The 144,179-nt window shown below is 40.9% G+C and overlaps 2 protein-coding genes and 1 long non-coding RNA gene across 6 annotated transcripts; all 3 read right to left on the bottom strand.

Moving 5' to 3' along the window:
• Positions 1-44,909: 44,909 nt before the first annotated feature.
• LOC145423686 (uncharacterized) lies at positions 44,910-57,882 on the bottom strand. Its single transcript, XR_013904742.1, has 2 exons — positions 57,652-57,882; positions 44,910-47,767 (listed from the first exon to the last, which is right to left on the bottom strand). It is a non-coding gene; the product is annotated as an uncharacterized LOC145423686 (long non-coding RNA).
• Positions 57,883-65,930: 8,048 nt separating this feature from the next.
• ptp4a2b (protein tyrosine phosphatase 4A2b) lies at positions 65,931-87,978 on the bottom strand. Of its 3 annotated transcripts, none has more exons than XM_026156044.2 (7): positions 87,830-87,978; positions 70,670-70,963; positions 70,137-70,245; positions 69,963-70,055; positions 69,737-69,867; positions 68,195-68,269; positions 65,931-67,210 (listed from the first exon to the last, which is right to left on the bottom strand). In XM_026156044.2, exons 2-7 carry the CDS (start codon positions 70,672-70,674, stop codon positions 67,108-67,110), a joined length of 516 nt encoding a protein of 171 aa, XP_026011829.1. In that variant the 5' UTR covers positions 70,675-70,963; positions 87,830-87,978; the 3' UTR covers positions 65,931-67,107. The 3 variants fall into 3 exon arrangements, with proteins under 3 accessions (XP_026011829.1, XP_080152536.1, XP_080152535.1); XM_080296410.1 differs by having other exon boundaries at positions 87,678-87,852; XM_080296409.1 differs by lacking the exon at positions 87,830-87,978 and adding an exon at positions 87,552-87,645.
• Positions 87,979-91,641: 3,663 nt separating this feature from the next.
• On the bottom strand, positions 91,642-143,682 carry col8a2 (collagen, type VIII, alpha 2). Of its 2 annotated transcripts, XM_026156040.2 has the most exons (4): positions 143,270-143,640; positions 142,854-143,070; positions 99,509-99,700; positions 91,642-94,152 (listed from the first exon to the last, which is right to left on the bottom strand). In XM_026156040.2, exons 3-4 carry the CDS (start codon positions 99,669-99,671, stop codon positions 92,249-92,251), a joined length of 2,067 nt encoding a protein of 688 aa, XP_026011825.1. In that variant the 5' UTR covers positions 99,672-99,700; positions 142,854-143,070; positions 143,270-143,640; the 3' UTR covers positions 91,642-92,248. The 2 variants fall into 2 exon arrangements, with proteins under 2 accessions (XP_026011825.1, XP_026011824.1); XM_026156039.2 differs by having other exon boundaries at positions 142,854-143,682.
• Between the last annotated feature and the right edge of the window lie 497 nt (positions 143,683-144,179).

The raw sequence follows: 144,179 nt of genomic DNA, 5'->3' as shown, positions 1-144,179 counted from the left end.
GATCGGCTGTAATGGGTTAAGCAGCAAGGCAGAACAAAGTCGGGGCTGTATCAAGACACGAGGACTAAACCCCAATTCAACCAGACCCAGAACTGATCCAGAATTAAAACAGGACTACAACAGTTCAAAATCAGGACTACTGAGGATTTAACCAAGACAGAACCAGAATCAGAACTAGATGATAGTAGCACTAAAAATCATCATAGACCTGCACTACACTTGTTTTTTTAATTCTACCAAAGTCCACTATTTAGATTGAGAAAAGTTTATATAATTATTTAGCCTTGTTGTGCAAACAAGCCTGCATAACTTAATAAATGTAGAATTTGAAAAATAGCAAACCTAAAAAGAAACACTAGGTACGAGATACATGAGGACCTATGATACGGTGATACTTTTGGTAAACAACCATTTGACTAACATGTGTGTCTCACCTGCTCTTGTTCATCTCTGTTCTGTCCTCATTCTCCTCTCTCTCCCTCTCTGTTCCTCTCTCTCTCTTTGTGCTGACAATCATCAAATATACAGATATTTACAAACTCTTCAGATAAAAACACAAACACTTTTTTAATTGTAACATCAAATCAGACTAAATGTTTATTTTTTTTTAGATTGATAAATATAAAAAACATATTTGTTAACTTTAAGAGTAAAGAGAGAAACTATCTGTATTTCTTAATTGTAAATGGCACCAAATTGTATTCAAACTGAGCCACACTTATGGAGCTCCACAGTTCTCTTCCTGGTGTTTTGGTTGACATCTCTTGATTTTCCCATGTCAAAGAAACAGGCTCTGTGTTTTGCCTTATATGCATCCACAGGTGTGCCACCAATTTACTCACATGGACTCTACTAACCTATCAGAAGCTTCTTCAGCTCAGAATGGAATCATCTGGAGTTTCTTATTAACAATAAACTTAGTGTACATGTACTCCTAAATTTGATGAAAGTGATAAAAAACAGAAAGCTCTGTCTCTCTTTATTCTGACATTTAACTAATTCAAAATATATTTCAATATTTATCTAAAACAAAAGTTTACTCTAAATTGATGTTGTACAGTAAAAATGTTTTATGTTTTCTCCCTAAAGTGTATGTAAATATCTGGTTACAAATGTGAATATCCTGCTGTGTACTGAAATCCCTCTTGGGCTACGTCCACACGTACACGGGTATTTTTGAAAACGGAGATTTTCCGTTTTCGTTTTAAAAAATAATCCCGTCCACACGTAAAGGCAGAAATGAAGGAAAACGCTGCTATGAACATGCCAAAGCAGCAGGTGACGCTATATTCCTAACCGTGTAGAAATGTTGGCCAATCAGAAGTCTAGAAGCCTCGGCGGGAAAAAGTAAACAAAGCTGCGGCATAGAAGCAGACCAGAGTCGTATGTGTGGAGGGACAGTAACTGTGTGTATATGTAAGCATTTAAACACTGCAGAGAGTACAATTAACAGTAACAGTATTGTAGGAATTCATTTCACCGAAACAATAACGTGGCGCACACTGTGACGTCAAAAAAGGCGCACACCTTTGACGCTGCATTTTCTGCGTTTTCTCCGTTTTTCTCATCCACACATAAAAGCAAAAACGGAGTTTTAGAAAATATCCACCCTGCCCGGAGTTTTTAAAAATCCCCGTTTTCAGTGACCAAAAACGCTGTTTAAGTGTGGACGAAAGGTGCAAACGCATAGAAAAATCAGCGTTTTCAAAAATACCCGGGTACGTGTGGACATAGCCTTGTTTTGCATAGAAATATACTGAACAACATACAAAGCATAATATATAAAATAACATTTACCTGAGTTTTTTCTTTGAAAGAAGCCTCTAATGTCCATTCTTATATTTCAGTACATAACTGAAACCGATTTAGTCGGGGAGGGTAAGAACTGAAAATATGAAATAAACACACGTAAGCTAAGACTCTCTAAAAAAATAGCATTTGTTCGGCTTTTCATTTCGCCATTTGTTGATTCACTTGAAGAGCAAGTAACGTAATATTGGTCAAGTGATCAGTTTGATATCAATCTTTCGTGATGCACTGTCATATTTACATTATTTGTACAGTACGAATGATTTGCTTTGGTACCTGCTTAAACTTAAGCTCTCCTTAGTATGGCTGGCTCCGTTTCTCCAACAGCGCACTCACAGGCAGCAGCTGCCCCGCCCCCTCGCTCAGTCGCTTAGTGCCTGAGCTCAGATCATACCAATATCAGGGGGGGATTCACGCACAGTCGTAAATTCCCACAGTGTGCACTATGTGCTTCGAATATTGTGTGTACTTTTTTTTTTATACAGTTGTCAGCCAGACATCTAACTATGAGAAAATTACACTCCAAAAGACCCCGGGCTTCTGACAAAACAACCCGGGCTTAAGCCCAGTAAGCCACCCCCACGCTCCGCCCCTGTCTCCAAGTATATGCATATGGAGAAGCAGGAGGAACGAAAGAGAAATTAAAATCACACCAAATATAAATGACTGCAGATGTATATAACAATCTGATCTGATCAACAATCTTATGAATATAGAAGTCCTGCTTACTGAAGAGTTAAAAAAAAACAACTGCTGGGTGGCCTTTCTCTTGGAATTTTTCTGTCAGTTCTGAAAAGAGCAAAATGTATAACTCCAATGTGAAATGCAAGCATTTTTGGCAGTTAGAGTCTAATGAGAAGTGACATCATTGAGCAGAATCACAGATGAAGGTTGGAGAGACTGACTGGACCCCCTGCCCCGGAGTCTTGGTGCTGGTAGTGATGTAGCACTATAAGCAGATGCCCTGATGAATCTGGACGATGTAGCAATTGAGAAAAGGAGGGGCGGATACACGATAGATGGCCTGAAAGACAGGGTAACATATCACAATGTATTTAAAGAACAAGGACTTGTGGCCTTTTGGGCTCAGAGAAACAGGCAGAGAGTTCACTGTGTTCACTGAGTAGTGCACTGAAATTCTGAAACAGGTGAATGTGAGCAGAAAAATTGAAGAAAGAAGAGTCCAAATCACCTAGAGGAATAGGATGTCAAAGAAAGCATAATCTTCTTTTAACTTGTGTTAAAAAAAGGTATGTATTTACTTTACAACAGATAAGATGAGATTCCAAATGTCCATTTCTTCCAGCATGGCACTGACATGAGGAGGATGGGGTGTGTTAGAGCAAACAGTGGAGCAAACTTTTGTGAAAATAATCGCCCTGAGCGAGTGGACAGCACCGTCGTGTGTTTACCATCGCCTACTTTACTTCTGGCAAATGCACTCTTTTTGTCTCGGGGGCATTATCAGTCATCTGTGATCTCAACCACACTCTCTATACCTCCATAAGGGATGTAGCTGGTGACTGTGCTGTCTAGCAAAGCCAGCTTCCAGCAGTGGGAGGGACCTTATAACTGAAGGAGAGAGCTAGCCAAAAGCACTGGCCCGGGACCAGAGCAGTGATCCTGGGCGGCCCGTGCCCAGATTAGCCACTCCTCTGAGTGGCACTGGAGCTCCCCTGTTCCCTGGGCTCTAGCTGGAAGAGAGGAGATTAGAGTGAGAGGGAGTAGCAGATTGAGACACTGGAGATTCCAAGGCCCGTTTTTAGACTGCCTGTGAAATTGGATAACAGATTACTCTCAAATGTCCTCCTAACACTTTATATTAAGTAGAACTAATAACATTAATCTAATAAATTGCCACATACTTCAGTGGTGCTTTGAAGGCAGTGTAGGAAACTGGCTATGCTGTACTTAATGTCCCCAGAATGGTTGTGGTTGATTGTAGCTTGTAACTTGCTTAGGCTGTTGATGATGTTTTATCGTGTACTTTTTAGGGGTTAATGGCTATTTTTTTGTTCCAATCTGATCTGTATTTTAGACACTAACAATAACAATAATAAGACGAACATATGTGTAATGTTTTATTTTTGTTCTTTTTCTTGTTTTTTTTCAGTGTCAAACACATGAATTTATAAGTTTAATTTAGCTCGTTGCTTTGACTTTCTGGCCCCAAAACCACTATCAGTGTCGGGAAGGTTACTTTTAAAATGTATTCCATTACAGAATACAGAATACATGCCCCAAAATGTATTCTGTAACGTATTACGTTACGTTACTCAATGACAGTAACGTAAAGCTGGGCGATAGAACGATAACGATATGTATCGCGATATAACTTTTACTCGATAGAGAAATTAAGCTATCGCGATAGACCTCGCCGCTCTTGTCCTCTTAAAATAAAAAAATAAAAAAGATCAGCCAATCCAAATTAAGTAGCGCAGAGCTGAACCAATCACAGCCGCAGCGTCACGTCGCGTGACTTGTTACGTACAGCACAAGTGCCAAGCCGCACGTGTGTTTGTTTGGGAAGCAGCCAGCGGGTAATGGAGGAAATGAGTGTGCCGACTAGAAAAATCAACGAGCGTGACCGAAGAGAAAACAGATGATGGTTCCAATGCCGGAGAGATTGTCGAACGGAAGAGCCAAAGAAGTTCCGTAGTGTGAAGGTATTTCGGCTATTTCAAGTCTGACAAAAAACAGAGTAGCGTGCACTGTAAATTGTGCCGAAAGCAAGTCTGGAAATACAATAAACTGGTGCATGCGTCACACTGTGCACCACGTTATTGTTTCAGTGAAATGAATTCCTACAATACTGTTAATTCTACTCTCTGCAGTGTTTAAATGCTTACATATACACACAGTTACTGTCCCTCCACACATACGACTCTGTTCTGCTTCTATGCCGCAGCTTTGTTTACTTTTTCCCACCGAGGCTTCTAGACTTCTGATTGGCCAACATTTCTGCACAGTTAGGAATCTAGCGCCACCTGCTGCTTTGGCATGTTCATAGCAGCGTTTTCCTTCATTTCTGCCTTTATGTGTGGACGGGATTATTTTTTAAAACGAAAACGGAAAATCTCCGTTTTCAAAAATACCCGTGTACGTGTGGACGTAGCCTCAGTCTCTGACTGGAAGCGCTAATTCGTCATTCGGCTTTTGTCAGACTAAAGTAACTGTTAAAACTGTTTGAAAAGCTCAGCTATACAACAAGGAGAGATTGAGAATTTCCTTTTAGTTCTCAGTTTATTTGATATTGACAAAAGTTAGTCAGTTTTGTCTGTTTTTCTGTAAAACAAACTAAGATTTATTTTTAGAATTAATATTTTGTTTCTAAGTGGAACTGACAATTTAGTCTGTTTCGTTTGTTCTATTTTGAAACTTAAACGCTTTAGCGGCTGCCTTTTGTGTAGTTTGCAATATTTGCCTTTATTTATCTGAAAAAGTCTCATGTTCCTTAAGTACATTACCCTGTTGAACTTATTATGGGAAATAAATATTTAAATAAAAACAAGCTGCTGATTATTTCACATTTTACTTATGAGCAACGGCACATTTAAATCTTACAAATATAGTTATTTGGCTTATATCATGATAGATATCGTTATCGCCTGAAATGAAAAAAACATATCGTGATATGAAAAAATCTCATATCGCCCAGCTCTACAGTAACGTGTTCTGAATACTTTGGATTACTTAATATATTATCATGCTTTTTACAACAACGTGAATGTACTATTGCTGTGTGATTTATTACTATTACTGAAGGTCCGCGACTTCGAACTGTAGTAAAGGGACCTCTGACTAATACGGCGGGGTCCCTGTCGGCTTGTAGTCGAAAAATAGCTTTACTTTGTTGTGTGGGTCAACTTTTCTTGCGAGAGACAGAGAGAGGCGTTGAAAGACTGCTCCAACGGAACTTATTATTTTCGGAGGAAAACATGAACACGGTGTACAGTCGAGTCTTAATAGCTTACTTACAACTGGGCTCGTCAGGCACTCTTCTTGGCTGAAGTGGTTATTATTATATTTACATGCTTCCAGCTCCCGTTTTTCCTCGATGGCAACTCGTACCTTTCCACTCCCCTTTTTCTCCTTCCTCGCGCTCACAGACCCGTGTATGGCAGTCCATTCTCCCTGCAACACGGACTACACTGCCCATGATGCTACATTCTTTAGAGCTATACTTGTAGCATTCTGCCTGTTAGCTTAGCACAACAACAACGAAAAGGCGCTCTCTCACCCAGGAAACACACAGTCGCAGAGAGAGAGAGAGAGAGCGTCGCCCTGTAACCATGGCAACCGTAACGCTGCCGCCTGGAACAACAGCACGTACCTGTCAAACAAAACCGAAACAGGAAAGTACCGCAGTGTAATCCATTTATTTCAACAAAGTAACTGTATTCTGAATACCACCTTTTTAAACGGTAACTGTAACGGAATACAGTTACTCATATTTTGTATTTTAAATACATAACGGCGGTACATGTATTCCGTTACTCCCCAACACTGACCACTATGAACCCCTTTTCAGGAGCAACAAGCAGTTGTTTTGCAACAAATCTTCAAAAAAGACTCAAAGTGTGACAGGTTGAATGACTATTGCATATAAAACTGTTCAGTTAATACTAATTCATATCAGTTGATATAAGGACGAAAATAATGTAAATATGGTAAGAAAATGGTTAAGAGTTTATTATTTTTCATGTTATATTAATGGCTTTCATGTTACTTAAGAGAACTGCAATCTATACATCAGTGATCGGCTAGTAAGCCTTTTCTGGGATCGATTAGTAGTGTCTCTATTCTCCACTAGGGGGCTTTCGCGCGTTCTCCTCACTGCAATAAACTACTGCATGAGAGACGCAAGTCATAATCACTCTCGTGATTCTTTTCCCCCTGTTTTCAGGTAAAAGTGTTTAAAAGTTGATATATTTCCAATGTGTACACTGTTAAGATATTTAAGAGGTAATCCTTCATTGTTTTGTAAGCGTTAAAAGCATTACATTGCAGTTTTGTGCACATATACGTGGCGGTTTTGAGCTGTGTTTTGTACTGTGTAATGGCCATTAAGATAACGGCAGGAGCTAAAAACACCGCGATTGTCAGCCATTTTGTCAGGAAACCTGCTCAAGTATATGTATAGTAAGCACTTTAGTATTTCGGTTTATTATTTAGTGTTTTTCTTCCACCATGTGACATTTAGCAGTACAGAATGTGAAACGTTTCTGCTCATTTTCACTGCAATAAACTACTGCATGAGAGACGCAAGTCATAATCACTCTCGTGATTCTTTTCCCCCTGTTTTCAGGGGTGTAACATTTGGAGGCACCGCTGGGATAGCTGCTTAGATGTCCGGTGTCCACAATCTGCACATCGTAGTCCAAGCCAGCTAAATCCCCCCCACTACAACCCAGGCAGACTGCAGTGAGGAAAGTGTTGCTGTCGAGGCGAACTGGTAGCTGTGTTTTAGCGCATGTTTCCTGAGGCCAGCCAGAGATCATCAGGGGCTGCAAAAGCGACTCAGCTCAGCGTCACCCGTACATGCAAAATTCTTCCAGCCTACTGCCACAATGTCTTCGGTGGAAGAGCTGCGAGAAGAGGTTGTGCATGAAATGCACACTCTGTCCAAAGACCAACTAGTGTCAATCTGCGAGTTCCTTGGCATTGCAGAGAAAATAGATGTTAGCAGAAAAACACGACTGTCACTGCTAACACACATCCAAATACACATTGAGAGAGAAGGTATAACAGTACTTGAGGATGAAGGAATGTCTGAACTGTTGTTGCTTAATGATAAGATTGCTGAAATAATGAAAGAGACAATTGTTGAGACTGAACCAAATGCAAATGAAGAGGGTGATTCAGGACACAGAGAGCAACCAAATACTTCAACCTCACTGGTAACAGAGACAGCTAATGCAGTTAACACAGCAATTATTTCTCACTCCCAAGGTAATCGCTTTGTCCCTAACTCATCTGTGTCAAGTACCCCCCAACGACCAAGCCCTTACTGGCAGAAAGATTTCAAAATATCAGGCCAGATTGGCGAACCAGGTCAAAAAGACAAACTGACATTTTCCAGTCTTGCTCACCAGATCGAAAATGGACTGAGCAGAGGTTACTCAGAGCTTGACATTGTAGATGCTGTCATCAGAGCTATCTTGCCAGGTCTACAACTACGCAGCTATTTGGAGGGAAAAGCTCAACTCACCCTTCCGACTCTACGCCGCATACTGCGCTCCCATTTCCAGGAGAAGAGCGCCACCGAACTGTATAAACAACTTGCCTCTGAGGTACAGACCCCAAAAGAGACTGCTCAAAGCTTCCTGATGAGAGTTTTAGATCTAAAGCAGAAAGTCTTATTTGCTTCCCAAGAATCTGAGTCAGGACTCAAATACGACCCAGCTTTAGTTCAGCGTATGTGTTTGCACACCATACTCACAGGCTTCCAGAGTGACAGTGTCAGGATAGATATGCAGCCACTCCTGTTAGACTCTAAGACACCTGATGAACTCCTGTTAGAGAGGTTAAATATGGCTTGTGCCAATGAGGCAGAAAGGAAAAACAAGAAGAGATGTTTAGCATCACAGACTGCTACAAGTGTGAGTGCAGTGCAGTCAGATGATGTGTCACCAGCTAAGAACCCTGTGAAAGAAGTTAAAGCTAAGATACCACCCGAGCTTTTAACTGAGTTAGCGGAGCTTAAGACAGGTGTAGCCTCCCTGAAAGGTCTCAGTGCAGAGATAGCTCAGATTAAAGAGACTCTACAGCAGCCGGTGGCTGGTCCTCAGTCATATGGCCCACCACCAGTTATGCAGTATGATAGGGACCAGCAGTATTATAGCTTCCAGGGCCCCCGTCAAAGGCCACCACCCCCTCAGTATCCTGTACAGCACTACACAGGTAGTCCAGCCCGCCGTGAGAGGAGGTGCCACATCTGCCAGCAGAATGGAGTCAACGAGCGCTGCACCCACTGCTACCTCTGTGGGAGTAGAGAACACTTTCGGGCTGGATGTAGAAGCAGAGGTATGAGACCATATAAAGAGAAACATTTAAACCAGCAATGGTTACCACCGAGGGACGAGTGTTAACCATGCCCATCATCCACAAGTCCCAACATTGCTCCAACTGTAAACAAGAAAAGTCAGGCATGAGACAGTGTTCAGCATGTAAAAACGCACTTTATTGTTCAAGAACATGCCAGAAACAACACTGGAGACAACATAAGAGACAATGCACTGGCTTAAAGACTAAGAAAGAAAATGAGACTGTCCAGGTACCACTGTCGCCAGCTCATGTAAATTCCCCTCACAAAGTCACATCTCTGGTGGGCAGGCAATGTCTGGTTGAGTGTTTTCTGGACGGCCACAGGCTTCAAGCTCTATGGGACTCAGGCTCACAGGTATCAATCATCGATGAGAAGTGGAAAAAGGACTATCTGCCACACACAGAGCTGAGAGATGTAGCAGATATTATGGACACATCTGAACTCACCCTGACCGCAGCAAATGGGACCAACATGCCATATCTTGGGTGGGTTGAGACAACCTTCCAACTTGTTTCCGGAACGGAACAAACTGAGAAATTGACCATCCCCATGTTGGTAATGAAAGGTTTTCAGCTCACATGCCCTATTATAGGCTACAATGTAATTGAATACATTGTGAATAAGACTGACCAAGCTAAACTGTACAGCACAGTGAGAAAAGCATTTCCCAGCCTCAAAAGACACAAGGTGAAAGCTTTTATACAGGCTGTTAGTGCAGATGCAGTTGACGAGTACAAAGTGATGACAAAGAAAGACTGTATTACTGTACCAAAAAAAAGCCACATGCATGTTGAGGGTCGTATAGCAGCAGGGCCATTTAAACAAGATATGGTCATGATATTTGAGCCAGACTTAAACCCCCAGTGGCCAGACAATCTTGAGTTTTTTGACACTTTGGTTAAAGTTAAGAAGGGTACTTTACCTGTCATAACACTAGGTGTCTCTAACCCAACTGACCATGAAATTGTCATTCCAGGCCGTACATTAGTTGGCTCGGTTCAGACTATTACAGCTGTTTTACCTGCCCAGGTGTTTGAAAAAGCCACATCTGTAGCTACTGTTAACCAGACAAATACACAAGCCCAGTGTAGCGCTAGCGAAGAGTGGGACCCACCTGTAGATCTTAGCCACCTGGGTGAAGAGCAGAGAGTATTAGCAAAACAGATGCTCAGAGAGGAATGCCAGTCTTTCTCTAAAACAGACAATGATATAGGCTGTATTGAAAAACTGAAAATGACCATATCACTCAAAGACAACGAACCAGTCAAACGAACATACCTGTCTGTGCCACGGCCGCTCTACCAAGAGATGAAAAGTTACCTGCATGATTTAATAGCACAAGGCTGGGTCAGGAAGTCAGACTCGTCATACTCCTCACCAGTTGTTTGTGTTAGAAAAAAAGATGGTACTTTAAGACTGTGCATAGACTACAGAGACCTGAATCGGAAAACCCATCCTGATCGCCAGCCCATCCCACGCGTCCAGGACATTATGGACAGTTTGGGTGGAAACTCCTGGTTTTCGCTTTTAGATCAGGGGAAAGCGTACCACCAGGGGTTCATGTCAGAAGAAAGTCGTCCACTCACTGCTTTTGTGACCCCCTGGGGATTATATGAGTGGATTCGCATCCCCTTTGGACTTATGAATGCCCCTGCAGCATTTCAGCGCTGTATGGAAGAGTGCCTGGATGGGCTTCGCGACAACATCTGCATCCCCTATCTGGATGACACATTCGTTTACAGCAAAACGTTCAAAGATCACGTGGAGGACGTGAGAAAAGTGCTCCAGAGATTGAGAGGCTTTGGTATAAAGCTTAAGCCAAGTAAGTGTGACATGTTTAAGTCTGAGGTGCGCTATTTGGGCAGAATAGTGTCTGCAGAAGGCAGTAAAGTGGATCCTGCAGACTTTGAAGCAGTCAAAGCACTCAAAGGTATAAAACCACAAAATGTTGGTCAGCTCAGAAAAATGTTAGGCCTTCTCTCCTACTACAGACAATACATAAAAGACTTCTCCAGAAAAGCAGGTTGTTTGTATGAACTGTTAAAAGCTGACAAAACCACAGAGAACTCAGACACCACAAAAGGGACAAGGGCAAGACCAAGGAGAGCCAGTCAAGTTGTGCCCTCCTCAAAACAAATCGTGTGGACTGACCAGCATCAACGTGCGCTTGAGGAACTAATAGACTGTTTGCTCCACCCACCAGTGCTGGGGTTCCCAGATTTCACACAGCCGTTCATCGTACACACAGACGCCTCACACAAAGGGCTAGGCGCAGTGTTGTACCAGAGACAAGATGGTAAGCTGCGAGTTATTGCTTATGGCTCCCGTACTCTAACAGCGGCTGAAAAAAACTACCACTTCCATGCAGGAAAACTAGAATTTTTAGCATTGAAGTGGGCTATCACTGACAAATTTAGAGACTATTTGTACTATGCCCCAACATTTACTGTCTATAGCGATAACAACCCGCTAACGTACATTCTGTCAACAGCCAAACTGAATGCCACCACATCAAGATGGGTCGCTGAGCTCGCTGATTTTCACTTCACCATTAAGTACAAACCAGGGAAGGAAAACAGTGATGCAGATGCTTTATCAAGAATGTCACTTGATGTCGAAACCTTGATGAGAGACTGCTCTGAGGAAGTGCCACCGGACACTATTGCAGCTGCTATCCAGGCCATTGAGGTACAGAAAGACACACCTGCTGCATGGACACTCTCAGCTGCAGCAATGTCAGTCACAGCAGAAGGTGAGCCAGCAGAAGCAAGATTCACACCCATACCAAAAGAACAGCTTAATGAAGCGCAAAAGTCTGATCCTGTTATAAGCCCTGTATTACAGTGTAAACAGACAGATTCAAAACCACTGCCCAAAGAGCTAAGAATATTTGACCCTAAGACAAAATGTTTGTTCAGAGAGTGGGGCAAGTTAAGACTAGATAACAATGGCATCTTGTACAGACTCACTTCTGCCCGGAAACAGCTAGTCTTGCCAGATCAGTTCAAAAAGACTGTACTTGAAGAGCTGCACAATAATATGGGCCATCAAGGTGTTGATCGCACAGTGTCTTTGATACGTGAACGCTTCTTTTGGCCACACATGCAGGCAGACATCGAGCATTATGTGACCAACGTTTGTTCCTGTGTAAAGCAGAAAAAGCCCAGCCATGAAACAAGAGCTCCTTTAACAAACATTGTAACTACGCAGCCCTTTGAGCTTGTGTGTATAGACTTTCTCCATCTTGAAAAATGCAAAGGCGGTTATGAATATATTCTAGTGATAACTGACCACTTCACACGTTTTGCCCAAGCCTATGCCACCACCTCAAAGTCAGGCAAAACTGCTGCAAACCTGATATTCAATGACTATGCCCTAAAGTTTGGCTTCCCCTGTCGCATTCACCATGACCAAGGAGGTGAATTTGAAAATCAGCTATTCAGTCAGCTCAAGAAACTTTGTGGCATGGCCGGTTCTAGGACAACACCCTATCACCCAATGGGGAACGGTCAAGTTGAACGTATGAACAGGACATTGTTGCAAATGCTTAGAACGCTAACTGAAACACAAAAGTCAAACTGGAAGGAATCTATCAACAAGTTAATGTATGCATATAATTGCACACGTTGCGAAGTCACTGGCTACTCCCCATTTTACCTACTGTTTGGACGGTCACCCAGGCTACCAGTAGATATGCTCTTTGGACTGTACTCAGAAACAGATTTTAGTGACCACAGAGACTATGTTGAAAAATGGAGAAAGGGCATGGAACAAGCATACTCTATAGCAAATGAGAATGCAAAGAAAGCTGCTGAAAAGGGCAAAAGACACTACGACACAAAAGTAAGGAGTTCTGTGTTACAACCTGGCGAGAGAGTTCTGGTCAGAAACCTGACACCTAGAGGAGGCCCAGGGAAACTGAGAGACTATTGGGAGGACACTGTTCACACAGTAGTCAGACAAATGGGGCCTGACCTCCCTATCTATGAGGTAAGACCGGAGAGAGGCAGAGGGCGCTCTAGAGTGCTTCACAGAAACTTGCTTATGTCATGTGACCACTTACCTTTTGAAAAAGTGCCTGAAAAAGATAATCGTACAAGACATGAACAGAAAAAGACTGATAAACCTGTCGCTGTTGTGCCAGACTCTGATGATGAGGGCAGTGTTGATGAATACCGCTGTCATTACGCACCACCTCAACCTGTGTCCCAGCCATCAGAACAAGAACTTCTCACAGCAACGTCTCAGCCCGCAGCTTCAGTCCCTGCTCTTGCACCAACACCAGAGCCTCTTGCTGGAGACCATCTGGAGGCGCCTGACCCAGCTGCCGTGGAGACAACTTGTGAGGAGGCAGAGCCCACTGCAGGTGACATACCTGCCCCTCCTCCACCTGTTGTACTCGAGAGACTTGAGGAGGAGACACCTCAGCGGCCACAGCGAGAGAGACACCCGCCAAGACGGATGACGTATGACCAACTGGGCACCCCATCTTGCTACAGTGTTCAGCCAGCACCGCAACTGCTTCCTGTGTACCCGGGCCTGGTTCCATGGTTTCCAGCTGTGCAGTCATACTGCACCCAGCCCATTGGTTTGTATGGACTCCAGCAAATGTAAGTTGACACTTTTCCACTGATGACTTGAGAACTGTACTTAAAGACTGTCATCAAGAAAAAGACATGAACTTTTCCCCATCTGTGGATTAGAACCATAGACAATAGACTTTGTGAAGACTCACATATGGACTGGTTATAGACTTTGTCTTCAGTCACCAGTGATGGACTGTGGTGAAACAGGTGTTAAACCCACAGAATTAAGGACATTGGTTCACTCTACTGTTGATGTCCTGACTACAAGAGAATATAGACTGAAAAGCATCTTGTTGGTATAATGTCGGGACGACATTTTTTGAGTGGGGGAGAGTGTGACAGGTTGAATGACTATTGCATATAAAACTGTTCAGTTAATACTAATTCATATCAGTTGATATAAGGACGAAAATAATGTAAATATGGTAAGAAAATGGTTAAGAGTTTATTATTTTTCATGTTATATTAATGGCTTTCATGTTACTTAAGAGAACTGCAATCTATACATCAGTGATCGGCTAGTAAGCCTTTTCTGGGATCGATTAGTAGTGTCTCTATTCTCCACTAGGGGGCTTTCGCGCGTTCTCCTCACTGCAATAAACTACTGCATGAGAGACGCAAGTAGGGATGGGTATCGAAAACCGGTTCTTGTTGAGAACCGGTTCCCACTGTTTCAATTCCTTGGAATCGTTTGCCACTTTTAAAAACGATTCCCTTATCGATTCCAGTCGCCCCGAATGACGTCATCACGTTGAGTAGCGTCTTTTACCCAGTAGGAAACACGGCGCCTGAGCGGCACAAACGCTCAAAAGTTTGGTTACACTTTATGAGAAAGGATGACAACAGGGCAACGTGCAATACTTGCAAAGTAGAGATTTCATCAAAGGGAGGAAACACTACGAATATGCAAAAGCATTTGCTCAAAAAACACGCGATTGCTTTCAACGAATGTCGTGTTTTTGATCCGCTCCGGACTAGCGAAGCTCAACCCAGCAGCAGCGGTAGCGTTTCCACGTCCTCTCCCGTTAATACTGCAGGTAACTAATCAATTAGCATTGCATATTATGTTAGCGCGATTTACCTTATTACAAAACCTGCTATTACTGTGCGTTGCATTTAGATAACCATGATGAGAGAGACAGAGTCTGGCTGGCTCAGATGCTGGCAGTTCTCGCTGCAGTCTACCGGTAGCGTCTCCTTTCAGGCCAGGATAGACGAATGTCACCCAGCAGTGTCTAAGTTTGTGGTCAAAGGCTTGCACCCATTTGCCACAGCAGATGCCCCCGATTTCACTTTGGTAAGTGAATATGTTTAATTGTAGGCAGGGACATTACTGGATATTCTTGTGTAATTGCTACAGAATAATTTATGTTAAACTTTGTTATTGCTACAGGAGAATATTTATTTTATTATTTTACATATACATTTTTTTTCCTGGGGACCCTGTGACACCCCATTGAAGAGCCGTAGGCTGTGAATCTCTTAAGATCTCACTGTTGGGTTTGTAAGGCCATGTTACTCCTAAATTTCTATCTTGTTCAAAGAGAAGATATAAAACAAAGTTCTAAGCTAATCGACTTTAGTGTTCTCCTTTTTAAAAAAAAAAGAATCGATAAGAGAATCGATAAAGAATCGAATCGTTAAACAGAATCGAAAATGGAATCGGAATCGTTAAAATCTTATCAATACCCATCCCTAGACGCAAGTCATAATCACTCTCGTGATTCTTTTCCCCCTGTTTTCAGGTAAAAGTGTTTAAAAGTTGATATATTTCCAATGTGTACACTGTTAAGATATTTAAGAGGTAATCCTTCATTGTTTTGTAAGCGTTAAAAGCATTACATTGCAGTTTTGTGCACATATACGTGGCGGTTTTGAGCTGTGTTTTGTACTGTGTAATGGCCATTAAGATAACGGCAGGAGCTAAAAACACCGCGATTGTCAGCCATTTTGTCAGGAAACCTGCTCAAGTATATGTATAGTAAGCACTTTAGTATTTCGGTTTATTATTTAGTGTTTTTCTTCCACCATGTGACATTTAGCAGTACAGAATGTGAAACGTTTCTGCTCATTTTCACTGCAATAAACTACTGCATGAGAGACGCAAGTCATAATCACTCTCGTGATTCTTTTCCCCCTGTTTTCAGGGGTGTAACAAAAGGACCTCAGTGAACTCCATGTGCAGAGAAGCCATTTAGCTAAGATATTAGGAAACTAGCTGGGACACTTAAATGAGCAATAACAACTTATGACAAAACTCTAAACTGCTATGTGATAAAATGATACTACCGTATTTTCCGCACTATAAGGTGCACTTAAAATCCTTGAATTTTCTGCGCCTTATGTATGAATTCTGGTTATGCTTACTGACCTCAAACCAATTTTATGTGGTACACAGCGCTCATAAAAAGTTTTAGTACTACTTTGGTAAGCTATGAAGCCGCACCGTTTGATGAACTGCCGGAGCATTACGGCTACCGTAGTCACAAGCCACGCGGAGTAATCTGGGTCCAAACTCTGTCCACTTCGGGTCCCAAAGTCAAACGAACACTGCGGCATAACTGAGAGTTAAAAACTGTCTAAATTCTTTCATCTTTAATAAAATGATGAGTGTTGCTGCTTTATCAGGTCTTACAATGAAGTTTGACATCCAGGCATCCATGTAAACAGAATTTATTAAATTTACCGAAGTTAGAAGTTAGCAGGAAGTTAGCTCGCTGGCTTCCACCTAAACATGATATGCTATGTTCTGACTGAGCGATTTCCGAGAAAATTAAAACGTACAGTTGTGCTATCACTTCCAACATAAATGGCGACAGAAAACTAAACAGCAGTTACTTTTGTAGGGTTACTGAAGTTGGACTAGCTGGTATATAATGACGTGCTACGTGATCGCTAGTGACATAGCTATGTTAGCATAACATAAACACAGTGAAGCTGGAAAATGAATGCTAACTTTTTTCCACTAGATAAAAGTTCCCGATGGTTAGGGACAAATGCAATCGCATGACAGAATGCTGTAAATGGACCAAACTTCAGTCAGGAGAACAACTGAGGTAATCTATCCACAATACGAGGTTAGTCATTAATATACTGCAACAACATGGGAATAGAGCAGCTGCAAGAGAATTCAACATTAAGTTTGACTTATCTGACTGTTTTGTTTTGCTTAATGCGCCCTATAATCTGGTGTGCCTTATGTATGAAAATAGACACGTTCATCGACAGTGCGCCTTATAATCCGGTGCGCCTTATGGTCTGAAAAATACGGTAAGTGAATGCTAATGAAATTAGTCTTTCCTTCTTTTTTCTTTATGTTACAGACATGACCACACACAGGGTGGGACGACACACCAAGGAGAGACTAAGACAGACAGGACATCAAAGGAAACAAAATCAAACAAGAACTAAGAATATGAAACTTAAGTAACAAAACTGAATATTAGCATATTGATAGCCTGCAAGAAATGAACAAAAGGTTTATGCAAACTCAAAAACCTGAGTCGAAGAAACCTGGTACCTCAGGTTTAAAATATTGAGATTTTTTATTTCTTTTTAAAAATAAAAGATCATAAACTCAGCAGAAAAAGTATTTTTTACAAAAAAAACGTATTGCCCCCTGGTGGCCATTTATGGGACTTCTGTGTTTGCTTCACCAACTTTTATACAGTTTGTTTTTGCAGTTTTATTTTGAAGGAAAAAGTCTCTGTTCCTGGTCCCCAGCTCAGATACTGGTAACATAGTAGTTTTACTGGTTTCCAGTTATTTTTTTCTTTATTTCATTTTATTATTTTGTGTAAATAATGAGATACAAGTTGCATCAGGTCAAGAAATGTGAAAGCATGACACCCAGCAGCACTGGCAACCACTCGCACTGTCAATCTCATGTCAGCATCAAAACACATGGTTGCATCGCACATCTCACCTCCCACAGGATACACAGCATCTCATTCACACTCTCTTCCCTTCCACAAAGGGCTAATACGAGGTGTCAGAAAAAAGAAAGAAAAAAAAACGCCTCCTCGTTTCCTATGAAAAATAATCAAATACACACACACAAAAAAAAGATCACACTGGATTCTACTCAGGTGTACATGTGCACACATATTGTAGATCTGTTTACAAAAAAAGTCACCGACTCCAGGAGGTCCACAGGCCAAATCAATACAAATTCTTTAGTGAGGTGAATCAATAGAAAGAAGTAAATGTTAACCTGCTTCAGACTGCATGGCACCATTCACTACACCTCTGCTGCTTTACACCTTTGCCTTATTTAGTATCTACAGATCTCTGTATATGCAAATCAGTTCCCACCTCCTCCCTCAGAAGATGCCTTCTACTTTAGCTGCAAGCTTTATTGCCCCTCAAAAAATTCCTGCTACATGGAGGAAGACACAGCACCGGTCCACACTCCCAAAGTGTGTGTTTTATTAAGAGGAAGAGGAAAACCCAGTGCTTAATAAATCACTACAACTGGGATAAAGGAAGGAAGACGCAGCACTTCAGGAGAGACAAAAAATAAAAAAGGTGATGGGAAAAAACACAGTGCCTGCAGCACATTAAACAACACCTGGGTGCAGCATTTAGGCAAAATTGTCATCGTACTTAAAGTATCTTAATATGGTGTCAGCCCAAGTAATGTTATCTTCACTTCACCTATCTCTCTTGTGCTGTGTGTGTGTGTCTGTTTAACTGTGACACACACCAAGCAAATCAGTGGAACAGCAGAACACACACATACACGCACAGTGGAAAAAGGACAGAGGAGAACAAGAAAACAGAAGGAGAGATTACATGTTGTGCTGAAATAAAAAAAAAAGCACGCATAGGAAATATGACCTGACTTGGGATGGGATTTCTTCCTTAAGTTTGTTACACAGGAAGCACGGTTATTAGTGAGCTCCAATTCCATAGCAAAAAATGCTCAGACATCATTGTGACTGCTCCTACTACTCATGACATTCATTATACCACCAGAAGTATTCACTCACCCATCTAAATCATTGAATTCAGGTGTTCCAATCACTTCCATGGCCACAGGTGTATAAAGTCAAGCACCTAGGCATGGAGACCGCTTCTACAAACACTTATGAAAGTGATTGGGAGCGACAGTAATCAGCCACAATGTGGTGATTTTATGTGGTTAGTGTGCAGAGGTCACCAACTGTCTACATACAAACTCTACAGATCTCCAATCTTCATGTGGCCTTCAGATTAGCTCAAGAACAGAGAGCTTCATAGAATGTGTTTCCATGGCTAAGCCTTATATCACCGAGCACAATACAAAGTATCCAATGCAGTGGTGTAAAGCACGTCGCCACAGGACTTTAGGGCGGTGGAGACTCTCTTCTCTGGAGTGGGGAATCACAGGTCTCTGTCTGATAATTCGATGGATGAGTCTGGATTTGGAATTTGCTATGAAGACGACACTTGGGAATAAAATCTTAATCCTTTACCATGCCAAGACATTTTGGACAATTTCATGCTCCCAGCTTTGTGGGAACAGTTTGTTTGGGGCCACGTCCTTGTGCAGCAGTGCACAAACCAAGATCCATAAAGACATCAATGACCAAGTTTGGTATGGAAAAACTTGACTTGCCTGCACAGAGTCCAGACCCCTACCTGATAGAACACCTTTGGGATAAATTAGCGCAGAAACTGTAAGTCAGGCTTTTTTGTCAGTGTCTGACCTCACAAATGTGCTTCTGGAAGAGTGGTTAAAAATTATGAGTGAAGAATCGACCACATGCCACACCCAAGAAATGCCCCAAAAATTCCCATAAACACACTCCTAAACCTCACGGAAAACCTTGAAGCTGTTATAGCCTCAAAGGGTGGGTTGACATCATATTAAATCCTATGGATTAAGAATGGGATGCCAGGTTCATATGAGTGTACCTCCTAGCTCACTAATATATATAATATATATAAAAATTAATATGTTAACAAGGGTTAAACCTTGATTCTTGATGTTTTTCTTTGTAGCAGGATTAACATTCTTATTTCAAAACTTAGTATGTGCTCTCACAGCTTTGTAGCTTTAATGATGATGTTGGTAACATGGTAATATGAAGGGTAGCATGATGGTGACACTGTTGCCTTAAAGCAACAGGATCCTGGGTTTGGATCCGATGGCTGGCTGGTCCCTTTCTGTGTGGCAGTGGGCTCTCTCCAGCTTCTTCCCAGAGTCCAAAGACATACATAGATTTGGGCTAATTAGCTATTTTAAATTGACCATAGGTGTGAATATGACAGGCTGGCGACCTCTCCAGAATGTACCCCGCCTTCCACCCTATACGACAGCTGGGATAGGCAGCACGCAGCCCCAGGCACTCTGAGGATTGATGGATGGTAATATGCATATATGCAGTCACCTGTAATAATAATAAGACAAAAAAGCTCAACTGAACTTGCTAATGAACTATCAAGCAGGGTTCCTTTATTTCTGAACATCCCTCACAAGCTGTGACAAAAAAAAAATCTACTTTTAGCACAGTCATAAGAGGGCTGAGATAGTGATCGAAAAAGCCAGTCTGTGACACTCTCTTGCTTTTGAGCTGACTCAAGTGCTGCACTTCTAATAACTCAGCAAGACCCTTGACGTTCCCTTGGTATTTAAAAAGGATCTGAAAGGGGAACAGCTCAGTGTGCAGTTTTGATCCAGCAATTTGAGAGTAATTCCAGCTGTGATCCTACACAGTCGTATTAGTTATAATGTCTTCTTTTATCATTGTAATGTCATCCTGCTTCCCTCGGTGCCTTCATTGAGAGTGCTTGTGTTGATAACGAGTTAGGATGCATGCAAATACATACAATGCAAATAATGTCACCTTCTTGTTTGTCACAATTTAGCTCAGTAGCTTTTTTATGAAGACTTTCAGTAACAGTAAGAGGAATTAAAATCATGGAGATCGTCAAAACACGATCCTTTTATCACGGTTACTGGTGTTCAGTACCTAACAGTTATGCCTCTGGCTTACAGTGGGGCAAAAAAGTATTTAGTCAGCCACCGATTGTGCAAGTTCCCCCACCTAAAATGATGACAGAGGTCAGTAATTTGCACCAGAGGTACACTTCAACTGTGAGAGACAGAATGTGAAAAAAAAATCCATGAATCCACATGGTAGGATTTGTAAAGAATTTATTCGTAAATCAGGGTGGAAAAAAAAAGTTTGGAGTCTGACTGTTTGAGGCTGTGGACAGGTGTCTTTTATACAGATGATGAGTTCAAACAGGTGCCATTCATACAGGTAACGAGTGGGGGACAGAAAAGCTTCTTACAGAAGACGTTACAGGTCTGTGAGAGCCAGAGATTTTCCTTGTTTGAGGTGACCAAATACTTATTTTCCACCCTGATTTACGAATAAATTCTTTACAAATCCTACCATGTGGATTCATGGATTTTTTTTTCACATTCTGTCTCTCACAGTTGAAGTGTACCTCTGGTGCAAATTACTGACCTCTGTCATCATTTTAAGTGGGGGAACTTGCACAATCGGTGGCTGACTAAATACTTTTTTGCCCCACTGTATGTGTATGAACGGACAGGCTTTTTTCTTCTTCTTCCTCTTTTTTTCTTTTTTTGGAGGTTAGGAAAGTTGAGAAAAGTTGAGAAAGTTGTCCTTGCATGACAGCCAGAGTTGTTGTCAACAAACTGGATTATGGGATGTTTCGGCATTAAGGATTTATCCTTTGTGTACGGTTCGGGTAAATCGAGTTTGACATCGTTTGGGTGGAATTGCAATGCAGTATTTCAAGCCAAACAAATTCTGCAAAAGCATTTGAATTTAAGTCTTAGAAGAAAAGACAGTGTTTTGAATGATGAATAGAATGACAGCGATCTGAGGTCCTGTCTGAGAGTTTAGGAACGCTTTGAAGTTTAGCTTCAAAGGAGCTGAGAATCGCTGCAGTCATGGTCAGACCAAAAAGTAATAATATTAAATCTGATGTAGAGTGAAAGCACAAAATGATGACCTGCTGTTATACACTTTTAAATGTACTTTTTTATCGCTTTTTTTTCTTTATCCACACAATGTAGATCTAATTTAAGGTGGACATTACTGTCAATTGTATGGAATAGCAGTGGGTTGAGTTAAAATTTAGACGGAAGACTTGCGTAGATTAGAACACGCAGAGAATCTTATGATAACAAATTACTGCTCACAGCTGGAGCTAAATAAGATGCTGATATTAATAACAGAAATGATATTAGCTGGGGTAATGTGCTTGAAAGACTGACTATAGGCTATGCTTTAGGAAGCCATCTGAAGATCTGTGATCAAACACAGTTGTGTCGATCGGCTACAGCTACAGTCTCGCTTTCCTTCGCTGAGAGCGTCATAAGGTTTGCTGAAAACATGCAAGCATGAACATTAACGGTTTAATTGCCTCAGATGCTTCCGTTCTGTATCTTCTGTTCTGTTAGGCTGGCAATGAATCAGTGAACGGCACAGAAAAATTAATAGACGTTTCTCAAAGAAAAAAAATGTTTTGATCCATCTGATTATGTTTGGCTGTCACTCTGAAACGTCTTTGAATGTATGATTACAATTCTTTCAAGCCACATTTCCATTCGCGTGGCTCGCATCTATTTAAATCGAAGAGAAAATAGATGACCCTTGGTGAACAACACCCTAACTTTAACCTTCTCAAAATTCTTAAAAGAACTCAACATGACATGGAAATGTGAATGATAAGTGGTGTGCTATTTACCTGAATATGCTATTCCGTAATATCAAGTCGGTTGTCACAACTGAAAATACATGACACTCACTTGCAGACTATGAATTGTTGGAAATACCTGCCCTGCTTAAAAATGAACTCACTCAGACATTACACAGACCACTACAAGGCTAAACATGCTTTTAATTACCAAGAGATCTGCACACTTGCTCATTCTCTTTCTTAAATACAATTAAACTCGAGCCAAAGATGTCTGTGCTCATTTCGTTTGACCTCTGGCTTTGCCGAAAACAGACTCCGTTCAGATCCTAGGAGAAAATTAGCAAAGAGAAAGCTTGTGCCATTGTTTGTGAGCTTCCTTTTAGAAGCCACGCTCCGCATATGTGATTCTTAGCTTAGCTTTTACTGATGCAACGGATTGTTCTGAGTAGATTTCAGCTGCAAGGTTTATGCGGATAGCAGCCTTTAAAAAGATCTGTGACGCACTCCACAAAACCTTCCCTTGACTTTTAAACAATTATTTGAAAGTGAGTATGTGGATCTGCTCGTGTGGGAGAGTGAAAAAAGAAAAAGAAAGAGAGGTTCTGAATATGCGTGGAAAAGCAAAAGCGGCTCCAGCCATGCAATCACAGAAAATGACAGATGACATTTCAAACTCACTTTGTTCCATATAGCAGTCCTTGCTGTAAATTACCAAACCAATCACCCATGACTACTTCTTTCTTTCTCCTCCCTTCTTGTTTTTTTCAGGAAACACATGCAGATGGAGGGACAAACCTTCTCGGCATGACCCATCCGTAAAATTGGTTACATATTTCAAGGGCAAATGACAAATGTGACCTTGGAATGCACTCAATGCATGCAAGGTGAAATTAAATCAATGGGTTGCAGACTAATGGAGCCAGCAGGAAGATTCCTGGAGAAGTAGCATTAATACAGCTGGCCTTTAGTTTGACACCTTTTATCTCCACTGGTGCTAGTCCTGGTTTATTTTGGGTAACACAGACATTTTAACCAGTCTTCCTGTAGATTATATAATTAATGAATTGAATTATCTCAGTCCATGAGATGAAGAATAATAGGACTTTAATGCAAATTCTGTCCAACGTTTGACCTCTACGTCAGGTGTGAGATGCCCAGAACCCCAATTTTTTTTTTAAAAAAGCACTGGGCACGACAAAGGCTTCTTTTATCCTATCTCTGCAGAAAGATGTCGAGATGACCCTCGAGTCGGGGGCATTACACCAAATTAATTCTAGACCAGTGTAACATCACCTTCTGCACAGCGAAAGTGCGCAAATTCACTCGATTTCAACCAAATGAGGAGGAAAGAGACAGCTCATCAAATGATGATAAATTGCCCCAAATTCATATTCATTTGAAAAATGTGGTCTCACATGTTCATCTCATATGTCGCTTCTATCGGGTGGAACATTGACGTCAGGCCCTGGCTCCTCGTGTTGTGAAGGAGGGCAAACCATGACCGGACTGGTCCATCATGCAGTCCTCCTTGACTCATTGTCAGCCAAGTATTTATTCTGTAATGGCCCTAATCTGACAAAGTGACCATCTGTACAATGCAGAATTATACTATAGTCCGTTATTAGGCTAAGAGCAGGAAAAGTAATTACTTCTTACTGCTCTGACTATTTAAAAGCAAAAGTAGAGACTGCGTCTAGAGGAGGAATTGTGTATAAAGACTAAGATCAGATCTCACAGTCTGTTTTTTGGGCTTTTTAATACAAGATACTTTTAGTTATTAGAGCTGAGGCCCTTGGACAGAAGCAAACGCTGTCTTTATTACACAAACTTGTGCAAAAACTCAACCTGATTATCACAGAGGACATGCCTGCGGTATTGAAGTGTCTAGTTATGAAATAATCACAATTATTCAAACATGAATACTTTGTGAGTTCTGCCATAGGCCTTAAAAATAAAGGGATTTAAGCAAGCTTTATTATCACTGCATTTTGCACACACAAAAAATCTAATATTTTTCTTCAAGCCAACCTAATTCATGCAGAGTGGCTACATACCATAAGATAGGAAAGCTCTCACTGAAACTGATGAGCTCTGCGTGTGACTGTGTTGATGCAGATGTCAAAGCGAGAGTCATCCTTTGCCCCATCCTTGATCTCTCCTCCCGACTAGCAGATTGAGTCATCCCTTACGGCACGTGGGCCACTATAAAATGGCAGGACATGGATTCGGAGTCAATAATTAATGAATGTGTCCATTTGCTGGAAGAGTGATAAGATGTTGTAATCCTTTTCATCTGCCCTGTTTTCTCTTTCTGTCTTTCTCGCTCCTGCTGCTTTTCTTTAAATCACAGCTATCTGTTTTGTTAGAAGCTGGAGGCTAAGAGGGAGGTGTGACTTGCTGTGCCTTAAAGCAACCAGCATCTGACAGTAAGACTCAATATTTAACATGCTGTCAGTCATCTGAAAGACAGATCACATCAAACCGAAATGGGAAGGGTATCAGAAAAAGAACTAAGAATTGAAAGCCGGGAGAAGCTGGCAAAAAAAGGGTGGAAAACTGTACAATCATACACTTGGAGCGTCCAAAAATTGATGTCAGTGCACTGATGTCTATAGTGCCTACTGAGTGTTCATATGACCATACAGTAGCGTAGCTGATGTATGCAAGAGACGGGGAGCTGCGATGAAGCCAGCCATAAAATTGATCTGAACACAGAGGCCTTAAGAGCCCTCACACACACCTCAGCTGCTCCTGCGCACACACACAAATGCAGTCAGAGGAACAAGAGGATGCCTTAGAAAATGAAAGGAGGACCTGAGGATATTAGTAAAGCAATGAGAGCTGACCTTCCACGCTCAGGAAAGCAATATCCAACCGACAGGATGTAAATCCACAGCCTGAGTAATAACTGCTGTTTAGCTTACATACAGAATCCTTTTTATTCATGCATCTGTTGTATGAGTAATTTGGCTGACGTTTACTGCAGCCTGCATGCAGACACATTTCTTTTTTTTGGGGGGGGGGGGGGGTTAATGAAGACTAAATGTATATTTTTACTGATCATCAGTGTAAATGGGAGCGATGGTTGAACTCCAAAGACATAATTTCTAAGATGATAGTATAAAGTCAAAACCCATTATTTCACAAACGTTTGCAAAGACAGACTGCATGGTTGTGTGTTTGACTTTATGCACCTGTAGCATTGTCACTGAATGTGGCCTAGTACATCTGTATATGCACTTTATTAAGTACACTTTACTAGTACTGAGCTGGACTCCCTTTTGTCTTCAGAACTGGCCTAATTTTTCTCAGCCAGGTCCTGGGAACATTTTTCAGAGATGGTCCATATTGACATGATAGCATTACACAGATGCTACAGATTTGTCAGCCACTCATCCATGATGTGAATCTCCTGTTCCGCTAAAACCTCTGAGTTCTGATAGTCATCTAGTTTTGTAACATGCGTTATCTGGCACCAACCACCACGCTGCATTCAAAATCTCTTTGAATCATCTTTCTCCATCATTCCGATGCTCACTTTGAGAACTTTGGTCTTGGTTTCAATATTTTGTTTTTATTTTGCTCTTTAATCCTGGCAGGGGTCATACACTTAAAGAGATATGACCCCTGCCAGGATTAAAGATCTATATTTTAGATGCTACTCCCCTCTGTGTTTCTTTCAGTGTGCTCTTTTAACATCTGTACTGAGCTCTCTTTGCCAGCATAGAAAACATTTACACATCTCAATAGATTACAGTTTTATATAGAGCACATATAGGCACCTTTTGTTCAATGTATCTTTGCCCTTGGAGACATTCTGCAAGATAGATACATATATAGATTTCTCTCTCAAAATCAGCATTCTTCCCCTTTTGTAGTCCACCAGACAGGACACTAGTCCAAGCCCCCAATCCAGAATAACATAGCAAATTTGCAAAAATATATTATTAATTTCTTGTCAGAAATGGCAGCAACCATCTCTGACAAGCGCTTCTCACATTCGATTTTTTCTTTTTCATTTTCATTTTTCATTTCCTGCAGTGCACCTGAGATACAAATACTCACTCACTGCTCCCCCTCTGTGTTCCCAACCCTCTTTCCAACCATCTAAGTGGCCACATTGACAGGTCAGCTACGCGCACACACACACAATCAGTATATATGCACAGTCGCTCATGCAGACATAGACTCAATATCGTACCCTGTCATGCCGTACTCTGAATATATTGGAAAACAGCAAAAAAAAAAATCACAAGAAGCGAAGCAGAAAATACGCTCTAAGATTGAAGCAGCAGCGCAAACTGGGATGATAATTTGGGAATTTAGATGTTTTGGTTTATGTTGCAAAAACACTGTATTTCTCTCCCTGCTCTCGCCATCTCATAGCGTTTTATTTGTGAGCCTCTCTTTTCTTTCTCTCTCTTTTCCGTAAATCAAACGCCTTTGTTTTATTTTATCCATAAAACTGGAAACAGCCCTCAGTTCTTTGTCATATTACAAGCATGCTTATTTTAGTGAACCTACACAACTTACAGCGACATTGTAAAATTCTTACTCATTTTTCAACTGTTGCATCAACGATTTTAACTGTGGCACAGGCTGGGCAGTTTTTATTATCTTCTTGCTGCTGTGTACCCACTTAGTAGTAAAAGTCACATGCATTTGGTAGTGTTTAGAAAGGTGGAGATCTGAATCTCTTAGCAACAGAACAAAGAGGAAAAACACAGGACCGACATGATCAGTGAACGACAAGCATCTTTCTGTTAATCCTGCTAAACAAAAGATAAAACAGCTCAACTTTGGATGGTTTTATTGTTGTGTTTTGGTTTGGTTTTTTTGTCAAATACTGACATATTTTGACATTTATTGAATGCAGCTACATGATTATCCTTAATGGCTGACAGCTAACCGTGTCTGACGTAGCATATAAATCTAAAATTATGAGACTGTGAAACTGTGCCAATAACACATTGACAAAAGAGCCGAAAGCTTAAGTTCATAAAAAGGCGGGTTATGGTTTGTGTTAATGGTCTGGGTTACTTAATAATAAATAAAATACTTTATGCATAATTTAATTGTTTTCAAAAGTACCTGGGAACTCGGTGACGTGAATGCGTAAATGTGAACTATACTTTTAAAAGAATGGAAAACAAGAGTTGTAAGGGATTATGAAAGCGTAAGAAAATAAACATTAAGAAGAACATTATATTAAAGTTTCATCAGATATTGCCGCTTTGGCTGCAGTGCACACGACAAGGCAATTTTAACTTCTAACAAACCCCTCACATTAAAATATGTGTGACAGCCAGATGAGCGTTTGGAGGACTTATCTTTCAAAATCAATGCATGAAACCACAGTGAGCAGAAATACATTATTCGATGTAATATGAAAGTATTTATACTGACAGGGTTTATATTGTTCTTTATCTGCATTTCCAGTCATGACATGGAGTTGTGGCCAAAATCAAATCAGAACAAATGTGTCAATTGCTGGCTTGTGTTGCACTATGGAAAGTCGTGTAGACACACACACACACACAATGTGAAACACATCTATTTCAGCATAATTACCGGCTAATTAGTTGTTGCAATTCGTTTACGATTCTATCCCAGCATTTCACCAGCCATCGCATGTCCTTCCTTTTCAGTTGTCACTGGCCAAACTTCTGAACATGACTGAAGTCAAAATTTGATTCATCCAGCTTGCTGCTCATTAGCATAGCGGCCCAGTGACGGCTGATTAATCTGGTGCATCGCTGGCTTTGCACACAGCTGCAAAAATCTTTAAATAAATAGTTCTCTGAAAGTTGTTTTGACTGTTGATATTAATTGCAACAAGCCACGGGTTGCCTTCAATCAAATTAGTCCCGACAATCAAGCTGTTAAAGTGTGTGTGCCTGTGTTTCCCCCTACAGAAGAATCTTTTTAATGCATTTATATTAATTCATTATTTGTATCTCATTCAATTATTCTCTCACTGGCCCCAGTGGCAGTGTTGGGGCAAATTAAAGGCAGTTTGCAAATAAGAAAAAACGGACACACAGTGACAGATCCTCATTAAAATGATAACGCAATGCGTAAGCAGCAAGTCACCAACATGCACACGTGCTCTGTTTATCAGGGGCCATCTTTGGTTGATAATCTGATTATTTACAACAAGTAATGCGGCAGTGAATACATCGTGGTTACTGGGGAGTAAGAGGAAGAGATGGGAGCGATGTCTCGTGCGTGGCGTTTGAAAAAGGATATTAAAAAAAGGATAGAACGGTGGGTGGGTGGGGGTGCAGCACTGATTGGATAATTCTGCAGTTTCTTTTTGGAGGTACACCATAACAATAACTGTTCAAACACACTGAACAGCGTCCAACCTTCCTAAGGGACAGGACAATGATTGTTTATGCACAATTAGGCAAATTGCTAACTAAAAATATGTTTGTTTAGGAACAAATAAAAAAGGAAAGAAGACTAATGAAGTAGTTAGGGCGCACTTTCCAGCGGCAAGTTCCCATTAACGATCCTAAGAGTATTAAATGGACCTGAAGACTAATGTTTTAAAGATAACGGGTCATCCCACAACCCTGATTTCCACATCTTTCTTTGCAGCATTTAGTTAATGATGAGGTGAGCATTATTTAAAGCAAAGTTCAAATGAGCTTCCCTCTTTCGCCTGGAGGCTGTTTCACTGGGAGAAGCTACTTATACTTAATGGGTAGAGGACTACAGGGCAGGAATGAAATCATTTCCATTGGCTGGGCATCACTGCAAAAAGGTCCTCACCTCCATGTGGAAGGTCAACACATTCGCCCTGATAAAAATTTCCCTAAATCATACACCAACTATTGTAATTAAGACACTCAAAGCCTCTAAATGGCAAATGCATCTCATTCACAATTGTAAGCCTGTGGCATTGTGGGTAGAGTTAGCGAACGTGTATAACAGCACATGTTAATTAGTTTAGTGATCAATATTGTTTAAATGAAGACTTTGACAGTCAGAGGAATGAATTTCATGTTTCACTTCACCCAGAAATCTCAGAGGAAGGTTCCCAACATCTTGTTGAATCTGTGCCATGTAGAATGAAGGCAGTTCTGAAAGCAATCAGTAGGTGGCCTCATCTAAGTCAACATCTGCCTACTTGATAGATTAAGAAGGGTGGCAGTAGCAAAATCCACTCGATTCTCCAATGTGACACGGTCGAGAACTGTATCTAATCAGAGTTTACTAGCTGTCTTTGAGACTTTCATTACATCACATCACGATTATTTCTTTAATTGTTTTCAAGCTATTGTTCAGGTTTAGATGGCTAGTAAAAATGGTTTGGACTAAAATGTACCTGCTTACAATGCATAGCACAGGGTACATTTGCTATCTTACAACAGCATTTAACTGTAGTTGATGTCTTCATAGTCCTTGCTCTTTATGTCTAATTAAACTGTAGGATAATGGCCTACTGCTTCTGCTGCTAGGAGGTAGAGGAGATGGAGTTAAGGGTGATTATGACCATTCAGTGAGCTGATTCAGGATTGATGTGTACAAAAAGAAATAAAGAATTCAAGTTGCTGGTTATTAATTTCACGCATTTCGGAGGTAATTTCCTGAACTTGGGCTTAGCAAAGATGCTTTCCTTGTGACCATGCACACCTGTAATTTAATAGAAATGAAAAAAAAAGTTTGGTGTTAGTTTAAAAAAAAAAAACAAAGGTCAGAAAGAAATAAAACCCTAGACAAAGTTTCCAACAAAGTTTTAACACAAGCCTTAAGAGCAGTGAACAAATTAATCATGTAGGGTCACTTAGTTTGCATAGCTGAATTCCTCTCTGGGAAATCTCTGATGTCAGGTGCTGGTAGCGCTCCAGGGAACTGGACAGGAACTTGTAATTGTGCCTAATTATGCACCTGACAGGACAGTTCATTTGCATACACAGACTATATTTAAATCTGTCTTATGAAAACGAAATGGATTTAGAGCAGATAAGAAAAGTATTCTTTCAGAAGGTGAGCTCAGGTTTCAATGTTTTCTCTCATCAGACTGCGAGTCATGTTTGATGATACTTCAAACAAATGCCAGTGGAAAATAAAACACAGCTCAAGCCCAGAGACGATGCCTGGAAATAGTCCCTGTGATCATAGAAATCAAGCAAAGGACATGCTCAAGGCTCAAGAACATAAAGCAATCATTCAGCATTTTCAAAAGAATTATGACGTCCGCTGCGTTACCTTGGGTCCCGATCATAAGATGTATTCTTCCCTCCTGCTCAAACTTCGGCTGCAGCTGTGCAGGGACAGAAAGGACTCGAAGGATGCATGGTGTTGTGTTTATTGAGGTTGTGGTGAACTTATTCATGTTAGGCCACCATGAGAAAGAAAGGGCGGAGATAAGAGGATAAGAGAAAGAAATAAAGTAGCAAAGAATTAGCCTTTTCTTCCCTGAAGTACTGCTGTTTCTTCCGGTCTTTAAGCTAAGATACATTTACATTTACTGCATGCAAAAGAAAGGTATGAATCTTCTCATTGGTTTCAGGGTAACAGAAAAATAGCTTCGTACTATTCCTGTATGATATACCACAAAAAAAGCCCAACTGAAAGTGTCTGAAATGGTAAAAATAACAGCCTGAAAGACACAGTGGAGTACTGGAGTACAGGAGGAACACCCACTTGCCCCCAATTATTTTATACAAGTCCATGTTGAAAACAATAACAGAGAAAAGGTGCAGCCACTTTAAAAGGCTATTCTTTTGTGATCACGCTCTCACCCCGTCTGTCTCTAAAGGCTTGTGGGCTATTCCTGGTGCTGGCCTCTGTATTATCCAGAGCACGAGCCTGTGGTAAGGTGGGGTAATGTTATAAAAATGTCATGCAATATTGATGGGTGCAGGCGGTGGGATTTGTTATGTCTAAAGTGGCTGTAGATGCTAAGAAGTCAAAGAGGCACAAGTCTGTGAGCCCCTCGCGCCTGGTTTGTGTGAGTGTGCGTTCGAACGAGAGAGAATGAGAGCGGCCGATATCAAAAGCAGGATGCAGATGTCTACAGCGTGTGCGACACAGACACACGCAGCACTCGAACTCAATAGAACAGGAGCGTCAAGACAAAGTCACGAATCCAACAGACTAATCCACGAGAAGCGCGGCCGTGACAAGGCCCTCGGTTTGGGTGAGCACATTCTTATAGGCACACAATACTGTGGCATTTTGACAAACAGCCTGCCAGAGCTGCTCTGTCCATAGAGGAGGGACATGAGCCAGCAAAAAGTACTCAGAGGCAGCGCCACTCTCTGGGGATGAAATCTGCACAATGTCCTGGAAGGCTGCACAGCTTCAAGGACAAGCACAATGAGCACAATGAGCACTTGAGCCGCTCCTGTCAAGCCGGACTGTGGCCCAAAATTAGAGTTTTCTGACGGGTGGAGGGCGTGATAAGCTGATGAGGCAGTTATCAGAAAATAGACTCGAATTAGGGCTATTTGGCAGAACTGTGATTTTACATGGAGGGCTAATCACGAATGCGGGAAGACTGCAGTGTTTTTTGCAGACTCTTGTCCAACTCCTATGATGTGAACGTTCCATTATCGTGACTGCGCGGCAGCATCAGTAGCTACAGATGTAACAAATATTTTATACTGTCCCTTAATTGAAACAACAAAAGGGCTACAACACAGTGCGCTTCTGGATGAATTTGCTAGTTACATAAGTGGATTTAAATATTTTAGCCAGTTTATTTTCTGCTCAATGCGCTCATATTGTTATTTGCACAGAATTTGTCTTGCATGAGTTATGTTATGGTTGAAGTTACTGGGGCAAATAGGGAAAACAATCTTGTAGATCTGCTTTCAAAAGACTGCAAAGCTTCTTTGAAATATTTCAGTAGTCTCTTTAAGCTCAGAAAAAAAATCTCATCTAATAAAAAATTCCTCTCATCAAACTGCTGGTTAATGCAAATAGCTAAACAAGTTCGGACAAAAACCGGAAAAAGTTGCTTTTTCACTGTCAAAAATAAAAGAATTTAATAAAAATAAAATAAATTGGTAAACATATTTCTTCCCCAGCCCAATCTCCCTCTTTTCCAGCCCTTGTTGATGCAGATCATTCCTGCTGAGTGTAGATATTTGGGCTTGTTTGTTATGGCTGAAGTGTATCACTCACGGAGGCTCTGCTGCGCTGCATCGCATGAATTAATGATGAATGGAAGAAGGGAGAGATGGAGGGAGGAGGAGGAGGAGGGAGAGAGAAAGAAAGCAGGGAGCTGCAGAGCAAAGGCAGAGAGAGATGGACAGGAAAGAGAAACGGAGTCCGAGATTAGTCCGAGACATTAGAGGAGGCTCATTTTGAGAGGCAAAATGAGAAAAAGGATTGGAAAGAGAATGAGACTGTGCAGGGAGGAGGGGGGAGGGAGTGGGCAGATAGCGAGGAAAAGAGAGGGAGCGGCCTCTCTGTAGATTAGGCACATGGTCTTATCTTCCCTTGTTGTTTCGTGGCAGGATAATCATGGAACTCATTTGATTACAAGTGTCTCATTGAAAAACATGGCTTTTCATGAGTGTGCAGCCAAATGCTTCAATCACAACTGCATGGCATTTGGTAACTGAGGTTTGTAATGAGAACTACCTTCCTCTCCCACTTGACGTATAGCACCGCAGTCTCGCACTTCCTGGCGATTTCGTCCTTTTTGGAGTACGTTCGAGAAAACGGATCGAGCTTTTGGAGTTTTTTTTAGCCAGCTCTGGCAAGTCTGTGTGAGGCTGCCAGTTGGTGTGTCTCTTGTGTGTCGCCACCATTTACGGTTTAGTCTGAAATAGCTCAACTGCTGCTAGAGGGAAAATTCAATTGGAGTAAAACATCCAAGAGGTTGGACACTGATGACTGGGAATGCTGACTTTTCATCTGGCGCCACCGTTGGGACCAGATATATTGTAGTCTGCACAAGACTGATATTTGTGGTACGGAGTGAAATGTTTTAGTGAGTGTTAGGAAACTGCTATTAAATTTGAAACAGAAAGCATACTGTGAATTTCAATAACTGACAATCTTGTGGCTGTTTAACTGGTGGCATCACCAAGTCACAGTGTCTATTTGTTTTGTAGTACTCAAACAGTGATCAGTCACTGAGCTCTGCGATTGTGTTTAGTGCTGATTAGCAAATATTATATCCACTAAAGTCAGCCTGTCCACGTGGATATCCATGTAGCAAACGTTAGATAATTATATATATGATAATATTTTCATGTTGTGGATTTTGCCAGTTGAGGTGGTGGTAGATTAAATTTACTTTACCCAATTACTAGTTCTAACTCTATCCATAGATAATTAGAATATGAAATTAACATTTTTTATTAAATTGTTTTACCACCTTGAAATAATGGTTAGAAAGTATTAGTGTTTTTTCCCCCTTTTTTTGGAAAGTGGAGTGTTTATCAAACCTTATATATGAGTTTTTATTTGTATTATTAAATTTGATACATCTGGATTAGGGTTCAGGCGAGTGTTTCTCATGGTTTAGACCTCAGAGACATAAGGCAGTGTTAGTTAGCAGGTTGAAAGTGATCCTAATATAATCTCAAGTTTTGTCATCTTATCATATTCTTTAGAAAGAAAATTTCTTTTCTTTCTCTTTCTCTGAAAATTTGTGTTGTAAAACTTTAAAAACAGACTGGTTTAAATATTTGTGAAGGATAAATCACACATTTATTAATATCAGAAAAGTGATTTCTACATTTTAAACTGATCGACAGTTCAACGTTTGATATAAACAATTATTATGTGAGAATTCTATGTTTTGCAAGTTAAATGATTAACTAGCAGCTAGATACTGCCAAACACTCTGTAAGGACTTTCAAGGAATTTAAGAAAAGCAGCTTTCACATTGTGAGTTCAAAACAGTACTTGAAAATTTAGAATACTGTTTTAGTAGCTTGTTAAAGAAAGGTCACAAAGCCATATGGTTTATCCTTCATGCATATACTACACCAGTGTTTCCCAATCACTGTGCTGCGGCACATAGGTGTGCCGTGGAAGTTTATCTGGTTCTACCTGATTAGTACTCGAAGAGATCAGCGTGAGTAACGGGCAGAAAAATTACATTCTCTTTCACTAGAGGGCAGTACAACTACCTGCTCTAATGAAATGGGTTGCCAATTGCCAGTAAAACAGAAGAAGACAGAAGAAATTACATAGTCATAACCTGAGAGGACGCAGTGTGTAATTGCAATCGATAAATATTTGAAAAGAATAAATACTCAATCTGACCTGAGTCCTGGAGAAAATTCCGACCCAGAGGAAGGCCCTGGGATGAGTAGTGGTCAGAAGAAAGCAAAAAAGGTATACTGGGGACAAACTGAACCAATTCCGCTATACGTGATGGGGAGGAAAAAATTATCAATATGCTTTTAGTGATTTTTCTAATGTGAAATATGTGCAGTGGATCCAAAAGGTGGGAAACACTGTACTACATTGTCTCTGAGATGGTCACTATACTAGAAAAAACTGTTCAATAAAATATGCAGCAATTGAAAGACACTCTTAATACCCGACTAAACTCATTTCCATAAAAACTCACAACTTCTCTGTATTGTCCTCTTTATTGTTCCTCCGGCTACTCTGGGAAAATGAGAAAAAAATGAAGGCTAAATCATCGGCCTCCAGAGAGTGCCTGATCTTTGTTTTACTTTTGAAGTACGACTATCTCTCAGCAATTTTAAGCAATTTCCTCTTTTGATACAAGTACAATTCATTTCTTACATTAAAACATCCTCAGGTTCCTCGCATATTACTCAGCTCTTTGACTTTATGCGTTCGCTGGGAATATAACACGTTGTTGTCACCGTCGTGTGATGTCGACATGCCAAGTGCTGTTACTGAGAAAGACAACGCTGGGGAAAGAAAAAAAAAGAAAGGAAAACATTCAGAAGAAGAAATGAGATGTGATTTGTAGTTAAATCCATGTGTTAGATTCTGGGGTTTGCAGCTGGCTTCAGAACATGCATGCTATACACCCCTAATAAAATATCTTTGTAAAGTCTCAAAAATCTCAAGTGAGGTGACATTTAAAGAATGTCATTTGGTGTACATGGTTTAAACTCCAGTTATAACACAACTAATAAGAAAGCACATGTGGTAAAGGTCACTTGTGTTGGTAATACAGCAGAGATTTGAGTTTGAGGATCACACATGCTACTAATTCAAGTGAAAGGAATTCACACCCTAGGGTTTCGATTTTTCTTTTTCTTTTATACTGTTGCTGATAAAAGATACCAGGAAGAAATAAAAAAAAGGAGAGAGTTATTTTTTTTAACTTATTCATACATATCCACTTTTTCAGTAATGTTAGCAACAAAATTTCCTCAATAAAAGTAAAACAAAAGATTTTAGAGATTCATCCTACTTACCAAAGTTACACTTTGTATACCTCCTTCATAATTAAACCTTAAAGTCAACAAAGATATTTACTTAGCATATTTGTTTTTTGGAAAATGTGAGATGACACTCTGGGTTCTTTCGTGACCTAATGGATGTGGAGTAATTTTGGTTGGATGGCCACTCCTGGGAAGGGTCACCACTTTTCCAAGTTTTCTTTATTTGTGGATAATGACTGTCACCGTGATTTATTATAGTCCCAAAGCTTTAGAAATGGCCTTGTAACTCTTTCCACATGTCAATGACTTTCTTGGCTGTTTTTTTATTGTGGCGTGCGGTTACATTTTGAGATCTTTTAAATTTTAAATTCCATTAAATATAAAGTGTTGCATTAGACTTAGGTAACAAATTGACATGAATATTTCACATTTAATTCGATTACTTAAAGTTAACATTTTGGTCATAAATTTACTTTTAATGTACTTTAAGGTAAATAAGCAAGCTTGTTTTAAATTTATGTCAATCAAAAGAATTTCTTTGTATGGCTGATAAAGTCAGACGGAGAAATATGCAGATATGGCCTTATTGTATTGTATATGTGTTCGGGGTTATTGTCATGCTGAAGAATGAAGCCTTTGCCCATGAGATGGTTATGGTGAATCAAAATCTGTTGGTACTTTCCTGTATTCATAATTCCATCAATTTTGACAGCATTGCTAACACCACTGGCTAATGTTGGCAATCTGGCACCAGTGATTTAAAAACAGTCTCCAACCATGACACAGCCCTTACCGTGCTTTACAGGCTGCTGTAAACACTCTTTGTTGAATCTCTCTCCTATCATACTGACACATTTTGGATTCATCTTTCCATTATGAGTCTGCTTCTAGTGTAATTTAGAATACCCCAGCCTTTTCTCCATGTTTACCTTCCTTAAAAATGGTTCCTTGACAGCCCACACTAACATATCAGGACATGCTGAGACTGAAAATGTTTTAATTTTTGCTTGTAGCACTACTGAAATCCCCCTTCTTTTTTTTTTCAAAGGTGACGTCCAAATTTGTGTTAGATTACTGTGAAGACTCATCATTCCTTCCCACTAATCATTGCAGCACAGATCTATTACCTCAAAGCCTGCTGGGGAAAACATTCTGCTGAAGACGCACTGCTCATCTGCCAGCATATTTTACTCTCCCCCTCTAGAGATGTCTCATAAGGTGAAAATGAAATATGAGAGTAATCAATATCAAAGTGTTTTTTTCTGTCTCGTGAAGAGTAATTACCATAGCCACATCTAGATAAGAGTGTGATTTTTATTACTGGGGAAGCATGCTGTAGTTGTTAATGGCTCTATTCACTGTTACACTTACCTATAAAAATGCTTTTTATACCTCAGCAGTGAGGCTAATGAATCAGTACTCATTTGATCTTAACTCAGGAGAATGTACAAAAATGCACATGCTACCTGGATTTGTTGCATTATATGCAATTTTACTTAAAATATTGAATTTTCTTTGAACACAACAGAACTTGAACTTTAGTTGGTGCTTATTTCTTCATCAAGTGAAGCAGAAACCATTTAAATTGCATTCTGCAGAACATCAAGGTTTCCTCAGATGTGTAAATATAAACACTTAAATGCTTATTAGCCAGCTGACAGCCATTTAACAATTTTAATTATTAAATGATCCTTTTAGAACTTATACTTAATACTGGATAGTTATTGAAAAGCTGATTTAAAATTAATCATACAAGTTTGTTTTTTTAATATAATTATTTTATATCTGTAATTTTTCTTAGACCCAGCATTTTACGTGATCATAAACTGAATTTGTTTAGGGTTTTTGGCTAGCTCTTTATGTATTGACTAAATGATTAATAGATTAATCAAGAGAAATTGTGGCCAATTTATGCATATTGAAAGGCTGTGAGCTGAAGCTCTAAATCATCAAGGAATAGTTTTACGTCTTGGGAAATTATCTGGTTTCAATTGAGTTTTGGACTGTTGCTCATATAAAACAAGCAATTTAGGGTCACACCATGCACAGTTCCTTGCACTGCGCTCTGGCATCATTGGCCTTCCTCCCCACTCCGCCACTGGGCTACACTGAACACTGTGCTTAACGATCTGTGAGCTTCATTTTATCTCAGCAACTCAACTTTTCTCTCTCCCTCTGTCTCTCACTCACCGTTGCACAGCCCCAAGTTTTGCAAAGCAGTCATGCAGAGCACAATGAGAATCTTGGGTTTGTGCATTTTGTAGTTTAATTGGGTTTGTTTCTGGAAGCAGTGACACACTGTCCTCTAATATGCCCAATAGGTTTATGAATTACTTAAGTTTCATGCTTGGAGCAATTTTGTTTACCGTGACTGAACCTGATTTTTTCAAGTTGATCAGGGACTGGACAGTTAACCCTTTTGTAACAACCCTTATTGGGATATAGCACCGCCAGGGGGTGTTGTCCTACTATTGTAGTAGTTGAGGAGACTCCTCGTGCGTGTGAGTGCAGCGGAGGCCATTACATGCTGCTTATGTGTCTGCTACTCCAAAGAAATGGACATGGTGGACCAGCATGTCTATTAGACGTTTTGCTGTGATATCAGGTTGAAAACTCTGTTGGACGTCGGCTGTGAAGATGATGCTTCTGTAATGTTGAGATCCAGGCTCTTGGGAGGTCAGTCTATAACTCATAGTGTTCCACTTTCTGTTTTTATATGCCAGTATGCTTTCACTGACAAGATCTTTAACACCACTGGTTGAAATGCAAGCCCACACCATGACAGAGCCTCCATTGTGTTTTACAGATGACTGTAGACACTCACTGTTATCCGGTCTTTAAGTGATGATGTGATGAATCCTGCTTCTGGGTGTGACAAAGAGGAGGAGCAATTGCAATGCTCTCCATTTGTCCCATATGTGTTTACCTTTTTTTTTGCACATTGTACACATTATTCTGTTTCTATGTATTTGCTATGATTTGCTATTTGTCAAGTAACTGTCATGGTCCTGGGTCGAGCGACCCAGTATTTGAGTTTCATGTATCTTTTGTATTCATTTGCACCTAGCTTAGTTCACGTAGTTAATTTCTAGATTGCAGTTTAGTTTTGTTCCTTAGTTGTTTATGTCATCTCCCCCTGTACTAAGTCTCCCTGGTTCATGAGTCATATCTGCGTGGTTATGTTTAGTTCTTGTCATGTCTAATCTCCATGTTTCCTGTTTTACTTTGAAAGTCTGTATTCATTGTCAGTGTATTCAGTTTCACTTCTCCTGTCCTGTCGTTAGGTTCATGTGTGTCAGCTGTGTTCCCATGTGTGGCCACTTCCCCTGATCATCCCTCATGTGTATTTACTCTCCGTGTTTCATACAGTCTGTGTCGCGTCGTCTGTGTTCCCACCCTCCATGTTGTCACAGCCAGTCTTAGTATTCATAGTTATGGTTTCCTGTGTCTTCATAGTTTTTCCTAGTTTTACTTTCCCAGTTTAGTCATAGTTTAGTTTGTCACTGCGTTCTGCCTTGTCTGCACTCCTTGTCACCAGCCACAGTAAAAGCTCGCTTTCAGATAAGTTTGCTCCAGCCTACTCTCGTGTGTTCGCACCTGGGTCCACCACACACTCCACCGCACGGTCTGCCTCCTCAGATCGTGACAGTAACATTGCTTCACTCACTATCTCGGGTTTGTTTGTGTAAGCGTTCTGGTGCCGGCAAATCAAACATTCTGCAAATTAAGACAAATACTAAGTTATGCTTCTTTATATTTTATTATGTTACAGATTAAGTCATTTGTTCATACTTACTTTGTTTGTCTTTTCAGTCGTCATAAGGGTCAGGTGTGGGGAAACGCCCGCCTGGCATTTCCTCATTTTAAAGTCCTGATGATGTCACATATGACATCAGCAGGTCAAACCAAGTGGAGGGGTTTCTTTTTCCAGAGAGATGCTTCCTTTTGTTTGTGTTAAGGTTTAAAGGGATTTGTTGAATGTTTTCCCTTTCGTTAATACTGCCATTTAGTTGTGTAAATGTGCGTGCTAGAAGTGTGTAGAGGTTTTGTGTTTTAGATAATCTGTGTAGAGTTTTAGATCCCTCAGTTGAGTGAGTGGTACTGGCTGGGCAATTGGAGGGAAATTGATGGCCCTATTTAAAGCCAGTCTCTACCAGATGCAGGAGAGAGGAGAGGTGAGCTGTGTCACCAGATCCATGCTATGTTAATAGAGTTTATTTGGGGGGAAGTTTTGTTAAGTTACATTAAATTAAGTTCACTGTAAATAAATTGCTCACCTTGGAAACCTGAAATGTCTGCCATTTAGTTGGTGGTAGGGAAGCATAGTCTGCTTCCCTACCACCTTCCTTGACGTTCGAGTCTGACTACTTCACACTGGGTACAAACTACTATGCGTTTATCAAGGCTGTTGTGGTTTTAACATATTTTAATGCTCTATTTAACCTGTACAAGCCCCTAAAAAAGGCAGTGATCAATGCCAGCCTCCCTCGGTTTTTATTGCTGCTATTCATTTTAAAGCTCAGTTTTTAAAGCCTTACAATGTAACTACAGCCCAGCCCATGCAGCAGTATATTAATGACTAACCTCGCATTGTGTATAGATTATCTCAGTCGTTCTCCTGACTGAAGTGTGGTCCGTTTACAGCATCCTGCCATGCGATTGCATTTGTCCCTAACCATCAGCAACCCTCACGTTTTATCGAGTGGAAAGCAGTTAGCGTTCATCCTCCAGCTTCACCGTGCTAATGTGTTTATATTATGTGTTTATACCTGTGTAGCTGGCCACCATGTAGCACATCATAATGTACCAGCTAGCCAAGCTTCACTAACCCTACACTGCTGTTTTGTTTCCTGTCTTCACTTATGTCAGACGTAAAAACCCTCAGTCACAATATGGTATATTATGTGTGGGTGGAAACCAGCTAGCTAACTTTCTGCTAACTTCTAACTCCGTTAAATTTCATAAATCCTTTTTTCATAGATGCCTGGATGTTAAACTTAATTGTTACACCTGGTAGAGCAGCCACACTGATCGTTTTATTAAATTTAGACATTTTTTAACTCTCAGTGATGCCACAGTGTGCGTTTGACTTTGGGACCTGAAGCAGCATTTGGACCTGGAAATGGCTGACTTGAAGACCGGACACCTCTCTCCTGACCTCCTCTGTACAGACTGATGATGATTTGAACCAAAAATGCTGAAATTTGGGTTCATCAGTCCATCACACACAGTTTTTTTTCTGTAATTTCCAGACCTCAGCCTTTTCTCCTTGTTTCCCTTGAAGTACTACTAGAATGAAAATGAAGAGAAAAGCAGCCAATGTCCACAGAACAGCTTTGAAAGGCATTCAGAAAGCCTGGGGAACTATTCCTCGAGACCCTTTTAAAAATGATAAGAAAGTCCAACTCCTCGGAAGAAAACTATAAAGAGTAATTTAAGACAGAACAGTATTACCCTTTTTCTATGCAATAATACAATTCAAAAATCAAATAATAAAAATAAAAATAAAATCTAGGGGTTTTTTTGGGGTTTTTTTTTACTTGAAATGCCAAGTTCAAATATCTTCAGCAGTGCTTCAGTCTCACTCTCAGTCAGTGCATTTCTGTCAGTGCTATGCCCAGAGCTTCATCGCAATAACATTGTTTTTGAGAATCTCTGAGAGTCCGTCTTTCATCTGGCCGTCTAGCCGTCTGGTGTCTACAGAAGCAATCCTTTTAAAAGCCTCTATAAGAACTACAGTACACACAGCCAATGTAGCAGAGATGATTAAACGCTGTCTGCCTGCCTGGGTTTGTGTGTTAATGTGTGTGTCCATGTTCCCCTTGTATCCCTCATCCTGAACATTAAACCCTTCCTCCTCACTCCTGCTTCTTACCCATTCTTTGTCCCTTCATTTTCTCCACTGCGTGTAATAATATGAGCAATGTCAGATCCACCGAGAAATGCTTACCATTTGCAAAGTGATGAAGAGAAAGACAATGAGTGGGAGCAGAATAACGGGAGCGATGGTGAAAATAAACCAGGCTTTGGGCAACGTTAGGGGCGCTCAGTGTCATCAAAAGTGACGGAACAACAGCGACATTGTGGATATTTAATCATGGCCGGAGATGCAATATGCAAGTATTCAAATCCACGCAGGCGTTCATGCACGTCCACATTTCCACTGTTAACTTTTCTTCTGCGCACTTCAAAAAGTGTTGATTTACCATAAATTATATTTCTGTGTATTCACCAGCAACCTCAAAAATATGACATACAGAGAGAGGGGGGGGGAAGTCAGGGTTGGAAGGAAAACTCCAGGCACATTTTGAAACATTTTGATTTGCATTTTTACACAGTGTCAGCAGTATTCCATCTCCCTCTAATCAAAATATGTCAAACTTAACTCGTCTTAATGCTCCGCTGTGGTGCGGAGAGCCTGTGTTTGTATTCTTCCTGCTGGAAAATAGCAACAAAAAAAAATCTTATGACATCTTCGCCTGCAAGCCATCAAGCCTTTGTCGCCCTAAAAATAACGCCTGGCTGCGGAGAATTCACCGTCGGTAATGCACATTCCCACCCCACACTTCGCCCTCCGTCTCGAGCACCAGGAAAAGAACCTGGAAACAAAATTCAATATAGTTGCTGGTGCTGGCGTCAAATCAGAGCAGGAGGTAATGCTGGCGATACATCATCATTACAGAATCTCTAGGGAAAAAAAATAGTTCAAATAATGAAACTTCTTTTTTGCACTTTGCACAGGAACCTTATTATAAATCACACCAAACTCATCATCGGATCGTTCATTTCTCTCCACACTCTAATTCTCAGCTCCTCCCCGTGAGAGTGAGGGGAAGAGTAATATATATGGAATCCTGTAGATGTCAAAGGTGTTGTTTTGACAGTGCGAGGGGGAACAAGAGCGAACGGGGCGGTGAGTGGGGGTACGGTGGATGCTGAGTGACGTGGAATGATAAATGCATGGCAGAGGTGGAAATGACTTCCACCTGATTTGATATGGAACACTCTGCCTGTCCCTCTTAATCTCACAGAGCCGGTAACATATTCATTGGTACTGTCAGACACACTGCGTTATAGGCTAAAGGTGGGGCGTGTTGCTACCTGCTCTTATCTGTATAAACCCACATGCAACTTTTGGCATCTCAATACAGCAAATGCAAACTGCAATATAGATCTTAGTGCAGGTGAATTTACCTTGTGTATAACCTGATATGTAAGTATTTTTTTAACTAAAAAGTTTTTTTTTTATGTTTTTTTTATTTAAGTAGACATTAAAGAGTATTAAAGCTGAGCCGCTCAGCTATCTATAAAGATAGCTGTTCTCGTCAGAGAATCTGTATTTTTATACTTGTGTCTGTATCGCTCCCTGTGTCTATGTTTCTCTGAGACACACACATGCGTGCTCAAATTCCCTGCCTCTGCATCGAGTAAGCTGCTGCCAGTGATATAGAGAGGCTGCAGAGGCCCCAGCTGACCCGGGCTCCGCTGCACTATGAATCTTTTATCACATCACCTCTGCAACAGTTGCTCTCTTCACTCGGCCCTCCCTGCCTTCTCTGCCTCTCTGCTTCCTCTTCATCATCAAACCGCAGAAACACCCATACAAACAGGTTGCACACTTTTTAGAGAGCATTTTAAATAAATCATTACCATAGTAATCATCGGCCGTTTGTGTCATTTCCAGTAGATCGCCGCCCTCCATCAGCCTCGCGAGCACCTTCGTGTTACCTTGTTTTTGCCCGATTTATGATAGAATCTTAATATGAAAATTCATTTTTGTAAAAGGCTTCTTTTTTTCCCCCCAGAAGACGGTAGCCAGTGGCGGTCCTAGCCTGTTTGACCTGCCATTATCCAATGACACATTTGCTTACCTGTATCTTTTGCTCGTTTCTCCTCCTCTTCTTTTCTCATTTTTATAAACTGAGCACCTGATGGCTTTGAACTTTTCTTGTCCATCTTCCATCCATCCATCCATCTTCATCCGCTTTATCCGAGGCCGGGTCGCGGGGGCAGCAGCCTAAGCAAAGAGGCCCCGACCTCCCTCTCCCCAGCCACCTCCTCCAGCTTATCCGGGGGAATACCAATGCGTTCCCAGGCCAACCGAGAGATATAATCTCTCCAGCGTCTCCTGGGTCTGCCCCGGGGCCTCCTCCCGGTGGGACATGCCTGGAACACCTCACCCAGGAGGCGCCCAGTGGGCATCCTTGTCAGATGCCCGAACCACCTCAGCTGGCTCCTTTCGATGTGGAGCAGCAGCTGCTCTACTCTGAGCCCCTCCCGGATGGCTGAACTTCTCACCCTATCTCTAAGGGAGAGGCCCTTACTCCCAGCAAATGGGCGATAGAAAACCGATCGGTGCGTATGCCATTGCCATATGCCATGCGCTGGCTGACATGCAGCATGAGTACGAGCATTTTTTTCTTTTTGCCGATGCTCGTGATGCCGCCCCCCACCACAATGCCGCCCCGGGCAACCGCCCGTGTCGCCCGTATCTAAAACCGCTACAGACGGTAGCTAGCAAGCTGCAGACGCAGGACTTCCTTTCATATTGTGAATGTAATTAGCTTGTGAAAGTGTCAATGCTGGTGGTGCAAAGTGTGTGGAAAAGGTGCACAAAATGTAAGCACAAATTAAAAGTATAGAAATGATAGAAATCATTTGGTTTACTGTTTTGGTCTTTAAAATGTGTAAAATCTGTTCTTAGTGTGTACCCAGTGTCTGCGTCTGTTCAGTCATTTCCTGTTTTATTTTGTCAGTCGCTTTCTTTGTGAGGTTCTGCTGGTTTTACTTCCTGTCTTTGTCTATTTCCCTCCAATAAGACTGCCTGCCTTGGCCTCACTAGTTACACCTACTGTTTGCTTCTTGTTGATATATAAACCTGTGCTCTCCTTGTTAGATGTCAGTCTAGTGGTTTACCAACTGCTAATCTGACCAGTTTGCCTCCCCCCCATTCTTTTTTCTAATGAGTCATCGCACAATTCATACCTTTCTTTAGGTTTTTTTCCGTATCATTCGGCTTTAATTTTGTTTGTCAGTCTTGGGTTTTTTTATTTGATCAACTTTTATTAGCATCAGCACATAGATTCCTTACTGTATACACTAAAATGACTACAGATACTACAATTCAGTACTTCAGTTGTGCTAAACATGTAGCCCCCTATTTTGCAAGCATTGAATCTAGCTTTGGTTTCTTTTGTTCTTAAGTCTAATTTTACAATATTAAGTAGATATAGGCAGATAAATCCAAACACTGATCGTATCTATCGTTGGTATCGGTCTATCAATACCAATCAATCAATGAATCAATGCCAGTATTGGTACTGGATCGATTCTAGTGCGATAGGATTGATCCTTTTTTCTAAGTTCAACATGTAGCCCATTTAATTGAGTTAATTTTTGGGAAAATGAAAACACATCACAAATATACACTAAAAAAATGTCTGAAGCTTTGTGGTATTGACTGGCATGTCTATTTTATTTATAGCCTATAGCACATTATAACAACACAAGTTAAGCCAAAGTTCTTTAGAGACAGGCACATTTATATTCCAGGTTTACAAAATAGCCCAGTTTCAAAATACATGAAAAGCTCAAAGGTGTATTTTGTTGTGTTAACTAATTACTGTGGAAAGAAAAAAATCACAGTAATTTAGTGTTCATTAAAATGTGTTCAGAATCTGCAAATTGATGGTGATTCATTTCAGAAGTCATGACATGCTGCTCTGCCCTACATAAGCTGCCTTTATACGTTTAAAATATTGCTATCTGTATTGATATCAACAAATAGGGGCCCTTTATTTACTTATTATTAGCTGATGCCAAAGTTTGCAGTATTACACAGCACTAGTATTTAGTTTGTATTTGTTACAGAACCTTAAATTCACAGGAGTAAAGACCCAGGGATGTTTTTGAGCTGCAGCTTTTTCAGTTCCTGTATTAATGCCTTTAATTCAAACTTTGATTTAACAGCAAGTGACAACCTCGAGAGCTGAAAAATGAAACAGGAATAGAAAAGCCAAAAACAAGTTCTCCTACAAGCCACTTGAGGCTTGTTCCAAGAGAAAGTCAAACCCTATAAACTCCACTGTTCCCACTCAGAGGTTTAAGTCATCGGTGACAGTCCCAACCCTAAACCTGATTCTAACTCCAGGTGATCCGAATATGTAATTTTGTGTGTTTTACACTTGTTCTCCCGAGTCCTGGTTGTCAGGGAACAAAGACAATAATCACTGTAAGTGATACACTTAAAAAAACTGTTCCCATTTTGCCTTTCTTCAAAATATCGGTGTTAGGGTTAGGGTTAAAACTCCAGAATACCCAACTTTAGAGCAAAACAACAGCCTCGTAAAAAAAAAAAAAAAAAAATTCTGGTCTTTTATTGCCAATTTATCCCTTAAAAAATGTACAAGGGGTAAATATTTTTGTCTCACCCTTTTAGACTGTATTAAGGCTCTAAGTTATGCATTAATAGGGGTGTGGTACTTTGAATGGCTGCCAGCAAAGGCAGGCTTAGCACCTTGCAGTTTGCTTAGTGTCACCTCAACTAACTCACGTCATTAAATTGGACCTCTCGACCACATTCATGGTGTTTGTGGATTTTCGGGCATTTTTAATGCAATTATCTGTCATGCAAATGCTAGCTGTGTGTTTAACTTTAAATGCCCATCAACGTAGTGTGTATTCCAGTTCTTTCAGAGTCACTGTCATGCTGAAAAATGAAGTACAACATCTCAGAAACCAAGATATACTATTGCTTAAAACCACTTTTAAAAAATATCAAGAAAGTCTGGCTATTGGAAGCAAAAATATAAAGAAATGAGTGTGGTTCTGGACCTTTGCACAGAACTGTAATACTTTAATACTGGCCAATAAGTTACTGTAGCACTCTGGTCACTTCTGGTTCCAAAAAACTCAAAATGTAGACAGCCACAGGCCTCAAACCAACAGGTGGCGTCACAGTGTAAATCTTTTTAATACAACTTCTTTCCCTAACAGCAGTATCTCTGCAAAGTTGGAGCTGTTATGAGCATTGAACAAGTTCTGTTATGGGGGGGGGGACTTAATGATGACATTTTTCATGAGCACAGACTTTAATAAAACACATCTGCTTGAAACATCTATTAATGAATGGCTTGAAGGTATCATATATCAATGCAGAATATAAAATACACACATCCCTTAATGATTTCATTTTTATTCACTTAGTCTTGTAGCTGAAATAGGCATGTCGATCACATTTTGAATTACAGAGTAAAAAATTGCAGCTGTGAATTCACATACTGTGCACTGCATGCAATAACTGTTGGGCAAAACATCAAACCCCAACAATAGCTGCCTGTTATGAGCATTTTATGCTGCTTGGGCCAAGGTTTATCAAAAAAAGAAAAAAATAGGCACTGCTTTAAAGACGAAAAGGATGGCATTTCTCCTCTGTTTTCCTCCAGTGTTAGATGGTAGGAGGAGGAAGAGGAGGGACTGAGAACTAACACTAGGGAAAATGACAAGCAGGATAAAGAGTCACCCTGAGCCCACGCACAACTATGTAAACACTCAAACACCACCAACACATCTTACAAGACGCATTCAAATTCAAATGCCTATCTTCTTAACCTCCACTCATTCTTGACTCTGCTGTCACTCCATCCCGTGGCAGTCCGGAGAGAAGGTGTGGTGTTCAATTATCCCTCTCTTTACAGGACAAGTGTGGCGACCTTGGCCACCCCGGCTTAACTTTAAATGAATAACAGAGACGACTTTTATGTGAAATGTGAAACAGTACGGCACATGACAGGCAATTACTCTTGGCGATGTAAGTCTGTCAAGAGGTCACTCCTGCCGCCATTGTTGTTGCGCGCGGCTCCACCCGTTTGCTTGACTTTTGATAGACATTTCTTTAGAGTTCAGGCCGAGCGTTGCTGGCAGTTTGTGGGTGTGTCTGGACAGAAACTCGATATGTGGCCAGTCCAAGTATGAATGAACTTGGAGATAAAGATGGAGGGAGGAGAGAACGTGAGGGAGGTCGAGGGAGTGAGACAACAGCTTTAGAAGTGGCAAAGAGGGAGAGATAGACCTAAAAAAACACATGACCCCCAAAGACTTGAATAGCCTTTGTTGTGGGGTTTTAGTGAAATAAAGCTGTAATTTATGCATGCCAGTCTTTTAATTTCTATTTACATGCATAACATATTATTCACAGTTAGCCACATCCAAGTCCTCGGAGACATCTCGGACTGCGTGATGAAATCTTGAGTGACAGCGAAACACCAACGGCTGATTACAAAAGCGCTGTGTCATTTTGGGAGAAACAGAAGACCCTGCAGTTTAAAAATATAAACACAAGCAGGCGTATTATGAAATCACGTACTGTCCTTTTTTTTTAAGTCAGCGTAACTGCATCCCATTTCCCTATTGGGCATCAGATTGCTGCTCATTGCTTCCATAAAGAGCAGAGAGAATTTGCAAAAACGGGAGGAGCTCTTTTCCCATGGGCCCCAATTAAAACTTCCTTTGGCAAAGTGGCAGCTTTTTATCCCTCGCTTTCCCAATGTTTTTTTTTTCTTTCTTTCTTTTTTTGTCGCATTTCCGAACAAACTGCGGGAAAGAAGCTGTAAAATCAGGCTTTTAGAAACTGAGAGCCAAAGTGAGAGGGGAGATAGGCTATAAGACGGAAAGAGCAAGAAAGCTATTAGACACGCATTAGTCAGAAGTTATTGAATAATTTCAAATGTTAAAACTCCATATCTGGTATTCAGAGGCATTATTATACAGTTTGCTTGAACCTTAGGGAATGAGTGGACTGCTTATGTAGAACAAGAACGGCAACTAGTGACTGGAGTGCAGTTTATAATGCCAAGAAGGGTTTTTCAAGTCAAACTACAATACAATTATGTGTTCCAGAGGCTGTGTGAAGCAAAAGGAAGTTTGCACATTGACAGTTTGTCATATTTCAAATGCCGTGAAGGATTTGGATCCAGTTGCTGTGAGCTGTTCCTGACAGATAGCACATGCCCAGATGTTCGTATTCATAGCGAGATGATCCAGCTCAGGCAGAAAATTTTAGCTGATTGATTCTGTGCCGGTAAACGCAGCGATGGTCTATATTTGGGCACGCATACCGATGCCTGTACGTCTCACACAATTAAACTTCAAATACAGTGAAATCTTAAATTTAAAAAAAGTCCCTCCGTGTTTCTGTTGCTTTGATAAAACGCAGTAAGCTTTGCAATGATTAGTCATGCTCGTGGGGTCCGGATGGCTAGATGGTTTTTTTTGTTTTGTTTTTTTTACTTCGCTATCTCAGTAAGCCAACAGCTCAGCTTGCTGTTCCTCAGAACACAAAGTTTCCATCTGGACCTGAGCATCAGATTCAATTACTGAGCACAAAGCACACAACCACACAAAACCCACAGCTTTCATTGACTGATGGAAATTAACAATATGATTCAATATCTTTAAAAAAAAGAATAGAGAATTCAAAGATAGTGGAATTGGTTCATGAGGTATTTTTGATTAAAAATACCCACTGATTGTTTCCTGTCTATTATTTTTCCATCCCATTTCATTTTTTCACATCATTTGCAGCAGTTTGAAAGGCCTCGAAAAACATCTCCCTTCTGACTAATCGGGTTTTATGTACATGGCTAGAGACTGGCCACATACATAGTACGCCAAAGTGAAGGAGTAAAGAACTCGCAGTTGTCCGCTTGCCATGAAGGGGCATTTCAATTCCTCTCTGCACCTTCAGACTGAAGATATGAAAGATCATACCCATGTTTCATCATCTGAGAAGGGGTCACCTTCAACAAAGAAGCGAAAACCCGAAGGAAAGAGGCAACGCCACCAGCATGTTAATAAAATGTTGTGCTCTTTCCGCTCACCTCAAACCTCCTAAACTGAAGTCAGCAGTCTAACACACAAACATGTGCATAAATACTTATTTACTCATGATATTGGTGCAGTTGGAACTAACAGCAAGCCAGTTATTCAACAACAGCTAGGTTTAAGCTAACATCGTATCAGCTAACGTTGGGCTCGGTATCATAAAAATGCACTTTCCCTCTGATAAACAGATTGATAACATTCTCGCATTAAACAAGAGTTCACAGTCCAACTGTGTTAGGCTCACTTCAAAGAAAATTTCACTAACGCCAGTGAACAGCGGCTAACCAGAAGCTAACAGCGGCAAAAACAGCCGTGCTTACCAACGGAAAAGTATCATTCAGTATCTTCAGTATCATTGTCATCAGACAGAGCTTCACTGACACATTGGCTCATTTTAGACTCCTTTCACAAAGCTTAAACAAACTCCTCCAAAGTAAATAGATGTGGATGATCCTCATCTGGCATATTGACAGCTGAGTTAAACAGTGGAGTGAGAGCCTACCCAGGAATCGAAAGACTCTGGGTAAACTTGGTGAGTACAGCTGAATATCAGGTTTTTGAGGTGATTTGGGGTGAAAAGATAAAACTAGCATAGAATATTAGACACATATCAGTTTGTTTTCCTGATTTAAGTCACCATCCTTGTTTTCAGTTTAATGGAATAAGTATTAGAGCACCCATATCTGTGAAAACATTAAATGCATTCGGTGTGATTCAGAGCGTTCCTTTTATCCCACTTCCAGTAACGTGCTTGACAAACTCATCAGTCAACACTGTAAAAAGGTCAAGTAGTAGATAGTGATAGAAGTAAATGGAACTCCACAAGTAATTATCCACAATTCATCTTCACATATGTGAAAATAATCACTCACAAAGCCCTTCCACAAATCTTGGCTTAAACACAAAGTCACGCCCAATAGTGGCAGCTTACTGGAGTGAAAATCAGATTCACGTCAGTGTAAAATGAAGGAATGCCTACATTTATGTGAACTTTCCTAAATTGCTACAGTTACCAAATGCTCCTCTGTAACTCCCTACAGCGTGTAAACACTCCATCAGTTCGAGACTGACATATTAATGGTACTGATCCACAGCTATTTCACTGCGGCACTGATAAGAGAGCCACCATTGCTCCACATAAATGAAATCAGGGACCATATCTCACACTGCTACATGACACATTATGAAATATAGAGGCAACCATGCAAACTGGCGTAGTTTTGTTGGCACCAAGATGTGTGTATATATATATATATATATATATATATATATATGTGTGTGTGTGTATGTGTGTGTGTGTGTGTGTGTGTATGTGTGAGTGTGAGTGTGTGTAGGGAATGTGACAACATGGATCAGATAGCAGTGAATGCATCCCAGACTGGATTTAGAGTCTGACTGATATAAGGGTGAAAAAGGGGAGATTGTCTCAGATATTTATTGACTGCTTGTGCAAGTAGTGTTTGGTGCTGCAAGCTGAAAAGGAAACTTCTGTGCTTTGTGTTTCCACGGTTCCAAACTTGGATTGGATTGGACTTCTTGCACACAATCTGATGGAACAACGATAACATGCATGAGATGCCCCGCAACACAATGGGTGCCGGTATCGAATTTCCTCGCAGAACATGTTGAGCCCATTTGAAGCTTGGATTGAACATTCCTGCTCAGAAGTCTGTTCCTTAAAGCCACTGATTTGCAACTTGTCAGCGGATAATTACAGTTGTCAGAGCCGCACTCGATCAAGTCAACATCCATGCGCCACCCGTTTGTGAGCGTTCGCCAAAGGATGTAAGGCCTCTGAATCCTGTCACTTGAGATTAACCCATGCCACTCTGGTGATGGAGTAATGAATAAACTGTGTGCCGTGGGGAGAACAACAGCTAAGGAGAATGGAGAATCGAGTCTTTTGCAGTGAGAATTCAGCATGCTATGAGGATAGGTAAGAAGAAAAATTTGCATGATTATGCTGTCGCCTTTCTCTGTGACTGAGTGTACTGCATGCAAGATATGCGCAAGCCCCCCTAGAGTAACAGCACAGTTTGTCACCAGGAGTTTACATCCTTAACAAGTCTTTGTCTGTAGTCTGACAGAGGCAAAGGCCTTGAATGGGCAAGCAGCCTGGAGAGAGACTTGATTAGATACAAGAGGCCAAAACCTTGGCAAACCTTTCCCGAGAATCTTCCTCCAAGTGTCACTGAAGGAGAGAGCCTTACGTGCGTGCCTCAAAAGGTAGAATTGTAACCTACGAGTAAACGCTGCACAACAGCGAGAATTTATTTAGCAAAGACTTTGCATGATATTTTTCCATACATATATATTATGCAAACACACAGCCCTTCCTGCAATTCCTGATTTGCCCTCCCTCTTGACTTTATTTCAACATCCTGCTGTTTATGAGCTAGGAAAATTGCCTCCAAGTCCCAGCATGGCCAGTTCATATTACCATCAAGTTCGTGCTCCACAAACACTTTCACAGAAGCACATACAGAATAGCGCACTGTTGCATTTGCATGAAGACAAGTTAATCAGTTCCTCAACCTCTCCCGACCCCCTCTGATTTCCTGCCCAGCTACTCCTATTACCTGAAGAAACAGGAAAATGGTTATACATCCTCCATACATCTACAGTGGTGGGTGTTTGCCATGCAGTAAATGGCTTGAATATTAAATGAGTTTATGGGATGCTTCTATACAGGCGCCGCTGCAGAAATAGGACTGAATTATAATACATAGATTTAGAGATGTGTGTGTGTGTGTGGAGTGGGAAAATAGGGGGAGAGAAAAACAAAGCGGCAAAGGTCTATGTAGAATCAGCTGTAAATTGTGCTGGCCTCCTATTCAGCCACTCTTCTCCCTGTCTCTGGTGCCCTCTGGCAACAGCACTTGTTGAATTTGGAAGTATTATTGTTTGTTCCCTCCCACCCTCTCCCTCACTCAGACCCTCTGATTGCAATCGGAGTTGCAGCCTTCCGGCATTAAGTATGCAAGCCTTGCCTCATGCAGTGCGTTCACTATCAGCAATCAGCAAATGCCACCGTCTCTTACAAATTTTTTCCTATAGACAGAGTAAGAAAAAAAAGTAAAAGTAAAATGAACATGCGCAAACAGAGGAAAAAGTTCACACTGATGAGGGGGGGTGATGAAGGAATAAATACGTTAGGAACATTTAAGCCATCAGCAGCAGCTTCCTAAACCTTAAACTGTCACCTCTGAAGCTACAGGTTGTCTGAGTTTGATATTGCCAAAGGTGGCTTGCACATTTTTGCAACAGTGATTAATAATTTAACATTTCAGAGGCTTTTTGGACATTTCCTCAACATGCATCGCTTGACTACAAAAGATGCACGTGTGGTACTTGATAGGTTCAGAAGGTTGATGTCTAAATCCCTTAAGGAGAAGGAAAGCAGCCTGAGAGACTTTGGCAGTTTGCAAAGATTAAAGGCTTTTTTTTCCAGACTGATGCACAGCGTCTGTGACCTAATGAAAACATCAACGCCTGTACTTTCATCTGGAACACAGGCAGACATCACTTATGATCATAACTACAGGCTGAAAGAGGCCATGAGCTCCTACATGCAAAGTGATAAACTCAATGTGCACCTCCAACTGTGGTAGCTACAGGTGAGCCTTTTTTTTAAAAAAAAACAAAAAAAAAACTTTGTTTCAAAGTTTCACAGTTGAGCAGATGAGAGCAGTTTGTTCTAACATGAATCGTTCAGTCAATCATTCAGTGTCTCTCTAAAGCAGAACACACAGTATGAAAGGTCTCCAAGCAAAGGAGTGCCGTTAACTTCATGACAGATTACAAGTGAACATTGTAGATTTTTAAAGTACTTTAAGAATAAAAGTATCTTGTTGTTGTCTTGTTCTCTTTGTTTGTGATGTAAAACAAAAAAAAATGAAGCGTTTGTGTTTATTTCCAATTTCTTTTTTTTTTTTTAACTGGCTGCACTAGAGTTGCTTTGGGTGAGTCACTCCTAAAAAAAGCCCACATTTTTCATATGCTGGGCTTTGGTGCAGCCCCCGATTTCATCCACTGGCTAAAATAAGCCCACTCCTAACACCCCAAAAGCCAGGTGTCATGTTTATAGCAGCCAAACTGGGAAACCTACCCTGCAAATCATGTTGTTACACTGGAGTAAGTCCATGTATAGTGGAATAAATAACTGCCTGAAATAACTGCCATAAGGGCATAGCCAAGATTACTGCTGGGCGGTGATGGGATGTGCAGACCGAGCAGCATCTCCAACGACTGGACAAAACAAAGCAAATGTAAAAATGCTTTCAAAAAGTAACATTTTTAAAGTGTCAAATGTAGCAGTTCCTCTAGTGGCCTCTTGAAACTGGTTCCAACTGACCTTCATGTTAAATTGTTCATGGTTAAATCTGGTACAAAATGTTTTCGTCCTCTGTAGATAGTTTCATAAAACCTATAAAACCTATATGTTGTCATCCATTAGGATATCTGCAAGGCTTTGATCAATATGCCATCAGAAGGAGCTGTAGCCCATAGTGGTCTAGTAGGCTTCGCCTTAGTTCATTTAAGTCACCGAAGTGGAGCTCATGGCTGCGTTTGTGGTGTCGGTGCCCTTTTCTACGCATTTTTAATCCAGATGTCTGACAAATAACGGACATTGCTGTGTGGTACAGCCCATTCAGTTTTGCTGAGTGAAATGTATTAGTCTATTAGTTATGACTAATAATATTCATCCATCTGTGAATTGAATCTGGATAGTTTATGGATGACACTCGCTACCATCAGCTTAGAACCCTTTGTCTTTTATGTGCAGTCTAACGTGGAGACTCTGCGCCCATAAATAGTAGTAGAAAATAGAATATAGTAATAGAAATAGTAACAGACTGTGAGCTTAAGAGACCTGATTTTCTTAACTTTGGAAAGCCCCAAGCTAGGTGTTTTTCTAAGTTTCCAATCCTTTGTGCCCAGATAGCTGATAGATGCTATCAGGACCATCTAATCCTCAGCAGAAAAAAAAATGAGTAGTTTTATTTTTTGACTATTAAGAAAGGAGGCAGCCTTTTGCATGTTGCTGATGCTTTGGAATAATAACACTGGATTGCTCGGGGCCTGATTAGCCCCAAGCAATCAGGCTTCCATCTGATGATTTAGGCCAACAACCTTTCATCCATTAATGGGGAGGCTTTCATATTGCATTTGAGTATCCTTCTGTACAGCAGTGTGGCATGCACATATCCAGAGGCCTAGCATAAATACCACTTTGATCTGCCCACAATAGAGGAGCGTCTAGGGGATAATAGTGAGATCACCTCTCCAACCCCCTCTCATCTACTTTCTGGAATATCACTAGCAAGCGTCAATGAGCAAAGCGTTGTACCCAGAGTCAATAGTGGAAAAGGGCAGCGCTGAAAAGAAAGCATTATTGAGTCAATGGTTTGACCATTACTGTGAGATTAGCATTGCTTGGATTGTGCGCTTCAATGCTGACTCTAAACAAGGGTGTAAGACAGCAGGAAAAGCATTTTCTGTACGCTCCTAAAGAATAGCTAATGCCTTTGTTTTGATTAGCAGTTTGACCCCTGAGATGGACTCGGCTCACTTGTTGTAAGTGAGAGACTAGAGGGGAGCGCTGGCATTCAGACCAGATTCCTTGGCAGCCGCTTCACTCAGCAAGGATCAGCTGTCTGCCAAAACAGATTACACCGGGGATACTGACGCCGTCTCCAGAGAGTGTTTTGACAGCTGACTCCGAAAGGGTGATGTCTCATGGAAACACCAGTGTATCACAGGGAAGAAGAGTTAGTTCATATAAGTTTTAACACTGGCTGAGGTATGAGGACTGCACATGGCTCTAAAGAGCATTCGCAAACAAGAACCATGACCTCCAACCATATGTGCAGCTGTATCTTGACAGATGGGGGATAGATCAGGACCAGTGTCATGGAGAAGAGGCAGGTATCTGTTCACTCAAAGGCTCGGGCAGTTCTTTTGGTGCCTACTACTACTAGGGTAAAAGATAGGCTACACCCTGGACAGGTCACTTCAGAGAGAAAGGATTCAAGCTTCTTGCATGTAAGGAAAAATCTTGCCAAAAGATACTTTGACATGCAGACTGGACCACCAACCTTTAAGGAGATATAGCCTATTGTATCGCCTCATAAAACATGACTATATCAAAAAGCAATTTATGGCCATATAACACCAAGTGTATACTGCTTTAAAGACTTTTTGCCAATGGACTGACCTACACAACCGTTGTGTATTTTACATTAACTAATCATATCGTTTTACCTCAGTATGATCTAAATTTCTTTAGTTTTAGAATATGAGTTGCAAGCTCTACAAATAAGGATGGATGGGTTGTGTTCACACAAGAACTCAATCCGCTATACATATGAAAGTTCTGATTGCTCAAGTAATCAAGCATTTGCTTGAAAGCCAATTGAGCAGCAGTGAATCTCATAATCACCGAGTTATTTAAGTCAACTTAAATACAGATGCCAAAGATTTGATGGTATTTGAGTAAATTTTGTATTTTCTACTGCTTGTACACAATGCATTTCAATGTATTACTTGTACAGTGTATGAAATCCTAAATTGCCTTAGGGACAGCAGCTTTCCCAGTTCATGACCCCAAACTCTGAAACAGCCTACTCAAAATATTAAGGAAACAAACTTTACAGACAATTTCAAGAAAATGACCCATTTAGCTTTTGCTGCCACTTTTTAATAATACTAATATAACTGCACAGTCATGCCTGCTGAGTTCAGCCACATTTGCTAATCTGGAAGATACAGACCATATGCATCATTGTCATATTGGCCTTATACTTTAGTTACAGACAATTTTTGTATATGTCTGTGTGGATGTATGTGCTTTTATGCCTGTGAGGCCATTTGAACCGCCGTATATGATACTGGGCTGTACAAATATAATATAATATAATTAAATTGTCAGGAAAACAAGAGATTTAGAAAAGGTCTCCATGCACTCTATGACAGAGTCACTGATATTCTTTATCTTCTTTTTTTTTTACCAATAAAGAGGTTATTTGAGACATGTGATTTACATTAAAAAGACACAGATATTTAGTCTGTATACTACATGTGTGAATGCGACCATGTATTGATTTATTTATTTCATTTAAAAAGTTCAGGTGTAATTTCTCCATGTCTTCATGTCTTCACGAGCTGTGAAGGAATGAAGGATGGCTGCTAATTAGAACGTGTAATGTGCAGCGTGCGTGTGATGCATGACACTTTTTGCACACTGGTTTTTTCAAAGATAATCAGATCCGTGCTGAAGTGGAGGGCACGCTTACAAGACGCAGGACGCCTCCTGCGAATCACAGAGCACGGCAGAAATAAAGTTAGATAGGTAGAGAGAGAGAGAGAACGATACGACAAGGAGGTGGACACACCTGTCTGCTGGAATAGCGTGACCTCAGCTACTAATGAATAGAGAGCTCAAACACAGCCAATTAGTTGTGGAGCTTGTTAAAACAGCCACTTTTACACTTGCTGTGTCAGGATAGATTGGCCTTTCATGGCTGCTTTGGGGATATTGATATGGCTGCTGACAAGTGCAATAAAAAGGGAAAATGCTTTGGGGCTAACCAGTCCCACTTCTTTTCTGTGGTACTTTTGTTTCATGCGACAAACGAACTAGGCTCCGCTGGTTAAACCGTAAGTAATCTAATGCTTCGGTGCTTCTTTTTTAGTTTTGTTTTTTTTTGCTGTTGTCCTGTTTTGTTTTGCTTGTTGTCTTTGACCAGCTTTTTTGAGAGAGGGTGAGAACAAAGAGGTGAAGGAGGGAGTGGCGATCATGCTTGAGAAAGAGAAATAAACCAGCGAATGAGAGATCAGCAGGATTACAGGGTGTCGCTGTGAGGCACTGCAGAGCTGCAAATCCACAGGAATAGATGGGAAGATGGGAAGCAGCAGGTTGAGCTGATGAAGGATAGGCTGATAAGGAAACAGGAAGAGAAGAGAAGAGAGGTAGAATTATGCAGACTAACATGCAGAAACAGAGTAAGGTGGAGAGGACTTGGCACAGTAAAGGGCGGATGGAGGCAGCGCCGTGGTGAGATGCCTCATGGGAGAATGACACATATCTTATCCCCCAGAGAGTGAAGGAGAGGGGCCAGACAACCCTGCTGATTGACTGGCAGCGTCTCCGCCTGTCTTTCACCATCTTCTCATATTCATCAACACTGGCTTGGCTCCCTGCAATGGAGCCAAGGGCAGAAAGCTAGCAATGCACAATGAGATTCACTCACACGAAGCTTTTGTATGCCAAACCACTGCACCACTTGAAAAAGAAGCCTTTTAAAACACAACATACCTGGCTCACAGTTCTGCTTCAATAGGCATCTGCGTTCTTCTTGGCAAGACATCTGAGCGCTGCATTAAGCACTTCTGATATAAAACAAACAGCATTAAAGTCACCGTCCCCTCAGTGAAGGGGTTAAAAAGCAACATAGTACATTTTTTATGTCATGGGGAAAAGAAGTAGAAAAAATGTTGCTGGTGCAGTCAGGGGGAAAAAAAGAAGGTTTTCCTTGTTTCAGTTGCTGCTCACTGAGGTAGCTGAGTCACAGAGGAGATAAACATGCTGCCCCCCACCCACCCCACATCTTGCTGTGTCCCAAATGTAAATATGTGGTTATTAATTACTGCATGGCCTCTGCTGCTGGATTCAAACATCCTGGATACAGTGGCAGAATGACTCACCAGATTGCCGCTGTCCAAGGTGCTGCCAGAGAGAATACATCACGCTTCTCAACACTGCAGCCCAAAACTGGCAGATGAGAGGTTGGTGTGATGGCATTGCACTCTCGTGGTCGTTTCACATATTACTGTGTCAATCATATAGGTCTACATCACCATCTGGTGGCAAAAGGACAGAATGCATTTACATTCTTTAACTTTTAGCCGTTCTGTACATTACAGATAAACAAAAGAAGAGGTGGTGTGTGTATGTGTGCCTTGTGATAATGCGTTTAAGAAGACTTTGTTGATAAACACCTGAAGGAATGGATATCAGAGAGGTAGATTTATGCATATGCAGTTTTAGGCAAAGTCAAATCTGCTGAGGACCAAAATTGTACCTTACTTTATTTATTTATATAGGACTCTTCACACAGTAAGAACCACAAAGTGCTTCACAATAATATAAAACAGCACAATCGAACACACAGCACAAATGAGTCTTAAGCTGCTGTTTAAAAGAATAAATGCAATCAAGATAACGTAATGATGGCGGCAAGGCATCCCACCGCTCTACAAGATCTATCTGCTCTGGTCTTAAAATGTGTTCGAGGGACTACCAACAGCCTTCGATTAGATGATCTCAGGCTGCGAGAGGGAGCATGTCTGCTTGTATTGTATACTGGGTAGTACTGGGTGAGACCCCCTTTTGCTTTCAGAAGTGCCTTAATTCTATTTTGGCGTGGATTCAGCAAGGAGATGGAAATAATCCTCAGAGATTGGTCCATTTTGTGAGGATAGCATCACACAGCACATTACAGAGGTGCTCTAATAGATTGAGATCTGGTGACTGTGGAGACTGTGGAGGAGGAGATTTGAATACACTAAATCCATTTTATGCTCAGGAAACAAGTTTGAGATGGTTGCACTTTGATCACAAAGGGGATGCACATGGTTAGCCGCAATACTCAGGCAGGCTGTGGTGTATAAATGCACAAAGTCAGCATGGACCTCCACGTGTATGAAGAAAATATCCCACACACCACTACTCAGCAGCAGCCTGAACCATAGAAACAAGGTGGGGTGGATCTATGCTTTCTTGTTTTTTTACACCAGATTCAGACCCTACCATCTGTAGCTTCAGTTCTTAGCTGCCAGGTGTGGCACTTGGTGTGGTCTTCTGCCATAGAGGTGCTCTTCTGCATACGACTTGAATTTGAAAGCACATTGTCATCTTTGTAACTCAAATTATGATGGGTTATTTATTTTACTGTTGCCTTACAATCAGCTGGAAGCCATCTAGCCATTCTCCTCTGACTTCTGTCATCAACAAGATGATTTATCCCAGAAAACTGCTGCTCACTGGATATTTTCTCTTTTTCAGCTCTTTCTCTGTAAACCCAAGAGACGGCTCTGTGGGAAAATCCCAGAAGATCAGCAGTTTCTGAAATATTCAGACCAGCACATCTGGCACCAACAACTACGTCGCATTTAAAAGTCACTTAAATCACCTTTCTTCTCCACTCTGATTCTCACTTTGAATTTCAGCAGGTCGTATTGTCTATGTCTACGTGCTCAAGTGCACTGAGCTGCTGCCGTGCGATTGGCTAATTAGATATTTGAGCAAGCAGCACTACCTAACAAAGTGATGGGTGAGTGTGTGTGGTCACAGCCACAAGCAGTGTATTATAATATGGTGACATCATGAGTCCCATAAACACAGTCCCTGTTTGTTTTGAATGCTATTGTTTCATATTTTGATCCACCAGACGTTTATATTGTTATTTGTTATTTGTAATTGTCGGCTTGGCCTAAAGTCCTCAAATATGTAAATATAGAGTTTCCGATAATTTAAAAAAAATGTAACATATGAACTTCCCTTTGGCTGCCAAAACCTCAAATACAGGTTCAAACCTGATTGTAAGCCTTGAAGGCAAAATCAGTACTCCATTATCATAGTCATTATCTGCGATGGCACATTAGTCATCTTTGTATTCCTGTTCTTTCATCCTTCAAAAAACACATTTCAAAGTGACAAACATCCATTTTGCAAACTGCCGAGTGAAAATGCATGACTTTTTTTTTTTTTTTTGAGTGTGCAGTCTTAAAAGATGCTAAATCCCACTTTGAAAATTAAATGGTTTCGCTCTGAAGCACCAGAGAATGATATGCAGCCGAGTAGCCTGTGGGGAGTTACTGCGCGGAAACACACGTTCTGCATTCGACAGAGACAATTGATCAAAACAGACTAATTAATGTATGTGTTTTACATATATTCATTTCCGTATCAAATATTAATGAAAATAAACGTATTTGTTTTACAAATGAGCACAAGGCTATCAAATATTTCAGACACACTTCATTAAAGATACAGAGCCGAGAGCGAACATGCATTTTTAAAGGGCCGCGATTCACAATGGCGTACTCTCCAGAGCTGCCTGCTCAGTAGTGTGGCCTAGATTGGGCAGAGTGCTCCGAGACATCAAGGTCTTCTCACGGAAGGACCTAAGCCTTTTGGCATTTTTCTCTTGCACTTTTTGAAGCTATCATAAAAGTAGTGACTGGGCTTTTGATGTCCAGTTTAAAGCAATTCAATTCAGCTTCCATCAATGAGTTCGCTATAGGCTACTTTCTTCTACACGCGAGCATAATGTGGACCGTGAAGCAACAGTTGCTTCTTTATTAGATTCACTTTGGTCAAATTAATTGCAACAGCCCTGCCTTTCGCCGAGGTTAGAATATTCTCCTTTTACTTTACGCCTTTACACACCTCTCAGATTAACCCGGCGCAATTCAGCAGCACAGCAATGAAATCCGCAATCCCCAAGATGACACTGACTTTACTCAGCACTCATTTAACAACTTCAACAAAAGTCCACTTACAAACTTCACGAAGGAACAGAAATGTTTGAAATATGGCAGCCAAGTATGAAACGGAGTGAATAAAGTAAACTCATACAGACAAGGCTGTTAGAGTTCCAACTCTTTCCGATTGCCGTTTCATACAACAAGAAACAGATAACAACAACAACAACAACAAAAAAGAAAATATGGAGGCAATGGCAGATGATGTAGAAAAAACAGATGAATGTGCTTTATGCTTAACATAGACCTTAAAGTGAGGGCCGTAACAACCCTCAGTCCAGATGTTGGCGCTCACACAAGCCCATTTGGCCAGCACATGATAAACAGAAGCAAACACAAGCAGAAATACAGATTTTTTTTAAATAAACCAAGACCAGACAACAGAAAGCTGCAAAGTTTTGTTTATTTAAATTTTCCCGAAAGACACGTCATTCATGCTGCAAGACATAAAACACCAAATGGACTCCTTACTCTGCTTTAAAAGCCCTTTAAACAGTGCTTTAAGAGCAATGCCCAAGGGCACTTTGGCATACACATTAGAGCAGCCAGGAATTGAACCTCCAACCCTACGTCGGTTGGAGGTTAAACCCCGAAAGAAGTAGGGTGCCCTACTTTGTTGGGGTCAACTGCCAATTCTAATGTGAGTGCGAATGATTGTCTTTCTGTGTTAGTCCTACAATAGATTGGCGATCTATGACAGCCCTGCAAAAGCTATAGCAGGAAGTAGTAGTACAGTATTGTAGTTCAAAGAGAGAATTCACCTCTTCTGGTTCTATTTTCAGGCTTTGGACAGGCCAGGCTGTCATGGAGGACTTTGGTCAATAGCAGTTTTTTTGTTTTTGTTTTTAACCCGATCAGGTATGAGGTAGTATAAAAAGCACAAGAAGAAAAATAATCCATACACGGACTAAAACAGGGTGATGGAATGGGTTAGGCTGTGAGACTGGGGTTTTAATCCCTCCCCTCAGTGTTTCAAGGATCTCATAGGCACATGTAACATGCCCGATCTCCTTTGGTGGAAAAGGGACGCAGTAGAACAAAGAGGGGGGCAGGGGCTTTCTATTTTCAAATTCTGGTCTACTGCTTTAGCGTAACCAGTTCACATTTCCCCTGAATCATACAACAAGCAGAGAAACGTACATACCTGCTGGCGTTTTTTGTTTTTTTTAAAAAGGGAAAAAATATTCCAAGTTGGAGAAATAATAAAATGAGGGGTTGGCATAGGTGTTTTCCAACATCCTGCAGGGTTCATCAAAGTCATGCTGTTACAAAGTAGTTGAAGGTAACAATCAACAAATTACATAAAACCAAGCAGCTAAATGAAATGCAATCGCTGCTGATTAATTACTATAACACCCGTTTTGTTTTAGCCTTTCTTTTTGCTCCTGAGCCATTTTCAAATGCGTGTAAAAATCAAGAGTGATTTTAATTTTAAGTCTCACATTTACCCAAACTAAATAGTTTAATCAATCAATCGTAATCAGATTTACATAAAAACTTAACTCATTTGTTTGCCTCACAGCAGCTCGATCTTTGCCTCAGATCCAGAGGCACTGTGGGGTTTGGTATCTCTACGTGGCCACCTGTCAGCTTGATGCTTTTTAAAGCTTTCAGCACTCCGTGTTATCCATAGCAACAAACACTGCGACGTCATTCGGTACTTCGTGTCAAAAGAGTGTGAAAGGGTGAGGTGTTTTTGAGCAGTGAAGTGAGGCTGGCGTTTTGTATCAATTACCCTCATACAGAGTGCACTTTGAGAAAATAACATCTGATCTAAACTTACCCAGATTTCGAAGAACAAGGCAAGTGGGTGTCGCTCGAAGTATCATCATCTTCTTCATTGGTGGATCTTTGGCTTTCTGATAATCAGAATGTTGATATCAGGCCTCTGGGTGGCCCATGCCAACTGTCCTCAGATTGTCTTTGCGGCTGTTTGAGCACAAAGCATTTGGAGCTTTATTGCACATTCTCACTGGTCCGCTCCAGTTTCTGATCAGCCTGTGAAACTAACCTTTAGGGTATTTTAAGACAAGTGGCCCCAAATTGTGATGATGGTGTGATGATGTCAGACTCAGACAAAACTACATGAGTGTTTCTGGTGTTGAGGAAGAAGCACAGGGCAACAGGATTGTGCCTTTGTACCCAGCAATGACGACATTCTGAGTCATTTATCAAGTGGTTGCAACCTTTTTCCTTGTAACAATCAGCCTCTTGCACGACATTTTCCTGTGCTCTTATCATAGATTTGGAAGTAAATGACGTCCATATTATTCAAAGCAAGCTATGCACGGAACAAGGAACTGGCAATACAGTCTAATTATCTTGCTGTAGGCAGTCGCAATAACTGACATACTCCATTGATGTCAGTGTCAGCAGAACATCAATGTCAGATCACTTCATTATTCCAATTTCCTCACAGAGTACTCTTAATAAGTGTTTAAATATAAACAGAATCATGTTTGCAGAGAGAACTATTATGTATGTGGTGAGGAAAAACACATTATACAGGAAATGATTATATAGCATTAGCAAGTAAACCAGCTTCAGTGACTTATCATGGTGACAGATGAGTTTCCTCTTGGTAACTATCTTGGGTAACGTGCGATGTAGAGGAGATGGCGTGTGAAAAAGTTGTTAATAACTTCTTTAATACAGTAACAAGGAACGCTTTCAGGATGATGGAGAGGGGGAAGCAGCTCTGACCATGTCTGGTCTAATAAAACAGGCAAGTTGAGCAGGTGCAGGCTCAGCAACTTTTTCGTATTAGCACAGATTAGAATGTCTGAATTCAGCTGCTTTGCCAACACTAGATATTCATTTTTCATTCATATTTTTAAACCTCCCTGAAGATAGCTGTTGACAGTTAACCATGTCACACATTGCTCAAGCCTTTTAAATTCAGCTGATTTTTGTTTTATATATTTTTTTTTTCCACACGCCATCTCCTCTATAGAGAGAGATGTGTGCTTATTATTATATATTTTTATTATTATTATTTTTAATCAAGATGTAGGTGTGTGTTTTTGAGCTTATGGATAACCACTACAAACATGTGACTTAGCGAATATGATGATGGACAGTAAGTATGATATTAAGGATTCAAAATGAGCTCAAGCTTCAGCATGTAATAGTTCTATGAATCCATTTAACACTGATGGGGAACATTTTTCTCCAGAATAATCGTTTTTACTTTTGTCTTTTGCTTAGTTTTCCAGTAATACAGTTTTATGTGTACTGAGGTGTTTTCATTGTGTTTAGTGCTCTTTCTTCTAAGGAATGGAAACTTCCAGCACTCGCCGTTTTTAGGTAATAGTAAAGGATTTTTGGCAACATGCCCATGTAGAGTGCAGACAGGCACAAGTCTGTTTTAAGTCGTGTTTTAATCTCCAATTTGTGTTGTTGCAAAAGTAAAAAGGAGGAAGAGACTCATTGCAACTACCAATGAACTGTCATCGCTCTCAGCGTGAGTGGAACGACTTCACTGCTCACGCCATGACACAGGTTCAGCAGCAGAGGGGGCACTTTCAATTGTTTGAGGTATTGGCAGGAGTCGTGATTACCACTTGAGATTGTGAGTCATCGCTCGGTACCTCGGTGTCCTGTGCTTTCCACGTGGTGCTGACTCACTCTCAGATGAGGAAAGGACATGGGGGAGTTCCTTTGACAGACATGTCTAATGAGAACATACTGTCTCGGAAGCACTGATTGCGTTGATCACTAAGTGCAAGGTGAGAGCCGGCGTTGTTGTTCAGTTTAAAAAACAAAACACAAAAACAAGGGGGGGGGGGGGGGGACAAAGATGACATTTTGCTTTAAACATCTGAATTTTCCAAATAAAATGTAATTTTTTAACCACATGACTAAACCAATACCCACATGTGAAAAAATATGGAGAATGTGTGGGTAGGCAAAGTGTGTATCAAAGCCATTCTAAAAGCAAGTCTCACCTCAGCACCTATGTTTGTAACACCTTTGGGCACTTGTCATTTTAAGTGAAAACATAAAAATACATGTACAGAATCACCAATCAGAGAAAAGACAAAGAAAAAAAGCTTTTAAAAAGCTTTCCGCAGCCCTGGGAGAACTTCCACCACCTCTACTGTTACAGAATTGTTCCATGGATTTCAATTCAGGATCCTTGGAATGTGATGTGTCTCATATATGCTTCTGGAAGTACTGACTCATCCTGGATGGCACTGTCTGACATTACATTTCAAACCCACTGACTGTTATGTGTTGATTTTAAATGCACACCATCTTCATACCAGAACTTTTAACAATGACTGGCACAGGAAGTAGGAAGTTTTGGTTTAGATATCCTGTGATATCCAAGTGTGTCATACTTTAGCATAATGAAGCAGGTATTTCAAAAAGCATGGGTAAGGAATCAAGTATGGGTAAAGAGGGATCGGGGGTTTGTCGGGACTGCAGCTGGACCCTTCCCCTGATATCAGCCAGATACACAGGAAGACCAGAAACACTGCAGCCTTGCAAACCCAACAAGACAACCGCACAATCCAACAGGATGTACAACCCCTCCCCCTGAACTTTATTCTAAGCCGTCAAACACAAGGCCTGGGGGCCAGAACTGGTCCTGCTAAGTCTCTAATTCAGCCACTGAATTGTTTTGAAAAACCTTTTCCCTCATACATTTTCCAGCTTTTCCTACTTCTAAAGAACAAAGTAATTTACTAATAAAGAAATTAAGATTTCTTTTTAAATGCATATTATATAAAGATATCTCAGGGATTGTGTAGGTGAAACGTCTTTACACTGACTTCCCATTTAAGCTCAAAGTACGTTGCATGTGGCCCAGGAAATGAAATTAGGCTTCACTGCTCCAAACAAAGGAAACCATGCATTCCCATGGTTTCCTTTTAGATGGATCTCTTACAAGCTCCTCTGGTTGAAGTGAACTTTTAGGACAGCGGCATTTAGGCAGGGACTTCTTATCTGCCACAAGCACCATACGAAACACCCATTTCACTACACATCACGCCCGTGCCCACTCAGACTGTGACAACCTCGGGGGGGTGGGAAGGAGACAAGTTTGCTTTTTATTTGAATTTATTTATCTTTAAAGAACCAATATGAATTGGGGATGTTTTCAAAATGGGTACAATGATTAAAAAAACTGACCACTTTCATTCTTCTCCAGCTTGACTTTCAGATTGAATCTTAGGCTCTGTGTAAGAGTTTAAATACGCATACCTGTAAAAAGTCCTATTGTAGCCCCAGAAGGGAGAGAGAATGAAATTACAAGTACCTGTTGTAGTTACATTTGTTTTTTGTTGTATTTTTTTTTGTTTTTTATTTTTTTAAAACGGCCTGGATGATAATCTGAAGTTCGTGTGTATGTGTGCGTAGGACACTCAGCAGGGTTTGGCGGACATATCTGAGGTGGACTGATTATTGCACTCCAACAAGATTTAAAGAAAAAGAAGAAAAAAAGAGAGAGAGAAGAAGAAAAAAGACATGGCTCTCAAACAGATAAAACTAAAACTATTGGATGACAAAGTGTCCTTGCCCCTGCCAAACTCTTAACTGCCACACATATCTTGTGAATAAATATTACAGACATATTCAAACTCAGTGACCCCTTAAACTGAAAGTGACATTAAAGCAAGTGAAGGGTAAGAAGAAAAAAAACATTACTGCATTTTTCAGGTGAACCTTTGAGTTTTGTGCAAAAAAGACACAGTCACAATGTGTGTTTTAAAAAAGAAAAAAAAAGAAAAAAAAGTATGTCGTTCTGGCCCAATTATAAAATATCAATAGTGGAAATCAAAATGAGAATATATAATTTCATCACCACATTTGTGTAAAAATAAACATTCACAAAAAATGGAAACTGTTATCCCATGATTAAAACTGGAACAAAAAAAAAAAAAAAAAAAAAAAAGTCAAATAAAAACCCCATAAGAGACAGGATGGACTCAAGTTGAAAAATTCTGGCCCGTGGTTGAACAGTATAAACCGGGTGGCGGGCCTATCTGTGTGCTTTAACCTTCCATTCATTGGTTCGGCTGGTGGATCCCCAGATCTGGACTCATTCATTTGATCACTCGCTTCCTTCTCAATTAACCATGACTCAGTGTTAACAAATCATCACAATAATTACTGATAGCACTCTCCGTGTTTTGTTTTGTTTTTTCTTTTTAAATCTCTCCCGTTATCGGAAGATTCCCCACTAGATGTGCACAAGAAAGACGCACTGACAGGCAGCCTACTGAACGCAGCAGATGCTATCCTTGCACCGCAGACGCATTTTGGGTCTGTATTTCTCGAGGTAAAGAAGCTGTTTGGAGTTGAAGGCTCCACGTCTCTTCCTGTGAAAACAAGAAAAGAAGGAGAGGCTCTTTAAATAACGTGACTACAAAGAATGCAGCACATTAAAACATGACGGTGATTACAGGAGTTATAAAAGATTGACAAGCATTTTCAAGCGAGTCAGAACTAGTACTTCTGGCGTAAGGGCTTAAAATGGGAATTTCTCAGTGACTCAAGTGTACTGTCATTGGTCTAGATGGGATCACATGATGTTTTGGTGCAGCACACTGCAACTGGCATATTTAAAGCAAACAACACACCTATGTAAACAGCATACATTAAAGAAGGACTGTCATTTACACAGCTAATGTCAAATAGCTCTTCAAAAAAAAAAAAAAAAAAAAAAGATAAAACAAAACATGCTAGCATTTCCTTTCAACTGCTTGGGCCATCCAAACACAAAAAAGTAATTAAGATTAAGCAGGATTACAGGAAAAACCACCAAGTGAATTGTTATAGTTACTGGATGCCATCTTTGGGCACAGAGCAGCACATGCTGGTAATGTGGGTGAAAGGCACATATTAATCAGGCATTTCAGTCCACCTCACTTGCCAGGTTATCTAAATTAAAACAGCATAAAAATAGGTCCATTTTAACTCTGATTATCATGAGTCCATAGCTCTGTTCACAGCATCCTTCAACTTTTTGTTGATAGCCCAAATGTTGCTATGCTGTCAACCAACTCACTAATACAGTGCATTAGCTTTCCAACCAGGGAAGGAAAAACAAAAAAGTTCTGAAAGCACCTTCCTCCCAAAAGGACCTTTGATATCACCTAGCAGAAAAAAAAAAGTTCCATGACTCTAAATCCCTCCAACTTAAATGCATTTAATCATTTCTTATGTTTTATGGAGGTCTGAGTTTTCAGTATCAGCACACCTTGTGTCTGATTTACACTGCAAGTCTCTTAAAAAGGCAATAATCTTTGATAAGACTTGGCCTCCTTTTATGGTTCTAGTACAAAAGCAAAGAGTATACTTACTGTCTTATGAACTGCACAGCATCCTCATACTTCATCCCACACTCAATGAGGGCTAAGGCCACCAAGACTGGAGCTCTGTGAGGTGAAGAAATCCAGTGGACCACCAGTTCAAGCAGACAGAGCATCCAAGGAAGAAAGAAGGAGAAGAGAAGATTAAATGCCAAGAGTCACATGGTTCCACAGTAATACGGCGGTGAAGGAATGAGAAAGGGGCGTTTAAACCTGAAAAAGAGGCCTGGGAACTCAACAGGGGTGCACAAGTTCACTGTTGCCCTGCTGGGGCACTGTGCTCACACCCTGAGCCTCAAACACAAAACTAACTGATGAGTTACAGTAAAAGGCTTCTCCTTTCTCACAACAGGAGATGGGGTGAGAAAAGACAAACATAAACACTTTCCAGACCACTCGGCAGGTTAGAGCTCAGTGCTGACAGCAGTTGTTTTAGTGGCTTTTTTCTCACATACAATTCAAGACAGACAGAATGTGAGAATGTTGTGTGGACTCTGTTAAAAGGCGGCACATAACTGCTGCCTCCTACACTGAAGGCTTAAGTGTTAGCCTGTTTAAAGCAGATCACACTGCAAGGCAGAAATCTCATATGACTGCAGTAAACAAAGTACAGGAAAGAAGGAGAGGAGACGCAGTCAGAAAATGCCAGTCTAACCAATATTGGGAATTAGAAAGTCTCTGGAATGCCACAGCAATGCAAAACGCTAGAAGCCATTGAGAGCAGATTGGCTAACTCTGCACTTGTGGTCAGGAAAGACATTTTCACACAAACACCCCCCATGTCATGTGCTTATGCCTTATTTGTTTTCACACTTTGTGTTGTTATTCAGCATAACTTGTTTGTAATTTACTGTCACACTGGTTTCTGACTAAGAAGTGTGCATATTTTCATCTCCGGAAGATCATAACTAGATAGAATGTATTCGAAAGCTAGCGCTTCCCCCCGCCCCCAGAACCAATGTCCGGCTGTTGTAGCTAATGATAGTGCTCAATAAAAAGACAATCAGCTGCTTAAATGATCTCTAACAGGAGGAGAAAAAGGAGACAATCATTTGAGTTACTAAATGAATCACTAATGAGTATTGAGGATTCAATTCTGGAGGTGGGGGTGAAAGGCAAGACCAGCCAATGCTGTGTGATCAATAGTGAAGAAACAACAAGTGAATGCTTTCTCTGACCACATCTCTCTGGAGCTACTGTTAATACCGCAGCAATAAAATGGTCCCTGGTCACACTAACCAGATTACTAACAGGGCGGGAAAAAACAAAAGGATGAGATACTGGGTCAAATGGGCTGCGTTTCACAAGGGACAGGCTGTGTTGCTGCCTTGGAAATGGCACGTCTAACTTTGAGAACAGATGTCTCAGTTATCTCTGCAGCCACTTTGATATGGACCCAAATAACCACCTTCTAACCCTCTAACTTAAAACATACCACTACATTTCTCATTTATTGCACGCAGGACTGTTATTTGGGCACGTAAGAAAAAAAGAGTTTTGGTGAAAAGGAGGCCAACTGTACACCATACATACCGTCCGAGGCCTGCCACACAGTGTACGGCAATGCAGCAGCCGGGTTGCTCTCGAAATTTGGTGTTGAGCAACTTGAGCCAGTTATCCACGATCTGGGTGGGAGGAGGGGCACCATCATCAAAAGGCCAGTCCTAAAGCAGAAAACATCAATCGTCATCAAATAACTTAGTTGAACAGCACAAACATCCAGTAAGAGACTGCCACGAAAATGTATGTCAACACTTACCAAGACCTGTATCCCCTCTTTCTCTACTGGAGCCTTATCATAGGTGGCATCACAAACTCTAACCAGAGTGTTCACCTCAAATTTTTTCAGTTCCTGGCAGAAAACGTGAAAGGGTGCATTTGAGACAGAGCCCTGGGAATCTGATAATCAGCAATAACACAAACGTAAGCATACCTCGGTGAACTTGTTAAGTGTGGCGTTGGTGGGGTTGTGGGTGATGAGGAACCTCATGCGCTCGTAGACAATCTCAACTGCAGCGGGGCGGTTCATGTTGGCGAGACGGCTTTAAAAAAAACAATTACAATACAAAACTCTTACAAAACAAAAGCGACTTTTGGCTCAGAAGTCAGCAAAAAAAAAAAAAAAAAAAAAAGAAAGAAAGAAAGAAAGAAAGAAAAGAAAACCCTCAAAAAAAAATTTGCTAGGAAACGTATGTTTTCATGTAGGGTAGAATAAATAAAAATGACAACACGTGGAGGGGGGGGTCGCTCAGGAGGACAACAGGTATTCACTATGGGATGATGTACACAGAATGATAACACAAAAGAAAAGGAAAAAACAAACAAACAAACTAGTCCACAGTACTTTGGGATTTAAAAAAATAAAATAAAAATACAAAAAATACAAAACCAAAAAAAGTTAATAACAAAAAATAATAACACAGAAGAAGATGAGGAGACTATCCAGGAGTCATCCAATCAGTTTACCCCATTCAGGAGAGCTGTTTGTGATTGGCTGTTCAAGAAGAAAGTAGAAAGCAAAGGTTTTTCGTATCGGTTGGGACAGGGCAGAGCAATCAGGCCAAGGGCTACGCAATATCCCAGAGGGCCTTTGGGAAAAGTCAGCAGTTCCTAGTGCGCTGGCAGTCAGGGGGGTTTCTGGGTAGCGTAGTCCCTCGGGGGGCGGCCGATTCACTTCTCCACAGAGGTGAGGTGCTGTGCCTGGCAGAACTCTCCGCTCACACACGCCATATAGGTACGGCTCAAGTCAACACAGAAACCCTGTGAAGAGAACACAGAAAGGGAGACTTAAATGTAACGAGATCGCACACAAACAGCACCCATTTATTTCAAACAGATAACCAGTGTCTGCACAAGCAGGAGGCCACCGATTCAGGTCGTTACAGAATATGATACTTGTTAAATTTGCACATCTGCAGCTGATTAATGGTAATAACCACAATACATTTTGCATATCATGATTATATTTGACTATTAGTCTGGAGATTAAATATACCACATGTTGACTTTTGAGCACTGGGTGGACAACAGTACAGATTAAAGGAGCCTTTAATAAAGCAGATATAAATCTGGAATTTCAGTTTATACAAGATTATTTTTCCTCCCCATCAAAAAGGCTTTCTATAATAACTAGGGATATATGACTACATTAAACAAGTGATTTTAATTAACAACAAACTAAAAAGGTCAAAGTTAAACATCTTCAAACATTGTTGAATGTTTTACGGAAACCACCAAAACTGCTGATCACATTCTTCAGTGCCTCCAACAGCATTTTAAAAGCTGCTGAAATGTGTGGCACTTTGCAGCCTTGCACAACACTGTTCACACGCACAATGTCAGATTAGTTCACCAAGTGTGGTTAAGTGAACTGTGCTAGCATCAGCATGCCTCTTTCCTTGCAGGTTAGCTGCCACACACTTCTGCTGAAGTTAGGCTATGCCAGATTAAACTACATACAACAATTTAGATCAAAATAACACGCCAGTGTACTAGTTTATGAGTCTGTTCTTCCACATTACTCATTTACAAATCCCAATAGCAGAGTCACAGGTGGCAGGTGACTACCCAGCAGCCCAGACTCATACATACAAACCATTAGTTAATCCAACTAGTATTTCTGAATCTAACCAACAACACCACCACCATTACTGAAGTGTCTAGCCAACAAGCTCACTTCCCTAGTAATTAAAGGCATACATTTCAGTCTTGATTAACTGAAACATGATCTGCGGTCTGCTTGTAGTTGTTGTCAGTGTTTTCACTTCTCAAATATCAGCTTCTGGAATTTGCAACATAAAGGTTGTTCCATGCTGTAGAGGTTTACACATTCACAGAAGCAAAAGATCCTATTTTTGATTCCAGGGGTGGACAAATCCCCTGGGGCTGCATCAGGAAGGTCACCTGGTGCTAAAAACTCAAACATGTGGAGCTACTTGCTGGGACGACCCCCTGTGAATAACAAAGCAGCTAAAGGTAGCTTTAAAAGAACTAAAGCACAACGACAGTGTATAGACACTCAAAAATCCCCATCATGACTGTTTCTACCTTCCAGCCAGTTAATCCTGCAGTGAAATGAACGCACCTTTGGATTACATCACTGTCAATTCACCACCCGTCACCAAAATGGAAAACTAATAATATTCACAGCATGGAGTGCAGACACTTCATAACAGTGTCTTTCAGAACAGGTAATGTCTGGCCTGTAACTGGCCACGGAGCAGCTGAACTGTGCCAAGTCCTTGACAGTCTAAATCCAGCCGCCACAAACTGGCTGGAACCTTCTCAGAGCAATATGGGAGAGAGGTGGGGAGGTAGCATTTAAAAACAAAACAAAAACGGCAAGAGCTGACTATCTCTACACCTACCACACACCAGAGTGTGTGTGTCTGCGCGTGCGTGCGTGCGCTAAAGAAAAAAAAGACAAAAAAAAAGGCTCGGACTTTAGCACCATGTCACAGGCAGCAGTCACAAGGTGCGGATTAACGAGTGGGCAAAGCTTCAAACAGCCCCAGCATTTCAATCCATGCTCCCCTTTTATAAAAACTTATTTTGAATGAAACAAGACTCTGTACTCTCAGCTGCTTTATATAATACATTCAAATATTAAATAAATTGAGTGACAGCTATGTACTATCAACCACACCGCCACTACACAAGAAGTGTGTCAACCCATGGAACAGCTGCAATGGCACTCAAAGCAGCCTTGACTTTGTTTGCGCCTGTGTGTTGGTGTGTGATGGCCAAGATCATCTGTGATGCCTTTAATTACCACCACTGAGCCCGACAGAAAAGAGTGTGGCATGGCTACAATCTGACAACTGAAGCCTGGACAAAAGTCGGGCAGGCTTCTAAGGGTTTTTTTTGTTTTGTTTTTTTCCCCCCCCATCAGCTCCTAATCCTCCAGAAATGAAAAGGACAGATAAGTGGAGAGACGGGGCAGCTAGCATGTGCTTTTCACCTGTGAAACCTGACTGAAAAGGAGGAGAGCAGACTAAGAGACTGGGAAAAAAAAAAGAAATTAAAAAAAAAAAACTCCATCAAAGAACAAAAGAACCAGACACGCACACAAATACACACCAAGGACACCACAATGACAGCTTATGCTAAAAGGATGAAAAGCAACTGGATTGTGGATAGCTGCTCAGATGGACCAAGTGACTTCATACAGTCTGTGTTCCAAATGCTGCCACAAGAAGGGTTACAGGTGTGCGTGTGTGAGTGTGAGTGTGAGTGTGAGTGTGTGTGTGTGTGTGTGTGTGTGTGGGGGGGGGGGGGGGGGGGGGGCAGATGGGAAACCCCATTTTAGAATTAACACAAGTGTATGTGAACTAAAGCACCTCAGGGCCAGGTGCAGAACATGAGGTGTGGCTAAGCAGCAAGTATTACGCTAAATGCAGTCTCAGTCGAGCTAAATTCAGGCACTTCATGTTTTTGTTGCAATCCCTTCTCACTGTACTCACTACCTAGAGCTGTAATGATTACATAATTCACTTGTTGATTGACAGAAATCTATTACGTTTCTGCTATTTTGTTTGTACGTTTCTATTTGATTTAGATTCTATTTGTGCCGTACGGTCAATAGTACACACAGGCAGCTTTGTTTGTGCAGATAAGACCAGTGCATGTGCTTTTTAAATGAATTATTAAGTGATCATTCATAAGTTCTTCCTCTGTGAATATTTTATTAACAAAGCACTTTGTGATCAATAAACAACAACAACAACAACAACAACACAATGAGCAGCGTAAGGTGAATTCCAACGTCATCGTTATAGGCGATGTCGGCACAGGAAGCAATTCCAGGCCCGAGACCACAGAAAGTCTCTGACATAAGGTACATAAAGCAAAAAAATAAATAAATGAAAAAAGAAAGAAAAAGAAAGAAAAAAATAAAATAAAAAAAAGTGAAAAAGGCAAGGGTCTCGTATTGAATCTTCTAAGCTTTGAGGTGAAAACAAATGACAGCAAATGCGCAAACTTTCAACTCAAACCCAATAGCCATACCTGGCTATTTGTCACCTATTCATAAATTGCCTTACATAACAGAAGATAAACAAGAAAGTCGGAAAGATGAAGAAAAGTTTTGGCCACCAGTTCTGACTAAGCCTTTCAGAGGAAGTAAGCAAACTGTGGTAACACTGGGCCTGCCCAGCTGCTGCCCAGTCTGCCATCACAACATTGTCGGGAATGCATGCAAATTACTGTTGAAATTTGCAAACTGGTTCTGCAGCTATGCACTGCTTAGATCAGGGAAGACTGAAGAAAAAAAAATGCACAGAGATACACACCAAATGTGTTTGTACAAGCCAAGTATGTTTAACCACACAGGAAACGAGCAGCCGTCGACAGAAAAACCTTCAAACTGTAGACCGAAAGCGTGTTAACGATCTCTCTAGTCACTTCGACATGAATGGCTGGTATAACTTAGTGGAAATGTTGTAAGAATGCTAGGACAAACTACTAATTAAAAAAAAAACAGGCTAAAAATGTTTAGCCTGTATTTTGCTAAATACAGGCTAAACATTTTCTGCAGCTGCTCTGCCACAAAACAGTGCAGCATACACAATTTCACAAAATAGATATATGTAATACAAATAGAAAAAGAAAGTTCTAGAAGGTGAAGACAGCCTGAAATCATCAGAGCTCATGATGCTAAGCTTTTCCTGTCTGGTTAACCCCAATTTTATTTACAAATACAAACTTAACCAATACCATTTTGTTTGTATAAATTGGCAGCAAATGAAGCAAATAAAATTTCATTGCCATTTTTAAACCAGACCAAAACACCTACTAAATGTGAGAACCACATTCAAAATCATCAACGAACATTACTTTTTAAAAATTGTATTTAACTAAGATTGCAAAAATTACTAAATTATCTAAATGTGAGATTATTTTATGAATACTAGAAACAGTATTATAAAGAACTTGGGCTTACAGCTGGCATTTTGCACATGCGTGTCCATGTATAAACATATATTCTAAATTGGGAGAAAGGTCACTGAGTAAAGGCAGAGGCCCACACAATGGCTCAGAGAAAGCTCCCTTGGTGCCCTGTTCAACATCACGTGTTCACTGTTCGAACAGGGCTGTTGGAGCAAGAAACAGGGGAAAAGGACTGAGGCTGGATGGGAAGAACTTCCCAAATTGATTGGTCCTCACCAGAACCCTCTTAAGAGTAACTAAGGCAAAGCAACGGTAGACAGCGAGTAAGACTGTGAGGACGAGAGAGCGAGGAGTTCAAGTATTAGCTGATAAGGACTGCAGTATCTCAGAACAGAAAAGGACACGCAAACCTAAACAGGTGATAAAAATGGCAAAAGAATGGGAACCAGGGTGTGGGTATCCTGCAGCTGCTAACTCATTTTCTTTTTTTCTGCTTGATTCATCAAACTGTCTGGTGAAATACGAAGTCAAGTCAGACATAAAACAAACTAAATGAATATGGCATTATCCTGTAGTGCAAGATAAGTGGTAACTAAGCTCAGAATATCAACAATAAAACGCTGCAGGTGGCAGCTGTGAAGTTATCACAGCTTAAGTGCATGAAGAGTAAAGTGCTACAGTGGGAGTGCTAATTAAAAGGCTTTCGCCATGTTAAGGATTTTACTGCAACAAGACTCCATAACTGCAAAGCTAAAGCTGTGAGAAGCTCTTGTTGGCACTTGATAGCTATCAGGTGGGCCGTCTCCATGACTCTCCCACCAGGACTACTATACACACACGCACACACACACGCACGCACGCACACGCACGCTGTTCACATAGTGTAGCTAGCCACAAGCTTAGGAGTGGGTGAGGCAGGCTGCTCTAAAATTAGAAAGACAAATACATCAACACACAGAAGTGAGACATGGAATACCAAATGACGAAACAGACTTTTTATACAAAATGTCTGAGTACATCCTCCCCCCATGGTGAAAAATATTAGTTTTACATGCATCCCAGTCTGGTGGTTTGAGGTTAGCTTAGGCTCTCCGTCTTTTACTGACGCTTTGTCTGGAGCCAGACTGGGCATGACCAGACTGTACTGCCTTGAAGCAGCTTGAGGCCTAATTTTTGCCATGAGAGCCAAGTCGAAAAGTACAGGAGCACACCTGTCATGTGAGGAGGAAAGGGTGAGAGGGCAAGCTGGAGGAAACCATGTTCACTGACATGACAGCAACATGCAATGATAATGAAAAAAAAAGCTCTGATACACTCACCTACATGCTTGCTGCACCCACCTCATTCTTAGAATGCCTTCACAAATAATACGACACTTTGTATTGACAGCAAAGTACTAAATTCTCCCTTTACCTCTCTGATATGACGGGCACTGATGTGAAACTCGAGAAGATTGAGAAGCGCTGACAGCTGCAAACAAACGTAGAGAAACCACGAACCAGGAGGAGCACAACCGGAGCCAAGTATCATAGAGACCTGCCTTCATTCCTGTGGCCTTCATGAGAGCCAAATAAAAGATAACTAATATACTTGGAAATGTCAAAGAGGACAGAGACAAAGAAATAGTACCACGAAGAAAGCCAGCAAGATGTCATTTGAAGAGACATCCTGTAAGGACATAACAAGAGATTAGCAAGATTAGAACAAGAGGGGAAAAGAGCAAAAAGAGTACAGAAGAGAAACAAAAAGGCAATGGGTAAAAACTAGCTGAGATAAATCAGAGGATCACCCAATGGTCCAGCTGGTTCCTAGTAGTGACATCAATACAACCGATAGGCTGGGTGGGTGTATGTCACCTCAAACTGGAGCAGCCCTAACAGTGTTCATACCAAAAACCCAAGATGAAGAAGAAAGCACTACACTCACTACAGCACTACTGTTACTGTAAGACAGTGCTAAGAAGGGGGGGGGGGGAAAAAAAAAAAAAAAAAAAAGAGATAAAGAATGAAAAAGCAAGAACTTAATGCTTTAGTGGGAGAGAAAAGAGTTGATACAAACAGCCGTACTAGCACACACACCCCAACCTTTAGAACTTAAAAAAAAAATAAAATAATAATAATAATAATAAAAAAAAAAAAATAAAAAAAAATACACTTAAGCCAATTACAAATTACCTGCAGACCTTTGGTTTACTTGTGGGTGGGTGTCAAACTCATATGTGGAGCAAGAGTAGGTTATGGTTATTCATAGCGAGCTTTGATGATTGTCCGTTTTCCAAGATGAAAATGTTTACTGTATGGACCACTTATTTAACACTGTAACAAAATATGCTCCCCCAATATTATATTATATCACAATCACCCTTCCATTTATTTTACATGTCACATGCTGGGTAAAAACCAATCATGAAAAACAAGGGTCTAGCCTTCAGGTGCAGCTGCATGACGACTGTTTTTTCCTGTTATTTTGTTGTTGTTTTTTTAAATAACCCTGCCAGCTGGACCGGGAGAGGAGAAAAAAAAAAAGAAAAAAAAAAAAGAAGTAGTAGTTAAAGGGTTCCCCCCCCCCATTTACACGAGACTAAAGCTTGTTCATCTTGTTACAATGAAACATTCTACCAGAAAACCTCAGGTCCTTTTCCTCTAGCAGAACAATGTCCTCCACCACGCTGCAAAAATTTCTCAGGTTCCCCCAACTCCTCAAATCCCAATTCAATTGAAGGACCACAGCAGGTGCCAGATAAAGCCCATTACACAAGAAGCCCCAGCATGCAGGACCCAAATGATATGCCGAAATTGTTCCATATGTATATACGTGTTTCAAAAAAAACAAAAACAAAAAAAAACGCTTCATTGGCATTTTATGATGGTGTCTATCAAACTAATTCAGTGGATTGAGAATTTGTGCTACAATGGGGGAGGAGGAACAAACGAACAAACAAACAAAAAAAAAAAAAAACCATTTTCTAATAATTCCAAGGACAACGCAATACCCATGTCAGTACAGGTTATGGTGACAGGTCACCAAAGTATTCAACAAACAGTACAAACATTAAAAAGAAATGGGCAGCACAACACGCCCTTGTCATCAGTCACGCTTGAAAAAGCAAAGACATACAGGCAAGCAAGCATGCAAGTAAACATGTGCACAAAACTACAAAAAAAACAAAAAACAACCCCCCCCCCCCACAAAACCCTACTCTAGTTCAGCTTCTACCCCCCTTTTTGCCTCACCAGTCCCTTCCCCCCCCTTCATAGTGTAACAAACAAACCAAAATCCCCAGACATGCTTGAACAAGACTGTAATAAGGGAGGGTGGCCCGTATGCAAAAACTCCACTGGGAACTCCAATAGTGATTCCAAACTGTTGTTGTGCCTCCCATGAGCTGCACACTCCTGGGGATTTTAGAAAGAAGAGGCTCAGGCTGGAGGTGGGAAGAACTGGTGTGCGCCCATTCAAAACGTTTCTGAGAACAGGAAAAACATTTCTTCACCTGCCATGCGGGTTTAGGTTGGAGTATCAAAGCTGGATTATACAGCAATGCGTAAGCCATTTTTCCTAGTACTACCAGCACAAGTGCAGAGCAAAATATTGATAGGACAATACGTGTCATTAGTTGAAAAACACTTAAGGATATGCTGGTGTTAAAGTTAACCAACTTGGTGAAATCAATGGGAAAGTGAATTAGAAATCTAATCAATTGAATTGACCAACTGAGAAGTAATAACACAAACAATACAATGATGTAAATAAAACACTGAGGTATTATACGTCATGAGAATTGATAGAATAACAGGACAAAACATTTGTTGTTTTCAGGCTGATTGAGACATCGCCGGCCCTTGAATCCTTATAATCAGGATGTGAATCACAGCCGGTCATGTCTGTGTTTACCTGTGTCAAGGTGGCACTGCACAGACATTGTGACAAAGACCTGTGGTGTGTTTAGTTTGAAAAAATAAAATAAAATAAAAAAAGCAAAGATGGGTATTTTAAAAACCAGACTAAACCTCAGGGAAAGGCACCTGCTCTCCCTCTCTCCATCAAAAAGTAAAAGTGCTAACAGCAAGTGGAAAGGAAAACATTCCTGTTGTTAAAACCTGTGTGTGGATTGCCACGGTTTCATCAGGCTACAAATAGGTTGGGTTAAAGAATGGCCCTCTATGAATCTGTCAGCCAGCCGATACGCATATATACTCAGGACTGCCCAGCAGCTGGACTCCTCAATCCACAGCAGACCCTCTTTAAAGGGTTTATAGACTCACTGAAACTCACTAAACTTGCTTACATGCTTTTAATTTTCAAACAGTATTGAAAATACATGAACTGCCAAAAGGTCTAGCACCTGTGTAGCAACTGTCCCAGAAAAAATAAATAAATAAATAAATTAAAAAAATAAAAATAAAATGCACCTCTCCGGTATAGATGATCATTATATAAAAACTAGTTCTGTGCCCATTCAGGATGCACCCATTCTAACTGGTTCGCCTTTGATATGGCTGCTTTCATCAATCATCATAAGGGGTGTAACAAGACTCCAAAACCATGGTTAGGTTCATACTTGAGTTTCTCCCCCCAACCCCTCTTTTTTAAAATCAGAGGCCACTTGATCGCCATAAATATTTGAAGCTCAGTTACTCTGATACATTTGCATTTCCTTATCTGAGCATGCTTCAAATATTACAGCTTTCGCCCCATTAGCACGTGCTAACTAGGCCTTTAAATTGTATAGCGGTTGATATGGCTCCACGTATATCTTGTATAACTCAAGTCTAGGATCGATTGCTTAATTATATTTTTAAATTACTCAATAAAACCCATTTAGACAAAAAATAAATATCAGAGATCTGTCTTAATATTTTAGTACTGTAGCTAATCATCATGCAATTGCTAAGGCACTGTTATAATATTAATAGATTCTATTCATCAAAAGCTGCTCATACTGGACCTCAAATTAAAAAAAGATGACTGTGACATGCATTCATTTAATCACTCTATAGCAATGCTTCTTAACTGTAGAATCAGTAGTTTTATTCAAGCATCCATATAAAATGGTTATGGCATGGATTCATTTCATCACTGGACTAATGCGTAGTTAATATAAACGCTGACAAATACTCTGGGGAGATGAAAATGACTCAGGATTGGGATAGTTTCCTCATTCACACACAGTCCTTACAGTAAAATAAAAACAGAAAAAAAAAAAATCATACACCATAATTGGGTGACATGATGCAACATTAGCATAATAGCAGTAGTGCAGCAGTACGTTTTTAAATGATTGTGACAAACATCTAGAAAATACATTTTAAAAGAGTGCATTTGCTTTGTTTGTAAATAATTATCATGCTAAGGTGGTAAACAGGATGGTGTTTTCCTGTTACAGTTGGAGTGGTTAAAAGCGCTTTGGTATGTCTCTTATTTAAGCCTTTAGGGAAAGGTGATATACTGGTTAGGCAAGGCATTTTCGAGTAAGTAATGTTTAAAGACAAATGCATTGTTAGGACTTAATAATTATAGAAAACAACAAGAACAACAACACTGATGTAGGTAAGTCATGGGACTTCACATCATAATCACCTGTCACTACACATTTTCCAAGAACTGCCCATCTAACCTCATTCAAACTGTGGCAGCACTTTTCTATTTATCCCAACAATAACCACTGAAAGTAGACCAGTCAGACACTGATGCTGTCCAACCATTTTCAGGCTTTAATCCATGCCCCCACCCCCTGCAACCCTGAACTGGTTAACTGAAAGATGACTGGTTGCAGGTTAACAGCTAGATCATTTCCATAAGCACAACTCACGATTCTGCTGGTCTGTCTGAACCATAAACAATCCGTGATCCTGGAATATTTTCCAATCGTAGAGCAGTCTTCTTCAGAAACACCTGGTTAGACGTACATACTGTAGAACAGAAGCTGCATTGTTTACTCACGGTACCAAGACAGCTAATTCCTCTTTGTAATTACATCACAAAAATCACTACTGATAAGCTATAACAGATTAAACTGGCAAGCGACAAATTTGCTTAACTGGTCAAATGGACTGGTTTCCAAAGCAACTCTGATCTAATCCTCATAAATACTGACTAAAACATTTTTAATGGCTGGGAGTAACTTAGGCACATTTATTAAGTGTCTCTTGACAAACCATGGACCTTGGTAAACCTTGGTACTCTAGTATAGAATAGCGCTAATACTGCTGACCTTTATAAAAAGGGGAAGCATTTTTACTTCTTAAAACTTGCAAATCACACAAAGAATACACTCGTGATTTTTCAGAACAGTGACAGCAAAAGTTAGAAGAAGAAAAAAAGAGGATGTCAAATGCAGCTGCCATGTCTACTTATTTTGCATCTTGATTAGATCTACTTACTGGCAGCCAAGTATGTTATGTTGTGAGCGGGTGTAACTTTTGACAGAGCTTATTATAACTGCTGTGCAATAGCCCTTAGAGCTTGTGGTGTACAAGTCTATATGAATTATTTTTACAAGAACATTTCCTCATTTATATTTCTGAAAGTATAAGAGTTTTAAGATATTTGAATAAAAATATAAGTGTAATTGTCAGTGTTGCTTTTAAATGCCAAGCTTATTTTGCTGACATTGTCATAAATGGGCAGTCTCTTTCCAATCCCTATTCAGAACAGCAGGTTAGCTCTCTGTAGCCCTAAAGCACAAGAGGTAATCTTCCTGCAGGGAACTTGCTGTACTGCCTTTTTTTTGTCTGTGTAAACTGGGTTTGAGAGAGGGAGGTATGGGAACATGTAACCCCCACCCTCTATGTCCATGAACAGACGAACACCCACAACACATGCACTTGCACATGGCAAAGCCCACTTATCACACTGTTTTGCTGCCTCTGAGTGAGCACAGATAAACAGTGTAACGATCAAAGGCTTCTGATAGAGCTTAGAGGGGGAGGGCAAAGACTGATCCATCTCTGGAATACACTGAAAGAGACCAGGGCTCAGCACCTTAGAAATGGGAATGAAAAGGTTGAAAACATTTAAACAAAGGTCTGTTCTACCCTCACATAATTGGCCTACGTCCACTTTTAATCAGTTTTCACAAAATAGGAAAAAAAAAAAAAAAAAAAAAAAAAAAAAAGACTGCCCAATTATATGTTAAACAAAAAACACTTTTTCCCTGCGATTTCAGTGAGAATCAAAAGTGCAAATACACAAAGGAAACTAATAAAAGAGACAAAAGGTGGTAATATAAAGTGTTTGTGCCAATTGTGTGCGTCAACAAAGGCTGGGCAAGTTACCAAATGATACAAGATTGAGATACAAATGGCAGGAGCACCAAATCTACTTCTGAGATTGTGGACCAGCTCACCAACTGAAAAATCCATGGTTTGAAAAATAGTAAATAACAACAATGAGGTACCGCAGAGATTTCTACTTACAAAATCTCCAATGCTTGGATGCTGCGGATCTAAAAAAATACAGCAAATTTTTATGGTGTGCATACAGAGATGAACTAGCAAAAAACGTTAGTGGGGAGTTCCAGTTACAGATCAGAAAACTTTAAACCGTTTGTACCCAAATTCGTTACACATTTTCCCGAAGTTTTAAATGACCACTGGAAGACTTTTAAAACTCATCCATTCATAACAACTCAGATGCTGATTACAAAGTTCAGCATTCATCAGGCTGACGTCACCATCTGCACTTTGACTCCTGCATTTTAAAGTTAAATTGTGGAGTCTTGGTTGCAGAAAACTTGAGGAGCAATAACCAATTCCAAATACAAAAATCACATTTGTTTACAAGAAAACTCTAAACCTTCAGTACCTTTACGGTTCTATTTACATAGTATATAATAATAATGTGTGTAATAGTTGCCATTACCAAATATGACTCCAAAGACAAGGCAGTAGTTTTCTGGCTTGATCTGGAATATGGGTCGCTGGACTATATTGAGCCATCTGAGCGCCTTTGATAAGTTATAATCTCATCTCACAATCCTAAATCTGCTCCAGGATGACATTTCTCAACACAGACAGAACACAAAGCAGCAACGAGACACACCTTGACCTGCATGCTAACATGTGAATTACGCACTGAAAGTCAGCATAAAGACGCATTTTAACAAGAAATCTAAAGTGCTGTAGCCAAAGAGTCAACTATTCATGGAATTATTTTTTAAGTATTTGTTCGGTTTTCAATTCTGGAATTCAATTGTTCACCTTTTTTTTTCCTCTCTCTTTTAAACACACAGAAACCTAATCTCATCACTACTTCCTTTAATTTAGAATCGTGATGCAGTAAACAGTCTCATTTACCTCACTGTTCCTAATTGAGCAACACTGTCACTCAATTTGGCAAATTTTTGCCGTGTATCAGAAGCAAAATGTTGACTCATTTTCTCTGAGGGATCACCGGAGGGTGCCAAAAAATTAAATAAATAAAATTTTTTAAAAAAAAAATCACAGCACAGCAATTACAACAATCAATACCAAATTATTTCTATAGTGACTTTTTTAATGATTAAAAACATCTACCCCTTCTTGCTGGACAAAGTTCTGAACATTTGCTGTGGTCACATCTTCTGCATACTGGCCACACAGCTAGTATGCAGAACATGTAGCTATTAATAAGTATAAGCTGCCACTGGCCTCCCTAATTGTTGGTCCACAAATAGTGAGGCTGTTTTGTGCTGACCATTTCTAAATCTACAAATCAATCAATCTATCTATCTATCTATCTATCTACACACACACACACACACACACACTTTTTACTTCCTTTTCTGGAAATTTGGAAGGCCATAAATATTCACAATAATGCATTTCTTATTAATTTTATTGCTTAATGTGACAGTAACCAAAGACCGATTAAAAACATTTGCTAGAATAACCAACAGTAAGTAGAACTCTAAGACTGCCAAGAACAGTGAAAGCTTCTAGTTCCAGTCAATTCATTATACAGAGTTCCAAAATAAGAGCTAATACAGACTTGGAAAAATACAGATAAAAAAAAAATCTTCATTTCATTTTGATTGTGATGATTTTTTTCCCCCTCTAGCATATATGGGTAAACAAATAACAGACTTTCACAATTGGTGCATCCTTAAGAACAGGCAAGTTAAAATACAAGGTGTTCCTTCAACATTCCAGCTAACAATTACTTCCACTCTAGCAAATAACTGACAGCTGCTCCTGTAGAAGTTAACTGCCTTGTTGTTTAAAGGCACAATGGTTCTTGTTTACAAATGTGCCAGGCTTATGGGTTCATTTAGCTATAATTGATATGTGCAAGAGTCAATTCATGACAGATTTACAATTTAAAAAAAAAAAATAGAAAATAACCCAACATTAAGAAAAGTAAACTTCCAGGACTGTCTAGAAGTCCATTTCTGTGCCGAGACCAACGCTCAGCAACAGACCGAGCCAGTAAAGAGAATGTCTGCTCGCATTTTTGCCGGGAGGTGCTGATCCCACCACAACATCAATTCTTCTGACATTTGGAAACCAACTGCCTTCTGACAGCAGCATCGGGGGATGCCTGTTGCCATATCAACAATTATCCCTGTGGTAGCAACAAGTGCTCCTGCGGGGAATATGGTGTCTCTTGATAAGAAATCAAAAAGGAGCAATGGTGCTTAGTAAATGCTCACAAAGTAAAGCTAAAGAAGACCTAAGAGTGCAGCAATAATGAGAATTAACGCTTGTTTATATGCTGTCATCAAGGAACTTTTTTTTCTCAACTAAAAACCAACAGCCCCTAACAGAACCATAAATCACCTTATGATCTCAATTTAGCTCATGGTAGCAAATCCATCTTTTTTGAGATTATAGCCACAATGAACACACTAGTTTGCGAGAGGCACTCACGGGGTGGGGGTGCCAGTAACACACACACCAAAAAACAACAAACAAAAAAAAAAAACAAAAAAAAACCAAAACAAAAAAACACCTAGGCAATGGGCAAACAGAGGGTTTGTTGTCTGCTTCAAAAATAGCACCGTTTTTAAAATCTGAGAAAGCAAGCACCTACACACAGCTGCTCAAACAACAATAACACATATTACTATTGCATGTTCTGGCACAGAACTCCGTGTTCCCCTGTTAACTGCAGCTCTGACAGCTGTAGCTAAACAAGGCAGGTGTAAACACAAAAAACAAAGGAGGATCCTATTCCTACCTGTTGCTATAGTTTCAGCAGGAACCCCTGCAACAGCAATCTAGGAGAGGTGTCAATCTGTGAAACACTGCCAGTGCCACTGAGCCTGCGCCTTTGCTTTACCCCAACACTGTGGCAACAACAGTAAACACTGTGCCGATCACTGCATGATTCATTAATCCACACACTTTGCAATAAACGAGCTACTCACAAAAAGGTGCCCACTAATGCGTAACTACATATGGGCTTCACTTAATCGCTTTGAAAAGAGGTAGCACAAACAGTGGCCAACTAATCTTAGCTTGCCACTTTATACCAATTTCAAAACAACTTCTACTGCAGCCAAAGATAGGAGTGAGCCCATTGTAAAACCAAAAACTTCATGTTCCATTCCCACCACAGATAGGGAGAGTAGCTAAATTTTAAAATGTGTTTAAGCAGTCAGTATGGAATGGCCTCCTCTGCTCTACCTTTCAACACTCAGTCACCCCCCTGTGGCTTGATGGGCTGGAAGCCAGCAGGCTACAACATAGGTGTTCTTCTCCCCCAGTAACACTCCTTTGTAGGCTGATATCAAGTTACTGCACACTGGGTTCACCTTTCACAGTTACAGTAACCAAGGCTGAGAACTTCCCATCTTGTCACAGGGCATTTTCTTTGCTCCTAGTAGGCATAAATTAGCAACCAACCAGCATATTAAGTCTTTAAACAACAAGTTTGATTTAGCTGAGAAAATAGCAAAACTCAAATAAGGATAATTCAAGTTTGGCTTACAAAAGTTACAGGTAATAGAAGTTTGCCTTGCAGAGTCGGATCACAAAAATGAGTGCCCACCCAAGCAGTATAGGGCTGACTTTAGCTGAGGGATGTGCTATATAAGCAGATTGAGTGAGAGTTGCTATTTCTAGATTGGCCAGAGCATCATGTGTCAATTAGCTACAAAATAAAGCGGGTCATCTGTTCAAACGACCTACTTCCACAAAGAATAAAATGCCAGTGGAGTCTGAAGACTGCAAAGCATTACAATACTGAAGTTGTGAAAGTCTAACCTTTTATGAAGCAAGAGTATAGACCTTATTGATTACATTACTCACTGCAACTTTCTATTATTTCTGTTGTAGTGTCCCAACATTCCCTTAGCTTTTTTTCCTGAATGCAATCACTCATCTCATCCTATCAACAGGCAAACCAGGTCACCTTGCAGTGACTCATAATCGGGAGTATATAATTAGCTTACCTGTTACACCAGTTACTGATTGACTCATTCGCCCTGTTGGTAGGATGGCTATTCACTTGTATTAGCCGCCCACTAGAATTTACTACCAGAGGGGAGCCTCAAATCAGTGGAAGGTCATAAATTGAAAACTGAGAGGCATGGGAATGTGCCGCGGCCTTTAGTGTCACAGCTGCTCTAGTCAACTTCCTCCCGAAATGCATTTCCTCATTTCACTTCAACCCACATGGCTAAATGGTTGGGCGCTTGCTGTTTTAGGAAACCAGACGAGGCTAAATTATAGACCCACCTAACTCCAGTGTTGGCCATTTTTTTCTCTCCTTTTTTCGTCGAAACCGAGCAAATTTTCCGACTCCAACCAGACAGCAAGCAATAAAGACAAGGAGCACGACAGTCCAGTCCAGTAGCCGCGACGACAAACAAACAGACATGACAAATCGTTTGTCGGTTTAAGAAAAAAAAATAAATCAACCCGTCAGCCTGGCAATTGGCCTTTAGCATATGGGTGAACTATACTGCAGGTCAAGATTTTCTCACAAAGGGCGGAAGGCAGCTGGCTAGCTTAGTCGCCATATAGTTACCACGCAGCTTTCCACAACTACAAATAACTCAAGCATCTTATACATATAACAGTAGCACTACTAGCCAGCACAATTGTTAACGTTAACACAAGTATTCATTGCCAATATGATACACGTTGTTCAGAAGAAATTCTACGGTAACCTGTACACCCTTGCACCGTGTAGCGCTAAGGTAGCGCTAGCACTTGTGGTATTCCGAACGACGGTCAGTTTAGAAAACACCACGTTATGAATACAACTAAACGTATCCTGTTCTAAAAGAAAAACACAAGCTATGACATAGTCGTGTTAGTAGTCCTAATGCTAGTCAGCGATTTTTTTCTTTAGGGAAAAAGCCATAGCCGCGATAGCAAGCTAGCGCAGCTATGTTAGCTAGCGGGCTAGCTAACGCACTTTGCTTTTAGCAGCAATCTTTTAGACCAGCAGCACTGCAACAATCAAGACAAAGGTAATTGACTCAAGTGTGGATATCACGGATGTCTGAGGCAGTGAGAATTAACATTCATACCTTTAACGGGATTTTCAACACCGATTGTAGCACACGATTAAACCGTCTTAAGCTTTGCTCTGCGAGCTACCATTAACGTGGCTACATACTGGACACTATTCTCGGACGACTCCTCATGCAACTTACTTTGGCTGCCCGGCAGTGTGGCGATCACCTAACATATGGAACTCAACTTTTCAGTGGGCTCTAGCGGATCTATAGCACTAGAATTACATTCAATCAACGCAGAAAGAAGTTCCCAGAGGTTTGCTGAGATCTTTTAGTCATTGAGTACTTACAAAGAGCAAGCTGAACATTGAAATCCCGTGACTACCCCGGAGAAAGTGGAGGGAGTGCAGAAAGCGCTGTCAGATCGCCTTTTTGTTCCTCTTTAGTGTGGCAGCCTGAGATCTCGTCGGAGGTCGGGAACTGTTGTCGGGGAGGAGCCTCCTCCTCAGTTTGTACAAGACCTTCAGGGACCGTCGGAAAAATGTCGACCAGGCAGTGCGAATTAATAGTCAACAAAATGAGGGCCATCTGAGAAATCTGCAAACCTCGGAAAACTTTAAACGACAGACGCGTGTATCCCAGATCATCCTAGCATTTTTTTCTTGTTTGTTTGAGTGTTTCCTCGTCACCAATTTAACTATCAGGAAGCGGAAACTGGAATAAAGTTTAAGTGACATGCATGGCAACGTCTGAAGGGATTAGCTTCAAGGTCGTTCCTCACTAACTTTTCATATCTTCTATCACTTCTCTCTATAACAGCACATGTATGTGCATCAGGTTGTATCTGCGGTCACTGCGCCAGAATTACCGGGATCTCTCGAATGCAGCATGGATGGTCTGACGTCAGTACGACGTAAGAAGAATCCGGTTGACTGATGACAGCTCACCATGGTGACGACAGTTCCAGCAAGTAATAGCACCATATTATCCCTGAACTCATGGGCTGTTTTTTAAAAATAGATTTTATTCTTATCTAAGCACATTTTGGATTGGCTACAAGAACCGTTTTGTTTCGAAAAGTACAGACTGTTGAATCGCCTCCAGTCACGCATCAGAGTTAGTTTAGTTGTTTTAATTAAAAGCCAGCTCATTCATATGTTTGTTTATCCACATTTAATGTAGTTATCTATCCATCCATTTATACTCTTCTGCTTACGTGATAACCCATATATTCAACATGCAAAATATTTATGCAAAGATATGTGTTGCTTCCATCTACATCCAGCGAGCTGACCTGAAAAGGAAAAGTCTACCTGTTCCTCTTTTCAGTCCTAAACTTACTATGCAATCACCCATCTCTCTGAGGCCTGAAACGCTGTTTATAATTGTATATCTCCCTCTAGTGTCAGTTCTTTTACGTGCAACAGATTGCTCCGCACACGAGCTACTGAATTTTTACTAAGTGTTACTGATTTTTTTTAAGATGTAGTAGTAGCCTCTGTATTCCAGTTAATATATATTTTCTTTGTTACATAACCATACAATAGAAAGTCAATGAAGTTTCACGCCAGCATCCAAGGCATTTTTTTCTTTGTTTTTATTGACGTGGTATCAATACAATCAAGTACTGTAGATTTTGTATAAGCAGACAAACATTTTCAATCAAAAAGGAGTGCATTTTATACCCAAATTCTATTGCATAGTGCACACAATAGCCTTGTAAGACAAAAAAAAACTATACGTTGATACATTGTACATTACACAAATAGAAAATAATACAAATAATCCTTCACAAACAACTCTAGAATGCTAACTACAAGTTGTAAATGCTCTTAACTCATCGATGCTGTTAAATACCATTTATATGTCCCAGGCTTCGGTGGTCAGTTTTGGCATCCCTATTAAATTATCATAAATGTATAAATACATCTTCATTAATTTCATGTGCAAATGGGAATGGCCGTTTGTATACTGAAACTAAAACAAACATATATCCCTTAAGAACCGAAGCAAGGCTTTTGTGATTTTTTTTTCTTTTTTTTCCTAATAAAGAAAAACAAAACATTTGCGGTACATGGATCTCAGTGACACTTGTTAAATGATTTGCACACAGAGCAAACTCAGCAAGCAAGTGACATTGTCTAAGAAAACATGAGGACAGAGCGTAACAGCCGCATGTAACTCTCATCACCGTTTCACCGTGTGTCGAAAAAGAGGAGGTGATTCAAAAAAAATAAAAGACAACATACAGTACATAACGAGACTGCTTTGTAGACTCACATAGCAACAATGATACATAGCAGTTGTCGATGTGTTCATGTTATGAGACAGAAAGGGCTAAGAGTAAGTGCATTACATAGAAATAGAAATACTGATTAAGCCTTATCCTCACACTAATTTTCCAAAGCGACGTGAAGAGTTACTGTTTATGCACTGTGACCCACCATAAAACAGTCAAACATTATACATTCATTCTAATGGGAAGGCTAAATGTTTGGCACCATGCTCGTGTACATTGACATTCTTCCATCATGATGTAAGGTAGTCATAATTCAGTGTTTACGAGCGTCAGGGCAGCACAAGTTAGATAGAAGCACCAACCTTTGTTTTGTTTTGCCTAGATTTTATTATCTTTTGTGATTCGTAACTACAACTGGTGAATAAACATTTTGTACATTTCATAGTATGTCTTTTTTTATGTCTTTTTAAAAAAAAATTTGCTGGTTCGTGACTTGGCACAAAGTAGTTATTGCACGCCTTTACACCTTTCATCTTTAGAGTGTTGTAAAGTAAATCTTCTACAAGATTCTCTTTAAAACAAAAAACACAACTCAAAATCTTCTGGTGGAACATTGATGGGACTGTAAGCCGTTCCTACAGTTTTGTAACTTAATTTTAGTTTATTATTATCCTCGCTAACGTTTTCGGGACCTGAACGCCAAGGGAACATTGTGACAAATCCGCACACACAAACGCACGCAGTGACACAGTGACGGGCTGAAGGGTATACCTACTAAGCATACAAGTGCACGCATGCACAGAGTGGATCTTTAATACTTCATCCAACAGAAATGAATAAACACACCTCTGACCTACCACCTCTCCCAGAAATCTGGCGTGGTTTTGTTAAAATGTTACACAACCTGCATTTCACAATCTTCAGGCCCCAGTCAGACCCTTTCACTTATTTATGGACTAAAGGCAAATTGATTCTCATTTCCAGCCGTGCACTTTGACATTATCCGGTTCTGAAACATCCTGGCCACAGATGTTACACTAAGCTCAGCAGTTAAGCAATTTTTGACACATTTGATTTAGAAATAACTAGAAAATCCTGTCATTCAGAGCTACAAATGATTAAAAATTGCTCTTATTTGCCTGACATCTATCACAAACAACACAGAAACTGGCAGTGAAGGACGTAATTGAATTGTTGTTGTTGTTTACTTATCCTTTTGCCTCCTTGTTTTCTCAGCAGACTCAGGTTTTCAAAATCTTTGTGGATTTTGCATCATGTTGTTAAAGGATTATATTTTTTTTCTAATGTGGCAGTGCAGACGGTTCCCTTGGAATCAGGGAAAGGGTTTTTAATGACATTAGAAATCAGTGATGTGATGGTTAGAATGTGTGAACAGTATGCCTGGGATAGTGATGAAACCAGATCAACAGAAGGAAAACAGAAGGAAACAGGCCATTGAATCAGCAGTATGTGTGTCCTTACTGTCCATTTGTCCATAGACACTATCTATTTTCTGGCCTGTGAACACTGACTGTGTACATTTTTAACAATGTCCTAAAGAATGATGGTGGGGGGTGATGCAGGGGTCTTGCTTGGTGGTGCTGATCTATTTAAAGGGCAATTTAATGATGTCTACCTCGTTAAATGTGAGGTCATGTTTATTTGTAGAATTAATTGTTCTGAACTGCATGTAAACTAAATTACAAGAAAGAGGAAGACCTATTATTTGAAATTTGTAGGTTACTAAATGCATAGTGAAGCAGAGAAACTCCCTGAACAGGTGCATATGTTCACTATCATTAAATATATCTCACCCTAAAACCAACTGTTGCTGAGTTCAATCACAACTTTTTTTTATGTAGCAACAATTTAAAATCCTAAAAATTTCAGTAAAACTTAATAGTAACACACCACACCAAATACTTCGTTTTGGTATTGTAATGTATGCCTATATTTATTGTGTTGTATTTTGGCTTTTCAATATAATTCTAGCAATTCATGATTTAAATAACACACCAGGGCAACATGACTGCAGCGATGACCTCCCCCTCCCCCCATCAGAGTTTGGTGATGTCGTCCTTGTGTCAGAGCATGTGGGCAGGTTGTGCAGTCACACGGGAAGGTTTCTAGCACATTAAAAAGTAAGGCACTAAATAGTCTGAATCCAATAAACAACAACAACAACAATGATGACATGGACCAAATAATAACAATAAAATTATGACAATATAATAATTAAAATAAGCTAAAAGCTTAAAAAAACACAAACATAAAACACAATTAAAACACACATTTGAAGGACACTGAAATAAAGAACACAGTATGAAATTCCTTCCCCTGCCTTTAAAAACTCACTTCATTCACAAAGTTTTTGTTTCGCTTGTGCTGTTGAGGGCGAGACAGATAAAGACTATGGCAATAATATTGAGTATTTTATGGGTTTTGTGTTTCTATAATGGCTGCAGGTATTTTAGGTTAAGGGCTGCACTGAGGTGCCAATCTAGCAACATCTTTTAAGGAAAAGATAGGGTTATGTGGGACAGAGCAAGAATCCTGAGAAGGAAGAATGGATGTACTCTGTAGAATATAGGCCATTTGCCTGATCTGAAGGCATCTGGACCCATACCTGGTCACCCTCCTTCAGCTCTAAGACTGCACTACCAGATGCCTGGTCCATGTAGCCTTTCTTGTATTCATCATATGTGTAAGTGGCTGGTACATTGTTCTTATACAATGCTACCCACAGGCTAGTTCCCTTTACATGCATGTGGTATGCAAAGTAGTATATACCAGATAAAGGAGCAGTGAATATGCCAGTAGAAGAGCTGTAGGCATTTTGCCCATTGTAGAGGGTCCTGTCAAATTTGATTGGCATGCCTGAAGGAGGGAATGGTGTGGTAAGGACAGCTGTGAAGGCTGGTGCCACAGAGGCAGACAATGGAACTTGACTATATGCAGGGCCTTTTCTGTCATCTGGAATTTCTCCCCCATCTAACTTTGAACTCTCTGGCCCTGCAACAACTGTATGGCCATTTCCTGGAGGCCCAGGGGGTCCTGGAGGGCCAGGAGGCCCAGGTATGCCATTAAGTCCAGGGGAGCCTTGTTTCCCTGGAGGACCCTGGGGACCTATAGGACCTTTCTCACCCAACTTGCCCAGCCCTGGAGGCCCTGGAAGTCCTTGTTCACCCTTTAGGCCAGGGGGACCCTGTGGACCCATGGGACCCATGGGCCCCTGAAGACCAGGAATGCCCGACTGGCCCCTGGGGCCTGGAATTCCCATAAACCCTGACTCCCCTTTAGGCCCCGGGGCACCTGTTATACCAGGATTCCCAGGGGGGCCAATATGCCCAGCCTCACCTTTAGGTCCAGGTTTTCCGATAGGACCATTGGGCCCAGGGATGCCCTTTTCCCCAGGCATACCAGGTTTTCCAGAGTGTCCATTGGGGCCTTGGTCACCTCGAAGGCCAGGCAGTCCAGGAGGACCCCGGGGCCCGAGCTCTCCCTTCTGTCCTGGTATTCCATGTTTTCCTGGCAATCCCATTGGACCTTGAAGTCCTGATGGTCCTGGTTGTCCATCAAGTCCTGGCTTCCCAACTGGTCCAGTTGGTCCTTGTTCTCCTTTATCCCCCGGGAGACCTGGAAATCCACCATGTCCCTTTTCTCCTTTTAGTCCATTTGGACCAGGTTTTCCATAGCCATTAGTTCCAGGCATTCCAGGAGTACCCCTGGCCCCAGATTCACCTTTTGGACCTTGTGGACCTGGTGCTCCAGGAAGTCCATCTAGCCCAGGCTTCCCCAACCCAACTGGCCCTGGCAAACCTTGTAGTCCCGGGGGCCCTGCCTCTCCTGGGAGTCCTTGATCACCTGGGAGTCCATTATCACCTTTAGGACCAGGTACTCCAGGCAAACCTTTTAGTCCTGGTGTGCCAATACCTGAAGGACCAGGTGGTCCAATACTCCCTTTTGGGCCAGGAGAACCCCTTAGACCTGGAAGCCCTGGATTCCCATTTCCATTCTCGCCCTTAGGCCCACGATCACCTGGTGGGCCAGCTATACCCTTTATTCCTGGCTCGCCATGGACCCCAGGGGGGCCTCTCATACCTGGAAGCCCAGGTTTCCCATTCAAGGACAGTCCAGCTGGGCCAGGAAGCCCAGGATGCCCGGGAGGACCACGGAGACCTGGTTCACCACGAGGGCCTACCTCACCATTAACCCCAGGCATCCCCTTTGGCCCAATCTTTCCTGGGAGTCCCGGAAGTCCAGGCTTACCAATTCCCGTAAAGCCTGAAGGTCCCTGAGGACCTGGTGGGCCTTGGGAACCAGGCTTTCCCAGTCCAGGTTTCCCTGGAACGCCTGGTGGTCCAGGGGGACCTCTTGGTCCTGGTTTCCCTTGGGGGCCGGGTTCCCCCTTCACTTCCATCATGGGTGGCATATCTAGAAAAAATATGTACAGGTTGTTAGGACTACTGTTACAGGTATTATTATTATCATCATCATCATCATCATCATCATCATCATCATCATCATCATCATTATTATTAAGTACTTTAAGTAAGTATTTTTTTAAATTGCTGATGTCCGAGAGAAAAGATGTCATCTCAATCCACACTACTATGGTGACTGGACTTTAATAACTATCTGTAATACAATTAGTTGAATTCTTTGAGAAGAATAGATAAGATTCTCTAGACTACTTTATACTACTTTGTACTTAGCTGTTATGGAAACTGACAGACTATCCATCTTTTCAATCAACAAGTGTCTGTGAGTTTATCATTAAAGAACTGTTTGAATCAAAAGATATTTTTTATTGAAGAAATTTTTCATTTGTAAAAATACTGGGTAATTTTTTAAATAAGAGTTTAACTAGTACTACAAAGAGAAGGCATAAAACCAGGCTGGTTGTGTTCTTCTGTTGTGAAATCAAAGAATTAATTATCTACATACAAGAAACACTGAAAATTCGAGAAATACACAAAATATATTACATGATTATTATCTAAGAAATTAATACTTTGCATACTTCAGTATGAGTTTAGAGACTGAAAAGTCATATCTTAATCAGTGGCATAATTCATTTCCATTTCATTTTCTTTTACTTTATCAGTGCTGTGAGTGGCTGAATATTACCCAGTCTGAAGGTACTCTATTAGACTAAATTCTGGAAAGGTCACCAGTCCATCACTTGTTATGTAATCACAAGTGACAAACACTTGTCACTGAGTTACCTTTGATGTTGTCCTAACTGACTCAGTTGGAGTTCCTGTTAAGGTTATTGGAGTTTACTTTTGATTTTGAACCATAGAGGAAAACAGCATTAAAAGTGTGCCACAGGTTGTAAACTCTGTCATTAATCTTTCCTATAACAGTGGAGTGCAACACAGCCAGGCTTAAACAGGAAAAAAAAACAAATAACACAGTTACTTAGCAACACAGTTCCTGTCTATTGCACTCCAAGTCTGATTAAATGGTGAATGTTAGCTAATAACAAGGAGATCTTTGTCAAATAGAACTGAGGTTGATTGCAAAATGTCTATTACTTGATGAGCTTGCCCTATCTGATCCATTTAGTCCTTTAGTCATATGAATTGTTATTCTTAAACCTTGGTTTAAGGTTGATGTGGTTTCCTGTTTGCTGCATCCTGTTCATCCCTAGAATGTCACCCTTGCCAGGCCTTTGAACACTTTCCAGAAATAGTTCATGGCATTCCTAATGGAACCATGGACCAATATTGCCCCCTACAGACAGCTGAAATTTTCAAGCAGTTTGCTATTGAGCACACCAGAAAGATCATTGCTAGTGTTTGCAAATGACTTAGCACAATTGCTGTTTTACTGCAAGGGATAGCATAATGTGTGAGGTCTGTGAAAATATGAGGCCAAAGAAAAAGGACTGACAGGCTGCATAGTGATCCACAGAGCTGTTTTCTTCCTGCACATAGCAGGATAATATTTTCTTTTTTGCTATTGTTATGCTACATATTTTGTTCTATATAGTGTTGTGTATATTAAGGTTTTTTTGTTTGTTTGTTTTTTTTTTTTACTGTAGTTTAGTGTATTGTGTGACCATAGGAGGAAATGGTTTGGTACAGTAAGAATTTGCTGTGACAGCTTGCATGAAAAGACTTTTAGGAAATTAGAAGATGAGGATTTCAGCATTTCAGAATCTGACAAAGTGTGTAAACATTTTGACCACTATAATTTACATAGTGGCTAAAACTTACTTACTGACAGCTCCCTAATTTTGACACATAATTTAATGTTTGGGATGAGATGCAGCTGTTTGTGGGTTGTTTTGCTACATGTATGAGCTGTTATGTGAAATGAAAAAAAAAAAAAGAAATTTCAAAAATGTTAAGACAAATATGCCAAAATAATTCAGAAGAACTGCACCGTACCAGACTATTATTTTCTGGGGTAACTGACTTCTGTTGTGTATCAAAGTGAATGCTATACTACGCTGATATAAACAGCACAAGAGGCTTTACATGCTGCTTTGTAATGCAAAAGAGCACTTACATTTGCATGTACTTTTAGAGAGCGATTTTATTTTTCCTGCAGTGGTCACACAACAAAGTAAAGAGAAAAAAAACACAGACAATTTATAGAGCAGTGCACAGAACAGAACTAGTCCACAGTGCCACAGCTTCTCAGTAACCTCACACAGGGGCTTATCCCTCCATATGTCTTATCTATGGGCATCCTCTTTCCTCTGTAAAATGTTTACCTGAGTACCTGGTCCTTCATGTTGACACATTTTCATAACTCTGATGTGCTCAAGTCACTTCTCACTAATCAACTGTGGGATCGCAGAGTTAAAAAAAAACAACTAAATTTATTACACAGCATCAGATGACTCACAGAAATAATTCTGGAGAATAAAGCTGTTCAACTGAGACACAACCTACTTCAAAAAGTGTTAAACAGCCAAAACCTGTTCACACTGTAGGGAGCTGTGCTGAGAATGCTAAATGCTCTCACTGTTTCTCTTTCATTTCATTCATTCAAGACTTTCTCTAATTATTTTTTGCTAACTTCAACTGTTGTTTGTTTGAGAAGTGAGCCAACAAAACTGAGAAAAGCTATAAAATCTAAAACAAAGTAGTAAAAGCATGCTATGCACTGTGCACACTGTAGTATTGTACATTTATGAATGTTTACATTTAAATAAATGCAGTCCCTCTGATAGGATGGGGAGCACAAGCAGTCAGAAGATTAGGTTGTTAGGAAAAACTTGAACATATAACATTTTACAGCACCGTTAATATAGCACACACAGAAGAAAAATTAGGTGCCTCAAACCAGAGATAATGATATGGCATTATTTTTTGAGATATTAAGCCAACCCAAAAAGTCAGGCTGTCTTAGCCGACTGTGGAAAAGAGGCAGTCAGCTGCTCCATTAGAGGACTGAATAATTTCATTAGTAATGCAGTGTGGACACATTACCACACAGTGGCAGCAAGCTCATATTCAATGTACCACAAATATCAGAAATCCAACTTCTGCCACATTCTTTTCAATTCTATTTATACAAAGCATGCCTTTAGCTGAGATACACTCCTTGTATAGGTCTTTGATTTTTTTTGTCTGCCATGACTGGGACAGTTGTCATCTTATTAGCCTGTCTGTCAGACCAAGTGCAAAAACGTGGTTCTGGTGACACCTACTGAAAGGTGAATTCCAGCAAAGACCAATGACATATTCCAATTTGATGCTCTATTATGCCCTATATCTTTTAATTATGGTGCCACTGGCCTTGCGAATGGTGTAGTTCGAGTTAGATTAGAACTGATTTAATCTTTTCTAGATTTTTTTTTTTTACATTCTCTCCTGGGGGATATGTAATAAATGGTGATATCCAGTTGGTAAGACGAGCGATTTTAGCACACAATGTGCAGTCAGAGCTTCATGTGATTTGGTGCTTTAGACATAAGGCTACATTTTATGGAGGTAGTTCATAACCCCAGTTTCAAAAACGGGTGGGATGCTGTGTAAAATGTAAAATGTGTGTTTTATAAAACACTGAATGCAATCATATGCAAATCTCAAAACCCCATATTTTATTTAAATTTAAAAAAAAACTTTTAGAAAACATCAAATGTATAAACCGAGAAAATGTACCATCTTAAGAAAATACTAAGGTCATATTTTGAATTTGATGTCAGGTAAACGTTTCATAAATGTTGGGACAGCGCAGTGTTTCTCATTGTATAGCATCCTCTCTTCTTTAAACAACCGTCTATAAATGAGTTAGAACTGAGGAGACCAACCGCTGGACTTTTGGGAAAGGAATGTTGTCCCATTCTTGCCTGATAGAGGATTCTAGCTGTTTAACAGTCCTGGGTTTTTGTTGTGTTTTTTGTTAAGGTGGTCTGGACAGACGGCAGGCCAGTTTAGAATCCGCACTCTTCTACTACAAAGCTGCGCTGTTGTAACAGATGCAGTATGCAGTTCAACATTGTCTTTCTCAAATATTCAAGGCCTTCCCTGAAAAAGACGTCATCAAGACGGGCGCATACTGTGTGTTTCTCTAAAATCTGTATTTTACTTTCAGCGTCGAGCATCGTGCAAGCTGCTAGTTCCATAGGTGTTAATGCACCCCCATACCAACAGAGATGCAGGCCATTAAACTGATCACTGATAACAAGCAGGCTAGTCCCTCTCCTCTTTAGTGCAGAGGATGCATGTTTTCTAAAAACACATTAATTTTTCTGATTTGTTTTAACAAAAAACAGTTTCCCACTTTGCCTCAGTCCCTTTTAAATGAGCTTTGGTCCAGAGAAGTCGGCAGCATTCCTGGACCATGTTGAGTTCTTTGCACGATGAGCATTAATCTGAGTTTTTCTGATACACCGGCTACATAGGGGATGACAATGTTGTTGTGTCAAAAACTGGTTCACCCGAAAGACAAAACTCCAAAACACAGACTTAACAATGTGGTGTATGCTGTACAGTGCAGCGAGGAATGTCCAGACCTCTACATTGGAGAGACCAAACAGCCACTTCACAAGCGCATGTCACAACACAGAAGAGCCACCTCCACAGGACAAGGCTCAGCTGTCCATCTGCATCTTAAGGATAAAGGACACTCTTTCGAGGATGCCAATGTTCACATTTTGGACAGAGAGGACAGATGGTTTGAAAGAGGAGTGAAAGAAGCCATTTATGTCCACTGTGAGCGACCATCTTTGAACAGAGGCGGGGGTTTACGACACCAACTGTCTGCCATCTATAATCCAGTTTTGAGTTCCCTTCCCAGACGCCTTAACGCCCACTCACATCCTGGGCCATCTGATCTCAGGAATTCGCATGATAAGTTGGGGCCAGGTTTCACAATGAGCTCACCCAAAACTCTGGCTGATTGGAACCCACGCCCAGTTTCACACCTTGTCTCAGGCGATTAGAGGATCATCAGGGGGTCCTTTTGTCCCTCTGTGGGGGGTCACTCCCACTAGGTTTATATCTGGGACTCTCCACCATTTGACCTTAGAACTGAAGAAGCTTCTCGGATGAGAGGTGAAACGTCTTCAAGCAACTTAAAGAAGTCCAGATGCTTTTCTTTACAACTTTATGAGTTTTACAAATCTGTACAATCTGTTTTTTTGATTTACATTTTATACAGTGTTGCAACTTTTTTGGAACGGAGGTTGTAAAATGGCAGTTATCAGCGTTTTCCAATGACCTAAATGACCAATCAGTAAAGTGTGAGGGGACCTATTAGACTGCTTTTAGAGGACCAAATGAGACATAAAAGGGCTACATATGACATACTCACAGGAACTACTCACCAACATAATGTCCTTTGCCCTCGCGAAACGGAGGTCCAATAGGCCCCTTCATCATGGGCTGAATGTACTTCATGTGGGGTATGGGGGCGTACCCTCCGGCAAAAGCAGGCACCACAAGCATCAGTAGCACAGAGACAGGAGCCAGCAGCATGGTCAACAGCATCCCAGGCTTTAGGTGTCACACGCAAAGAACTGAAGGGAACAGAGAGAGGACACAGAAAAATAAAACCCACTTTCACTCTTTGGTCCATCTTACTGAACATTTTACAATGCCAGACATTCAGAAAATCACTTAAGTGATGCGAGAATTTAGCTCCGCGAGTGTACATTTATTGGTAATGGCTGTTAAATGAATTTACTTCAGGTTTCTGAAGCATGAGCAAACACATTATTTAGGCACAAAAATAACATACAGTTATTACAGTATAGTATTTGTTCAGCATAGTCTAAGGCTGTGTTTGGTTTAGATGGCACTTGGCAACTGCGTAACTTTCATTTCTTCATTTTCACAACCACAATCAGACTGCTGACCAGCAGCGACTGTAGGTGTGCTGGCTTCAAGCAGCGTGTTAAAGACTCCTGTTTCCACTGCAACTCTCCCGTGAACTCTTTTAATCAGCTGTCTTTGAACAGATGACTGTCAGGAGTTATTTTGTGATGGTGTGACATGCAAAATGTCATTTCAGGCTCACGCTGCTTGTTTTTAAATGCCAACCATGTCGCGCTTAAAAACTCAGAAAGAACAAGACAATGCACCGCACAGCCATGAAAAACTATGTGCCTTGAATTGCTTTCTTTAAACTGGCTCATCATCCATTTAGGGAACAGAATAATAATAGGGCTTAGTGGCAGCACTGGAGGCTGGTTTGATTTCTGACAGTTACTTTGATAACTTTGGGTCATTATTTTAAGCACAAGTAGAATTCAGAACCACTGTAGCCATGCTATAGCAGGTCTCAGTCACTATGAATCATATAAGGCTCCCGGTCAGTGTGTTATAGCAGCATCCTGTGTAGTTACATGAAAAAATAAATAATGGCATCCACAAATCTCTTCTTTTATTATGAATGCCTGTCTTGTCGTGTTCATTTTGTGAGTTTGAAGCTTGTTAGTCTCTGCATTCAACAGCAAGAAGAGCGATCACTCTGAAAGCACACGCCAACACTAACTGACATTTGCTAATCTGAAAATTGCACATTGCTGTTAATTGGCAGCATCATTAGGAGTAATTGGGGGTATTCACAGTGGTTTTTAAATCACAGATGCTCAGAAAAAAAAGGTGTGTTTATTGCCACCATATGTGCTGACTCCAGGTCTCCTTTACAGCTTTTCTCCTGCTGTGTGTGTTTTTTTTTTTTTTTGTGACTGTTTAATAATTGCATAGCTAGATTGTTCAATTCCTGTTTTAGAGCAATTTATCAAAGTGTTTGGGAATTTTTGGGGTTCCTTTTACAAATTATGATTAGTCTGTGGTTTATGCTTGCTTATGCTGTAAGGAAGAATCAACGACCTCTCGATAAGTGTTCAAATCAAAATGTAATCTATGGGAAATCACGAAAGCGCAGAAAAAGATGTTAAGAGAAATAAACAGGAGAAAAAGAGAGCCGCGTTGGTAAGACGCCGTTTGGTCGCTGGCCGACTTTCTGGCTGGCTGGCAGGGGAGCTCGTCTGGTATGGGGGTCTGCGGTTTTTGGTGCAGATGCAATTTAACAGGCAGCTCTGGATGCCCACCATTCTGCAAGGCATCACAGAAACTGTGCACGAACAGGGACAAGTCACAGACAGGCACTTGGGAGACCTTTGCAATCTGTTTATCAAGTATTTAATTTGTAGAAAAGGTCTGCAGTGGATGTTAAAAATGCAATCCCGTCTGTCTGGTCACCGCTGGACTCATACGAGCTCTCTCTCACACAAGAACACCCACGTAACAGAACACACACTCTTGGTACGCATGAGAAAGCAGAAGACTTCTAGAAAGCAGTTATGCAGGGTGGCTTAAAAATACTTGAAAACCTGTTAAGTTTCACCCACTTTCACATGAAATCATTCCATTCAAAACACATCATAACAAACCCCAAGTCTGAACGTGGAGTGGAGGGGGCTCATGATGAATGAAAGCCTCTTTCAACCATTAAACAACGAGCAGGATCCAAAGTTACAGCGCGAAAGCTTCGTCTGGCAGGACGGGTGACGCATTATACAAAACAGATCTGACCGAAAAAAGACAGAATACAGCAACAGAGCCAAAAACACACAAGGACAGAGCACAAAAGGAACATTAACGAAGAAATAAAAGAGAGTGTCGCAATGAACGGTGAAAGGGCACCACTCATTCATTTTGTTACAGAAGTGATCATCACTTCTGCTTTATATCTATCTTTTGCAGCTTTGCACCTCCCTGTGGCCGTTTTAAGCCATGCTCTGATGGTTTTCTATGGAAGGGCACTTCATCTCTCATCATCATATCATTTCTGAGAAAAGCCAAGAGTACCTGTGGGGCGTACTCGCATTCTCCACATAACTGTATGAACGAGAGGATTATTAGCTGTGTTAATATTATCAGATGATTATGATGATAGCATATGGAGTCATAATTACAAGATCATTTTGTTTGCATCTCTTTCACCGCAGCTTTGCAAATGGAGCATAGATTTCCCTTAGGTAATCACCTTTCTTGAACATGCATTGGACATCACTTAAAACGAGCCAAAAACCTTAATCCACGCAGGCTCTGAGCCGCCAAAGCAGACTCGGCATCTTCCAAACCCAAATTCAGAAGCATCTCAAGTGGCTTGCTCAGACAGACGAGGAGACACAATTCCCTTACTGCTGCATCTACCTTCTAATATAATCAGCGCTGAGGAGGTGAGCTCCAAGGTACTCTGCTTCCATTTCCCCTAAGCTGTGCATATGCAGGACCAGACCGCCAGACATTTCCTAAACCATGCGGCACAGACAGATTACAGTAGGTACACTGAGTGTGAGGGTTCTGTGTCATGGGGGGAAGAGGAGGTGATTGTTTTTGTGGTGAACATTTGAGCCGCTCCCTGAGTGGAGAACTCATCACCTTAACATCATGTAGGGCATTATGCCGGCTTTCATAAAAAAGAGAGAAAGAAAGAAAGAAAAAACACCAAATGGTTCAAGAACAACCAAGGCCTATAGCGGTTAAATAGTTTGGTTAAAACCACAAGCCTCACAGGGAGAACGGCACTTAAAACCTGACCAAATATTTTAGCTGATTCATCCCATTCTGAAAAACCGTAGCCACAGCCATTACCATAACCGTTCCTAACTCCAACCATGAACCCACAAGTCTTACCCAGGTCCTATTCCCAGGATCTCTTCCATTATCAGCCCAGTTTTTTTGTGAATTTAACAAGCAAAGGTTGGAAAGAGGAGACATTCTGATACTATCAAGGGCGCTTCTTTACACTTTTGGCTCTGTGTGATGTCAGTTAAGAGTGGATATCCTTAAAATAGTCATCTCAGGCACACAGCTAGAGCCCAAATCATGTTCAAGTCCTCTGCTTGTGAGGGGAAGTCAATGAGATGAAAGATTGGCTCCCTTAGAGTGAGAAAGGAGCTGAAAATGGGCACAACAGCCATTGCAACCCTGGAATAGAGAGAAAAGGGAGAAGATTTTTCAAATTCAGTTTATACATTTGTGGTTTATTAATCAATCTGCAGTCTAGACAAGTGAGTGTTAATGCCTTTAGCGGATTTGTAGTTGAAATACATGCACCTGGAGATGTCAAGAAAAACAAATGCACAAAGTCTATTGAAAGACAGAAGAGAAGGTCTGCACAGCAGTTACGAAACACAGTTTGTAGTGAGTCTAAGGGCTTGTGTATGAAGGGGCGAGAAAAGTGAGCATGTTTTTCTTCGAGAATCACCTTCTTTAGTATGAGGTAATCCCTCCAACAGCCTCGGTGGCACGTTAAGGTGTCAGCTCCGAGCGTAATATTTGAGCTGCGGTCACAATTTTTGCTGGCTTTGAATAACTCAATATTGTGCAAATAAGCAGCAGGGAAACAGCACGGCTGTTCACATAACATGGCTGCGTGTGCATAAAGGTGGCCACTAAGCTAATGCATATATAATGAGACATTAACATCTGTTATTTTAGTTACCAGCAGCTGGAAAAATGTATGAAAAGTTTTGTTTGGTTGTTTCTCAGGAGAAAAAAGAAAAGGAAAAAAAAGTCCCCTTTGACCCGCCACAATAAAAGCCCCAATGTCCTCTTATTTGTGTTTCCACTGAATCATAAGTTAAGTATAAAGCAGCCATAGGAAACACAGTAAATAATTCTTTCTAATGTCGAGACATGAGGTAGACTATTTATACTGATCCACATGATATGTACATGACCACACATTTACAAATACCCAGGCACACCAAATCAAACAGCTCTCAGAAAGGCGCTCACTCACAGACATCATCCAATGATATACACCTTACAGGATGAAATACTCTTTATATCCCTTTACATTTACAAGAGCCGTGAGATGTCCAAAGGGGAACGAGTTTATGTTGACGCCACTGTTAAAGAGGGAGAACATGTGAGAATAAAAGGAAATGAAGGCCGAGTAAATTGTGGGGAGCTGTGGGGAGAGTGAAGAGGTCACAAAGAGGGTTTTCTTTTCTTGATGACTTCACTCAGAGGAACACGTCTAATATCCTAGGGCACTTAATCTGAGTGCAGAAGCAGACACGCTAATCATAAAACTGCAAGTCGATGTATTGTACTCATGAACAGGTCTCTGTGTGAGGGACAAAGGGTTAAAGCAGTGAAAGTGAGGCTAATTAGTTTCAGAATTATAAAGCTCCAGGACCTCACACATGTCCAATTGCATGGGAGTTTTACAAGGGACCATTATATGCTCTTCAGTTCCTAGCAGGAACAGCTTCAGGCCCATGAAAAGTAATCCATTCCAGCATATTAGCCAGACTAACCCCCATGCTGCTTTAGCAATTCATGCTCTATCACCTCATCTTATATGTAGTATTTGGAATCAGGATGAAGCAGAGAGAGAGAGGGATTTTGAAAGTCTGCAAAACACCCAGAGTTACCCCAGACCTGCCAAGAAGCGGATTACAGTATGCGGAGGAATTGGTGGGGGGCAGACACCGACAGCTACACCTTTCCATCTGCCCAATGCACCTCAACTCAATATGAGTACCTGATTAGGTTATCAAAAGGAAATAGTAAAAATAATAATCTTATAAAAAGCAATCTGCTTCCCTCTCTCCAGACCAGTAAATGCTCAATGAAATTGCACCTCAAAACTCTCCAAAACTGACATTACATTATAATCCTCTCATCATGTGAAAAAAAATTTGACGTTGATATAAAGTTAGAGATTTGCACATTTGGAATGCAACAACTGTAAAGGGTTTGGTGTTATAAGAGCACTGTGCAGGTGACCTCATCTCAAAAGTAAAACATTGAGGATGCTCAGTAATGTAGCTAATCTTTAAACTAAAATGATGATTCTGGCTCTCCCTGCCATGCAGCTCTGAATTGAATAAACTCGGCTTCCTCCGGCCGCTCGTCTGTGCTGCTCATTGCTAGTGTGAATATTGTTTGCTGCCAGAAGCAAGCACGGCGGAACTTTTCCTGCTGTTTATTTGAACGTAAAAGTAAAAAGCAGAGGGAGTCCACAATGAAAGAGCAGCAATTTTATCAATTAAGTGTTATTGTGATTTTTTTTTTTTACAATGTCTTTTAAATATAAACCAAACTTAAACAGCAGTTTCTCCCTTTTTAGTCGAGGACCATGGTGTGTGTTGGCTGAACACACAGACTAGCTGTGGCTTTGGAGAAATGAGTAATTTCAAAGTTAGTGCAAGAACTTCTCCAACAAAACAATTGGATCGGTTGAACGGTCTTACCACAAACACCCAAACTAATTGTTGCTATAAAAGTGATTCCACTTTAAAGGCTGAAAGAAGGCAATATGAGAAGGCTGGAGACTGATCATGTGTTATTTTCATGTATAACATTCAACTAAAAGGTTGATGTTTGAGTCTCATCTGAGACTGCAGTTTACCTTTACTTTTATTTGTCTTTATTTAAATTTTCACTTCCTGTTTATCACAGGAAGTACTTTGGTTAGTAGTAATTATGGTTTTAAGAGATGATTTTATTTTTATTTTTACACAACTTAGGTAACAAAAAACTTTTTTACAAGGTAAGAAACATTTAAATGGCCTCCCCCATACCTTCAATGAATTCTGTCAGCCCAGTATATAGCAGTAAAGGGGTGGTTTCCGGACCATTTCAATAGGTTCTGGGTTTTTCCAAGGGTAGCCCTGGCAAAGTGTATAAGGAGAGATCGTATTCACCAACTTCTGATGCACAGCCAGTTATTTTGTTCTGGAAACGGGCCTGAAATATGACAAAAACTCAGTTCAGAAAAGAAAAACAAGGGTTACCCCAAGTAGCCATCTAAGGGGGTAAGAGTTGTGCTACAAGGCTCAATTTTCCACCCCATCTAAGGCAGGTTTGTGGTTTTGCATCAGCGCCCACTTGCATTGCTCGTTCTATGCAAAGAAAGGGAAGTCCACCAATGCAGAGTTTACCAAGAGTCAAGAGTTGTGAATAATCATTTACAGCTGGTTAGGGAATACTCATTCTTCCCTAGCAACCGGTGGTTTCCATATAGTCACCAACAGACCTCTAGGACTGTGTCACTGAGGCTTTAATGACAGCATTTACAAACAAACTATTTTTTTTCTCCTGCAGGAGGAAAACTCATATTCCATCTGACCTGTTGAAAGTGAGAGTTCTGTCACAGGGTTGTATAAAGTAAAATGACTGATATACTTTTGCATGTACTGGCTTTAGTGAAGTGGATTATCTAGTCCTAGGTTGATTTTTTTCCCCTCCAACCTAACATGACCTAACTTGACAAAATAATAAATAAATAATCAAAACAAGGCAATTTCTTACAGCACAGCAGATAAAGATATGTTTAATCCATGTTTTAGGATCTCTTACACGATGTCAAGGTCAAGGTCAAGGTTCTTTATTTGTCACATGCATAGTTATACAAGTATAACACACAGTGAAATGTAGCCTGACATGCTCCTCGACATGTGCAAAAAAAATTGGGGGGGGGGGGGGGTGTAGAGGAAAAACATTATATATATATATATATATATATATATATATATATATATATATATATATATATATATATATATATATATATATATATATATATATATATGTAGAATATACATTGGGTGAATGTGCAGTAGTAGCAGCAAGCAGGTGAATTCTGTACATTAATATGAATAGACATCTGACTATTTTACAGGATACACAATATAAACATATTTAAAATTAAAGGAATTGAAATGTACATGTGTGGTTTTGGTTTTCTAGAAGCTGTAAAAATGCTGTAAAAAGCATCCTGCAAAATGGTTTATTCTTAGTCTCATTATAGGCCCATACAGTACATTTTAAAAGGTGAATAACTCGGATAGTATAATCACTCTGATGGGGAAGGGCTTAGTGAACACGTATTTGTTCAGACAGGATGGTGTAGTTCAGGATCAAGGATTGGACACAGTAATCTGTATGTCTTTAATGTAATGGGCTGGGTTTGGTCTGTGTTATGTCTCCTGCTTCTGTGCCAGTGTCTCCAAGTAGCTGTTACCTTGTTCCCTTCACTGGGTGGGTGGCTTTGCTTCTGCCATAATGGCGCCTTTGAAATGTTCAGCAGACAGAGGTCAGGGAAGGCACAGAAAACTGACAAAGCCGGGACCAATAAAAGAACTCAAAATAAGCCACCTTTCAAATGATTTATAATTGCAGATGATTCATAATTTCCCTTTAATGAGTTTCTCAGTGAGGTTTTTGCTATACAGCTTTGTTATTGCTATGTGAGAAAATATTCACGGTGGCAGTTCATCCAGAGTCAAAGCTGGCTGTGGCAAGGGCTCAAAGCCCATGTGGAGAAGAAGCACATGGGTCTATTTAAGACTCGGGGCTCTGAAGGTGAGAAATGTTCTGGGGCCCTGAAATAAGGGGCCTAAACCCGTAACAATCACAAACCATCAATTGTTCCATTCTTTTTTGCCAAGACTGGAAAAAGTCCCAAGCTGCACGTAGCTGGGGCTAATTTCCAGGAAGGAAAAGCCCAGAAAAATCCTCTGGTAGTCTGTCTCTATCAAAGGATTCCACAGTTTGACACTCCACGAAAACGGAGAGCAACAACAGATCACACTGTCAAAGATTACATTTGTGGTTGTATCGAGGGACGAGGAAAAAGAATAATATGTCTTTCGACTGTAAACAAGATAGAAGCAACAGACGGGGAGAAGAAAACAAGAAGCTGTGAAGGAGATGTGAAGTCATTAAGAAACGAGGGGCGGATTGAAAAACAGGGAGCTGCAGAAGAGAAATAAAAAAGAAGAGGTTTGGCTCTTGAGCTCCCTGTTGAGCGACTTCAGATGCACACTGCTTCTTCTTGCATCTGAAACAGATTCACACGTACGCGCATGTGTCAAGCGCACACAAATACACAAATCAGTTGGCAGCGAAACAAAGAGGGAGACCTATTTTTCTGTCCAAAATGGAGGAAAATGGAGCAAGGGCGAGAGAGAAGCGGAGGCAGAAGGGAGATTATAATTTAATAAGGGGCAGGAAATCTTGGTCAAATCCCCCTGAAGGAGTTGAAATGCCTCTAAGCTGGAGGCTACTGCTCTACAGACTGACTGAGCTCCATCTGAATGGGCTTCTCTGCAGGCAGGCGGACAGACAGCCGAAAAGCAGACAATAGACAGGGAGAAATAAATTCTGCTGTTTGGCGTCACACAGAAATAGAAGAATGAATCTGCAGTTTGTAAATACACATGCCCACATGAGCTTCATCATTTCTTATTTATTTAGGGCCTGAATATATGTAAAGTATATGTAAATGCATGTAAACAAGACTAAAGTAGTTGATTGTAACTACTGGAATTTTTCAGTGTTGGTTGGTACTCAAGTTTAACTTTTTCCTTTCTGCTAATCTAAGCCGATACTACATAGCGCCATAAACTAAATAAATAAATAAATGCAGCCCGGGACCCTAAATTAAATGAAACAAGAAAACGACTACATGCATTTGAGTAACTGCAGGCTCCCTGGACGTTCCTGGACTAAACTGAAGACTGAAGCCTAGATTACAATGACATAAACTCCTCTTGATAGTCAACAGAAAAACAGGAAATAACCTTTAAAGTAAACTGTTGCATTTTCCTAAAGGTCTAACACACTGTGTGGAGGTGTTAGGTGATGGGAATATGTGATATCTCGGTAAACTCTAAAAGTAATTCTTGTTCACTGTAGCATTGCTGCTGTTAGCATGATAGTGGTGTTAACACTTTTATTTAGAGGTGAGAATCTTGAAGTAACTTATTATAAGTGAAACTATCACGATACAACACAAAGTACATTGTAAATTCTTGTCTATAATATGACAGAATATACGTGTAACCCAAACTGGGTTTAGATCCCTGACTGACAGTTTCTCTTGTGACTTTTTATCTTTCTTTACCTGTTTTCACACTCAGGCTGTTTATACACCACTTTGCATTATTAAACTCTTCCTCCTGTCTCTCCTGTGAACTTAGTTCTGCCGGAAGTTTCTTCCTGCTAAAAGGGAGTTTTTGCTTCCTGGTGTCGCAAAGGTTTCGTGATTTGGCGATATCAATTTAAATGAATTGAATTGAATTTTGAGGGTGTCTGGAAGTTTGCCCAACAAATCTACATGTGACAACAATCTGACCTGTTGCTACAAGTCATTTAATCCCTGTATAACCATTGCAGGAGCCTGGTAAGCATAGCCAGCAATAAGTCGGACTCATTCCCAGTGGGTGTGGACACGCTGGAGAGATTGCATCTCATCTGAAACACCTTGGTTTTCCCCTCATCCTTCCCCTAAGTTGGAGGAGGTAGCTAGGGAGAGGGAGGTCTGGAGATCCTTGCCTAGACTGCTGCCCCCACGAACAAGCGGCAGATAAGCAGAAGAAAATGGATCGATGGATGAATTTGGATGTTCTCCCCACCCCTGAGTGAGTTTTCTCTTGGTACTCCAGTTTCCTCCCACAGTCCAGAGATCTAAACACATCTAAACACATTAGGTTAACTGGTAAATTGGCTGTAGGTGTGAATGTGAGTATGAATGGCTCTCTGGCTGTCTGTGTTAGAGACTTGTCCAGCATGTACTTTGCCAGCTGGAATAGGCTCCAGCTCAACTACGGCACTAAATAGATAAGTAGAAATGGATGGATAGATGCGAAAGATGAAAGTTTTGCTGCCTGGAACCAAATTGGTTCTTTTTTTCCTCCATTTTTTTCTCTAAACATTTAAGGGCAGAGAGGAATCTGTTAAATCCCCCTCTGTGCAGGATCACTTGTTCGTTCAGCCACCCACATGTTTTAAATCGATATTCATTAGACGGTTTGAATCCCAGTTGAGGACCATTAACAATTCACTGGCCCTCGTTTGATTGATCACTCACTTTAAACACCGCTGACTCCAGCTGGTTCTTTCAGGCTTCAGACATAACCAGCTAAAAAGAGCCCACAAAGCACACCAGACACACACATGCATATGAACCAGATCACCAGCATACAGCCCCCTCTGACTGTGGTCCTTGCTGAAGCCCACCCCACCCATCAGGATCAATGCAAGTCTTTATTAGCTGCTGGCTATAACTGTTGGCTATGTAAGAAGATCCTGCCAGTTCTGGCCTCACACCTCCCCGAATCTACTGGTAGATTGTATAAACAAAGCTTTGTGTGCGCAAGCATCTGTGTTTGTGTGGGTGGAGTATGTATGTCGTTGTAAAGATGACATTAAAGTTCAATTGAAAGAAATTTAAAAGGGTGGGATGCAAGAAGGACTTTAGAATCCTGCCATAATTCCCATTTCACTCTAGAATTTAGACTTTCCAGCCAGTGTCTAACTCGAGTGATCAGTGTCAGCGGAGCAAGCATGTGATAAGTGGGATTTTTAGTGTGGCTACATCTGTGCAGTCATAATCAGTCTGCTTCTTGAGTATGAAAGACATAAAATGAGTTATTTGGCGGCTGAAACTCACACACTGGGCCGTGTAAAAGTTGTAAGAAAACCAAGTGATATGTCCCGTTTGAGTAATTGTACAGTGGGCCCACACCAGCTCCTATGAAGGCTATAAGAGCCACAGGAGAAGCCCGGGTCAGACTAGACGGCTTTAGGAGCTCTGGGAAGTGTCAGACGATGACAAGTAGAGTGCAGAGCTGGGTTTGTGCCCAGTCCTATTTCACACCACTGCGTATTACTAGATGTCTGATTTAGTTTGTGATTTCACACTGAGATAAAGCCTCAAGGTGCCTACAAACTGTACATTGTGTACTCGACACATACATAAAGCTGTGTTTAGCTTGAACAATGGGGGTCCACATTAAACCGAGTCTGTGTTGGTCGTCCCACAAAAAGCGTCAAATACGTTCTGGCATTCTGGTGAATTTACAGTGAAAGCCACGTTTAACGCACGGGAAAACACATACTATGCAATACATACTTTACTATAGATCAGCTTTTATTATCATCTATTCCAGGGGTTTCAAACATAAGGCCTGGGGGTCAGAATTGGCCCAGCAAAGAGTCCGATCAGTCCCACTGGATGCCTTTGGGGGAAAAAAAGGAAGGCAATACATTTTGGACTTTAAATTGTGTTATAATATGTTTTGCAACTTTTCCCCCATGGCCGTTCATGTGACACCAAAGTAATCAAGTAATATATAAACAATTAAAGGACAGAAAAAATCCTGGTTTTTTACAATCTCCTACAGAAATTTCTGTTTTATTTAGATTTTTTATGATGGGTATAAAGTAAAAAAATAATAATAATTTCTGTCAGTTAACTGAAACTTTCTCTTTTTCTTTTTCTATACTTTTACACATTTATTTCTTAGACTTTAAGTCATACTAACACATTTTTTTTTCATTTACCATACTGGCATTTCTTTATCATGTATAAAAGAAATAAGAAGGAGAATGGGAAAAGAAAGGGGAGTTCCACTGATCCAGCCCACCTAAGACCAAAGTGGGCTATATGTATCCCACAATGTAAAGTAAATGTTACATCCTTGATCTTTTCTCTCCTGTTTTATGTAATTTATTTGGGAAAATAGCCTTTAATATCCGTGTGCCACCTTTTAAAAGTCAGTAATACATTTATTTAAATAGAGAAATAATACAGCATTTTGAGATGTGTGGCTCGGATTCAATCATACTTGAACACTAAAGACGTTTCCCTGAGAACATGTGCACTGCTCTCCAGTTCAGTCAATCCAAAATATCCCGACATGTAAACCTGGCAATGTTGTGGCAACAAACTTCCAAAAGAAAAGAAAAAGCCAACGCCTTTATTTACCTCAAATCATTTTGGATTATATATAGCTGACATATAGTAGATTTCACACTGAAGATAGCTCAGACGAGCAGCTTGCTAATTTCCTCGTGATCAAGTGCAGCTCTGCAGATGCGTTTGTTAAATATCAAGGACCTGAGAACAGACGGAGATACGCCAGTTTGGCAGCGGAACCGCATCTTGCTTCAATAAGGCCAAGACAAAAAACAAAAAAGATACAAGACAGCATTTCAGCTCACCCTGGCAAACATTTGGGGGAAAATGAACTTCCTCTGAAAATGGCAGCTTGCTCGCTTGCCTTTACTGCACCAGATTACTCCGATTGCATTCAACAAAAGTTGCAGTTAAACTCTCCTGGCGTGCTCTCTAACATCTGTCATGTCTTGTGCATTTTCCTGTCTGTTGAGCTGAACTGAGGTGAACAAGGGGCAGAATAAAACATGGAGATGCTGGACGATGGAGTGTGAGACCGAGGGGATGAGGTGAAATAAATCAACTCAAGCTTGAAGGAGGACAGGGGAAAACATGTCTCAAGTATACAGGGGTTAACTCAATATTTCCTACCTAAAAAGAGAAAAAGATGGTGGGCTCTCTCTTTATCACTCAGCCTCACTCTGGTACTCTGCTTCTCCTTGCTCTGTCAACAACCCTCCACTCTCTTGGCAAATAACTCAATGAGGGTGACTCCCTGTTTAGTTCTCTTTCCTGCAATTGATTACATCGGGGCTTCTTTTTATATTAAAACCAAGCCTTCCTCATTCTTTCTCTCTTATCTCATAGTCTTAATCATCAGGAGGTGATCAGATACATGGAGAGAGGAATGTTCCAGATGAGACAAGATATAATGAGCAGATCAAAGACGGCGTTGTCAGTCAGGGCCAGTTCAGGGGAATGGATAAAAAAATCTGCAAACTTTTATATATCTCTGTTAAAGCATTTTTATCATGTTTGCATGCTATGTGAGGCCTGTATGTGCAAACTTTGATTTAATTTAGGAATCTGTTACTGCTGCAAGCACAAAAAATGTATGGTTACATGGACTATAAAGTGCCTGGTCTGAGCCCAAGAATCAAGCTCGAGCACTGCCCATCAGGAAGAAAGGGGGGGAAAGCATTTGACAACAAACATTCAGATAATTGCATGGTGTTGAATGAGCTCCATTTCCTTGTTCACCTGCCTCATAGAATTCCTGCAGCGCTGCCAAGACTCAATAAAACAGCACATTCAACCACCGTGAGGCTAGACGCAATAATAACCGTCTCGTTTTGCATTGTGTAGCAAATGGTTGGAAATTAGGAGGAAATAAAGCAACACTCGGCACGTTTTCTCTGGTTTTGAATAGTAGGATCTGTGCTTGCTGCTTTTAATCAGATTGTATCAGTGCATCGAGCAATAATGGAGCTCCGTTTTGGAAGGTTATGATAAGGCAGGCGAAGGCTACATCAGTCCGCATGCATTAATGGTTCATTAAGGGCTGATTCTAAAGATCAGATATGTGTTTATCTCAGACCTGGCAGCAAGAAGAAGGGGACATTCTTTCGAGTCTGGAGTTAGTTTAGATTGATGGGCCCTCAGTTAGATAATCACCAGACCAAAAGAGGGCTGAAGCAGCTTCTTTGTCTGCACTTGGCAGCTGGAGGGGACGGGAGGATTGGTGGGAGGAATATGAGAATTAGAGAGGAATAAAACTTACACCACAGACATGAGAATGAGACACATCCTTGGATACTAGAGTAGCAGCGGGGGAGGACAGCCCGATGCAGCGAGGCGGCGGAGGCCAGGCTCCTAAAACAGACCCTGTCCAGACCGAATAAATCAAAACAGACAGAGATTGAGGCTGTGGGCTTTACAGGCAGCGCAAGGTGCACGTCTTGAGAAAATACCTTTGAAGTATTTGGATGATGCACATGTTGTTCTGTCAGCAGATCATTGCAGAAAATAGCTCTAAAAATGCTACCTGCATAATGTCATGCCAGCGCCGAACAGCAGTCACATAAAGTTATCGACTAAACTGAAAAATCAGAGACTTCCTTTGGGGAAGAAAGGTTCAAATAATGCATGAATAGGCAGGAATTTTGCTAAGCAGATGCTGATGTTCGAATCTGACTCTGGTACTGCATGTCTTCCGCTACAATTTTTCCTAGACTTCCTGTTCAGACTTCATCATTTTGCTACTATAAAGGCTAAAAAAAAAGGAATTTTCTAAACTATAAGCTATACAAAAGAGGCAATGGTGTGACAGCATTGTGTTTACAACTTTGATTGCTGACCTCAAGTGGATGAAAATAGTTAAAGAAGTTCCAGAAAGGTTCATTACCACACATTCATTCCAACACAAAGAGTCTTCTGTTCAGTATGACACATTCTACGCAATGTGGAACATTAATAAAGCAAGGAGAGTGAAAGGTATACCTTCATGAAGTCATGTTCAGTGCTTCCAGTGGACCAAACCTCTCGATGCAATGTTTTTACTCCAAACAAACCTAAATGACCGACCTGCCAAAATAAGGAACCGGCAGGACAAGAAGAGGATTTGAGGGAAGAAGTGGATGTTGAAAACCCTCTTAAACCCTGTTTGTTTACAAGTTGTCGGTTTGCAAACACACTCAAAGTGAAGTAGGGTCCAAGTGGCCAAGCGTTGTCCTGTGAGTCAGATTAGGGTGAACCTGCCCTGCCTGGGCAGATGCCTCCAATCTCATGTGCGCAAGTGTGTGAGTGAGATCATAGATGAGAAAATGTGTCATTTCCTCTGGGATACACCCGTGTTAATGATCTGTCAAATTTTACACACAGCAGAAGTTATGTTCTGTTAAACACCTGACACTTAAACAGCCACAGAAAGAGAGTGAGTCAGTTCTTCCGTGATTTATTTGGAGCTTTTCTCAAGACGGTCTTGTTATTCTTTCTCATGTGGAAATAAAAGATAGTAGTGCAGGTCTGCAGGGCTGACAGGTTTAACAGTGTGCCTTTTTAACTGTCAGAACACAAGATATCATCTACATGCTGATTAGAGGACTTTAACTGCTTTCTGCCACGCCAAGAAACCACTTCCAGCAACTGACACAGCGGCTTAAACGCGAGGACTGAACAGACAGTGGAGAAAGAAGAGAGGCAGACGGGGGAAAGCTGCTCTAGTTCTTTGGATGACAGAGAGCAGGCCGCTGCGGGAAACCTCAGCTCCTTCGTTCACTGTGGTCTGAGAACATAAAAAGCTTCACTTCCTTTGATCTGCAGACTTGAATACGTTTCTCTGCTTCATGAAAAAATAATACAGCTTTGGAAACCATATTACTCAATTATTCCCCCATTACTGCCCCTTCCCCCTCTCTTTCCACCTCCTTCCCTTTCCTCTTCCATTCCTCCCACATTAGCGATTCTGTCTTTGGTATCAAAGTGAAATAAAGATTAAAGTCTGGGTGAGGGGAAGAGTTATGTGGTATGGGGCAGCCCGGCACTTTGCCACAATTTTAGACGGGGGTTTGATCCACTGAGTTATTCGCCCTCTTTCTGCCCACTGGTGGCTCCGTGCTAGTGACTGAAGACGGGAGGAAAATAAAGAGGGGCTTTTGTTACCTCTAATCCGAGCCTGACACATTAAACATGAATTGACAGCTCAGCATTAGCGTTGTAGTCGAGATGTAGCCGTTTTCTGTTCATACCTTCTGCTCTAACTTCTCTGGAAGACTTTAAAAGTCTACGTCAGGGAGGAGTATGTCATGCTTTACCATTCTAAAAGGAGGCAAAGTTGAAGCTTCTCTTTGAACCTTCAGACCATTCTCCATCTTGACATTTATCAGCCGCCATCTGCCCAGCACCTGTCAGTCAAAAGCCACCAGACCATCACTGCCTCCTCACTTCCAACTGTGCATACCCTGTGACCCACCATGACCTGGGAAATTATGAAGCACTTCAGAAGGTCAAATCTCATCCCACTGCCAGCAACTTTTACAGATCACATTTGTTACCCTTGTCACTTAGCTAAACTTTGTAGACACCCCCCTTTAGGCAGAATGGTACTTCTCTTTGCACACACATGTAAGTGACTGATGTAATGTAAATGTGGATAAAATTCCCATGTTCATGTATGTTGTGCTTTCAATGTATTTTTGAAGGCATAACATCACTCCTTAAAATCGCCTTAAACATTAGTGTTTGACTGTTATATTTCTGTCTTATTTACTGATACACTGAATACATCTTCAGTTTTTATAGCAGTCCAAAAAGTATGACTCATTCCAGCTAAGACAGAAAAAATAATCAGTCTTTGTGGATCCACATACAAGTTTTCAGAAGAAATAAAAGCCCCAGGTAGGCTGAATGAATGCAGTGTGAAATGACGAGTTGCAAGCCACAAGACAAATAGATATGCCTCACACCTCTGGCTGGCATTTTACACTTTCTTAGGCACAGTGTTACTCTAATTAGCTTTGTGTGAATAATATTATCTATTAGTAGCATTTAGCCATAAAGCACAGAACCAACCCCCTTCCCACAACCCTGTTTTAAATCAATAAAATGTTGATCACAAAAAAAAAGCACAGTAAACAAATGATATCACCAAAGGTGAGCCATTTGTCACGAACAAAAACATCAACCTCAGGTGGATGATCAACAGAAAGTGTGAGGATCAAACATTTCAGGACACGCTGTCTGGGAAACATGAGTGTCTGCATACAGTTGCAAGAAAAAGGCTTGTTTACAGGACCTTGAGCAAACTGTAAACGCCCGTCAACAGTGTTGATTCTGGAGAGCAGTAGCTGTTGTCCTGCCATGCACACCCATTTTTGTTTTACTGCTGATGACGGATTCATGACCCTTAAAATTAGCCAACTTGAGAGAGGAATTTCACTGCTTAGAAGTTACCCTGGATTCCTTTGTGACCAGGAATCCAGGCTAGCCTCTTTGTTGGTTGACCACTCCTGGGGAGGGTAACACTGGTCTTGGATTTTCTTCTTTATATGTACAGTACAGTCTCACAGTGGATTAGTGCAGAACAAACACTTTAGAGATTGTTTTGTAACCTTTTCCAGTCTGATGAGCGTCAACAACCCTTTTCCTGAAGTCAGTCAGAATTTTTCTTATGGCATGATGACATTCCTTAGTGTGTTGCAAACAAAACACTGATAAACTGCAAGTGCTTTAAATAACAAAGGCTGCACACTCACATCTGTCATCTCATTGATGAAAAGCACTGGATTCTAATTTTACCTTTAAATTACATGTTAATACTTAAGGTTCAAATACTTTTATCTCTGACAGAAATAAAGTCTTGGCAAAAAGAAAGTTCACCCCTACTGGGCTCTGAGGCTTTCAAGGTATAACAAGAAATGATCTGTTCCTTGACAGGTCTTAAACTAAGGTAAATGCAACTTTGATGAACAACAAGAAAACATGCCATAGCTTTTTTTTAAAAAGCCGAGAAATGAGCCGTTTTTGATAGCTTGCTGCGAGACCTCACACCGAGCACATCTACTGCGGGTATGGTGCCTGTTATCGACCCGGAGTTAGCAACATCCCCCAAAAACCCGAAGAGGAGAGTCCTGGCCCCTAGCCCTGCCAGTGTAGCAGAAATGATGACGGATGATGATGGCAGCAGCAGCCGTTCTTCTCTGCGTGAGTAGCCTAATGTTGTTCGTGTATAATTTACGCTGAGTAGGCTAACCACGTTATTACATTAATGCATGTAAGGTGAACTAGCAAACACCATCGTAGTTACATGCAGCTGTCTTCTTGTTTGATGGCAGATACTCCCTTCACCCTGGCCAAAAAGGGTAAAATGACCAAAGAAAAAGTGGAAAACAGTTAAACATGAGAGGTTTTTGGACAAAGTTTGTGTTTTTTTCCATTGATTAAGCACTGCTTCCAGCCAAGAGTGATGCCATAAATCCCCTATAGCTACAGAAAAGGCTAACATTGCTATCTTTTTTTTACAAAAAAACAGCTGAACATGAGAGGTTTTTGGACCAATTTATTGTTCTCCATTCTTTAAGCACTGGTTTGAGCACCATTTAAGCACCGGCACCGTTTCAAAAGTACCGGTTTAGCACCGGTATCGGATAAAACCTAAACGATACCCATCCCTAGTCTGAACTTTGACTGGGCCATCGCAACACCTTGATTCTTTTATTTTTCTGCCACCCTACTGTGCTTGGGATTTTTGTCCTGTTTCACAAGCCACTTTCAGCCAAGCTTTAGCTGTCAGACAAACGCCCTCACATTTGACTAGAATACTTTGGTATACAGAGGATGTTATGATGGACTCAATGGCTTCAAAACAAGCCAAAATCATCACACCTCCACCACCGTGCTTCACAGTTGGCATAAGGTGTTTGTGCTGATATTCTGTCTTGTGGTGCTGTGAGTCATGCATTATGCATTATGGCCAAACATGTCCACAAAGAACATTGTTCTTGTTTTTTGTTCAGAAGTAGCTTTGGAAACCTAAGCTGTGCTGCCATGTTCTTTTAGAGAGAAGCATTTTCTCTTGGCAATCTTTCCAAACAAACCACACTTTTTCAGTCTTTCAGTGTTTTCCACTTGTGAATCATCTTTCTCATAGTAAAATGACTTCAAATTTGACTTTAAATAGATGACAAAGTACCTTTGTTTTGGTTGTTTGTTTTGGTTATCTTTATCTAGTTTCAGGACTAGTGTAAAAATCTGATGATGTTTATATGTATGCAAAAATATACAGGAAAATCTCAACGGCTCCATTTCTTTTATTGTGCAACTGTAGATGAGGGCATCTTTCAAGCATAAATGAAAACTTCGACCAAATGTCAGTGCAACCCATCCAACTGTTGCTGAAATATTTGACTTTAATGGCTTACGTGCAAACTTAGCACTGCAAAAGACCTTCACAGCCTTAACATTACAATTCACTCCATACTTGCAAAGGCAAAGGGGACATCATCATTTGTGTTAACTGTTACCATCACTGACTTCAAAGAAAGAAGTGGGGAGCAACTGAGAGAGTGTTTTCATCAGTGGAAAGCCTCAACCAATCCCCTAATGCTACCAGGCCCATTTCCATACCACATTCTGGCTGCTTATCCTCTCTGACCTTATAAAACCTTTAAGCATATCACAAGTTGTTGGGTAAAAGCAAAAAGTAGAAAAAGTTGCTTTTAGCGAGAAAGCCAAGCATTTTTTTAAGCAATTCAATTTGCCACAAAAAACAGGTTTCGTAAGCAATGAAGACATGTGTTTCTCAATCCACAAAGAGATTTATACTTTTCATTTAGTTTAAAATATGCAGATGGCCACGGCTCTCAATAGCAAGTGACGCAGTTTCCACAAACATACATCCTGTGAGAATGACCGTGTGCTTTTTCTTTTTCCTTCTGATAGATTTGCCAGCACACGGTTCAGAGTGTGTCTATGAGTAACAGGGACAGAAGTGAAGACGGGCTTCTAGAGACTCTGGAGAAGATATTATCTTGTTCCTCAAACTAGTGATGGGTCGTTCGCGAACGAAATGGCTCTTAGAGCCGGCTCTTTGACGTGAACGACGCGAGCCGGCTCCTTATCGCGAGCCGTCACGTGGGTTTTTTTTTTTTTTTCTCTCAGCCTCTCTCTCGCACTTTTTTTCCGCTTCACTCTGCACGCGAGCCTTGTGCTTTACGCTGGGCAGAGGGGGGAGGGGCGGTAGTTACACTCAGTAGCACAGGAACAGAGCCAGAGAGAGAGAAAGAGAGGCAGGGACAACAACATTAGAAAGGTATAGTAATCATCCACAACTATTTTCGGTTGCAGATGATAAAGGATTGAGAAAGTTTATTCATGCAGGTCCATATGACAGAGAATATGCATGTTCTTTTAGTTTTCATATTATAATTTATATTTAATTGTGTTGTGGTTTGCAGTGTTTTGTGTTCTTTTCACTTTAAATTTGTGAAAGGAAAAAGCTGAAAATTTAAATAGTTAAAACTTGAAATGTGAATAGTTGATTTTTGTATTATATGATTTATTTATTTATTACATTTTATGTGGAGTGAATAAATAAAAGTATATTTACGGTGGCCCCTAGAGACAAAGCACATACAAACTTCAAATCACGTACGAACTCTGAAGCATGTACAAACTCCAAAACACGTAAAAACACGTACAAACTCCAAAACACGTAAAAACTCCAAAAACACGTACAAACTCCGAAGCACGTAAAAACTCAGAAGCATATAAAAACTCAGAAGCACATAAAAACTCAAAACACGTACAAAAGACAACAGAAGTGCTCCAGGATGCTGGGCGCAGTGTTGAGCCTTTGTTATCTTGTGGCTACACAAGCCAGCAAGTACCAACGACCGGATTTGGTGTGTGGTAATAACAGGTAAATGAACTTTTTTTTAAATTATTTGAATATATATATGAGTGCCTGTGTATAAATATACAAACAATACACACATGCTTTCAATTGTGTAATTTAAGTGATCTAGTAGCTCTGCTTTGGAAGTTCAGTTCATGCTAGAAATGTGTTTTGGAGTTTGTACGTGTTTTGTCTCTAGGGGCCACCGCATATATTTATATATAAACATATATAAATAAAACCACTTGTTTTTACGTTAGTAATTCCTTTTGTGCATAATTTTATATTATTGTTAATAATAAATTAATTAAAGCAACAAAACAACCTGAAGAGCCAGTTCGGAGCCGAAAGAGCCGGCTCTTTTTAGTGAGCCGAACCGAAAGAGCCGGATCTCTAAAAAGAGCCGGAAATCCCATCACTACCTCAAACCTGACGTTTAATGGAAATCCTACGCCTTAGCCAAAGTACACGCCTGTCTTTAGGTATGAACCTCCAAACAGATCCCCCACCCCCCATCCCTCACTTATTCCACCAAATATTTTCACAGGACATCTGACTTCAGTAGCTCACTATTGGTTCCACAGGTGTGGAGATGCAAACTCCGTTAAACACTTCGGGACATTCTACCACTGAGCTTGCCATGGGCTTGGTACATATTATACTTTCTATCAATCATACTCATCCTGTCACATCACACAATTCTTAATTGTATTGCCATCGGAATAGCTGTTTATTTTGAGATTCTCCAGAATGTAATAATTCAGCAGACTTCCGAATTATCATAATATCATTTTAAGAGTTGAATCCATGGATTTCTGTGCTTGAACATGTGTCTGTGCGCATCTGAGAGAGAGTATGTTTATTACTCCAGTAGCTAGAAATATGCAACCAGTCCCCTTGACTGTGAGCTGTTGTTGTTTTAAGCCTCTTGGAGGTCTCTGTATCACTCCTACTCAAACTGGCACAGGATCCAAACTGCAACCAGATGGAGAACGTCTGCTATTGTTTTTCGGTTAAGCAATATTGTACTAGTAGGCAACAAAGAGGAAAAGGAGGCGGATATGCGCATCATCAACCAAATCTGAAAATCTTCCCCCTGTCTGCCCATTTACTGTACCCCCCCCTTTCATCCCACATCTCACTCTCCATCATGACGAGAGCTTTTTGGGAGCAAAGTAGTGAAAAAAAAAGAGATCAAACAGAGATATGATAGCCGATCCAGAGGTAGAGAAATGGCTGCTTGCGCCTCGCAATCGACCCCAAAGTGACTCAAAGTCTCGTATATGTAAATTGCCCACAAATCCCCTTTCTTCCTTTCAATCACTCATCTGTTGCTGAGAAAGCATAACCCCAGACCCCATCTGACGCGTCTCTTTAGCGCAACTGTGTATGGTTTGGAAACCAGCATGTTTACTTAGGTTTGGAGTGTTAGGAGTGAAAACCCCAACACTTTGTGTGTGTGCATGTGTGTGTTTTTATTTCTATCAATAACAACATGAGATAGGGACAAGAGACACTGACTATGTTCAAGTTTATGAAAACATCAGGTGGGCTGAAGGTGACAGGTGATGTATCTCCAGGGTGAGGTTTGTCTTGGTCGATAGAACAAGCTCTGTACAGTAGATCTTGGTAATTGTTTTTGAACAGTCTGTAAAAATCTTATGAGGAATGAGCTTTAGAAAATGTTTTATGTTGGTGTGCATGGATGCAGTTTTATGTGTATGTGTATATGTATAGCGATACACATGCCACACGCCATTATTTCCATTATAACGTCGATGTGACGTTGTAATGGAAGTAATGGGAGAGAAGACCAGAATTAGGAAGTGGGCAAGGCTGGAATGTGTCAGTTTAGCAAAATTACACACAAACATATTTCCTCAATTACATATAGTGGTTTGTACTACTGATGGGTTTTCCGGCTCTTTTTAGAGAACCGGCTCTTTCGGTTCGGCTCACTAAAAAGAGCCGGCTCTCTCGGCTACGAACCGGCTCTTTAATTAATTTATTATTAACAATAATAAAGTGGTTTTATTTATATATGTTTATATATAAATATATGCGATGGACCCTAGAGACAAAACACGTACAAACTCCAAAAAGCACATACAAACTCCAAAACACATTTCTAGCATAAGTGATCTAGGTAGCTCTGAACTTCCAAAACAGAGCTACCTAGATCACTTAAATTACACAATTGAAACCATGAAAGCATATGTGTATTGTTTGTGTATTTATACACAAGCATTCATATATCCATCCATCCATTCGCTTCCGCTTATCCTTTTCAGGGTCGCGGGGGGCGCTGGAGCCTATCCCAGCTGTCATAGGGCGAGAGGCAGGGTACACCCTGGACAGGTCGCCAGTCTGTCGCAGGGCCAACACACAGGGACAGACAACCATTCGTGCTCACATTCATTCGAACATTCACACCTAGTGGCAATTTGGATTATCCAATTAACCTATCCCCACAAGCTGCATGTCTTTGAACGGTGGGAGGAAGCCGGAGTACCCGGAGGGAACCCACGCAAACACGGGGAGAACATGCAAACTCCACACAGAAAGACCCCGACCTGGTGTTGGAATTGAACTCAGGACCTTCTTGCTGTGCGGCAACAGTGCTAACCACCATGCCACCGTATTCATATATAGTCAAATAAAATTTTTTTAAAAAGTTCATTTACCTGTTATTACCACACATCAAATCCGGTTGTTGGTACTTGCTGGCTTGTGTAGCCACTAGGTAACAAAAGTTTTTATGTGCTTCTGAGTTTTTACGTGTTTTGGAGTTTTTACGTGTTTTGGAGTTTGTACGTGCTTCAGAGTTCGTACGTGATTTGAAGTTTGTACGTGCTTTGTCTGTAGGGGCCACCGTAAATATACTTTTATTTATTCACTCCACATAAAATGTAATAAATAAATTATATAATACAAAAATCAACTATTCACATTTCAAGTTTTAACTATTTAAATTTTCAGCTTTTTCCTTTTACAAATTGAAAGTGAAACAACACAAAACACTGCAAACCACAACACAATTAAATATAAATTATAATATGAAAACCAGTGTTGGGGAGTAACGGAATACATGTACCGCCGTTACGTATTTAAAATACAAAATATGAGTAACTGTATTCCGTTACAGTTACCGTTTAAAAAGGTGGTATTCAGAATACAGTTACTTTGTTGAAATAAATGGATTACACTGCGGTACTTTACTGTTTCATTTTGTCGCGGGTCAGGACTGTTTGGGTTTTGTTTGACAGCTTCGTTCCGATGTTCCAGGCGGCAGCGTTACGGTTGCCATGGTTACAGGACGACGCTCTCTCTGCGACTGCGTGTTTCCTGGGTGAGAGAGCGCCTTTTCGTTGTTGTTGTTGTTGTGCTAAGCTAACAGGCAGAATGCTACAAGCGTAGCTCTAAAGAATGTAGCCTCATGGGCAGTGTAGTCCGTGCTGCAGGGAGAATGGACTGCCATACACGTTATGGGTCTGTGAGCGCGAGGAGGGAGAAAAAGGGGAGTGGAAAGGTACGAGTTGTCATCGAGCAAAAACGGGAGCTGGAAGCATGTAAATATAATAATAACCACTGCAGCCAAGAAGAGAGCCTGACGAGCCCAGTTGTAAGTAAGCTATTAAGACTTGACTGTACACCGTGTTCGTGTTTTCCTCCGAAAACAATAAGTTTAATAAGGAGCAGTCTTTCAACGCCTCTCTCTGTCTCTCGCAAGAAAAGTTGACCCACACAACAAAGTAAAGCTATTTTTCGGCTACGAGCCGACAGGGACCCCGCCGTATTAGTCAGAGGTCCCTTTACTACAGTTCGGAGTCGCGGACCTTTCATTAATAGTAATAAATCACACAGCAATAGTACATTCATGTTGTTGTAAAAAGCATGATAATATATTAAGTAATCCAAAGTATTCAGAATACGTTACTGTCATTGAGTAACGTAACGGAATACGTTACAGAATACATTTTGGGGCATGTATTCTGTATTCTGTAATGGAATACATTTTAAAAGTAACCTTCCCAACACTGATGAAAACAAAAAGAAGATGCATATTCTCTGTCATATGGACCTGCAGGTTAATTAGGTTAATTAAACTCTCTGAATCCTTTATCATCCACTACTGAAAATAGTTGTGGAAGATTACTATAACTTTCTAATATGACGTTGTTGTCCCTGGCTCTCTTTCTCTCTCTCCCTCTGGCTCTGTTCCTGTGCTACTGAGTGTAACTACCGCCCCTCCCCCCTCTTCCCAGCGTAAAGCACAAGGCTCGCGTGCAGTGTGACGCGGAAAAAAAGTGCGAGAGAGAGGGTGAGAGAAAGAAAAAAAAAAACAACCCACGGCTCGCGATAAGGAGCCGGCTAGCGTCGTTCACATCAAAGAACCGGCTCTAAGAGCCATTTCGTTCGCGACCGACCCATCACTAGATTGTACATAGCTAGATGGCTTTGGTTTTATGTGTATTAGATTTTAATTATTTTGTCTTGGAATTTTTCAGCAATAGAAACCAGAATTTGGTAAACAGTGGACCATGATGATTCCTATGATGTATGCCTGTACTCTATGATAGCAGTGTCACTCAGATTCTATTAGTGCAAACCAACTGCCAATCACAGGTGTTACCTAATATTGGTTGGCTAGTCTTGGCTGAAAATCAGTGTTTACTTAGTATACAGATAGTCTGAATGATGTATCAGTCTATCCGAGGGGCAGATTTATAGCTATTTGTCAATATATTGGTATAATGGTTGATAAATTAAAATGTAAAGAGTGTAAAGGAGAGATAGAAGTACCCTTCAACCTTGTTATGACCATGATAATGCATAGTTTGTCCACCAGAGGGCACTCTGAACATGACAACCAACTGTGGGTCAGGTGGTTGTCATAATCCAGACAATCCAGAAAAGCTGTTTGATTAGGTGGCTTAAGTGTCTGTTATTAATTAAGCAAATTGGTAGCAGTGGGCAGGCAAAGCACAACCATGTTAGCATAAGGCTAGGCATGCTAGGAGTTTTCCTGCATTGATAATTGGTTTTTTATATAGTATACTATACAGTGTTGAAGTGATTGCATTACAATTACAAAGTCACTCATCAGAATACTCAGTACTTTTTGTAATGTCCTGTAAATTTGAGGTGGATTTGTTTCTGATTTTTATCTTCTGCTGTCAAGAAGCTAAGGCGCTGTCGAGGTTGAGGAGTGTCTGTGCACATGTCTTGCTCAGCTACCAAAATGGCAGCAAGGAAAGCCTTTATGTTATTTTTTAATTTGTGGTAGAAAGGTACAAAAACATAGTCAAAGTGACATGCTAATGCTAATTTTAAGAAGCACGTGCTAACTAAACAACTAAACACCTGGTGGCCCACAGAGGAGCGTGACAATGGAGCTACAGGTGCAATAAGAATATCAGCTAGCTATTAATTTTGACAAAACGGTTACTCTGAAGGAAATTAATGACCTTGTTTTTTGTTGGAGGACATGCTAGCAATATTGCCATTAAAATGAGCCTGAGTCAGTATGTTTAGAGGTAACTACACAACAGGAAACATACATTCTGTACAATATAATCAACGTATCAATGGTAACTCAAAGTTACTTAAAACAATGAGCATTCATTGGTTGAAATAACTTCAACCAATGAATACATGCAATGAAAGCTATGTACCCTGGGGAATGCCAGGGTACATGGCATTCCCTATGTACCCTGGCCTCTTCCAGTCCAAAGACATGTTGTTGGGTTCAGTAGTGATTGGTGGAATATGAGCATGAATAGTTGTCTGTCCTTCTATGTTAGCCATGCAATTGATTGTACAAAGTGTACCTCTTGCCCCATTACAGCTAGGATAGGCTCCAGCACCTGCCAAAAGCCCTGAATTGGATAATCATAAGAAAATGAAGGATGCTTTCCAGGTGTGGCGGTAATCTTCTTAAGTATTGGGGTATTATAAAAAGTAACATAATTAACTGTGTAAGTTAAAATTATTACTTCAAAGCACTAAAAACTGTCTGTAGTTTAGTAGGGTTAGAGTCCAAATTGCACATCCTTTGTAATGAAGTTGTTTATCTGCTTTTTTAAACACTATTTATGAAATTTCATTTACTTTGATTCAGAAAACCCAGACAAGCATTATGGACAAGTAAAAAAAAATCTGCCTAGTTATCCAACGCAAAGGGTAACTGAGAAAATATGTTTCGTAATTTGGGTTAAACGAGCTTTTACAGATTTCACAGAGATATACATGCCTCAGAATGTGACTGGAGTAGAGTGAAAAAGTAGAGCAAAAAAAAAAAAAGCTCAAGACACCCAAGAGCTAAGGGCATGAAGTTGCAGAGCATTGCTTATCCAACATCTCCATTTCCCTGGACCATATTTGCACTCACGCGGCTTTCCTAACGCTGGCCAGACTTGTATGGTATGAGGGAGCTGTGTTTAGACGGCTTTTCACAGCTCCTCAGTTGAGAACAGTGCAAATAGACGTAGTGCCAAAATAACAGTCGTCGGAATGCAATGATGCATATGTGGTTGTTGGCCTTGGATGGAGATTTAAGGTCATGAAGCAGACAGATAAACTCCCCCTACTTTCCTGTTACATGCTGATCTGGTCTCACATTTGAGGCGGTTGTTGTCACACTGCAAAAACTCAAAATCTTACCAAGTATATTTGTCTTATTTCTAGTCAAAATTATCTCATTACACTTAAAATAAGACACAATCAGCTACAGGGCAACATTTCAGTAAGCTAAAGGAACTTGTTTCAAGACAGTGAATCTTGAAACTAGAGAAAAACTAGAGATTTTTCACTTGTTCCATTGGCAGATTTTTTCACTTAATACAAGATATTTTAGCTTAAAATAAGTGAAAAAATCTGCCAATGGAACAAGTGAAAAATCTCTAGTTTTTCTCTAGTTTCAAGATTCACTGTCTTGAAACGAGTTCCTTTAGCTTACTGAAATGTTGCCCTGTAGCTGATTGTGTCTTATTTTAAGTGTAATGAGATAATTTTGACTAGAAATAAGACAAATATACTTGGTAAGATTTTGAGTTTTTGCAGTGCAGAGAGTCCTCTTGGGTCTCAGTGAGAGAGATGGGGATGACTCAGTCATGAAAAAAAACAGTAGCACACGGGTGACACATGGGTCACACATTAGGGGATATAAGAAAGGTAGCAAACGGAAGCAAAACGCAACAGGGTCAAATGTTTCCCAGCAACCAAGTTGCCAACACGGGATCAGTACTTGAAATTGCCTACAAGAACACAAAGAAAACCAGGTGGGAAAAATCACACTGTTGTCTAAGGGAGGTATTAAAATGATTGCTGATACGCGTGGCAGTTATATCAAAACTTTGCACCTTATTGCTATCTCCAAATTATTTTCCAGACTGCCAAACTTTCCTCGTGCTTGCAGAGAAAAGCAGAGAGTAAGAATGTCGTGAAAAAAAAGGATTCAAAGTGCAGACTTGAAAACAAACATTGTCTGACTTACTTTTCCTGCATTTTCTTTCTACCACCTCTCACCCCCTACCCCTGCCCATGCCATAACTTAGTCTCTTTCTGTCTCCCATGGACAAGGTATTATAACGGCTGCGGTTTTTATTGGAATTACTTAAATGGCTCTTAAAAAGCCGTTTGAATGATGAGTGCCGGTGTCTGGACAGTCTTGGTGTGCGTATATGCGCACGTGTTTATGTGCGAGTACGTGCCGGCTCCAGGCCTTCGTTTCCATCCAAGATGCCAAATTTCTTTCACCCAACCACCCACCCTCCCATCTCAACCCCACTCCCCCCATCTTGATGTTCACCACATCTCCCACAGTGGTCACACTCATTTTTGTTTGTGCACGTTTTTTACTTTTACTTTTTTCTGACCCACATCCCCCACCCCACACCCTGTCTGCCTCTGCTTATTTATCCCCACTGTGAGGCGAAAAAAAAGAAACGCAATTGCCTTCTCACACTCATACGGTAATGGCTACAATTTGCTTATCGTACAAGCACAGATGTGTAAATAAATGGAGTCTAGACTGATAGTGGAGACAAAACCTTAACATGTGCATTTAAAACTGAGTTTCCCAAAGAATAATAAGAAAGCAAAGCAAAGATGTTTCTTTGTTCTAACACACTTTTCAAACAGTTAAGCTCTAGACAGTCTCAATTTCAATATCTGGGGATCAGACCATTTTCTCAGCTAACAAACAACACGATCCATTACTTTGTATCCTCTGTATCTATGCTCCCACCCACCAGAGATGCTTTGTGTTACTGTCTGAATTCTCGTCTTGAATCTGAAAAATGCAACGAAAGTGGTTGCAGACGCATTCCAGACGCCCTCTATGGAGTGAGTGATGCACCAGTGGGAAAACACAGAGAAGCTGCAGGGAGTACATAGGATGCAGCAGAGGTTACAGATCAGCCATATATCGTCTCTGACGTTTACCTGAACGTGTTGAGGAGCACCCGAAACTTGCTCACATGCACTTTGCAGAAAATGGACAAGGACAACGGTGCCACCGTGGTGTCTCTTGACAATAGACAAGCGAGATATGTAGGAAGTGTCAAAAAATGCAAAGCAAAGCAAAATGCCAATTTTGCTAAAAGACTCAACAAATACAGGATCAAAATGTGCAAGACTGAATAAAATATACAGGCAAGCACTGTGAATATGCTGTTGTGTCTGGCAGGCCTAAGAACTATTTGGACAATTTTGAACACTGGCAGCATTACAGCCCCCCCCCCCCCCCCCCCCTTCTGAATAACTGTATTGCGAGCTGTGTAATGTGTAGGGATAAAGACAGGAGAATTTTGTCACATGGAGTAGATTAGCAGATTAACAGACGCAGACTCAGTGGAGTCTTCTACCATTTGTTTGATATTTGTCACTGGTCAAGAAGTAAAGCAGCAGTAAGAAAACCACTGATGCCAACCTCTGCTTGGTGGAGCTCTAACTACCTTAGCTTTCACACCAGTTTGTGAATAAACAAGCAAAATTAGCCTGTAGTGGTATGTGTAGGAGTTTGAGTACAGTACAGATGTAGTATGAGTACAGAGTCTGTATTTGAGTGGCCTGAGTGATGAGGGTTACTCAGACCATGGCTCAGATTGGTGAGGTGAGTGGACAGGGGTGGGGTGTCGGGCAGCTGCTCAAACTGGTGGTGGGTGGGGTGCACACCTGTGATGGCACGGGTTTTCCTGAGACAGGAGGATCTGGCGATGGCCTTCAGGCAGACGACAGCCAATGAATTTTTTTGACAATAGAAGAATATTAACAGAGGTCAGATTCTGTACAGTAACAATGTTATTGTTAGATAGAAACCTGCAAATGCACTCATTAGTATAAGTTTAATTGAATTCAAATTTAAATGCTACACACCCATCTTCCACCTCAGCCTCCATGATGTTACCCTCCACCTCAGTACATCGAACCTACACCTCTTCCTTAGGAGTTACATACAAAGTCTATGCAATGCATCAAGTGATGGGAAGACGGGAATCTGCATTTGCACAACTAAAAATGTTTAAACTTATGCAGAAAGTTGCTTTACACTGGATTGCAAAGACACATCAGCTCTTCTCACCTGATGCTCCTGATGATAAGACACTGATAACATCCTTACTCATGCCACTGCATTCACACAAGTAATGTGAGATGAAATTTTGCTTTGTATTTGGTTTGAGTGCTGCTCCAAAGTGATAGACTCAATAACAAAACATGATGTAACACCCTAGTATTGGCGCAAATCATAGCTTATGCATTTTTTACATGTTCTTATCACAATGTACTCATACATTTTGAATTTCACAAGTCAAAAGCTTTAAATGCCAGCAAAAAAACCCATCTGAATCGTGGAAAAAACCTGTGAAATTAGTGTGACTAACAGCAGCAAGAGGATAGCAGCAAGAATGTGTTCTGCAACAGAAGCATTATTTGCCTTAGGAAAGAAGTCTGGAATAATTTGAATCTCATCATCACTTTGTGCACACTGGGAGATCGCCTTTCAACAACCAAAACTCTGGGGAAAACAGCAAGACATTTGCAATCAACAGAATTATACACAGAAACGAAACGAGACACAAGACAGAGAGAAATGTCAGAGAAGCTGTTTTTTGGATCACATGCACCCATATAAAGACCCCCCAAGGAAACCCCTACAATTCATTAGGGCACTATAAGAGTGTACTGTCCGGGCATCTGCATATTTCCAACAAGTGTTGACATGGTCTGGATTTATCATTGTCTCCACGTGAGAGGTAATGGCCTGGTCTGGCATAGCTAAGCTTCCTAAGCATACCTCAAGACAAGACATCAGACTGCAAACAAAAAAGACAAAGCTAAAACACAGATTCTGGCAGAAATATGTATATTTAGTGAAAATGTTTGCAGCCTGGGTATGGTTTCAGCATGAAGAACTAATGATAAAGGAACCAACCAATATAGTGGACTGTACATTCCCCTATTATTTCATATTCTTATATTATATTCAAAATTAACGAAATTGTTATCCTGTGGCAATGTCTAAAAGACTTTTTTAAAAGGTCTTGAGTTTTGTCACTCATGTAGAAGCCTGGAATTGAAAGATAAACGAGTAAGAGCAAATCTATTAGTCTAGAATGTCTCAGACGCACCTGCAGAGGTATGAAAATCAAGAATGAATTAGCAATCAGAGCAAGGAAATGTGTAACATACCATTAAGGCCTTGGTCACACTAGCCTAGAGACTTGTCTGTGACTACTTGACTACCACGCAAAGAATACGCAGGCTGCGTGTGGCTGCTGAAGATTGCTGGCAGTTGGTGTGAACTCCATTGCTAAAAATCCATTCATGCAGGAATAGAGACCAGTCAGTGGTCACTAGCAGTGAGTAGTGAAAACTGTGTATTCAGGGATTGGTTGGCAAGTGGTTGCTCGATGTTGTCAGCAGTCACTGCTAAGGAAAATGTGCATTCCCTAACTGGTTTGCGAGTCGTCTGTTGTCGCTACGTGTAACTGGTCGCAGAAAAGTATACGATGCTGCCCCAAGAACCTCCTTGCGATACCTTTGGTCACCTGTTGATGTAGTCACCAGTGGTTTGCACCGACTTATCCATGAACAATACTCACCAAGCTGTAGTGAAACTGTGAAAAATGCAACACAAACTGGAAACACGAAACATTCATTTGAATTCATTTAAAATTAAAAGCTGTGGTTTATGAAAAGTCAAACTTTTACTTTGAAAGCAAACATCCTCTGTTTCCTGTTTGAGTCACATTTTTCAAGTGTCACAACATCTCAAAGAGTAAATAATGAGTGGCTACAGACAAGTCTTCTGTAGTTTGTGTCCACCATGCAAACTATGAGCAACTGCAGCAATCTGCTAGTGAACTAGTGAACAAAGCAATCACAAGAAGAATTTTTGTGCAGCATCTGCTTTCTCCTTGTGACCAGTTTCACCCGTCTGCAACCAGTCTGGGAATAAAGATTTCTCCCTCACAACCAGAGGTTGCCAGGTGGTATTGCTGTTCAGTCTCTAGACCAAAAGAAACCAAAAAATATTGCGTCAAACCTACATCATTGTGGCAGCTCGGTAACCCCAGCAAGAGGCAACGCCAATTAGAAACTGGTTTTAATAAAAGGAAATGGGGGGAAGGTGCTTTCTGCCAGGTTAAATTAACCATGCACTTCTAGATTTGTGTGGTTTCTATGCTACTTTATACTTATATTTCTGGTGTGTCAGATAATGCAGTTCTTGTCAAAACTGCTAATGTGTGTCAGTTACCCACAAAGTGTTCTTTAGCAGTACTGCGTGACGCACTGGGTTATGGCATTAGGAATAAGAGCTGGCTCTTTCACTCGTTCACTTCTCTTTCAAACCAGTTGTCTTCTCCTGACTCTATGAGCCAACTGTAAGGTGCTGGACTAAATATGCGTGATTAGTTTAGCTGATTTTTTGCTTGAATCTTCTGCAGCACCTAATAACACCACTGATGAGTGTTAGCATTGTTGGCGACCGTGGCTCAGGGGGTTGGGAAGCGTATCTGTAACTGGAAGGTCGCCGGTTCGATCCCTGGGCTCTCTGTCCTGGTCGTTGTGTCCTTGGGCAAGACACTTTACCCTACCGCCTACTGGTGTTGGCCAGAGGGGCCGATGGCGCGAAATGGCAGCCTCGCTTCTGTCAGTCTGCCCCAGGGCAGCTGTGGCTACAACCGTAGCTTGCCTCCACCAGTGTGTGAATGTGAGAGTGAATGAATAGTGGCATTGTAAAGCGCTTTGGGTGCCTTGAAAAGCGCTATATAAATCCAATCTATTATTATTAAAACCAACAATGCTTAAAAGAAAAGTCCACAATGCTAGGGGTATCTGCAATAATTCACTGTAACACCGTCCCTATATGTAAGTGGCCCTTTGCAAATTCCAGACTGTAACATCGAAAAGTTCAGAAAAACAAGGCTTCAGTACAAGCGAAAGCCCTCCTCAAATTTTTCTTTGCAATTTAACCGTGAACAAGCCCCTAACACTGGAGTCTGCTCATTGTCTCTCTTCTTCCAGCATAAGGTTTGAATCAGCGGGCTGTCATATGGCAGGGACGCAGCATTCAGGACACGTTGTCTCACTATATTGATCTGGCAGACATGTCTGCATCCTCTCGTCTTCCTCCTCCGCCTCCTTGTTATCCCTGCCTCTTTCTTCCAGACAATGACAGATACAGAATATCCAGTTACAGTGATTGGAGTAGAACAAATTAATCCTGTATGACAGGACACAATGAGACCATGTTGCTAAATTAAATACTAATACAATATAAAGGCAGCACTGTGATTCATCAATTGTGGCTTTTAAATCTTAAAAGAAATACTCAGACTGATGACATGTTGATTGTAAATTTGAAGAATGGGCATAGTGGGTGAACACATATTGGAATAGAAAAAAGGTAACTTCATATTTAGTAATTCAAAGCAAATAATGTACATCTGGGAGTAAACAGGAGACCCTGCATGTTTCTGCTGACCCTCATTCAAACCTCAACCAGATCAAAGACGGCACACGGTTGCTACAAAGTGACGTGCCCTCGTACTGAGCTTATTTTCTCAGTATTATGTTCTTTACCTTCATCTGTCCATGTGCTTTCATCTCTTCCTACCTCCTCCTTCCAAAAGCAGGCCCTTCAACTTTTCTCCTTCCCCAGTTTTACTCTGTCCAACTTCAGTCTTCCAAATAGATGTGTTTCCATCTCTCTTTCCTAACTCGTGCTGATGTTTCCCATATCCCTATCACACTTTCACCACATGTCAGGAAGACTAGGGTTTGTGTGGTTTCTGCCCAGTTTTGGGAGCAATCCAGCTGAGGCTCATTGGGCTGGTTGTCGGTTCGGCCGGGGCCCACTGTTAGGAAATGACCACTCCTCTGGTTCAAATTAGCAATGAGGCAACGTCTTTTTTTTTCTTTTTCTTTCTTTTTTTTGGGTGCTTTTTTTTTTAACTAAGGGCCTGCAGATGAAATAGATGGAAAAGTGTAGAGAGAGAGTGCACAGCCATCTGTAAACCACATGAAGGTGAGTGGTAATTGATTCAATGCCCTCCCTAATTAAGTATTATGTTGGTTGGCCAAAGAACATCTTCCCAGAAGTGGTTGTACTTCTGTAGCGTTCACTGTCCAAACAGTCACAGACTTGCATGGTTAATGTCTGGTTAGGCATGTTTTATTTCCGTTCGCTTATTCTGTAATATATCACCTGCAAAATATCCAGATTTTAATCAGATCATGTAAATCTTTGACCTTCCTCAGTTTTTAATAAAATACTTCATGTCTGCGTTGCTTTACAGCCAACAGCAGTTCCATATTGTAAATGTATGCAAAGTGGAAAGGCAGGCGATAAGGCTGTCGTGCAGTCAGTCTGGTGTTTATCTTGGTTTTCACTGCGGAGCATCGCAAATGTTTTCCATGAAATGCAACTCCACATGTATCCGTCCTAAATTGTTTTCTATAGGCAGAACCTTTCCTGTGAGCATGAAACACAATAATTCTCCCACAACAGCTTCTTTAGGGACTTAGAAGCGCTGCCAAACAGCATCGCCTTTGCTGTCTGACTCCAGAAAGCATTACATATATTTTTGGGATAAACACAAAAGAACTGCAGTTAGGACCATGCACACACACACACACACACACACACACACACACACACACACACACACACACACACACACACACACACACACACACACACAAGAACAGTAGAGCAAAGCTTGCACTGCATGCACCTCAGACAAGCTGGAATGAGCACAAAGCTTTTTTTTTTCCATTTTGTCGTTTCACTACTTTGCTGCTGATTACAGGAAATGATCAAGACAAAAGCCTTGAAGGACTGGTTGTGTTGTATGCTGCCTAAAGCCTTTGAGCATTTGCATTATGAAACACATGTTGCTCAATGGCCTCAAAGTCTTTACAGAAAGGATTAGGTCTCTAAGCCAAAGCCATTTAAACATAAAGTCTGAGAGAAAAAGCACCCTGCACTGAACAATCAGGGAATAATGTAAGAGCTTAGTTTTTCTTCCTTTTCTTCTATTTTTTTCGCTTCATATGGGAATGGAGCCATGGTAAATATAAATAAGTGTACACAAAGACAGTATGAACCATCAGAGGTGTAATTTGTGCTACTGAGATGCCAATATAGTATGGTATAAGAGCATTTTCAAAAGACACAGCTCAAAAGCGAGGGGGTGGTCCGCTGCAGGGATAAGTTGTTTTAAACCCACTTCCTCGAGAAACACTGCAAGCCAAGTTAAATTTCAGGTGTTTATCTGGGCAGAAACTGGCAAACCCTGCTAGTTTTTTTAAGGTTGGATAAAAGATGGGTTACATATGTTTGTGGCCATGTGGTGAGTACCTGCGGTCACCTGCAAGTGAAAGGACATAAGGAACACTGACAGTCTAATGTGTTTTCATTTTATATCATGCTGAGCAGCAGATCATCATTGCAATATAGTTACTTAAGTTAATAAATCTCCCCCATCTTATGAGCATAAAACATATAATATTTTGAAAGCGTTTAAGACCAACAAGTGCTGCAGATGAAATGATTGGCTTTAGAGGTACTGACGAACTTAATGCTAAAATCTGGATACACAAAAGTTCCAGAGAAATCTTGGTTTATTTTAAAACAAGTACCTCATTATGGTTAGGTAAACATTGTGGTTTGGAATAAAATTACTATAAAGTGTAGTAATAATATAGATTAGAAATCTGGTATGGATACAAGAAGGAGCCATTGTTATTTAGAAATAGGGAAAGAAGTTTTCCCTTGTGAACCCAATGTACGATTGGCCCATGTGATATAGGTATCACAACCACTGCCATCTAGACACTGACTTAAAGTTCTTCAGATTTCTTTCTTTGTATGAACAGAGTAATAAAGCAGCAATATTTCAGCTTTAGCTCTTGAGTCCTAACAGACAGGTGAGAAATGAAATGAAAAACCAACATAAATGTCTTAGTGAGGTGTTTTGTCACCAGAGACTCCAATATGTTTCCAATATGCCCTGATTTTAATTTTCCAAGGTTGTTGAGATCTTCTGGAGAGACAAAGCACCATTCCTCTAAGACGTATTGACGTTTTTGTGAAGAACACTTTCAAACACGAGTTCAATTGAGTTTAAAACTGGTCCATGTGAAAGTCCATGGTTTTTATACTCATCACACCACTCAGTGACATCTCAAACCATATGGACTGGGGCATTGTCATCCTGGAGGATCCCGTTCACATGAGGATAAAAATCTGATAACAACTTTATACCGGCTTGCGGCAACCCTTCCCTCATAGTGGACAACTGCAGCTTAATCATGCCAGCAGTGACTCTCAGTAGCACAAAGGTGACTTTTTTGATATTGCATTCTTGTCTGCATTTGCTCACATACAGCTTTGCAGACTGTCATCTACATATTGTAGCTGTTTAATGGCACCAGGGGGCAGTGTCACAAACAACCAGTCTGTGAAGTACTCTTTCTTGTGCTGTTGTTGGTCCTTAGCGTGCTGCAGAAAAGTAAGCAAAGCTAATGTAGCAATACAAAGAGCTAAAATAAACTGAGAGTTAAGAACAATGAAACATGTTTCTTGCAGCCACAGCTTGTGCTTTTGTGTATTTTTTTTTTTTTTATTCTTTTAAACATTTTTTCACACTTCTCCCAGTGAACTCCATGTTCATGCACAGGTAGGCTCTTTATATACAAAAACCTACACGAAGAGTGACAAACATATAATTTTGAGTTCTTCCTTTTCTTCCTTATTACCTGTAAGTTCTATGTATGTTGGTCCTGATAGTTTAAATGCACTGCAACTTAAGAAAACACTAGCAAGTGCAAGTATGGAAATATATTGGAACTTGAATGGAACACAATGAAAGTACAGAAAAGCAAAATCTCAGAAAACATAATGGACGTGTTTATGCGGAGACATTACTGTGACCGACCAGTTCTGGAAGTGACAGAAACCAAAACGTGAAGGGTCGCTCTGAGACAAAAGACATGGAGGATTCTTCGTGTTGTGAGGGAGGAAAAGATGCAGGTAATGTGTGTTTTAATCACATGACTCGTATAATACTGCACATACATGTTTGCTGCTAGCCATTTACTGTTAGCTTGTCTCTTCCGCTGCTGTTCCGTCACGTTATTGCCTTCCCAAAAATACTTCTGTTGTGTTTTGTGAGGGGTTTTGGTGAGCTTTTTTTCCTGTTGTTGCACCATTTTTCTTAAGTTGCGGTGTGTTTGAGGCCACTATACCTGTGACCACTAGATGGCGTAGGTCAAATAGATGACACTTTTGTTGCTCCGGGGGTGTGGTTAATACACATTTCTGTGGTATAAAGAAATTAGAAGCTCCAAATTTAGCAGTGTGGTTGTTTGTTGATAGCAGACGTTGTTGTTGTCTACAAGTGGTCACTGGGAAAACTCTACTCTGTGTTAGCATGTGATACATTTGTCACTTAGTAAGCATCCCCCTTTCTACACCAGAGAATCTGGCTTTCTGAAATACTTTTTATTATCCGGCTCCAAGGGGATCATAACACCACAATAACCCTAGTCTCTTTTCTCCTTTTTTTTTTTTTTACAAACACCTACGCGCAAATCTAAATCAAGCACAGACTGAACAAAAACAAAGTCTGGAGCTTTTCAAATAGTCTCAGAAGAGCTGTTTCCAAACCCTTACTCACTATTGACCCGTCAGAGAGAGATATATCCATCCCGCATCTGAAGTGAAATAATAAAAAATAAACTGCTGGCCTGGGAAGTACGTCTGCAACAAGATGAAAAGAGGGATAATGTAAGTTTTATACTGAGGAGCTGACCCCTGTTAAGAGTTGGCCAAAAGTCCTGCTTTTGGAAGCCCCAAACAAAACCCTCGCCAGACGTTAAGTGGGGGCAAGAGGGGGGCAATGAATGAGAGGTAAGACAAATAGACTTGCCCACATGCACTCCGCGCACATGTTCATTTGCACTAACTATCTGAACGTACAAACACGTGGGCTACGCGGCCGCCCACACATCAAACAGTCTTCTTTTGGCTTCTCTCGGTGTTATGAGACTTTTGAGCAGTGACATCGCTCCACACCTCCCCTGGAGATGCTGGGAATCTTTTACATCCTTGCATCCAGAGTTAAAACCAAGGAAAACTCAGCCTCATCAGCAGAACAGCAGATGTCACATCTCATTAACTAGAAACATCTCTGTTGCTGGATGAGCACCAACGCTCTCATTCCTGTTTGTTCCTGTTGGGTTCCCTTTGGAAACACAAGCTGTCATCCCACAACACTCAGAGGCAGGCGGGAAAAGCATAGATGTGACTCCGGGAAGCTGTTGCTCAATACGTATTCCGTCCGCGGCTTGTTTCCTCACTGCGCTTTGTTCAGGCCTCACTGACTAAAAGCAATGTTTGGCATTGGGGAAGAGCACTGCTTTACCACAGGGGTTTTAGTTTGAGCCCAGTAAAGAGTTGGGGTTCAGTCCAAAAGGATTTGTAGACTAAACCAGTAAAATAAGATGGAAAGAAATGGGGAAAACGGAGAGATGCTAAAACAACTGGATAAAAGTCAAGGAGAAAGGGGGCTGTTGGGGGGTGGGGTAGTAATGCCACCGCCAGTTTCCTCCTGCTGCTGTATGACTGATAAGTTTCTTCTGATAGCCGAAAAGGGTATGTTGTCAAGCTACTTTGAGCTTGCACGCTTTCTTTTTTTAAAAGATTGAACCACTGCTGACAGAGTCAATGGGAGGCGGAGGGAAAATAACACATTTGCCAAGCCTCCCCACTGCTTGCTCTCCCCCCGTCTCTCTTTCTCCATCCCCTTGTTGCTGCCAGCACAGTGGAAAAACTTCCTCTGGTCCAGACACAGTTATGAGGGAATAGGAGTGGGAGATCGGTAAACACAGATAAAGGGAAACAGGTAAATGAATCAGAGAATAATTCAAATAGAAAACTAAATAAGCAAAGCTGTCAAAATTCTAATCCACATGAAACAGAGCTCAAATGAGAGAAAACTGCATTTTTTCCCCCTCTCCTCGTCTTTCTGTCCTCTAGCTCTGAGCTGAGAGCCAAAACAATGTCCTTCAAAACAAGGGCCTGATTAATAACATGCTGTTCCATCCACTCTGGAGGGCCGCATGTTTGCGCAGATTCACTATCTGCCATTCAGCTAACTGACTTCCACATATATCAGCTCGCATGTGCGGGCCAAGATGGCTACTGTTGATGTTCAAATAAGCTTAGACAGTATAAACACACGAGGTCAAAGGAAGCAAAAGGAGGCAGGATGCAAATCTCCATGCGTCGGCACGGGGAAACAAGTTCATGCCTTTCACTGTGTCTTTTTCTAATTCCCCTATTAGCTGAAAAAGAAATCCAGCCAATTAATCTTTAATGTTATGGGCCAGGCTCTGATCAAGAACAGGACCTGTATAGTGTTTCCCCCATCCTTCACTGGAATTCTTCATTCAGTATATCAGCAGCACCAGTTAGCATTCCACATAATGGGTGCTGCACAGTATTTGTGTCTGTTTGTGTACCACAGAGTCATGTTAGGAAAATCATGGAGGAAAGTTCTTAAGGCTGACCTAACAGCTGGCATACCGAACAAAAGAACTTTAAACCAGGCTCACAAGGGGGCAGGGAAATCTTTAACCTTTACGAGACGACAAAATAACAGAAGGGGAGCAAGGAAGCAGAAAACCTAACAAATACACACATCTGGTAGAAAAGCATAATATGGCGTAGGTGAACCCAAACAACACAGTAACAAGGGCAGAAACAGGAAGATAGGAGGAGAGTAGAGGTGGGCAGATGGATCCAAATATCTAAGTATTGATATCAGAGTCGATAGTAGCCTAATATCCTCTGAGATCAGTATGCCGCCTGCTGATTTGTGTTAAATAATTTATTTTTCTTTTGGAAATGAAAAAAATATATCTCAAACTATGAAAAATGTCTGAACCTTTTTGTGTTGACTGTCACGTCTGTTTTATTTATAGCCTATAGCACGTTTAAACAACAGAAGCTGACGCGAAGTGCTTTAGAGACCTTACATTCCAGGTCTCTTGATGATTATCTCTTAAGTTATTACACATTGCTCTACCCTGCATCAGCTGCCTATATAAGATAAAAGTATCGGCATCGGTATTGGTATCTGCAGTACCAGAATTTGCAGTATTCCACACCACTAGAGCAAACTAAAATCGTAGAAGAAGTTTCAAAATAAAATAGGAAGTACTTGTAAAAAACAAACAAACAAACAAAAAAGCTAGGAACACAGAAGGAACAGATATGAAAGAAGAAAAATCCCCAGTAACATAAGAACAAAGTAAAAATAAGGATTATATAATAAAACCACAGACAAACAAAAAGACCACGACTCAAAAGGCTCAGGGAGAACTTGTATGTGTGTCCATTCATGTGATTTTGTGTATGTGTGTGTGTGTAGGAATAAGGTGGGCGTTTACGTTTGCTGGAAAATGAGTGGCATTCTCCTTCATTTCCTGCTAGCACTGAAAGTAATAGAGCCACAAGTGCTTGCCCGCTCTCAAACACAAACACACATGCAAAAGCTTACACAGCCACGGCTACAAAGGGACTGCGAGGAAGCACAATCTAGCACATGAAACTGATACAGTCTGCTAAAAGTGGTTTGGCATCATTTAACAGCACAAGAGGGGAGGCTGAAAACTGAGTACAGTTGGTAAGTGATGTGATGGACTGCGGATATCCCCTCCTCTAAGTCAGCGAAAATGAAAATGAATCATGATCAGCTGTACTGTAACAGTGAATTAGGACACCTCTTTGAATGTTATCAGAGTTGTGAGGCAATTTATAAAAAGAATAATATTTTTAAGATTACTTAAACATGTTTCAATAAAGATTCATTTGAAAATTAGCAGAGAGAACAATAGGTATGCTTTTAACTACACAGTGCCAGGTGTCTTTGAAACTGCCTGCTATTCTGCCCCCTTGAGGTCACACTCTTTGGACTGTTTTACAAGAGGGTGACACAGTTCATCAGCACAGCAACATTTCTATTTTTATTATCCTTCTGTTTTGCTCTTCGATCACACAAATACAGGACATTAGCAAAACAGATGGGTATTTGTAACGAGGGAGACATCCGAGTACAGGTTTTCTGCTGGCTGTCTCTGGTCTGTGCCACTGTAATGGCTATGAAAGCTCGCCCAAGAGTTTAGAGATCCACAAAGATGTCCTTTATCCTTTTACTGCAACATTTAAGGAAGAAAATAAATAAATTCCCTTTAAACTACTGAGGGGGAAAAAATTCAAGAGCTGGTGTTGAGTTTGGAGTGTAAAAACGTCACACTCTATAAACTGAATGCAGTGGGGGATGAGAAGCTCAGCAGTATATGAGCAGGCAGTCTGGCAGCAGCGCTGACAGTCGAGTATGTTCATCTGTTGGAAACGTGTGTGTGTGTGTGTGAGGTGTAAATCCACATGGAGGTGTTTGCTTTACACGGGGCATAAAGTGTGCCGTGTGTGCCGCTGTGTATCCAGCGTGACTGTTGCTTGTGTATGCTTGGTCACACTTTTGGCACTCTGTATCAAAGGCCTGCATGGGCAGCTGGTTGGAGTCTGGTAACTGTGGTTATATAATGCACTACACACAAAACACACACTTGAGCTGCTTGTAACCACAAGTCAGCCACTAACTGACCAGTCGCCGCCCACTGGAGGGTGCAAATCGGTGAAAGCCATTTAGCCCAGGTTTTGTCAAGCGCTGAACACAAAACAGACCGTTAATTCTTGAAGAAGTTGAGAGGAATGTAAATCTTTTAATCTATCAATTCTTTAATCGAAACAAAGCCATGCACGTGTGGAAAGCTGACTGGAAGCTGGCTCACTGCTGCACACCAGCAGCTCTGCACACTCCTGTTGTTGCTCACCGACAAAGAAGAGCGCTCACACTCCAGTGTGTGTCCCATACGACTGTTTACACACTCTAGTGGAGATCCAGTCACATTAGGGCAAGCATGTGTGCACACATACCAGCACACACACTCACACATACACACAGGTACACGTTTAGTAGACTTTTCTTGCCGTAGGCCAGCAAAGTAGAGGGATGCTGCCAAATGTTTTTGGATTTCAGATTTCCTGACCGCTGTCTTTTCCAGACTCCCCCCCTCCACTTTTTTGTCTCTTACTCTCTCTCTACACCTCTCTTACTCTGTATATTTTTCTACCTCCCCTCCTTCCTTTGCAAAGAAACTCTACTGCTGCCACCACAAGCCACTGCCGCCGCCGCTGCTGCTGCTGGTGCACTAAAACACATGTGATCAAAAATGTATCTCCTCAACAGAGCTTGCATTTTTTCTCTATCTATCCCTGCTAGTTTGTCGTGCAGTACACCCAAGGGCTCGGAGTCACAACTGTCTGTCCTCTCTCTGTTTGCGATGGAAGGATGCCGTTACAAAGGAATGCAGTGTCGCCTGCCAGAGGTATCACAGTGGATGGACAGAGCAGAGAAGAGAAGAGCATGTGTGCGTTTTGTGTGCGTTTGCAATCTTCCTTTGCACTTGCACATACCAATCATTATATGATTAAGAGCAGCTATTGCATTACACAGAAAACACAGATCCATCCAGATGGAGGACACCCTTGTTACATTTGTAACCTTGAACATATCCTGCTGCACAGCCGAGCCCCCGATACACACTTGCAATGCACACCACGCCCCCTTCAACATCATCAACTAAAGTCCCAGATGTATGGGCATGGATGCATCAACAGTGTCTTAGCCCAGATCTCAAACTCGCATACACAAAGCAACAGTCCAGATCATCGATCTCACGGGACACTCAAAGATCAACAGACGGTGCGCAGCTACAAATTTTATATAAAAATCAGCGTCCACACAGTGTGAGTGGAACACTTGAGTGTGCTTTTGGTGTGCTCAGTTCTTTTTAGTCTGCAAGTTGTTACGCTGTGCGCTGGCTTAGGACTGAGGAGAATTATGCAAGTCCCATGACTAACAAATGGAATCTGTTTTTCCTCCTTTCCCGCTCTCTCTCTTAATTGCTTTTAGCCACCTCAGGCACAAAAAAGAAAAGAGATGACAGGCCACGAGGATGCTAATGGATTCAGAGGAAACCTGCTTACCTTTCTTTCCTCAGAGACTCGGTGGAGGAGAGCAGGGGTGGGGGGGAGGATCGCTGGGCAAGGGCAGCGTTAGGTGTTTGTGTCAGGTGGTTCAGGGTCTCTTCTACCTCCCTCCTTCAGCCACTCGTGTCTCCCATGGGATGTGATGGCATCAGGTTTTCAGCGAACAAGTAGGGTCCTCCTGGGCAAAGATCTGGCACTCGGAATTGGTCCAGCGCTGCTCGCAGGTGCAAGAATAACAAGCAAACAATAAAAAGGAAAAGAAAAAAAAAATGCAAAAGTTAAAAACTGAAAATCTTCAACTGCAGGTTGAGATAACTGTCTGCAAAACTTTTAATTTTCTGCTTCCAGCAAAAACAAAAACAAACAAAAAGGAAGGGAGAAAGGGAGAAAGAAAAAAAGTTCTATCCATGTACTTTTTGGGGGGGCAGAGGTGGCAAAAGTGACAGAGGTGATGAAAGGGTGAGAATGGGGAAACGTCCTCTCTGTGTCGTCTTCGAGCTGTCCAGACGCAGGTCTGAGGAACACCTTCCCAATCTGTGCGCTCTTGCTCTCCAGGGTGGAAAGTAGGAGGGAAGGAGCAAGGGAGCAGGACACAGAGGGAGAGAGAGTGAGTAGCAGTGAAGTGGAACTCAGTCAGTTAGTCACTCAGGTCAGTCAGGCAGGCAGGCAGCGAGGCAGTGTATCTGGGTCCAAGCAGGTTGTGCTCCCACTCCAAGGACTTATAACCCGAGGTGGGGCGGGGGGGGCTGTGCACCTCGCTGCTCCAATCTCTCTGGCTTACTACACGATCCCTCTCCCACCAGCTTATTTTGGGAAAGACGGACAGGATTGTTCATTGGGTTAGCCCCCTTGATACAAAAAGCAAGTGTCTGTGGCTGGCTGCAGTGAAGAAGGAGGGGAGTGAGCAGGATGGGGTGGGGTAGCAGCCGCGCAGAGAGGGGTGGGGTAGGGTGAAGAGGAGGGAAGGGGAACAAAAAAACACGAGAAGAGGGGAATTCGAAGGCGTCTCATGTTCTGTTTCTCACTGTTCTCCTCGCCTTCCCAAACTCACCTCCAGGAAATCACGCTGCCTTTTTAGCCTCTTTACTGTTTTGAAACATGATCACAAATCAGTCTTTCAAATGAGATCCAGCTTATGCTTTATTTCTTTTGCAGCTTTATTGATAAAGTCTGTGGATGACATGACAGTGGACAACGGTAAGGCTCAAAGCGGCATTGCACCATCACCTAAAACCTGCTGTAGGTCGTGTGCAGTTGTCACATGGTGCCACTTTCTTCATTTTGATCACCATAGTGCGGTTAATCACATCTTTTTACATTTCT

Source organism: Astatotilapia calliptera, chromosome 22 (assembly GCF_964374335.1).
Source record: "Astatotilapia calliptera chromosome 22, fAstCal68.1, whole genome shotgun sequence".
Lineage (NCBI taxonomy): Eukaryota > Metazoa > Chordata > Actinopteri > Cichliformes > Cichlidae > Astatotilapia > Astatotilapia calliptera.
Note: the sequence above shows the minus strand (reverse complement) of the source record. Positions and strands in the feature narration are given on the sequence as shown.

Coding starts and splice junctions, on each gene's coding strand:
- col8a2 (XM_026156039.2), bottom strand. CDS start 99,671: ATGCTGTTGACCATGCTGCTGGCTCCTGTCTCTGTGCTACTGATGCTT. Junction 94,153..99,508: donor GGGCAAAGGACATTATGTTG/GTGAGTAGTTCC, acceptor TATTTTTTCTAG/ATATGCCACCCATGATGGAA.
- ptp4a2b (XM_026156044.2), bottom strand. Junction 69,868..69,962: donor AAGAGGGGATACAGGTCTTG/GTAAGTGTTGAC, acceptor TTTCTGCTTTAG/GACTGGCCTTTTGATGATGG. Junction 68,270..69,736: donor TGTGTGGCAGGCCTCGGACG/GTATGTATGGTG, acceptor TTCACCTCACAG/AGCTCCAGTCTTGGTGGCCT.